The sequence below is a fragment of the Dendrobates tinctorius genome, unplaced genomic scaffold, assembly GCF_039654945.1.
Source record: "Dendrobates tinctorius isolate UK_male_01 unplaced genomic scaffold, ASM3965494v1 ptg000028l, whole genome shotgun sequence".
Taxonomy (NCBI): Eukaryota; Metazoa; Chordata; class Amphibia; order Anura; family Dendrobatidae; genus Dendrobates; species Dendrobates tinctorius.
This window is the reverse complement of record NW_027361696.1, coordinates 22803326-22947504: the sequence shown is the minus strand read 5'-3', so window position 1 is coordinate 22947504 and position 144179 is coordinate 22803326. Positions and strand designations below refer to the sequence as shown.

The window sequence follows — 144179 nt, the reverse complement described above, 5'->3', positions numbered from 1 at the left end:
TGCTTAACAGCTCGCCAGCCATTCTCACGCCCAGTATGGATTACATGTGATTGCACAAAGGTGAGAAAGGGTACCGTATCCCCGGATAACATGTATGGATAGCGTACACATTCAAAATATATGTCAATACATCAGGAGGCAGGCTCAGACGGTGTTAGGCCCAGTATGGCTTGCACGTGATTGCACAAAGGTGAGAAAGGGTACCGTATCCCCGGATAACATGTATGGATAGCGTACACATTCAAAATATATGTCTATACATCAGGAGGCAGGCTCAGACGGTGTTAGGCCCAGTATGGCTTGCACGTGATTGCACAAAGGTGAGAAAGGGTACCGTATCCCCGGATAACATGTATGGATAGCGTACACATTCAAAATATATGTCTATACATCAGGAGGCAGGCTCAGACGGTGTTAGGCCCAGTATGGCTTGCAAGTGATTGCACAAAGGTGAGAAAGGGTACCGTATCCCTGGATAACATTTATGGATAGCGTACACATTCAAAATATATGTCTATACATCAGGAGGCAGGCTCAGACGGTGTTAGGCCCAGTATGGATTGCACGTGATTGCACAAAGGTGAGAAAGGGTACCGTATCCCCGGATAACATGTATGGATAGCGTACACATTCAAAATATATGTCTATACATCAGGAGGCAGGCTCAGACGGTGTCAGGCACAGTATGGATTTGACGGCCCAGACTACACAGCGGAGGAGCAGGGAGAGGTAAAGATTGCAAATACTGGGGCCCTGCCCAAGCAAGGGGGGCCCACTCGTGGGCGTCGGTACTGGCACTGGGCCCCTCATAGTACGGCGGTGTGTCTGACGGCGGGTGCACACCACCACCGTCAGAGACACTTGATTGCACTATGAGGGACCCTGTGCCAGTGCCCGCGCCCAAGAGTCGGCCTACCCACCTGTCCAGGGCAACGGCACTCGCACGGTGTCTTGCGCTAGGTGGTGACCCCAGCCATGGGGGGGAGGCAGCACAGTTAGGGAGTTTTAGAAAGTGGCATATGTTGATGTTGGACATTCAGCTGATGCAAAAGGCGAAATAGGTCAAGTCCCAGGAAGAGGTGGACCAAAGCAAGCCATTTTTCTGTCACCCTATGTGTCATCAGGGGAAGGTGGGACAAAATCCTTGGAAACCCATGCATGGTTCATTTTAATGAAGGTTAGATCATCCATATTTTGGGTTGACAGACGGGTCCTTTTTTCTGTCAGGATTGATCCAGCTGCACTGAAGACTCTTTCCGGTAGCACACTTGCAGCTGGGCAAGCGAGCTCCTGTAAGGCATATTGTGCCAATTCAGGCCAGGTGTCCAGTTTAGCGGCCCAATAGTCAAAGGGGAATGACCTGTGTGGGAGAACATCGATATGGGAGGAAAAGTAGTTTGTAACCATAGTTGACAACTGCTGTCTCCTGTCACTTTCCATCGATGCAGTATTACCAGTTGTGTGAGCGGTACTTGAAAAATCAGTCCACAACATTGTCATGAAACCCCTGTCTCCAACGCCACTTCTGCTGTGTGCACCATGAACACCTCTGCCAAGCTGCCCCTGGCCCGTACGGCTCGTGTGAGAACCATCACCGCTGCTGTGTGCCGGGGATGCCTCAAGCAACCGATTTACCAGATTTGCTTGTTTATTAGCCAATATTAGGTCAAGGTTCTCCTGTGGCATGATGTTTTGTAAATTGCCTTTATAGCGTGGATCCAGGATGCTGGCCAACCAGTAGTCGTCATTGTTCATCATTTTGGCAATGCGGGGGTCCCTTTTTAGGATCTGCAAGGCATAATCAGACATGTGGGCCAATGTTCCCGGTGTCAATGATGCACTGCGAGTGCTGGTTGGAGGAGCACTTTCTGGCAAATACACATCCCTCCAGTCACGCACAAACCCTGTACCAGACCTTGCCACGCCAACATTTTCACTTGCCCCACGAGATGCATCCTCCTCCCCTAAGTAATCATCCCCATCATCATAATCCTCCTCCTCCTCTTCTTCCTCCACCTCGTCCAGGAGAGCTCCCTGAGCAGACAATGGCTGAATGTCATCAAGGATTCGCTCCTCCTCTTCCTCCTCATCAACATTGGCTGCAGACGCCTGCTCCTTAAGGTGCGTCAAAGTTTGCATGAGCAGACGCATAAGTGGGATGCTCATGCTTAGGATGGCGTCGTCTGCGCTTACCAGCCGTGTGCATTCCTCAAAACACTGAAGGACTTTACAGAGGTCTTTCAGCTTCGACCACTGCACACCTGTCAACTCCATGTCTGCTCTCAAAGTGCCTGGCCGTGTATCCTCCCACAAATGCATTATGGCCTGCCTCTGCTCGCACAGCCGCTCCACCATGTGCAGGGTGGAGTTCCACCTTGTTGCAATGTCGATAATGAGACGGTGGTTGGGAAGGTGGAGCAATCGCTGCAGCTGCTGCATACGAACGGAGTGTACAGGCGACCGGCGGATGTGCGCGCACAGTCTTCGCACCTTCTGGAGCAGGGCTGTTAACTCCGGATAACTTTTGAGGAAGCACTGCACCACCAGGTTCAAGGTGTGAGCCAAGCAAGGTATGTGGCTGAGTTTTGAAAGGGCTATGGCTGCCACAAAATTACGGCCGTTATCACTAACTACCTTGCCTGCCTCAAGATGTACACTGCCCAGCCATGACTCAGTTTGTCACTTCAAGTACTCGGCCAGCACCTCGGCGGTGTGTCTGCGCCCAAACACATCATCTGCAACACAGCCTGCTGACGCTTTCCACTAGCTGCTCGATAGGGGGACACATCGTGTGCAACAGTGGCAGCTGCAGATGGAGTGCTCGTACGACTGCGCTCTGTGGACGAGCTTTCGCTTCTGGAGGAGGAGGGTCGAACGCCTACAGCCAACTGTTTCCTATACCGTGGGCTAGGCAGCACTGTCCCATCACCGCCATCCCCTGTGGACCCTGCATCCACCACATTAACTCAGTGCGCAGTGATGGACACGTAACGGCCCTGGCCATGCCGACTGGACCATGCATCAGTTGTGAGGTGCACCTTTCCACTCACTGACTGCTTGAGTGCATGGACAATGCGGTCTTTTACATGATGGTGGAGGGCTGGGATGGCTTTGCGAGAGAAGAAGTGGCGACTGGGTAGGTCATAGCGTGGTACTGCATAGGCCATGAGTTCGCGGAAAGCTGGGCATCATCTCAAACGAGATTAGTTTGGCAATGTGGGCGTTCAAACCCAGTGTACGCGGATGAGAGACTGAGTACTTTCTTGACCTACTCATAGTGTCTGGGAGGGTGAGCTGGACTTGAGAGCTGCATATGGTGGAAGTAGCGGTGGACAGGGCGGACTGAGAGAGGGTCGATGATGGTGATGGAGTTGGTGTTCTTTCTGATGGCCTAGATTCAGTATTTCGTTGATATAACAGTGGGATTCCCTGACTGCTGCGGCCTTGCAACGACACCTCAACATTTGCTGCTGTGCTAACTGGTGGGCTTACAGTGGGGGAAACAATGTAGCATTGCTGACTACCTTCTTTGTGATCAGTTGCACATGTGCCACTTGAGGTTTGGTGTTGTGTCCACGCTTGCAAGTGCATGCTGGTTAAATGTCTAAGCATGCAACTGGTATTCAAATTTTTCAGATTTTTCCCTCGGCTAAAGGTCTTTGCGCACTTCTTACAGATAACCTTGGCCTGATCATGAGGATTTTGTTCAAAAAAGTGCCACACTGCACTCTTCCTACTTTGGCAGACATTTTGCGGCCTAGCACGCTGTGATCTTTTGACCCTCTGGACAAGCTGTCCAGCAACTCTTATGATTTTTGGAACCTGTCTTTGGAGTGCTCCGGGCCTGCCAGATAACAGCTGTTGCGATGTCGATGTCTGCTGTGGATGCTCCTCATCTGAGCTATTGGAAGCAGCACCCTCTTCCCCCAATGGATGCCAATCTGGGTCAACAACTGGGTCATCCATCACCTCCTCTTCAATGTCATGTGTACCTTCCTCTGTGTCACCGTGTATGGTGGTATAGTGTGCAGGAAGGGGCACCTGAGTCTCATCAGGGTCAGAATCTGGCTCTGTACACTGCGAGGACAATGTAGTGCTTTGAGTGAATGTACCAGCAGAATCATCTATCAGTGGCTGTGCATCAGTGCACTCCATGTCAGATTCATCTTGGCCTGGGTAATTCACCATTTGACTTGATAATCCAGGCATGGTATGTGAAAACAGCTCCATGGAGTAATCAGTAGTATGGCCTGCGTCATCCTTCAATCTTGGTTGGGGTGAAGGACACAAGGAAAGGTGTGGTTCATGAACATGAGCCTCCAATGACGACTCAGTGCTTTTACTTTTTACAACTTCAGAAGAGGAGGCGATAGAGCTGGAGGCTGAGTCAGCAATGTAAGACAAAACTTTTTCCTGATGCTCTGGCTTTAAAAGCGGTTTGCCAACTCCTAGAAAACTAAGCCTTCGAAGCCTTAAGGAGCCAGACGATGACGCAGGCTCAACACCTCCTGCATTCGGTCCTATTTTGCTCTTGCCACTACCATCAGATCCACCACCAACACCATCATTACCAGCTGCCAACCCCCGCCCAATTCCATGGCCTCTTCCACCAGCCTTCCTCATTTTTTGTAGAAATGTAGACAAAATCCAACAAACTATATAGTAATGTAAAACAAGGTACAAGGTGTCTATAGGACAGGGGAGATTTTGAATTTCTGCACACACTTGTGGACACTGGACACTTATGGATTGTGTGAGGCCCACTGAATATCACAGCGCTATGTCACAGGCTCGATAGCACAGGTGTGAAAAAAGTGACTACAGGATAAGGGAGATTTTGAATTTCTGCACACACTAGTGGACACTGGACACTTTTGGATTGTGTGAGGCCCACTGAATATCAGAGCGCTATGTCACAGGCTCGATGGCACAGGTGTGAAAAAAGTGACTACAGGATAAGGGAGATTTTGAATTTCTGCACACACTAGTGGACAGTGGACACTTTTGGATTGTGTGAGGCCCACTGAATATCACAGCGCTATGTCACAGGCTCGATGGCACAGGTGTGAAAAAAGTGACTACAGGATCACAGAGATTTTGAATTTCTGCACACACTAGTGGACACTGGACACTTTTGGATTGTGTGAGGCCCACTGAATATCACAGCGCTATGTCACAGGCTCGATGGCACAGGTGTGAAAAAAGTGACTACAGGATAAGGGAGATTTTGAATTTCTGCACACACTTGTGGACACTGGACACTTATGGATTGTGTGAGGCCCACTGAATATCACAGCGCTATGTCACAGGCTCGATGGCACAGGTGTGAAAAAAGTGACTACAGGATAAGGGAGATTTTGAATTTCTGCACACACTAGTGGACACTTTTGGATTGTGTGAGGCCCACTGAATATCAGAGCGCTATGTCACAGGCAGAAATTGGCTAGTGTATCACAAACTACAAGGTGTATGTAGAATTGGGCAGAATAGGAATCTCCTAGAGTGTAGGTCTGTAAGAACGGAACAAGTCCTCCACTTATCCTTCCACAGTGACACACAGATAGCTTCACTGTGGCCGTGATAACAGCCGTTACACGGTACTGAGAGGAGCGTGCACGTACATGGCTGTCCGGTGTATGTAAAATTGTCAAGCTCCGTGTTTTTTAAGTATACGGACTGACACACGCTGTCTCTCTATAGTTTTGAATGTGATCAAACAGCAAATATATTTAACTGTTTGAAAGCTAGACAAAACTAGTAGGTGCAGGTCTGTAAGAACAGAACATGTCCTCGACTTATTCTCACAGAGTGACACACAGCTCCACTGTGGCCGTGATAACAGCCGTTACACGGTACTGAGAGGAGCGTGCACGTACATGGCTGTCCGGTGTATGTAAAATTGTCAAGCTCCGTGTTTTTTAAGTATACGGACTGACACACGCTGTCTCTCTATAGTTTTGAATGTGATCAAACAGCAAATATATTTAACTGTTTGAAAGCTAGACAAAACTAGTAGGTGCAGGTCTGTAATAACGGAACATGTCCTCGACTTATTCTCACAGAGTGACACACAGATAGCTTCACTGTGGCTGTGATAACAGCCGTTACACGGTACTGTGTGAGGAGCATATACCGCTGTATGGTGTGAAAAAATGCACGCTCAGTACCTCAGCAGGACAAAAAAAAAAATTGGGATTGCTTTTAAAAAAGCAATTTGCAGAGCAGTGGGTAAACAGCAATGCAGCTGTCAGGAAGCCTTAGAAGGCAGCCTAACAACCAACACCGCTGATCCACCACAATATAGCCTCCCCTTGCACTGCACACACAGTGACTGGTGTGTTGTACAGGCAAAATCGCTAGCAGCAGAAGCAGTTTTTTTTTCTTCTTCCTTGCCTAACGCTCTCCCTACAGAATCAGCAGCAGCAACCTCTCCCTATGCTAAGATCGGCAGAAGTAAGATGGCGGTCGGTGTGCACGCCCTTTTATAACCCCTGTGACACCCACCAAAGCAAGCCAATCACTTGCATGCCCTTCTGAAAGATGGTGGTGACCCCTGCCTATGTCATCACGTTGCCCACAGTGTCCGTGGATCCTGATTGGCTGAAAAAGAGCACAAAACAAACTTTTGAAACGCGACTTTGGCGCGTAAGTCGCCGACCTCGTGGCCGACCTCATCCTAGGGTCGGGTTTCGTTTCATGAAACCCGACTTTGCCAAAAGTCGGCGACTTTTGAAATTTTTCGACCCGTTTCGCTCAACTCTAGTGGTGACGGATGGGACTTGCGTGAGCATCCAGATGTCACCGTTCTCCCACAGATCCGCAAGTCTGCATATTTTATCAGATGCACAAAAACACAACTTGTTGCAGTTTTGTGTCATCTGAAAAACACACAGGCACAGGGAGATGCACGGATCCACGGCTACATGTCTGGAATTAAAATGGAGCTCTATGGAGCACGGGTCCAGGACAACACGGATCCATGTGCTTCCATGTGCAGGGATCCGTTTTGTGGCACTGAGCAAGCTCGGAAGCGAGGGATGTGCTGCATGGGACCAGTATGCTGACATAATATAGACTATGTCTGCATGCTGCTCACTAATACAGTGATCTTTCCTGCCTCAATAGAAGGGCTTGTGCCCTGTGCTATGCTGTGGTAATGATAATAAAATGTATTGGGAGCATGTATGGGGGCTCCTGGTAAGGGGCTGCACGAGTGGGGCTGCGTTCACACTAGTGCAGGGGCGGACATAGACTGTAGTGGGCCCCTGTGCAAGAAATTTTTTGCCCCCCGCCTTCATAGGGCAACAAAGCTATTTGTTACTTGTTATCTAATATTGAGTCTATGCAGGGCTGGAAATAATATCTGTGTAGAATATAATGTAACCCCCCCATAGAATATAATGCAGACCCCCATATAGTATAATGCAGCCCTTCCATAGAATATATGACAACCCCCTCATAGGATATAACGCAGCCCCTTATATAGTATAATGTAGCCCCTCCATAGAATATAATGCAGCCCCCATAGAAAATAATAAATATAATACAGCCCCCCTATAAAATATAACGTAGGCCCAAATAGAATATAATACAGCCCACCTCCCCACAGAATATAATGTAGCCCCCCATATTATATAACACAGCATCCCCTTATAGAATATGATGTAAAATGTACCCCCATGGTACAAAACACAGCCGCATAGTGTATAGCCCAGCAACACATGGTATACAAGCCACCATGGTATATAGCCCAGCATGGTATAATACAGCCCAGCATGGTATATAGCCCCCCAGCATGGTATAATACAGCCCAGCATGGTATATAGCCCCCGAGCATGGTACCATACAGCCCAGCATGGTATATAGCCCACCAGCATGGTATAATACAGCGCAGCATGGTATATAGCCCCCCAGCATGGTATAATACAGCGCAGCATGGTATACAGCCCCCCCAGCATGGTATAATACACCCCAGCATGGTATCTAGCCCCCCAGCATGGTATAATACAGTCTAGCATGGTATATAGCCCCCCCAGCATGGTATAATACAGCCCAGCATGGTATATAGCCCTCCAGCAAGGTATAATACAGCCCAGCATGGTATATAGCCCTCCAGCATGGTATAATACAGCCCAGCATGGTATATAGCCCCCCAGAATGGTATAATACAGCCCAGCATGGTATATAGCCCCCCAGCATGGTATAATACAGCCCAGCATGGTACAATAGAGCCCAGCATGGTATATAGCCCACCAGCATGGTATAATACAGCACAGCATGGTATATAGCCCACCAGCATGGTATACTACAGCACAGCATGGTATATAGCCCCATCAGCATGGTATAATACACCCCAGCAAGGTATATAGCCCCCCAGCATGTTATAATACAGCCCAGCATGGTATATAGCCCCTCAGCATGGAATAATACAGCCCAGCATGGTATATAGCCCCCCAAGCATGGTATAATACAGCCCAGCATGGTATATAGCCCCCCCAGCATGGTATAATACAGTCCAGCATGGTATATAGCCCTCCAGCAAGGTAAAATACAGCCCAGCATGGTATATAGCACTCCAGCATGGTATAATACAGCCCAGCATGGCATATAGCCCCCCAGAATGGTATAATACAGCCCAGCATGGTATATAGCCCTCGCAGCATGGTATAATACAGGCCAGCATGGTATATAGCCCCTACAGCATGGTATAATACAGCCCAGCATGGTATATAGCCCCCCTCAGCATGGTATAACACAGCCCAGCAAGGTACATAGCCCCCCCAGCATGGCATGATACAGCCCAGCATGGTATATAGCCCCCCCAGCATGGTATAATACAGCCCAGCATGGTATATAGACCCCCCAGCATGGTATAATACTGCCCAGCATGGTATGATACAACCCAGCATGGCCTATAGCCCCCCAGCATGGTATAATACAGCCCAGCCTGGTATATAGCCCCTCCAGCATGGTATAATACAGCCCAGCATGGTATATAGCCCTCCAGCATGGTATAATACAGCCCAGCATGGTATAGAGCCCCCCCAGCATGGTATATAGCCCCCCCAGCATGGTGTATAGCCCCCCCAGCATGGTTTAATACAGCCCAGCATGGTATAATACAGTCCAGAATGGTACATAGCCCCTCAAGCATGGTATAATACAGCCCAGCATGGTATATAGCCCCCAAGCATGGTATAATACAGCCCAGCATGGTATATAGCCCCCCAGCAGGGTATAATACAGCCCAGCATGGTATATAGCCCCCCAGCATGGTATAATACAGCCCAGCATGGTATAGTACAGCCCAGCATAGTATATAGCCCTCCATCATGGTATAATACAGCCCAGCATGGTATATAGCCCCCCCAGCATGGTACAATACAGCCCAGCATGGTATATAGCCCCCCAGCATGGTATAATACAGTCAAGAATGCTATATAGCCCCCCAGCATGGTATAATACAGCCCAGCATGGTATATAGCCCCCAGCATGGTATAATACAGCCCAGCGTGGTATATAGCCCCCCAGCATGGTATAATACAGCCCAGCATGGTATATAGCCCCCCCAGCATGTTATAATACAGCCCAGCATGGTTTATAGCCCCTCCAGCATGGTATAATACAGCCCAGCATGGTATAGAGCCCCTCCAGCATGGTATAATACAGCCCAGCATGGTATAGAGCCCCCGCAGCATGGTATATATCCCCCCCAGCATGGTATATAGCCCCCCTGCATGGTATAATACAGCCCAGCATGGTATATAGCCCCCCCAGCATGGTATAATACAGCCCAGCATGGTATATAGCCCCCCCAGCATGGTATAATACAGCCCAGCACGGTATGTAGCCCCCCCCCAGCATGGTATGATAAAGCCCAGCATGGTATGATACAGCCCAGCATGGTATATAGTCCCCCCAGCCTGGTATAATACAGCCCAGCAAGGTATATAGCTCTTCCAGCATGGTATAATACAGCCCAGAATGGTATATAGCCCCCCAGCATGGTATAATACAGCCCAGCATGGTATATAGCCCCCCCAGCATGGTACAATACAGCCCAGCATGGTATATATCCCTCCAGCATGGTATAATACAGTCAAGAATGCTATATAGCCCCCCAGCATGGTATGATACAGCCCAGCATGGTATATAGCCCCCCAGCATGGTTTAATACAGCCCAGCATGGTATATAGCCCCCCTGCATGGTATAATACAGCCCAGCATGGTTTACAGCCCCCCAGCATGGTATAATACAGCCCAGCATGGTATATAGCCCTCCAGCATGGTATAATACAGTCCAGTATGGTATATAGCCCCCCTCAGCATGGTATAATACAGCCCAGCATGGTATATAGCCCCTCCAGCATGGTATAATACAGTCGAGCATGGTATATAATCCTCCAGCATGGTATAATACAGCCCAGCATGGTATATAGGCCCCCAGAATGGTATAATACAGCCCATCATGGTATATAGCCCCCCCAGCATGGTATAATACAGCCCAGCATGGTATATAGCCCCTCCAGCATGGTATAATACAGCCCAGCATGGTATAATACAGTCCAGAATGGTACATAGCCCCTCCAGCATGGTATAATACAGCCCAGCATGGTATATAGCCCCCAAGCATGGTATAATACAGCCCAGCATTGTATATAGCCCCCCAGCATGGTATAATACAGCCCAGCATGGTATATAGCCCCCCAGCATGGTATAATACAGCCCAGCATGGTATAATACAGCCCAGCATAGTATATAGCCCTCCATCATGGTATAATACAACCCAGCATGGTATATTGCCCCACCCAGCATGGTATAATACAGCCCAGCATGGTAAATAGCCCCCCAGCATGGTATAATACAGCCCAGCTTGGTATATATCCCCTCCAGCATGGTATAATACAGCCCAGCATGGTTTATAGCCCCCCCATCATTGTATATAGCCCCCCAGCATGGTATATAGCCCCCCCAGCATGGTATAATAAATCCCAGCATGGTATATAGCCCCCCAGCATGGTATAATACAGCCCAGCATGGTATATAGCCCCTCCAGCATGGTATAATGCAGCCCAGCATGGTATATAGCCCTCCAGCATGGTATAATACAGCCCAGCATGGTTTATAGCCCCCCCAGCATGGTATAATGCAGTCCAGCATTGTATATTGCCCCCCAGCATGGTATAATATAGCCCAGCATGGTATATAGCCCCTCCAGCATGGTATAATACAGCCCATCATGGTATATAGCACCCCCAGCATGGTATAATACAGCCCAACATGGTACATAGCCCCCCCAGCATGGTATGATACAGCCCAGCATGGTATATAGCCCCCCCAGCATGGTATAATACAGTCCATCATGGTATATAGCCCCCCCAGCATGGTATAATACAGCCCAGCATGGTATATAGCCCCCCAGCATGGTATAATACAGCCCAGCATGGTATATAGCCCCCCAGCATGGTATAATACAGCCCAGCATGGTATGATACAGCCCAGCATGGTATATAGCCCCCCAGCATGGTATAATACAGCCCAGCATGGTATATAGCCCCTCAGCATGGTATAAGACAGCCCAGCATGGTTTATAGCCCTCCCGCATGGTATAATACTGCCCAGCATTGTATATAGCCCCCCCAGCATGGTATATAGCCCTTCCAGCATGGTATAATACAGCCCAGCATGGTATATAGCCCCCCATCATTGTATATAGCCCCCCCAGCATGGTATATAGCCCCTCCAGCATGGTATAATACAGCCCAGCATGGTATATAGCCCTCCCGCATGGTATAATACAGCCCAGTATGGTATATAGCCCCCCAGGCATGGTATATAGCCCCCCAGCATTGTATAATACAGCCCAGCATGGTATATAGCCTCCCATCATTGTATATAGCCCCCCCAGCATGGTATATAGCCCCCCCAGCATGGTATATAGCCCCCCCAGCATGGTATGATACAGCCCTGTAAAATAATGCTTATCCTGTAAAATACTCAGGACTAGTTACCAGATAAAAATATAGTGGTTTATTTGGATTCTTCCATCAAAGAAAGGTTATTACAGAAAAACAGGTGAATAAAAATAAGTGAAAGAGAGATTGTCCATTGTTCATAGCAAAGCAACGTGTATTCTTCTTTCTCTCCGGGATCTCACATGGCAAATGGCGTCTGTCTCTCAGTTCGGCTTCTTCGTAGTAAAGTAACATACCAGCTGTTATGTCATGTCATGGCCCAGAACAGATGACATCTTCGTGTCTGTCTCTCATGATGGTGAGGGAAGAAGAGCGACCTCTACAGTTAGCCATGAATTATATACGTCTCCTAAAGCACGTGGTCTCTACATATATGGAGCTGTCTTTCTACCATGAGCCAAGCTTAAAAATAGCCTATGTCGTGTAAGCTAAAGCAATCTACAGAACTGGGTGTAATAAGAAATATTTATCGAATTATTAATATTTAACAATTCCCCTTTTGAGGGAGACAGACATTAATTGGAACCCTCAAATATAACAAGATCTTTTTCTTCTTTTCTTCTTCTTTGACAAAATAATTTAATATCAATAACAATAATAATATCAGATTACCGTTATAAGTACTCAATGACATAATTGATGTGAATTCATGTTATGGTAAGCCGTGAACAATATTCATATAAAATATGTATAATTATACTTCCCTAAGTCTAAATTGAAGCATCTCAGGTTCAGTCATCATCATCTGATGTCATCTGGTCTTCATTTTGATGTCTTCTGTCTTCTTCTTGGTTCTTTTAAAACCACAGTTTTTCTCTAGCATATAGATGTTGTAGAAATTGTGTTGTGTATCAAATCAAAGTTCATAAATTCAAATGTTGATAAGAAACAAAGTCTATAGATGAAATGCAGCTTTAATATCTGTGCAGTGTCACCTTTAAAAACCTGGGCTTATATTGGCTCGCCTTGGATATTCTGGAATCCTCCATCGGCACTGGTCTTTGAACAGGTGTGACGTCTTTGGTCAGCAAAGCAAGGGTTAAAATGACTCTTCCTTGCTAAACATAGCACCATAACCAGTCCTTGTCCTAATGCACAGGACATATGTCAGGGTTAATTACCTTCATTGTTCACCAGCTTTACATTGAAGCTTTACAGGTGATTGAAAACCTCTGGAACTTGATAAGAACGTGATAACACAGTTCACATCAGCATCATAGGATCATCGTCCTCTGGTTGTCAGGTTAGACACTTTAATCGTGACCGTCAGTGGTGGATACTGCACTTGTGACTGTCAGTGGTGGATACTGCACTTGTAATTTGACTCAGTCTATTACTCAGTAATCATAGCTTTATTACCTTCTGGGACTTCTGGATCGCGGCATTCTTCTTCTTGCAACTGATAAGAATCAATTTTAATATGAAAAGTCTTTATTAACGTAATTTCAGTATCTTGCTTGAAGTCTTCATTCCCTAGTCTATACCAAATCTGGTAATTTTCCTATCCTATAATATCACAGCGTACCATAGCAATCAGTAATATCCATATAATTATTAGAATTTGTACCATATATAGATTTCAATATTTGAAATAATAAACCAATAATAAGTGATAAATTATTATCCGTATTTTTCATGTGATAGAACATTTTTTATGTCATAGGTGTAATTACCGTTTTCAACCCATAGGTGTCACTGTGTTTTATGTAACCAGTGTTATCATCTTTATTAATAAGGAATATATTTATTATACTAATAATATGTAGGAATGTATAGCCATGAACCAAAATAAGAATATATGAGTGAGCGAATGAATGAATAAAAGAATTGTTGCATATAACTCAGAAGTGAAACATTTTCCTTAGTAATAGAACCATATAATTGCTATATTTAATGAAGCAATATTCTCAGTAGACATTACCCCACCAAATATTGGTGAAAGAATTAAAAATAATGAAAAATAAGAATAAAAATAAAAATAAGAATAAGGCCTTTATGTTGATGCAGAGTAGTTATGTTTTCAGTAACATATACCCTTAATATTTCCATGATCTGGATTATTTTATAATTGTCATAAACTTGTGTTACCAAAATATTCAAATTATGCAACTTTGCATGTAATTCCTCTTAGTGTAAAGAAATGACTCTTTATAATACTTGTTATTATACCCAATACTTATACCATTGTACCTTATTAATATTTTTTCCTATTAAAATGTGTGAAGAAGAGGGTATTAATCAAATGTGATGATGTAGTCAGGATCAAAAACATATTTTCCCCCTTAATACCAAAAAATATTGTTTCATGAAATAATTCATTTATCAAAACCAAAATTAAAAATAATTAATTTATAAATTGTGTAAATATTATACTTGCTTATACCATTATTTGTCTGAAGATGTGTAACCATTAAAATTAATTTGAATATCATAAAATTATCCTTTGGAAAAATTAATTTAAATGTAGTTTTAAGATTAACACACTTGGACAGAGAAGGAAGGTCCACTATTCCCAGATGCAGCTGGTGAATACCAGGCTCTGTGCTGGTGCCTGTTTAAAATAGCTAAAGCTGATAAGGAAAGAATAGATTTTCTTCATAAACTATTTTCTATTTTGTTGTGCGATTGCACTTATCCACAATTAACTAAATCAAGAAATAATTACTAAAGAACTATAGAAACATATGTTGTGTAGATAATATTTCATTATGTATCTTAATATTCTAATAATTTATCTGATCTGCATATTTCTCCTAAAGATAAAAGCTTTGGGGTTTTTTTTTTTTTTTTTTCTCTCATGCATTCAGGATCCTTAGGCCTCACAAACATATCACATTACTCGCTCAGCAGCTGCTCATACACTCAGTCACTGTCACTCAGACTGTGTCACATATTTAAGTTTAAACCAAATACCTCACATATGAAGGTGTGATGAATACACGTGTTTTAACCCAAATTATCCTAATCATCAATGCATTGTAAACTATTTCAATTTAGTCTCTTAATATTTCTTTGAATATTCCCCAAATACACATGACATAAATATATGTATAGCTATACTTGACATTTAGGCCTGGAAAAAAAATTCCATTGCTTTGCAAAAGCTAAGACCCCTTTAAAAATTCTTTCCCTAAGGAACAGGGACATAGTATACTGGTCTGGTATACTTATTATTAGAACAAGGTACAAATTCCACATGCTGTGGTAGTCATTCGAACCATGCAGTGAAGGCACACATACAGAACATATTTTAAAATGCAATTAGTTATTTCCTTTTAAGGGTTAGATATATGAAATCATGCAATTATTGCAACTTCCTGTGTAAATAAAGGCATAAATCCTTGTAAGAGAATTTTTCCCGCATTATGTCCTGCTTTGAAATGAAAATTCTAAGGAAACATAAAAAATAAGGTTAATATCATATTCATATTCTAAATATTATTACTGATGTAGATTTTAATTTTCATTAAAAAATACAGTTCTACTATTTCTACTTCTACAAACACTCTATATATACTGTATGAATATGTATATATCCACAAACCATAAAACTACAGGATTATACTCTATAAAATAATTACATATAACTCACTAATTGTATAACACTGTTACACAAAATATATATATATATAATTACTTTTCCTAGCCAATTCCTAAACCCATACTTATTTCTCTGCAAAAAATATCCTGAAAGGTTCTTGCCATTTTAAAGCTGATAGATTCTTGGAGCAGAGTATTCAGTTTACAGGCCATGATGTCACTCACCACCTGTTTCTGTCTGTCAAATTCGGCCATCTTGGTTACAGAAAGAAGATCAAAACTCATCATTTTTGTTAATTCAATTTGTGTCTTTTCGGTGTGCTTTTGCATCATTCCATATGGCTTATAACAAACATGTGATCTCCTTTGTTCTTCATAAATTTGATTTTGGGGAAAACTCATTTTAGAAGGCTTTGCTAATACAGGCTTCTGATAAGATTTTACTCTGCCTGTCTTTACAAAATTAGCACAATTTACTTTCCTCTCACGATTCTCATGTTTTCTGGCAAAATCAAGGGATTGCGCACATTCAAACAATGAATCTTTTTGTGACGCAATAACACGAGATGCAGGATTTAAAAAACAAAATTTGCTCACAAAACTCCTTATGAGGGACTGTGTTTTGACATTCTCACTCAGCATTCTATACAAACGTTCATATATGGACATGAACGTAAAAATACATTCCTTCCGACCAATCCTTAATTTTTGAAGAATATCAATATCTGGATGATTTTCATTTGATGTACAAAAAATGAGAATTTTTAATCTGTCTTTATCAGTTAAATTCTCATGTGTTTCACCAGATAACTTTAAAGATAACCTCCTGGAAAAGGTTACAGGGATCCACATTTTGAACAACTGATTCTTCTCCTCGTTAGATAAATCAAATTTATCAACACAACTTTCAAAAACCTCAGAGTTTCTACAAACATGCATTTTGTTGTCATATGCAGGTATTATTTCGCATATCGTTAGCAAAGTTTTTCTTACTGTCCTTCGGATTTGGGCCTGTGAGTCGTCTATTTTTAGTGGTACGTCTTTCCCTTGTACGTCCTCTACGTCAGTTCTGAAGTCTCCTCCTACTTCTCCATCTTGTTCCACGTCTGCAAGGTCACCTTCAATAGCTGCTGCTACTTGTAACTGTTTCTCCACATTACAGTGAATCTCGGGAATATCACTATCCTCTACACAATAATTTTTGGATTTCTCTGACACAGATCTATGAAATATATCTACCATCTGTAGAATATTTTTTAATCTCTCTCTTTCTCTATTGAAAAACTTAGAATCTAACCTCTGATTCTCGAGTTCACACTCGGCATATAAACTCAACCATAAAACTTCTGAATTAGAATTGTCTACAGACTTAAATTTCAATCTACTCTGCTTAGCATAAGAATTAATTACATCCATTTCTCTTACCTTGAAATTTCTCAGCTTTTTCCTTTGATGGACAATGCTGGGCTCTTGTCTTCACACGTCTTGGCTTCAGCACGTCTGGCACTTTGGCACTTGTAGTACTTCTCAATCTATCTGGCAATTCTTACTTCTAGGTTCTGTGTGATTCTTGTAAGTAGTGGAATTCCCGATAACTTGCACATATGATTTGACGTTAGCAAAGTCCAATCCCCTTTTGGGCAAGTGGAGGGAAATCCGCAAAAAAGTACAAAAATTCAGATCTGGCTGGCTCTCCAATGTAAAATAATGCTTATCCTGTAAAATGCTCAGGACTAGTTACCAGATAAAAATATAGTGGTTTATTTGGATTCTTCCATCAAAGAAAGGTTATTACAGAAAAACAGGTGAATAAAAATAAGTGAAAGAGAGATTGTCCATTGTTCATAGCAAAGCAACGTGTATTCTTCTTTCTCTCCGGGATCTCACATGGCAAATGGCGTCTGTCTCTCAGTTCGGCTTCTTCGTAGTAAAGTAACATACCAGCTGTTATGTCATGTCATGGCCCAGAACAGATGACATCTTCGTGTCTGTCTCTCATGATGGTGAGGGAAGAAGAGCGACCTCTACAGTTAGCCATGAATTATATACGTCTCCTAAAGCATGTGGTCTCTACATATATGGAGCTGTCTTTCTACCATGAGCCAAGCTTAAAAATAGCCTATGTCGTGTAAGCTAAAGCAATCTACAGAACTGGGTGTAATAAGAAATATTTAACGAATTATTAATATTTAACAAGCCCACTAGTGTTTTGGTACGGTGCGTTGTGATGTGTAGCAATCCTGATGCATCCTGATCCAGATTACATCCCTATACTTAACAGGGGCGCACGGACCTGTGTTTGCATCAGGATCAGGATGCATCAGGTGCACCAACACATATCACAGCACTTACTAATTCACAAAGGACATTAACAAAAAATGCCACAATACATGTTAAGACTACAAACGAGGAGGAGCCGGGGCCTGATCACAAGAGCTGACAATCTGAGGAAGCAGCAATGCTGAATAACAGTCTACACTGCGTGACACAGGTGGAGAATGAGGCCCTCACTTCACAGGCAAAGACATAGAAAGATAACTGTGGAAAACGGATTTCTATTTAAAAAAAAGAGCCGTTTAAAGAGCCGGCTCTATATGGTGAGCAGAACCGAATGAGCCAGATCACGAAAAAGAGCCGAACTTCCCATCACTACTAGGTGAGAGGCTCTGGACTGAGGTCTAAGGGGTAACGTTTCTCCTTGTGGAGAGTGACATGCCAGCTCTGGCTTATCAAGGTAAGGAGGCTTATTTGCCGTGCAATGCTCCTCTGGGAAAATAATATGCAAATTGCCTCTTCAGAAAGAAAGAGGACTTTTACTCTACAGCGCCACCTATTGGTAGTAGCGATCCTACAAGTCACAAGACACAATCAACACCGTGTCTGCAAATTGAGATTCTGATTTGGCTTTTATCCTAAGTCATATTAAAAGACTCGTTAAAGGGTTGATTGTGACTAGTAGGATAGCTACTACCAACAGGTGGCGCTGTAGAGTAAAAGTCCTCTTTGGAAGGTTCGTGTGGTGGAGGAAGAGCAAGGGTGCAGGTGGTGGAGCCTGGGCGGAGTCACAGCAGGGCCCCATAAAATTTGCCAGTATGGGGCCCCAAAATTCCTAGTGGCAGCCCTGGCTACGATCGCTCTGATTGGCTGTTAAAAGTAACAGACTCTATTGACCGATTTCCCTTTTTCAAAAATTACACTGCCACTGAAAGTGTGTCCTGCATGTGAAGACTTCCGGGGCATAGACCATGCTAAAAAATACTGGTGCATGCGCAGTACCGATTATATGCTTTGCCCACAGTTGGGCAAAGCATACTGCGCAAGCGCCGGAGGTCATTTCAATGCGCAAGCGTGGAAAACTACGGCATCTGTGATATTCACAGATGAAGATTACGTTCAGCAAGCCGAGGGAGGGGAGAAGATGACTAAGCCCCGCCCATCGGACCGGATTTCCATACATCTCCACCAAGATGAAAAAGGTATTTATGCATCAAAGGTGCGGGGTCGGGGGGAATCAAAAGTCCTAATAGAATCCTTATGGGACACACAATTGGGTGATATCTTTACATGATATCACTAAAAATGGGTGACAGATTCCCTTTAAGGAACTTATTTAGATGTGTGGTGAGCACTTTGAACCCCCAAGTGCTTGTCAGAAGTTAATAATGTAGAGCCATAAAAATAAAAAAATCTTATTTTTTTTCACAAAAATGATCTTTTCATCACCAATTTTTTATTTTCCCAAGTGTAACAGGAGAAATTGAACCCTAACAGTTGTGCAATTTGTCCCGAGTAGGCTGATACCCCATATGTGGGGGTAAACCACTGTTTGGGAGCATGGCAGAGCTCGTGCAAGGGGGTGGCATTGCTATGGACAGTAGAGATAAACTGCCTTTTTAAGAGACAGAACCCCCTTGGCTAGAGCAATGGGACATTCGGCTCTCCCTGAAATAAGACTGGTTTTGGTTTGCTCCTCCAGCTATCGAGAGGGGAGGGGATGTTTTTCCAGTGAGTGTTCTGAACTGGGAGTCTGCAGGAAGCTGGTGTGCTGTGAGCTGTGAGGAGAAAAAACGTGCAGCTTGTAACTGACTGAACTTGTGGGATTTTGTTCTGGGAATAACGAAGGTGTCTTTCCCGTGTTGCTGCGAGGAGCCTTGAAGATATACAAAGAAGAAATTCAGAGGAGACAATTCACTGTTTCCAGGAGCAGGCTTGGAATATTCACACAAGGACAAGACCACATTACACAGAGCTTCCAGAGAGGACATTGCATCATCTTGCAGATAACTGCAGGGGGCCCCCAGGAAGGAACTGAGACACCAACTTTACTGTGAGTGTTAACCCCGTGTGCACACATGTTCAGGGCTTAGGACAGGCTGCAATAGACAGAGCATGGTAGCCGTGCAGCTGGAGTAGCAGTGGCCAAATAAGCTAAAGTTAGAGTAGCAGCACACTGTACTTTATTGTATTGTTTTGCCTTCTGAAAAATACACTGATCTGTAATAGTTGGTGCTCCGTGCCATTTGTACGGCCCAGCTAGAGAATATCACTTTTGTAAATTGTTTTATGTCATTGAATACCCCTGTTTACACTTTTCCTAACACTGCATTCCTTGCCTGTAAATAAATTAATCCTTTGTTGTTTGCACCTCATCTTGTGTACCGTAGTCTCCCTGCCTTGTGGTGGTCCCCCGGCCATCGCTTCACTCGGAAGGGAGGGAGCACCGTTTGACTTTTTCAACGCAGAATTGACTGGAATTGAAATCAGACGCCATGTTGCATTTGAAGAGCCCCTGATGTGCCTAAACAGTGAAAACCACCAATTTTACCTCCAACCCTAACCCCATCACAGTCAGCAGCATGCTGGTACTGTGCAACACAGTCTGTGCTGACTACAAGTATAGGACAACGGCTGAGCTGCAGGTGGAGACAGTCAACATGCTGCTACTGGTCAGCACAGTTTGTGCTGACAAAAAGGATAAGACTATGGGCTGAGCTGCTGGTGGAGACAGTCAACATGCTGGTACTGGTCAGCACAGTCTGTACTGACTAAAGGGATAGGACTATGGGCTAAGCTGCAGGTGGAGACAGTCAACATGCTGGTACTAGTCAGCATAGTCAGTGTTGACTAAAAGGATAGGACTACGGGCTGAGCTGCAGGTGGAGACAGTCAACTTGCTGGTACCAGTCAGCACACTCTGTGCTGACTAAAAGAATATGACTATGGGCTGAGCTGCAGGTGGAGACAGTCAACATGCTGGTACTGGTCAGCACTGTCTGTGTTGACTAAAAGGATAGAACTTTGGCTGAGCTGCAGCTGGAGACTGTAGAGACAGTCAACAATGTGCCTACTAATCATGCACATTGGAGATTTGTCCAACTGGGCCGCCCTGGCTCACCCCATCATCAGGCGGGTCCCCCTGGCTCCCCCATCATCAGCCTCTGGCCCTGGCTCGCCCCATCATCAGCCCCTGGCACTGGCTCATCCCATCATCAGCACCTGGCCTTGGCTTACCCCATCATCAGCCCCTGGCCCTGGCTCACCCCATCATCAGCTGGGCTCCCTGGATCCCCCATCATCAGCCCCCCTGGCTCACCCCATCATAAGCTGGGCCCCCTGGCTCCCTCATCATCAGTCCTCTGGCTCTCCCCATCAGCAGCTCCCTGACTCACCCCATCAGAAGCCCCCTGGCTCACCCCATCATCAGCCCCTGGCCCTGACTCACCCCATCATCAGCCCCTGGCCCTGGCTCACCCCATCATCAACCCCTGGCCCTGGCTTGCCCCATCATCAGCCCCTGGCCCTGGCTCACCCCATCATCAGCCCCTGGCCCTGACTCACCCCAACATCAGCCCCTGGCCCTGGCTCACCCCAACATCAGCCCCTGGCCCTGGCTCACCCCATCATCAGCCCCTGGCCCTGACTCACCCCAACATCAGCCCCTGGCCCTGGCTCACACCATCATCATCCCCCCTGGCTCACCCCATCATAAGCTGGGCCCCCCTGGCTCCCGCATCATCAGTCCTCTGGCTCACCCCATCATCAGCCCCCTGGCTCACCCCATCAACAGCTCCCTGGCTCACCCAATCAGCAGCCCCCTGGCTTCCCCATCATCAGCCCCCTGGCTCACCCCATCATCAACCAGGCCCCCTGGCTCTCCCCATCAGCAGCCCCCTGGCTCCCCCATCATCAGCCCCTGGCCCTGGTTCATGCTTATCCCATCATCAGCCAACAGCCGGGCCCCCCTGGCTCCCCCATCATCAGCGCAACCGCCACGGATAGAGAGCGAGAGACAGACAGACAAGACAAAGACAGACTACTTACCTTACCCTGCTCGCTCGCCGCCACCTCCTCGTGACTCTACCTGCCGTCTGTGTCCCGCCGCCACCCATCATCTTCTGCCACCGGCCCACCGCTCCCAGTGCCACGTGGCGCGCGCACACCAATCTGCTACAGAATGAGGAAGTGGAGCAGAGCAGTGTGTGACATCACGCGAGGGGGCGGCGCAGGCGCTTTCTATGGTGCACCAGGGGGGCCCGCAGGTGCTGGAAGAGTAGAAGCCTGAGTCTGAACAAAATGTAGGGGGGCCCCCTAATCCCCGAGCCCCATACACTTGTAAGGGCTGTAGTTATGAATGGGTCACCGAGGAGGAAAGCGCAAAAGGCTATGCCACCAGAACACCAGAGAGGTTGGCCACTCCGCAGATTGCAGACCCCTGATCTTAGCAACACAACTAGCAGTAGCTGTGGAGCGTTCCTATGATGCCCTAGATACTTCGTCACAGCTGGAGGACTAACTAAGCCTAAATACAAAAAGGTGAAATCTAAACTACCCCTGAGCAGATCCACAAAGGAATAGACAGCCCCCAAACATATATTGTCGGTGAGACAAAATGAAGCACAAACACAGACTGAAAATAGACTGAGCAAATGATGGGGCCACACTGACTAGATAGGACAGGACAGAAAAGGCACTGTCTGCAATCACGCAAAAAACCTAAAAATTCCAACACGACTGATGCACAAAAATACTGAGGTTTGCACAACCTCACCCCACTGAATCAGCACTCAGGTGTGAACTGGCGGCTAGCAACAGGCTAATACAGCAGGGGACTGAGCAAGCAAACACAAGATGCAAAATACAGGGCAGGAGCCAGGAGCCCCAGGGAGAGCAAGCTGAAACCTGACAGCAAGGCAAAATCAAATGCAAAGGATTTAGCAAATTTCACTTAGCTGAAAAAATGCAGGATCAGGCAGGAGACAGATAACCTCAAAAAAGCAGAGAAAGGAGTATCACCGGCAGCCACTGAGAGAAGTTTGCTCGTTTATGTACTCCCAGTCATTACCCCCACTCCTCCAATCATCCTCTGCAGCTGTTGGATTAACATCATGTTGACCAGCTCCACTACCTGCAGTAGTGCATCCACCAGAGGGAGCCCTGCCTCAAAAGGCGGATTAAGAAAGTTCACAACAGTACCCCCCCTTGAGGAGGGGTCACCGAACCCTCATCCACACCACTAGGCCGATCAGGATGGGCCCGGTGAAAATCCCGAATCAATCTCTCGGCATGAATATTGGAAGCAGAGACCCAAGTGTCATGGTTTGGACAGTGTTCTTGCCCTGCACTCACAGGGTTAAGCGTACGTGGCCTCTTTTTGGATCTGGGAGGGGTATTTATACTCTCTCTTTACCAGGGTTCTCTGTCAGCTATATTGTTGTTCTGATTGTGTGTCTGACCCCCCTGGTGTGCATGTGCACTGCATTGCTTGTTTGCTTCCCGTGTATGACCCGGTCTGTCCCCTCACTCTGTACTCCGTCTCTCATTTTGGTATTATTGTCTTTTCCGGTTCTGACCTCCTGGCTTGGCTATCGTTACTCCATTACCATTTGTCCCTATTGTACCGTCTATTGCCCGTTCTGGTTTTCTGATCTATTGCAACGTCCTGACTATCCATTCTGCCTAACCCTGTGGTACTGTCGTGCTATCTTGTGCTTTGACCCTGGCTTGATCTGGTTTCTGTCTCTGTCTGTGCCCCTTGGTAACATTGTCCTGTAGTTACCTTTTGTCAGAGACACCGCACTGCACTTGCTCATAGAGCCAGTGCGCATGTCCTGAGTACAGAAGCAGTGCTAAGAGTTACCTGTGGAGCGGGCAGCAGAGGTGACCATGCGTGCTTCAGGCTAATAGTGTCAGGGTCCAGTCAGCGCTGGAAGGTAAAGAAGCATAGGACCTGCGGACACTGAAACTGAATAATGTGCACGGGACCTATGGTCATGTGACTGCAAGGGGGCGGGGCTTAGCATCCTGTATTCAGATAGGACAGGACACCATACAACAACTCAGAGTCAGGCAAAACAGTGGTCACAGCAGTACGGGCAAATGAGGTACAGAGGGACAAACAGACGGGTAGTCAGACAGAGCCAAAGGTCATACACAAGAGGGCGACGTGGTACCAAGGGGACGAGCAGAGAGGAGTCGGGTCACAAGCCGAGAGTCATACACGAGAGGTTGCGCAGTACAAGAGGGTCAGGCAGAACTCGTAACAGGGACAGAACCAGATCACAACCGAACAAGCAAGCAAGATATCAGGCACAAGGCACACGTATACAAGAGGTCACTTAACTCAGCCGAGGGCAGGAGTATAACTGACACCGGACCCAGGTCCAGTGAGCACTAAATAGCCTCCTGCTGCCAGAGAGAGGCAGCACAATTAACCCATAGTCTAACCAGGACGGGTCAAAGCGAAATCCCATCCTGGATCATGACACCTTTCTAGGAGTTTTCCTCAGCTCCTAGCTCTCTGGAGTTTAGACCACGCCCTCAGCAGTCACCTGCTTCAGGTCCTGTGAGCCCAGAGCATGCATTGTCACCACTAGTGTTGAGCAATGGCATAAAGTGAGCAATGGCATAAAGCAATGGCATAAAGTGAGACTAGGGACTTTTTTTTTTTTTAAGTGGCGGAGGAATACAGTGCGGAAGGATACCTACCTTCCGTCATTGGATTCCTGCAGCCCGTAGAGAACGGCAGCAACAGCTGATGCTGCAGTTCTCTACCCAAGATCATCGTGGGACACACTCGTGGACTGCTTCGGATCGTGGGTGAGTATTTTTGTGGTTTGTTATGTTAATATTTATTCCGTAAAAGACAATGGCTTCGGGGAACAATGTGACAAGTATTGGTAAGTATGTTACTCTATGTTATATGTACTGTATGTCTATGTATGTATTGTATGAATGTATTGTATGTAGTATGTATGTAGTATATATGTGGTATGTATGTAGCATGTAGTATGTATGTAGTATGTATGTAGCATGCATGTAGCATGCAGTATGTATGTAGAATGCATGTAGTATATATGTAGTATGTATGTAGCATGTAGTATGTATGTAGTATGTATGTGGTATGTATGTAGCATGTAGTATGTATGTAGCATGTATGTAGTATGTATGTAGTATGTATGTAGTATATATGTAGTATGTATGTAGCATGTAGTATGTATGTAGTATGTATGTAGCATATATGTAGTATGTATGTAGCATGTAGTATATATGTAGTATATATGTAGCATGTAGTATGTATGTAGTATGTATGTGGTATGTATGTAGCATGTAGTATGTATGTAGTATGTATGTAGCATGCATGTAGCATGCAGTATGTATGTAGCATGCATGTAGTATATATGTAGTATGTATGTAGCATGTAGTATGTATGTAGTATGTATGTGGTATGTATGTAGCATGTAGTATATATGTAGTATGCATGTTGCATGCATGTAGTATATATGTAGTATGCATGTTGCATGCATGTAGTATATATGTAGTATGTATGTTGCATGTAGTATATATGTAGTATGCATGTTGCATGCATGTAGTATATATGTAGTATGTATGTTGCATGTAGTATATATGTAGTATGAATGTAGCATGTATGTAGTATGTAGTATGAATGTAGCATGTATGTAGTATGCTTGTTGTATGTATGTAGCATGTAAATTTTTTTTTTTTTTTTTTTTACATTCAACACATTAGCCGGATGATGGGACTACTACTGTCCCATCATTGGCTAATGTGTCAATCACTGTCATGGTAGCAGGCATCGCCCGATGGGACTTGTAGTCCCATCGGACGATGCCTGCACAGACCCCCGAAGCCTGCACAGCCCCCCGGCAGGCCGGCACAGCCCCCCGGCAGGCCGGCACAGCCCCCCGGAGCCTGCACAGCCCCCGGCAGGCCGGCACAGCCCCCCGGCAGGCCGGCACAGCCCCCCGGCAGGCCGGCACAGCCCACCGGAGCCTGCACAGCCCCCCGGCAGGCCGGCACAGACCACCGGAGCCTGCACAGACCCCCTGGCAGGCCGGCACAGCCCCCCGAAAGGCCCGTACAGACCCCAGAGAGGCTGTACAAGGGAAAAACAGGATTTTTCTTATTCCGATACCGGAAGTCCCATAGACTTGAATGGGACTTCCGGTATCGGAATCGGCGATACCGATACTTTTTTTTAAGATCGGCCGATCCATTCCGATCCGATTCTTTGAAGTATCGGACGGTATCGCTCAACTCTAGTCACCACTGCTGCCCCATTCCACAGGTATCTTTGTGCACAGTTTTGTACTCAGGACACGTGTACTGGCTCAGTGAGCAGGTGCAGTGCAGTGTTCCTGACATTATAGCTGACCTAAACATTTAAACGAGGTTTGCACTTTTTTTTCTTGAATCATGGATCCGCTGCATGCTCTCTCTGAGCAAGTTAATAGCCTCACTCAAATGATGCAAAACCTATCTGTGGAGCAGCGACAGGTTCAGAGAGAGGTTGCTGATGCCATGCAGGGTTCTTTTCCTTCTGGGGCCCAGGGTGAGGGTACCACAGATGTTTCCTTAACTTCCCCTGAATCACCTGTTAAATTGCCTGATTTTTTCTCTGGGATAAAAAAAAATTTAAGGTTTTTAAGGAGGGGTGCAATTTCTTCTCGCTAAGGCCACGCTCCTCTGGGGATGAGAGTCAGAGGGTTGGGGTCATTATGTCTTTGTTAAGAGGTTCCCCTCAGGCTTGGGCTTTTTCCCTTCCCCCTACCTCCCCTGAGAGAATGTCAGTGAATGCATTCTTCGAGGCACTCGGGCACATCTACGATGATCCCGATCGTGTGAGGCTAGCCAAGGATATGGTGATGAGTGTGTGCCAGGGGAAACACTCGGCCGAGTGGTTCTGCTCTGAGTTCAGATGTTGGGCAGCGTAGATCTCCTGGGATGATGCTGCCCTCCGGAGTTTGTTCTGTAGAGGCCTGTCCAAACGTTTGAAAGATGCCCTGGCCCTTCATCCTCCACCGTATTCTTTGGAGGACGCTATAATCCAGGCTGTCCGCATGGACCATAGGCTGCGGGCGAGAGGGGTCATGCTGCAGGAGACCCCTTTATTCTCCAACATGAAAGACTCTGCATCTAGTCCCGAGCCCATGGAGGTTGGTGCCACGTCCTTGAAGGAAAAAGAGAGGAGACGCCGTAGAAACAACCAACTGTGCTTTTACTGTGGATCCTCTGGACATAGGAGAAGGAACTGTCCTTCTTGCCCTTCTTCAGTGAAGCCGTCAGGAAAATGACTGAGTCTGGGTAACAAAAAAAGTGAGACTGAGGCGCTACCACCACATAGACCCTTTGATTGTGCCATTAATCTAGTCCCTGGAGCCAAGTTACCCAAGGCTCGCCTGTTCAATCTGTCCAGGGCCGAACATCTAGCCATGAAGCAGTACATTACCGAGAGTCTCCGCAAAGGGCATATTAGGCCTTCTGTTTCACCTGTGGCGGCGGGCTTCTTTTTTGTTAAGAAAAAAGATGGTGGTTTGTGGCCGTGCCTCGACTTTCGGGAATTATACAAAATTACTGTGAAAAATACATACCCTCTCCCCCTAATTCCTGATCTATGTAACCAACTCACCGAGGCCAAGTGGTTCTCTAAACTGGATTTACGTGGGGCATATAACCTTATAAGAGTCCGGGAAGGGGCCGAATGGAAAACAGCACTCCTGATGACTGAAGGGCTGTTCGAAAACTTGGTTATGCCCTTTGGTCTTACCAATGCTCCTGCTGTTTTTCAGAATTTTATTAATGTAATTTTCTCTCATTTGATTGGTCATTTTGTGGTTATCTATTTGGATGACATTCTGGTGTACTCGGTGAACAGTCAATCTCACTTGCACCATTTGCGGATGGTTCTCATGAAACTGAGGGAGAATCATTTGTATGCCAAGTTGGAAAAATGTTCATTTTTCATGCAAGAATTATCCTTTCTGGGTTTGGTTGTGTCAGGGGAGGGGTTCCGCATGGATCCTAAGAAGGTCCAGGCTGTGACGGATTGGGTGCAGCCTCATGACTTGAAAGGGTTGCAGCGATTTTTTGGCTTTGCCAACTTCTATAGGAAATTTATTAAGGGCTTCTCGCAGGGAGTAAAGCCTCTAACAGACCTCACTCCCAAGGGAGCTGATGTAAAAAATTGGTCTGTAGCTGCAAAAAATTATTTCATGACATTAAATAAATGCTTTTCTTCAGCCCCTGTATTGGTACAACCCGACCCGTCAAGACCTTTTGTCGTGGAGGTTGATGCCTCGGAAGTAGGGGTGGGGGTAGTATTGTCTCAGGGCCCTCCTACCCTTACTAATCTGAAACCTTGCGCCTTCTCTAAAAAATTTTCCTCTGCCGAGAGAAATTACAATGTCGGCAATAGAGAGTTATTGGCGGTAAAGTTGGCTTTTGAAGAATGTAGGCATTTCCTTGAGGGGGCCATTCATCCCATTACAGTCATCACTAGTGTTGAGCATTCAGAGACTGCAATATTGGGTATCGGCCGATATTCGTTGTATCGGAGTTCCGATACTGAGTTCCGATACTTTTAGAATATCGAATACCGGAATCGGAAGTTCCCATAATGCAATGAGCCAGTTTGATTTTATTCAGCCAATGAGGAATCCTAAGAAGTGTGGGTACATCCTGTTATGCATGTTAGGCATGTTAACTAATGGCATGGCTATGATTGGCTGCTGAAATGATGTCAGGATGCACTATAAAAGCCGCCGCCACCATTTTGGGTTCACTCTGCTGTGAATTTACTTAGGGACAGGACGCTGCTGTTCTGACTCTGAGGGACAGTTTGAGCTAGCAATTTGCTTTATTGTGCTTTACCCAGGCTACTTTAGCAACTGCTGTGTGAGAAGCTTTCTTTTGCCTTGCAGCGCTGTTCACGGCTGTCTGCGACGTCTCTGTGTGCGAGTGCAGCTCACACTGTAGTGTGTTCTGCAGCCACCTCCGGTTGTAGTCCGCTCAGCGTGCGTCACTGCCTCATACATTGACCTTTTTTGCATTAGTGCTGCTCATTTTTCCAGATTTCTCCTATTAGTGTGGTTCCATCCGTATCCAGCTAGAATATTTGCAAACACTATATAGGAGTAGATAGAGGAGCCTTTCTGCTGGCTTGTGCCCTACAGCCCCAGCCAGATAAGTATTACCCTATTTTTTGGAGCCTCATCTATTGCATTGTAGGTTACCTTCCTGCATTGTAATAGCTACAAAAAGTTTGTGATACTATCGGTTTTCCATCTTTGGGCACATCCAGTGTCTTTTTGTGAGAAAAAAAGTTAATAAAGTTCACCAAACACTCCACTTTACAGTTATGTAGGCCACATTAGCTCATATTAAAGTCTAGTCCATACTTTATAAAATTAGTGTTTCTTATACCTGTTAGCAGCTGTTCAGGAATAAGCACACTAAGCCCTTAGTACTTTTCTGCCTATCTTTATCAGCCTACCAAGATGAAGAAGGCAAGGAGCAAGGCACGTGGTCGTGGACGTGGAGTTTCTGCAGGGAGAGGACGTAGGGATTCTGTGCCTGCTGTGGGCACCAGTGACTCAGCATTCCCCAGTTTTACCAGGGAACAGTCCTTTATGCGCAGCTTTGTAGGAGCTCACCGTACCCCACTGCTGCGGGACAAACAAATTGAAGCTGTTGTCGGATGGATGGCAGCTAACGCATCGACTTCAATTAGTTCCAGATCCTCTCAGGTCCAGAGCACTGAGAGAAACCCATCTGTCTCTTCACCACCTGCCAAATTGCCCAGGCAGTCAGAGAGCTCTGCACAGGAGCCATCTCTACTTGTGTGCTCTGAATCTGTTGGCTTGGAAAGAGGGGGCCAGCCAAGCAGCATTCGAGAATTTGAAGAAGAGGTAGTATGCAGTGATGCGCAACAGCTTTGTCTCTCTGAATCTGAAGAGGCGGGTGGGCCAGTGCCTATGGTCAGCACACCTCAGTACGCATCTGATGATGAGACTCAGGTGCCACATTCTGGTGCGTACTGTGCTGTCGAGACAACCCAGGAGAAGCAGTCATTTGAAGAGGGTAGTGTAGATGATGAGGTCCTTGACCCATCATGGCGTGAGGTACAGGAAGGTGGTGGGAGCAGCTCTGAGGAAGAGATTCCCAAAATGGCCAAAAAAGGAGGGAGAGGGAGGGGGCAGACTCGGTTGCCTGTAGTCTTCACTTCGGCACCCATTAGGAGCATGCCTCTTCCAAAACCCAAAACGGCACTCCCAAGACTTGCAGTGCCTGGTCCTTTTTTGACACAGTTGCAGATGACATTTGCTTTGTCAAATGCAAGCTGTGTAATTAGAAAGTGAAAAGAGGGAAAAGTGTCAGCAACCTCAATACCACAAATATGTGGAAACATGTGCGGACCAAGCACATGGTAGAGTTACAAAGACACACTGAAGACCTAGGCCAACCTACAGTGCCACCTACCACCTCTTCAGCTCGTGTTGTAGCCTCTTCCTCCAGCTCACACACAGCTGGTTCGGCTTCCTCACAGGATCGCCATGGAAGAACCTCTGGCACTGTTGTCCAGAGACACAGTGTCATTCCACCAACAGCACCACGTTCCCTGTCATCCTCACACTCCCAGGCCAGTCTACAGCCATCGGGAGCACAGGCATGGGAGAAAAGGCACCCATACTTGGCAAACCACCCCCGGGCACAGGCTCTGAATGCTGGCATTGCAAAAATACTGTCCCTTGAAATGCTCTCATTCAGGCTGGTGGAGACTGACACCTTCCGTAACTTCATGGCATTGGCAGTCCCACAATACAACGTGCCCAGCCGCTTTTATTTCAGCAGGCAAGCCGTCCCTGCCCTGCAAAAGCATGTGGAGGGAAAAATTAAACATGCGCTACTAAACGCCGTCAGTAGCAAGGTCCAGCTGACCACCAATGCGTGGACCAGTAACCATGGACAGGAATGATATCTTTCCCTCACTGCCCATTGGATAAATGTTGTGGAGGCAGGTACAGATCTTGAGAGTGGTGCTGTACGTGTTCTGCCAACTCCAAGGATTGCAGGAATCAAGTCTGTACACATTGACTCCTCCTCATACTCCAGTTCCTCTGAATCAGCGCTGCAGGAGCCGTCACAGTCTACATCCACATGGACCTGTGAACTACCTGTTATGACCGATATGAGCACAGCCGTGGCCAAACATCAACAGGCCGTATTGAAATTAATTTATTTGGGGAATCAAAGCCACACAGCGCAGGAGCTCTGGAATGCCATCAAGCAGGAGAGCGACTTGTGGTTTGTGCCAGCGAATCTCCAGCCTGGCATGGGAGTGTGTGACAATGGCCGAAATCTGGTGGCAGCTCTGGGCCTAGGCAGCCTCACTCACATCCCATGTCTGGCACCTGTGCTCAACTTGGTCGCGCAGAGTTTTTTGAGGGACTATCCAGATCTTGATGCACTGCTGCACAAGGTCCGCATAGAGTGCGCTCACTTGCGGCGTTCCATCATGGCAAGATCGCGCATTGCAGCTCTACAGTGCCGATTCCGCCTTCCAGAACATCGCATCATATGTGACCTACCCACCAGGTGGAATTCAATGTTACATATGTTGGAGCGATTGTGTGAGCAGCAGGCAGCAGTCATGGAGTACCAACTGCATCAGGCGCAAACAAGTCGCACTGCGCGCCGGTCACACTTCACCACCACTGAGTGGGCCTCTATGAAGGACATCTGCCACTATCCCTCTTATCTGCCTGCTTGAAAAAACACTGCAAGCACTAAGGAAGGAGGTTATGGAAGAGGTGGAGGATGAGGAGTCACAAATGCCATCTGCTTCTGGACAGTCTGCGCAACGTGGTTCCTCACAAAGGCCTAGGCAGGGGACACTTTGTGAGGAGGATGAGGAGGAGTCAATGGAGGAGGAAGACATCTCTCCAGAGGAGGGAGGTACACAATGCTCTAGTAGTCAGTATGTAGAGCGAGGGTGGGGTGATGCAGAAAAGGCAGAGGTGACGCCTCAAGCAGGGGACAGCGTTTCTTGGCCAGTTGGCAGTCTGCAGCACATGGTTGATTTCATGCTGCAGTGCCTGAGAAACGACCACCGCATCGCCCACATTCTCAACACGGCTGATTATTGGGTGTACACCCTCCTAGATCCTCGCTACCGGGACAACTTACAAAGCCTCATAACACCGTTGAACAGGGAGCGTAAAATGCAGGAGTACTAAGACACACTGTTGCATTCCATCATGTTCTCCATTCCACCCGAGAGCAGTGCTGCTAGTGCTTTACAAAGCAGCTCTGGGCGTCGAGGCAGTGGAGGAAGCTCTGCACAAAGAGGGAGCAGAAGCAGCGCCTCAGCACAAGGCAAGACCAGTAAGGCCCAAATGTGGCAAAGTTTTGTGTGCCCGCCACAAATGTCTACACCATCACAGACGGCTCCAGTCAGCAGGAGGCAATGTTTCCGTCAGATGGTGACAGACTACATGTCTTGCCCTCTCAGTGTTCACCCACACAGCTCTTCCCCCTTCAAATTTTGGGTCTCTAAGCTGGATACATGGCTTAGCCAGTATGCATTGGAGGTGCTGGCTTGCCCTGCTGCTAGTGTATTATCGGAACGCGTCTTTAGTGCCGCAGGTGGTGTACTAACAGACCGTCGCATGCGACTATCCTCCGATAACATTGACTGGCTTACTTTTCTGAAAATGAACAAGGCCTGGATCTCGCAGGAATTTGCCAGTCCTCTTCCAGATTAAATATTTGGTTGGCAACAGTATTCAGGTCTCCTGTTGTGTTCATGTTTCTACCACCTGTACTGTAATCCCTGGGCTCCAACACCGCCAGTTGCTGCTTAGAAGTGTCGTCTGCACAGTCAACACTTGCTCCTGTGTTATTGGTGTTCATTAACGTCAGCTGATCCCCTGCTGTGTGTCCGTCATTTTCGCCTGCTCTGTCCACATTCACACTACTACAGATATTAACCCTGCTGTTATGTTCGGTCAAAAATGACCGTTGTTGAACTTTGATATTTTTAAAAAATTCATTATGCGGTTCTGAAACTTGTGGTTACTTCTATTTTCCTAATTTAAGGGGTTCTTTCTAAGGGTACTTTTTGTTTTTTGTTTAGTTTTTGCACCACATTGTTTTTTACACTTGTACTGTTCCGGTCAAAAATGACCGAATAGCATTTTATGCTAATTTCAGCCATTTTTTGAGTAAAACAAATAAGTTATAATTTCTTTTGAGACTACTTATTGCATCTACTATTGTTTATGAAGTAAACAGTTGCTTAGGTGAAGATTTACACATGCTTTCAGTACAGTTCTGTGCAATTTTTTTCTCTGTATGTTATTTACCCTGCTTTTCCTCTAAAAAGAAACATATTTTTTTTTTTTAATTATTTTTACTATTTCTTTCAAAATGTTTGCACGCATTTTATACTATAGTTAATTTTAGTTATAGTTATAGTTGCTATAGTAGTAGTAGTTGTTTTAGTTAGTTAGTTAAGCTCAAATTTGTAATTTCTGTGCAGAATTCAATAAGCCCTTGTAACCTTTATAAACACAAAATAAATAAAAAAAAATTGAGTTTTTTACGTATTTTTTTTTATAATGACCAACCATGTTCACATACAGTATAATAATGCAACAGGTATTCAAAAAAAAATTTTTAAGTAGCTAAAACAGCATTTTAATAGGTCCGGTCAAAAATGACCGGAGGAGTGCAAGTATATAGTGGAAACGAACAGAACAGTAGGGTTAAACATGCTCTGTTTCTACTGTAATCCCTGGGCTCCAACACCGCCAGTTGCTGCTCAGAAGTGTCTTTGGCACATTTACTCCCTCCTGCCCAGCCTGGTTCCAGCACGCCAGCTGTTTCCGGGTAGTGTCAATGTCACTTTGCCTCCAAAAAGTTGTCCTGTCGTGTTGCGGTCAGGTTAGCCGACTCTATGGTGCCTGCAGTTTATGTGCTTCCTATGTGGGCTGCGGGATCTGGCAATGAAGGCTGGTTCCATAGTGCCAATAGGACAAGCTCCCCCTGTAGGACTGTGGGTTTCGGTAACTCCGGCCGGCTCGCGGCCTTGCAAATTTTTTTTTCATGTGTACCTTCTGCTGCCTATCTGAGTTCCAGTACCATTAGCTGATTCTTTGGAAGTCAATCTTGAATATGTCCCCCTGGGTTCCAGTAACGTCAGCTGGTTCCAGGCAGAGCCTTTGGCTTAGGTGCCTCCTTCTCGGTATCCGAGCTCCACCAACGTCTTCTGGTCCTTGGTAGTGCTTTGTAGCACAGGTACCTCCTGCTTAGTAACTGGGTTCCAGTACCATCAGTTGGTCCTTGGTAGTTCCATTGGCTCTTGTACCTTCGGCTACCCATCCAGGTTCCAGTACCGTCAGCTGGTTCTCAGCAGTTCCTCAGCCTTCTTGTACCTTCTGCTACATTTCCAAGTTCAAGATTTTTGAAAAGGTTTTTGGTAATCACTCTGGATCTCCCTGACAACGACCCTAAAGACGACGACCCTGAAGACCACCCCGAAGAAGACGACGACCCCGAAAATGATGACCCTGGAGACAACGACCCTGATGACCACCCCGAAGAATTAAAAAAATTAAAAAAAAATAAATAATAATCCCAGCTATTCCATTTGATTGGGCTAAACCTCTATGCCTTTAATGTCTCCTCCACCTCCCCCAATACATTCTACATTATTCTTAGTTGTTTTCCTTCATGTAGAATTAACCTACAAGGAAAGTAAGGTTTTTTTTTTTCATTTTTCATATTTGTGTCCCATTGACTTGCATTGGTTTCCGGTATCGGAATCGACGATATCCGATATTTTTGGGGTATCGGTCCTATCCAATCCGATCCGATATTTCCCGATATCGGAAGGTATCGCTCAACACTAGTCATCACTAGTGTTGAGCATTCCGATCCTGCAAATATCGGGTATCGGCCGATATTCGCTGTATCGGAATTCCGATACCGAGTACCGATATTTTTTCAATATTGGATACCGGAATCGGAAGTTCCCATAATGCAATGAGCCACTGTTGTGGCTGTGATTGGCTGCTGAAATGATGTCATCATGATGCGCGGTCTGTGTGGGCCTGCCGGGGGTCTGTGCGGGCCTGCCGGGAGTCTGTGCGGGCTGCCGGGGGGTCTGTGCCAGCTGCCGGCGGTCTGTACGGGCCTGCCGGGGATCTGTGCCGGCTGCCGGGGGTCTGTGCTGGCTGCCGGGGGTCTGTATGGGCCTGCTGGGGGTCTGTGCCGGCTGCCGAGGGGGTCTGTGCCGGCTGTCTGTACGGGCCTGCCGGGGGTCTGTGTGTGTGTGCAGGCATCGTCCGATGGGACTACAAGTCCCATCGGGCGATGCCTGCTACAATGACAGTGATTGACACCTTAGCCAATGATGGGATAGTAGTAGTCGCATCATCCGGCTAATGTGCTGAATGTAAAAAAAAAACAAAAAAACATTAATATTATTAATATTACCAGGTGGTATACCAGGTATACCAATATTATTAAACAACATGTATGTCAATACCTGGATAAGAATGAAGTGATTAAACAGAGTCAGCATGGTTTTGTAACTAATAAGTCATGTCAGACTAACTTAATTTCCTTCTATGACGGTATCACTGATTGGGTGGATCAAGGAAATGCTGTAGATATAGTATATCTTGACTTCAGCAAAGCATTTGACAAAGTCTCTCATACAATCCTTATTGAAAAAATGACTAAGTATGGAATGGACAAGGCAACTGTTAGGTGGATTCATAACTGGCTTAGTGATCGGACCCAAAGAGTGGTCGTAAATGGCTGCACATCCAGTTGGAAGAATGTCTCAAGTGGGGTACCACAGGGCTCTGTCCTGGGCCCTGTATTGTTCAACATCTTTATCAACGATTTAGATGAAGGAATTGAGGGTAAACTGATTAAATTTGCTGATGACACAAAGCTAGGAGGGATAGCTAATACTAGAGAAGAGAGAGAGAGGATTCAAAAAGATTTAAATAAACTGGAGCAGTGGGCAGCAACTAACAGAATGTTTTTTAACAGGGAGAAATGCAAAGTACTACATCTGGGCAATAAAAATGAAAAAAGCATATACAGAATGGGAGGAATAGGGCTAAGTGACAGCACATGTGAAAAAGACTTGGGTATACTAATAGATCACAGACTGAATATGAGTCAACAGTGTGATGCAGCAGCAAAAAAGGCAAATGCAATTCTAGGATGTATTAACAGAAGCATACAGTCTAGATCACGTGAAGTCATTATTTCCCTCTACTCCTCTTTGGTCAGACCTCATCTGGAATATTGTGTCCAGTTTTGGGCACCACATTTTAAAAAAGACATCAACAAACTGGAGCAAGTTCAGAAAAGAGCGACCAGAATGGTAACCGGTCTGTAAACCCTGTCTTATGAGGAAAGGTTGCAGGATTTGGGAATGTTTAGTTTGCAAAAGAGAAGACTGAGAGGAGACTTAATAGCTGTCTACAAATATCTAAAGGGCTGTCACATTGTAGAAGGATCAACTTTATTCTCATTTGCACAAGGAAAGACTAGAAGCAATGGGATGAAACTGAATGGGAGGAGACACAGATTAGATATTAGAAAAACCTTTTTGACAGTTAGAGTGATCAATGAGTGGAACAGGCTGCCACGAGAAGTGGTGAGTTCTCCTTCAATGGAAGTCTTCAAACAGAGGCTGGACAGACATCTGACTGGGATGATTTAGCGAATCCTGCTTTGAGAAGGGGGTTGGACCAGATGGCCCAGGAGGTCCCTTCCAACTCTACGATTCTATGATTCTATGATTCTACTCGGTGTACTCGGCGAGCACCGAGCATTTCTGGGATTACTCGGCGGGAACTCAATTCTCCATCCAGCATTTTTGGCGGACTTTAGAGACCCAATCACACTGCAGGGATTGTCTGCCAGTCTATGAAATGCCACAGCCATCTTTGTTGTGGTCGTGCAGTGATTGGCTGGCCGCACAGCATCATCAGGGATATAAGAGATCGGATGACGCCCTGCTCGGCGCATTCAGCACCGGATTGATTGAGTGTAGGGAGAGCGGCTGCCTTGATAGGGTCAGAATTGGGGATTTATTAGTCATTCTAAGGACTAATTCCGGGTATATAGATTCCAGTGTTTGGCAGGCAGGGTAGTGTACATCACTGTATACACATCAGTGCAAGGCCTGCAGGCACTGTTTGTGTATATATAGAGCATTGCATACGTCAAGAGGGTCCATTCCCTTCCTGTGTTCTGGTGCTGCTGCTGCTACAGTACCTGTGGGATATATTAGCCATATATAGCTAGCCCCAGGTGTATTTGGAATACAGGCCACACATTTTTTGGTGTGATATCTCCGTGCAGCTCATAACTCTGCGTGCTCAAAGTTTGACCAGTTTCTTTTTTCTCTTTTTGGCCTGGCTCTCAGTTTTGGTTAAATACAGCAGTATTTAGGCAAAAAAAATACAGGCCATACATTTGTTGTAGTGGTTTCTCCGTGGTTGCTCATATCTGTGTGTACTCAAAGTTTTGCCAGTTTACGGCGGTTTTCTTTTTTTGGCCTGGCTGTCACTGTTGTTATATCCAGCAGTCTTTTGTATCCAAAAAATATAAAAAAATGTTATCTCAGGCTGAGGTCTGGTTTTTCTGTGGTGTAAAAATCCTTGGGTCACAGGCATACGTTGCATAGTTCTGTCTGCTAGCCTTATTCTACTCATTATTCTGGGTTTTCAAAAAATAACACAAACCCCCCCAAAAAAATTAATACAGTCTGTTATCTCAGGCTGAGGCCTGGTATACTTGTGGTGGAAAAATCTTCGCTTTGCAGGCATACTTCTCACATCTAATTTTTCTCCAAATAAATCCATTTGTATTCAGCTTTTCAAATATTTCAGTAGTCCATTTAGAATGGGCAAGGCAAGGGGCAAGGGACAGGGAAGTGGACGTGATGCTGATGGGGCATGCAGAGGACAAGGCCGTGGCCAAGCTGAAAGCGGGCCCTTTAAGCAGATTAATGCTGATGCCACTGTAAAAATAGGCTTTGTGACTTTAAGGCTAAGTGCACATGTAGCAGAAATTTTCTGCTGGAAAACAGGACTCCCTTCCCAGAAACCGCACGTTTTTTTCTGCGCGTTTTTACCACGAATTTTGCGCGTTTTTTTCGTGCGGTTTCTAGACACATGGAAAAAGCCAGAAACGTGGAAAAAAACGCAAAATTAATGAGCATCCTGCATTTTTTACCGCGTTTTTTTCTGCGCGTTTTTACCACGATTTTTGTGCGTTTTTTTCGTGCGGTTTCTAGACACATGGAAAAAGCCAGAAACGTGGAAAAAAACGCAAAATTAATGAGCATCCTGCATTTTTTACCGCAATGCGTTTTTTTCGTGATAAAAAACGCATCAATGTGCACAAAAAGTGCAAAATGCATAGAAATGAATGGGAAGCTTCTTTTTCGCATTTTTCCCGCTGATTTTTTGGCAAATCCATGGGAAAAACCACGAAAAAAACGCTGTGTGTGAACACAGCCTAAGAGTCCCTCCTTCATAAATGAATCAAGATATGTCTGTTTATGTGTCACACACCACATGGCCAGCTAGGGTTGGTAAATATTACAATAGCATTTCCCAGTGAATGCATTTGTTTTGGTTGAAAGCAATGTTAAAGTTGGAAAACGCTTCAAAAATGTGGCATCTGAACATAGCCCAAGTGGGGGAGGAACATTTTGGTCTGGGGTTATTTATTGTGCCTTATATACAAGTCAGTAACCTGGAAAGGATGTACCTTAATAACTTATTTCCCAGCAAAATCCATTTTGGTTTCATTTTGGTATGTTTTTTGGTGCACCGGTAAAAATGGCATGAAACTCTGAAAACATTGTTTAAAGCTGTGAACTAGGGGTCAGGAAGGCTTCCATGGGCAATCCCCATAATGTCCCTGTGTCATTTCAGCAGTGTTTCTATAATTTTCAGACATTTTTAGAAGAACCCCCGAAGGATTGCGGTAAAAATGCTCATTTCTCCCATAGACTTACATTGGGCTTGTTGTTCTGTCCGAGTACCTGAGTATTCCAATTTGCTCGACCCGAGCAACGAGCACCCGAGCATTTTAGTGCTCGCTCATCACTACTCATGATATATATATAAGAGGCTATGTGGGGCACATATTGTATATAAGAGGCTATATGGGGCACATGCTGTATATAAGAGGCTGTATGGGGCTCATACTGTATATAAGAAGCTATGTGGAGCACATGCTGTATATAAGAGGCTGTGTGGAGCACATGCTGTATATAAGAGGCTATGTGGAGCATATGCTGTATATAAGAGGCTATTTGGACTTCATACTGTATATAAGAGGCTATGTGGAGCACATGCTGTATATAAGAGGCTATGTGGAGCTCATACTGTATATAAGAGGCTATGTGGGGCTCATACTGTATATAAGGCTATGTGGAGCACATGCTGTATATAAGAGGCTATGTGGAGCATATGCTGTATATAAGAGGCTATTTGGACTTCATACTGTATATAAGAGGCTATGTGGAGCACATGCTGTATATAAGAGGCTATGTGGAGCTCATGCTGTATATAAGAGGCTATGTGGAGCTCATGCTGTATATAAGAGGCTATGTGGATCTCATGCTGTATATGAGAGGCTATGTGGAGCTCATGCTGTATATAAGAGGCTATGTGGAGCATATGCTGTATATAAGAGGCTATTTGGACTTCATACTGTATATAAGAGGCTATGTGGAGCACATGCTGTATATAAGAGGCTATGTGGAGCTCATGCTGTATATAAGAGGCTATGTGGAGCTCATGCTGTATATAAGAGGCTATGTGGATCTCATGCTGTATATAAGAGGCTATGTGGAGCTCATGCTGTATATAAGAGGCTATGTGGAGCATATGCTGTATATAAGAGGCTATGTGGAGCTCATGCTGTAAGTAGTGGGCTGCGTGGTGCACATATTATGTATAGGGGACTACATGGGGAACATGCTGTATTTCAGAGGTTACATAGGGCTCATACTGTACATCAGAGCCAACCTGGGACACATCCTGTATATAAGAGTAAATGTGGGGCTCATACTGTAAATATGATTTTATGTTTTTTATTTTTAGATTCCTTCTCTCACAGGTGTAGTGTTCCTTGTGATAAAAATTACAGACCTCTCCATTCTTTGTAGGTGGGAAAACTGACAAAATTGGCAGTTTATCAAATAATTACTTTCCCACTGTAGGAGCCTATGTGGGGGCTCTTACAGAATAATGGGGGGCTGTGTGCGGGCTCATATGGTATATAGGGGGCTGTGTGGGGGATCATGCGGTACATAGTGGGATGTCAGCATGCTTAATTCTGTAAATATTAAACAGTATAATTAATATTAATATAAAATACTTATAATTAATATTCTAATAATAATATTGGTTCCTCTAGAAAATTCATTACCCTCTTCTGGCCAAAGAGGTTCCCAAATGGTAAGCAGCCCATACCCATGTTACTCTAATCCACCCCTGAACCCATGTTATTTCATGTTTAGATCCTTGTACTACATGTATAGCGCAGTCCATAACTGCATCGCCTCCTAGTGGTGGAAGTAATTGCTGCACACAACACAGCTGAGCTGGATGATTTATTATTGTATAAGCAGATTATAATATTTACTGCATCAGTCACCGTACATTATAATAATTCATTACTGTTATTATTATCCTGGAAATGATAATCTCACTTCCAGGTCTAATCAGATAGGTTGTATTAATCAATTTCACCTAAATAGTCATTATTGCAGATTTATAAAGAAAGAAAAGATGATTTATTATAAGATTTTTTTTTTAAAGTAAATTTCTGTAAGTGAAAATAGAAGATCCTCGAATTTCTGTGCGCGCTGTATATTTCAGGTGACAACTTTCCTCCAATATCTTGGTCTCTTCCAGGAATTACAATAGCTCAGAATATTAGATGTAATTTATCGGCACAGAACCTGCGGGACAGAGAAGGGGATCAATGGTACAAAACATCTCTACAAAGGTCAGAAAGAAATGAGATAGATAGATGGATAATAGATAACAGATAGATAATATATAGATATATAATAGACAGATACAGTGGGTGTGGAAAGTATTTTTCACTCTTTGTTTCATTGCAGCCATTTAGTAAATTCTAAAAAGTTCATTCTTTTCTCATTAATCTACACTCTGCACCCCATCTTGACTGAAAAAAAAAAACAGAAATGTAGAAATTTTTGCAAATTTATTAAAAAATAAAAACTGAAATGTCACATGGTCGTAAGTATTCAGACCCTTTGCTCAGACACTCATATTTAAGTCACATGCTCTCCATTTCCTTGTGATCCTCCTTGAGATGGTTTGACTCCTTCATTGGAGTCCAGCTGTGTTTAATTAAACTGATAGGTCTTGATTTGTAAAGGCACCACACACCTGTCGACATAGGACCTCACAGCTCACAATGCATGTCAGACCAAATGAGAATCATGAGGTCAAAGGAACTGGCCAAGGAGCTCAGAGACAGAATTGTGGCAAGGCACAGATCTGCCCAAGGTTACAAAAGAACTTTTGCAGTACTAAAGGTTCGTAAGAGCATAGTGACCTCCATAATCCTTAAATGGAAGAAGTTTGGGACCACCAGAAGTCTTCCTAGACCTGGCCGTCCAGCCAATCTGAGCAATCATGGGAGAAGTGTCTGTAACATCCGTCTGCAAGTCTGGGCAGCGAAAAGACAGCACCCCGAGTAACCCCGATACCCTTTACCCCTATACAGGGATCTGGATTTACAGCAGAGCCCAGGAGGCGCTGTCGGAATAGGAGCAGTGCGCCAGAGCAGGACGGTTGCCAATAAAAAAGCGGGAAGGGAGCCAAAAACGTAGTCAGAAACCAGGCGAGCGGTAGAGGTGCAAAAACGGCAGGCGGCAGCAGATTCGAATATCCAGGAGGCTGTGTGGAGCACATGCTGTATATAAGAGGCTATGTGGAGCATATGCTGTATATAAGAGGCTATTTGGACTTCATACTGTATATAAGAGGCTATGTGGAGCACATGCTGTATATAAGAGGCTATGTGGAGCTCATACTGTATATAAGAGGCTATGTGGGGCTCATACTGTATATAAGGCTATGTGGAGCACATGCTGTATATAAGAGGCTATGTGGAGCATATGCTGTATATAAGAGGCGAGTAAGGCAAAGGTACGAAAACGGCAGGCAATAGAATAGTCAGAATCCAGGCTGAGGTCAGAGTTAATTATAGAATCACAAAGTAGCACGCAGGGGAACCAAGAATATATCCGGCGGCTTGCAAGCCCAGTCCCAAAGTATTTGAGGGATCAGGTCATCTCTCACAGGCTCCCGGCCTGCTGATGTCATCAGGACCACCCCCAGCACCAGACCCGATGATGATGCACCAACCCCTTCGTGACTGACACTGGAGCGGAGTCTGCGTCCACTAGACGTCTGCGCAGAAGCCCTTTCACTGTTGCCACCATCACGCGGGCGTGAACCACGGCGCCTCCCAGTGACTGAGGCAGGAACAGCAGGCCCCAAGTTTGATGGTGATGTGTCAGTCCTTCGCCTCCTGGTGGCCGAGGCCTGGACAGCATGCCCCGAGCCCGAGGGCGGCGTGACAGTGCGTTGCCTCCTAGTGGCTGAAGGCGGAACAATAGGCCTCGCGTCTGACGGTGACGTGACAGTACCCCCCTCTCCAGGAGGGGCCTCCGGACCCTCAAAACCCGGTTTGTCAGGGTGAAGGATATGAAATCTCCTAATTAATGCCTTGGCATGGATGTTCCCTGCAGGGACCCAGGACCTTTCCTCCGGTCCGTAGCCCTTCCAGTGTACAAGATACTGTACTGAGCCCCTGACAAGGCGGGAGTCAAGGATACCCTGGACTTCATACTCCAAGGTACCCCCGACCAAAGCAGGAGGAGGAGGGGACTGGACAGGGTGAACTGGGGAGCGATATAGCTTTAGGAGAGACTTGTGGAACACGTTAGGCAATTTGAATGACTGCGGAAGTTTTAAACGGAAGGCTACTAGATTAACCACCTCTCTGATTTCGTATGGGCCGATAAACCTGGGACCCAGTTTGGCAGACGGTACCTTAAGCTTGATGTTTTTAGTAGAGAGCCAAACCTTGTCTCCAACTCCCAGGTGCGGCCCCTTAGATCGTCGTCTGTTTGCAGCCGAAGCCTGTTTAACCTGAGCTCCTTTCAAATTCAAATTTACCTCAGACCAAATTGTTTTCAGGCGATGTATATTTTTCTCTACCCCAGGGAGCTCCGACATCCTGGCGGAGAATGACCCAAAGTGCGGATGCAGTCCATGGTTACAGAAAAAGGGGGTAGTCTTAATGGAGTCCTGGTATTGATTATTTAGCGCAAACTCAGCTAATGGCAGATGTTCCACCCAATCGGACTGATGTCCTGACACATAACAGTGGAGGTATTGCTCCAGAGCCTGGTTAGTACGTTGGGTTTGACCATTGGTTTCGGGGTGGTAGGCCGAGGAGAAGGACAACTCAACACCAATGCGTTTACAGAACGCCCTCCAGAATTTTGAGATGAACTGGGTACCCCTGTTGGACACAATATTTGCTGGAACACCGTGAAGACGTACAATATGCACAACGAACAATTTACTCAAAGTTTCGGAGTTAGGTAACCCAGACAGGGGAATAAAATGACACTGTTTGCTGAACCTGTCTACTACCACCCAGATACACGTTTTTCCATCTGAGGGCGGCAGGTCTGTAATGAAGTCCATGGAGGTGTAGGTCCATGGAGTCTCAGGGGTGGACAAGGACTGAAACCAGCCAGCAGGGCGATTATGGGGGGACTTGGCACGGGCACAGACCTCACACGCTGAAACATAGTCCTTACAGTCCTTGACCACCATCGGCCACCAAAACTTCCTAGTTACCAGCCTGGTGGTATTATTGAGACCAGGATGGCCTGCCAGAACAGAGTCATGTGATTCTTTAGGAACTTGTAGACAAAAGGTAGCTGGAACGAACAATTTTTTGGGGGGTGTAGTGTCAGGTGCTTGTTCTGGAGACCTACGGATCTCCTCCAGAAGGTTCAAGGACACTGCCGACACGACGATCCCATTGGCTAATATCGGGACTGGTTCACAGTCCTCGGTTTGTGTGGGACAAAAACTGCGAGAGAGGGCGTTGGCCCTCACATTTTTAGTACCAGGGCGAAAGGTGATTAAAAAAAATCAAACCTAGAGAAGAACAAAGCCCACCTGGCCTGCCTGGAATTTAGTCTTTTCGCTGACTCCAGGTAGGTCAGGTTCTTGTGGTCTGTAATGACAGTGACCTTGTGTTTGGCGCCTTCGAGGAAATGGCGCCATTCCTCGAAGGCTCATTTAATTGCCAATAATTCCCGATTGCCGATATCATAGTTTTTCTCCGTGGCAGAGAATTTGCGGGAAAAAAAAGCACACGGGCGAAGCTGAGTGAGGGATGCAGTGCCTGGCTCCCACTCCGACTTCGGAGGCATCCACTTCTACAATAAATGGGCGGTTTAAGTCAGGTTGAACCAAAACCGGGTTGGCCACAAAGCACTCCTTTAGTGTAGAAAATGCCTGAATTGCCTCAGGATTCCAATTGGCCATGTCCGCCCCTTTCCGGGTCAGATCCGTGAGTGGCTTGGCAATCTCTGAGAAACCCCTGATAAACTTGCGGTTATAATTAGCAAACCCCAAAAATCGTTGCAGCGCTTTCAGCGATTTGGGTTGCACCCAAGCCTTAATAGGTTGGATCTTGGCAGGATCCATGCGGAACCCTCTGCCTGAGACCATGTACCCTAAAAACTGTACCTCCTCAGCAAAAAAAACACATTTCTCCAGTTTAGCAAACAAAGAGTTTTCTCGCAGTCTCTGCAGTACCGAACGGACGTGTCGAGCGTGTGTCACAGGGTCAGCAGAGCAAATCAAAATGTCATCCAAATACACGACGACATACACCCCACAAATGTCTCTGAAAATGTCATTGACAAAGTGTTGAAACACTGCAGGTGCGTTACTGAGTCCGAACGGCATTACAAGGTACTCAAAATGGCCAAGAGGTGTATTAAAGGCTGTTTTCCACTCATCCCCATCTCTTATGGAGACTAGATTGTATGCCCCCCGGAGGTAAAGTTTCGAAAACCAACGGGCTCCCGTTAGCTGATTAAAAAGATCAGGGATGAGTGGAAGCGGATACTGGTTCTTTATAGTTATTGCATTTAATTCCCGGTAGTCAATGCAGGGTCTGAGACCACCATCTTTCTTCTCTACAAAGAAGAACCCAGCCCCGACTGGTGAAATATATGGCCTAATAAACCCTTTTTGTAGGCTGTCTGGTATATAGTCATTCATGGCCTGACGCTCTGGACCAGAGAGATTAAATATTCTCCCTTTTGGAAGACGGGCATCCGGAATCAGATCTATAAGGCAATCATACTCTCTGTGGGGGGGTAACTTCACAGACTCTATAACAGAAAAGACATCTTCATAGCCCCTGAGAGCAAATGGTATGAAGGGGGTTTTAAGCTTAACTTGATTTACTGCTACTGATATGCAATTATCCTGACATTGCGAACTCCAGTGCACCACATCTGCCAGGTGCCAGTCAATGACAGGATTGTGCTGGCATAACCAAGGCATTCCCAAAACCACTGCAGAAGATAAATTATCCATCACAAAAAAAGACATAAGCTCGATATGTAATGCTCCTACGGACATTGCAATCTTGGTAGTAACAAATTTAACCCCCTCCTGAATAATGGACATGCCATTAATAGCCGTGGTTTTAATTGGGATATTAAGTTTTAGTAATGGAACACCAAGATTTTTAGCAGTCAGAGTCCATAAAATTCCGTTCAGACCCACTATCCACATAGGCTATTAAACATAGAGATTTCTGACCAAAATACAGAGAAATAGGTAATAAAACTTTAGCCAAATCTGTGGGCAGTACCTGAGCCTCTGGGCAACCATAGCAGGAGCTGCCCAGAGGCCGATGTTCCCGGGGCATGGATCTCTGACGTTCAGCTTTGTGCTTGGAGTCTCCTGACTGCAGCATGCTTGAGCAGGAAGGTGAGAATGATCTTCCAGGCTGTGCACTGAAGCTAGTAACAGGTGTTTTAGGCCAGTAATCAGCTCAGGCAGGAGAATTGGAAAAAAAAAAAGTTCAAGGAAACTGCTTTTATATATGTTGGGTATATATACATGAAGCAGTTTTATTTGAGCCGGATATAATGTAACGTCCATCTGCAAGTCTGGGCAGCGAAAAGACAGCGCCCCGAGTAACCCCGATACCCTTTACCCCTATACAGGGATCTGGATTTACAGCAGAGCCCAGGAGGCGCTGTCGGAATAGGAGCAGTGCGCCAGAGTAGGACAGTTGCCAATAGAAAAGCAGGAAGGGAGCCAAAAACGTAGTCAGAAACCAGGCGAGCGGTAGAGGTGCAAAAACGGCAGGCGGTAGCAGAGTCGAATATCCAGGCCAAGGTCACAAGCCGGGAGAATAGCAGAGGTACAGAATCAGCAGGCAGAAGAGAGGTCAGAGAATCCAAGCCAAGGTCAGCGTCAGTAGTCGGGAGTAAGGCAAAGGTACGAAAACGGCAGGCAATAGAATAGTCAGAATCCAGGCTGAGGTCAGAGTTAATTATAGAATCACAAAGTAGCACGCAGGGGAACCAAGAATATATTCGGCGGCTTGCAAGCCCAGTCCCAAAGTATTTGAGGGATCAGGTCATCTCTCACAGGCTCCCGGCCTGCTGATGTCATCAGGACCGCCTCCAGGACCAGACCCGATGATGATGCACCAACCCCTTCATGACTGACATTGGAGCGGAGTCTGCGTCCACTAGACGTCTGCGCAGAAGCCCTTTCACTGTTGCCGCCGTCACTCGGGCGTGAACCACGGCGCCTCCCAGTGACCGAGACAGGAACAGCAGGCCCCGAGTTCGACGGCGATGTGTCAGTCCGGCGCCTCCTGGTGGCCGAGGCCTGTACAGCAGGCCTCGCGTCTGACGGTGACATGACAGAGTCTTGGTGAGAGAGCTAAAGAAGAACCCCAAGATCACTGTGGCTGAGTTCCACAGATGCAGTAGGGAGATGGAAGAAAGTTCCAAAAAGTCAACTATCACTGCAGCCCTCCACCAGTAAGGCCTTTATGGCAGAGTGGCCCGATGGAAGCCTCTCCTCAGTGCAAGACATATGAAAGCCCGCATAGAGTTTGATAAAAAACACATGAAATACTCCCAGACTATGAGAAATATGATTCTCTGGTCTGATTAAATGAAGATAGAACGTTTTGGTGATAATTCTACGTGGTATGTGTGGAGAAAACCAGTCTCTGCTCATCACCTGCTCATTACAATCCCAACAGTGAAACATGGTGGTGGCAGAATTGTAAGGGGAAGGAACTAACTAGGCATGTCTACTCCGTGAAGTGTCCGGAACCATCGGGGATGTCACCTATATTGCGGGGTAGAAAGCTTGAGACTCCAGACCGTACTCTGTGTTTGAGAAAAGGGGCATGGCTAAGCGGACAGAGCTGCAGTGCGGGAGTGACCAGACAGTTTGGGCAGGAACTTTGGGCGCACGGGACGCCTGTGAGGTAAAATCAGCTGAGAGACGTCTGGGCAGAGCAGAGCCTGGGATGGCAGAGCACTTTAACAGGAGACTGTCAACTGAGTACCGCTCAGACACCGCTGTCCCAGCTGGCATCACTGCCCTTGCTGAAACCGCTGCCACAGCTGACAACGCTGACACAGCCACCCCCGCTGACAGTACTGACCATGAGAGACAAGGTCTGTGAACTGGACTTAGGTGTGTGTCGATTCGGCACAGCGAACCGGGCTGCCCCTTGTAAACTGTGTTTGGGCAGTGCTGCAAATCTCTGTAGTGTTGGGACACTCACCGCTGAGGATAAGGACTCATCCCTCTTCATCACCTCATCTGCTGGACCCAAGACCCTAAATAACAACAACAACCTCAAGACAAAGTGCACATATGAAATATGTGGTATAAAATCACAGTCTATAAAAGAATAGTAACACGACCATATGTACACACATGGATAATATAGAGGACAAATCAGGAATAAATGAAATCCACAGAAGAAAAAAACGAAATATGTCTAATAGTACAATATTATATCCTTTATTTGACAATACAAAAAAATGTATAAAAGAAGGGGGTGGGAAAACAATAGGACACAACACAGGAGACACCAATAATATCAAATTATTACAGCCCAGCAGAGAAAAATATTATCAATGTATCATAAATAAGCTTATAAACCCCATAGAGATGCCGCCGCAATGGGTAAATAAAGTGCAATAAGGAAACGTGCAGGGTAAGGTGCTAAATTGTAGCCACAGTGCAAATTGCAAAGATGATCCAAGAGGGGCCCAGAAGATAAATGTCTAAATAAAAAGAGGAAGTAATGCAGACCACAATATTAATAAAATTATATGAGTATAGCTAAAATTGATGCCTCTGGATGGAGTACCTTAATGTGCACACACAGAAGGTGTCCCCTGGGGCTTGGCGCATTACTTCCTCTTTTTATTTGGACATTTATTTTCTGGGCCCCTCTTGGATCATCTTTGCAATTTACACTTTTATCAAATAAAGGATATAATATTGTACTATTGGACATCTCTTGTTTTTTTCTTCTGTGTATTTGGACCCAAGACCCGCATCAGGATCCCGAGGATTCGCCACCATCGTCAGGACCACAGGAGGACACCACCAACGTCAAAAGATACTACATCATTTACCTCAGGATTGTGACAGACCCCCACTGCAACGCAATCTAGGCACCACCAGTCACAGACAGAAGTTCAACCGTGACTGGCGCCTGAGTGATAAGTTATACTTTATTGTATTGTCGGCTTTACTTGTCCCTGTTCCTTAAGTTATCCCTATTAGCCATTTGCTGTATTAGGGAATATTATCCCTCCGTTTTCTCCCTGCGTGGAGCTTCTACTGTATAATAAACCCCTTTCACCCTTGGTCTCTGTACAGTCCGTTACTGCATCCTACGTGCCTGCAGTCTCCTCACAGCATCATGCTATGGGGGGGCTCATGGCTGTACTAGCTCAAAAGGGTGCTTCTACTCATCACTGAGCAAAGGGTCTGATTACTTATGACCATGTGATATTTCAGTTTTTCTTTTTTAACCCCTTAACGACCAAGCCATTTTGTAGGTTATTGACCAGGCCTTAATTTTGAAATCAGACCACTGTCACTTTATGTGCTTATAACTCTGGAACGCTTCAATGGATCCCACTGGTTCTGACACTGTTTTTTCATGACATATTGTACTTCATGTTAGTAGTAAAAGTTTCTTCGACATCACTTGCTCTTATTTATGAAAAAAATGGAAATATGGTGAAAGTTTTTAAAATTTTGCAATCTTCAAACTTTTAATTTTTATGCCCTTAGATCAGACAGATATGTCACAAAAAATAGTTAATAAATAACATTTCCCACATGTCTACTTTGCATCAGCACAATTTTGGAATCAAAATTTTTGTTGTTAGGAAGTTATAAGGGTTAAAAGTTGACCAGCGATTTCTCATTTTTACAACAAAATTTACAAAACCATTTTTTTTAGGGACCACCTCATATTTGAAGTCACTTTGAGGGGTCAATATGACAGAAAATACCCCAAAGTGACACCATTCTAAAAACTGCACCCCTTTAGGGTGTTCAAAACCACATTCAAGAAGTTTATTAACCCTTTAGGTACTTCACAAGAATTGAAGCAATGTGGAAGGAAAAAAATAACATTTAACTTTTTTTCCCCAAATTTTTCTTTGGACACAATTTTTTTTTATTTTGTCCATGGTTTCAGGAGAAAATGAATCACAATATTTGTTGTGCAATTTCTCCTGAATACACCGATACCCCATATGTGGAGGACGACCAATCTTTAGGCTCATGGCAGTGGTCAGAAAGGAAGGAGCATCATTTGAGATTTTGAATGTCAAATTGACTGGAATCGAGAGCGGACGCCATGTCACGTTTGGAGAGGCCCTGATGTACCTCAACAGTGGAAACCCCCCATAACTGACCCTATTTTGGAAACTAGACCCCCCAAAGAACTTATCTAAATGTGTCGTGAGCACTTTGATCCCCCAAGGGCTTCACAGAAGGTTATAACGTAGAGCCGTAAAATTAAAAAATCATATTTTTTCCACAAAAATGATCTTTTCAACCCAATTTTTATATTCCCAAGGGTAAAAGGACCCCAAAACTTGTTGTGCAATTTGTCCTGAGTATGCAGATACCCCATATGTGGGAGTAAACCACTGTGTGGGTGCATGGCAGAGCTCAGAAGGAATGGAGCTCCGTTTGACTTTTTCAGTGAAAAATTGGCTGGAAATTAGATCGGTCACATTCGGAGAGACCCTGATGTGCCTAAACTGTGGAAACCCCCCACAAGTAACACCATTTTGGAAACTAGACTCCCAATGAGCTTATCTAGATGTGTGGTGAGAACTTTGAACCCCAACTGCTTCACAGAAGTTTATAACATAGAGCCGTGAAAATAAAATCATATTTTTTTCCACAAAAATGATCTGCCCACAAATTTTTATTTCACAAGGGTAACAGAGGAAATGGGACCCCAAAAGTTGTTGAGCAATTTGTCCTGATTATACTGATACCCCATATGTGGTGTGGAACCACTGTTTGGGGCGCATGGCAGAGCTCAGAAGGGAAGGAGCGCCATTTTGGAATGCAGACTTTGATGGAATGATCTGCGGGCGACATGATGCATTTGCAAAGCCCCTGATGTACCTAAACAGTGGAAACCCCACACAAGTTACCCCCCAAGGAGCTAATCTAGATGTGTGGTGAGCACTTTGAAACCCCAAGTGCTTCACAGAAGTTTATAACGTAGAGCCATGAAAATAAAAAAAATCATATTTTTTCCACAAAAGTTAACTTTTTGCCCCAAAATTTTTATTTTCACAAGGGTAGCAGGTGAAATAGGACCCCAAAAGTTGTTGTGCAATTTGTCCTTAGTTCGCTGATACCCCATATGTGGGGGTAAACCACTGTGATCCCTTACTGCGATCCTTAGGAGGCAGAATGCACAAATCCACAAAAGGTGAAGAATTGGTTTTATTTTTTATGCCGTTTCTCGTGCCGTATTAGTGATATGGCGACTTTATTCCTCGGGTCGGTACGATTACAGTGATACCAGATTTATATCCGTTTTTCGTGATTAGCTTCTGTCACACACTAAAAGACGCTTTTTTTTGGAAGAATTTTTTGTAAGAAATTTTTGCATTGCCGTATTTTGAGAGCTATAATTTTTCCGTATTCTGGCCGACAGTGTCATCTGTGGGCTTGTTTTTTGCGGGACGAGCTGACGTTTTTATAGGTAACATTTTCGGGCACATAATGTTTTTTGATTGCTTCCTATGCCGATTTTTGTGGAGGCAGAATGAACAAAAACTAAAAAATTCAGGAATTGTTTTTTTTTACTCCGTTACCCGTGTCGTAAAATTAGTATGGCAGCTTTATTCTTCGTGTCACTAAGATTACAGCAATACCTCATTTATATCTTTTATTATGTTTTGGCATTTTTTACACAATAAAAACTTTTATAGAAAAATTATTTTTGCATCACTTTATTCTGCGAGTTATAACTTTTTTATTTTTCCGCTGATGGAGCTGTATCGCAGCTAATTTTTTGGCGGGACAAGATGACGTTTTTAGCGGTACCATGTTTATCTATAACCATCGCGTGTTATTGCACTTTTTCCAAGCGATGTGATGATACCGCTCGCAAAAAGTATAATGTGCTTTTTGTGGTTTTTTTATGGCGTTCAGTGAAGGGGTTAACTAGGGTGATGCTTTTATTGATGGGATTTTTAAGGACACGGCAATAGCAAACATGTGAATTTTTTTATTTTATTTTATTTTTTTTACATAAAAATGTGTATTTTGGGTGAAATTTTTAGGGGATTTTTTAAAATTATTTTTTATTATTTTTTAATTGTTTTTACATAATTTTTTAAAAATTGATTTTTTTTTTTAACCTTCTCCCTTCATGGGACTTTCACTTTCACTTTAGGTATAATCCATTACAATGCTCCATCATTGTAATGCATTATACCTATGCTGAAAGCTGCTGACACCATGCTGTGAGCTTTCCATAGCTGGATGACCCGGAGGTTGTCATTACACCTCCGGGTCATCATGGGCACAGGTCAGGCCCCAAGATTACATCGCGGGGACGCCGACCTGAGGTAGAGGGAGCCCCCTACCCTCTGCCTCCCCCCTGAATGCTGCGATCGCAGCAGTGAGGTGGTTAACAGTCAGGGGCAGCAGGGATGCCGCTCCTAGCTGTCAGTACAGAAGCTCAGCCACTGCGGCGCTGCGCTCCTGCACTCAGATCGGGAGATGCTGCAAGGGTCCCTGCCCCTGACTGCAAGGGTCCCTGCCCCCGTGCCCCCCCTGCCTCTGACTGCAAGGGTCCCTGACCCCCTTGCTGTGCCTGTCAGCTGTCATAGACAGCTGTCAGCACTGAACTGTCACTGCGTGTTTACACGCAGTGACAGTTCAAAACCAGGACGTGCACAGTCCGTCCTGGTGCGGGAAGTTACATCCTGCCATGACGGACTCTGCACGTCCATAGACATTAAGGGGTTAATAAAGTTGAAAACATTTCTATATTTCTGTTTTTTCAATCAAGATGGGTGCAGAGTGTACATTAATGAGAAAAAAAATGAAGTTTTTTGAATTTACCAAATGGCTGCAATAAAACAGAGTCAAAAATTTAAAGGGGTCTGAATACTTTCCATACCCACTGTAGATAATAGATAGATGGATAGATAGATCTGACAGTGGTCAGATTTCAAAATTAAGGCCTAGTCATTAACCTACAAAGTGGCTTGGTCCTTAAGGGGTTAATTACACAGTTGACTGATAATTAACTGAGGAGGCTGTGGCAGTTTCCACTATGAAACACACATTGAGGGTATTGTATGCATAAAATCGATTCCAATCCATGGAATATATATATATATATATATATATATATATATATATAAATTTTGTCTAGTGCAATTTGTTCTGTCTCTGACATTGAATTTATAATCTCTGATTATTTGCTTGTTAATATCTGCTGTAATTTACATAGACTGTATTTGTTTGTAGTTTTTTGGCTCCCTCTAGTGACCACTGTCATATTCGCAGCCTTCTGATTTTTTACTTTCACTTTGATACCTGGATCTTTCCCTCCTTTTGCAGTGCATTATGGTAGCTTTGCAGTGCATTATGGTAGCCTTTGCAAAGCATTGTGGTAGTTTCCCTCCAGTTCGCCCATTTTCCTTCAGCCTGCATTCAGGAAGCATCTTTCCTCTCCCCTTGTAATTGCATTGCAGGTATGTACTCATGCTCTCTGTAGCTAATTCCTGCCTTATTTAGCCTAGTTTAATCAGTCCTGCACCCTGGTCAGCTATTAATGTGCAATGTTCATTCACAGTGTAGTATGTATGTTATGTATAATGTATTTCTACTATGCCCCTGTACTGATTGTATGTATATATATACACAGTTGTGGCCAAAAGTATTGACACCCCTGCAATTTTGTCAGATAATACTCAGTTTCTTCCTGAAAATGATTGCAATCACAAATTCTTTGGTATTATTATCTTCATTTAATTTGTCTTAAATGAAAAAACACAAAAGAGAATGAAGCAAAAAGCAAAACATTGATCATTTTACACAAAACTCCAAAAATGGGCCAGACAAAAGTATTGGCACCCTCAGCCTAATACTTGGTTGCACAACCTTTAGCCAAAATAACTGCGACCAACCGCTTCCGGTAACCATCAATGAGTTTCTTACAATGCTCTGCTGGAATTTTAGACCATTCTTCTTTTGCAAACTGCTCCAGGTCCCTGATATTAGAAGGGTGCCTTCTGCAAACTGCCATTTTTAGATCTCTCCACAGGTGTTCTATGGGATTCAGGTCTGGACTCATTGCTGGCCACCTTAGAAGTCTCCAGTGCTTTCCCTAAAACCATTTTCTAGTGCTTTTTGAAGTGTGTTTTGGGTCATTGTCCTGCTGGAAGACCCATGACCTCTGAGGGAGACCCAGCTTTCTCACACTGGGCCCTACATTATGCTGCAAAATTTGTTGGTAGTCTTCAGACTTCATAATGCCATGCACACGGTCAAGCAGTCCAGTGCAAGAGGAAGCAAATCAACCACAAAACATCAGGGAATCTCCGCCATGTTTGACTGTAGGGACCGTGTTTTTTTCTTTGAATGCCTCTTTTTTCTCCTGTAAACTCTATGTTGATGCCTTTGCCCCAAAAGCTCTACTTTTGTCTCATCTGACCAGAGAACATTCTTCCAAAACATTTCAGGCTTTTTCAGGTATGTTTTGGCAAACTCCAGCCTGGCTTTTTTATGTCTCGGGTTAAGAAGTGGGGTCTTCCTGGGTCTCCTACCATACAGTCCCTTTTCATTCAGATGCCGACAGATAGTACGGGTTGACACTGTTGTACCCTTGGACTGCAGGGCAGCTTGAACTTGTTTGGATGTTAGTCGAGGTTCTTTATCCAACATCCGCACAATCTTGCGTTGAAATCTCTTGTCAATTTTTCTTTTCCGTCCACATCTAGGGAGGTTAGCCACAGTGCCATGGGCTTTAAACTTCTTGATGACACTGCGCACGGTAGACTCAGGAACATTCAGGTCTTCGGAGATGGACTTGTAGCCTTGAGATTGCTCATGCTTCCTCACCATTTGGTTTCTAAAGTCCTCAGACAGTTCTTTGGTCTTCTTTCTTTTCTCCATGCTCAATGTGGTACACACAAGGACACAGGACAGAGGTTGAGTCAACTTTAATCCATGTCAACTGGCTGCAAGTGTGATTTAATTATTGCCAACACCTGTTAGGTGCCACAGGTAAGTAACAGGTGCTGTTAATTACACAAATTAGAGAAGCATCATATGATTTTTCGAACAGTGCCAATACTTTTGTCCACCCTCTTTTTTATGTTTGGTGTGGAATTATATCCAATTTGGCTTTAGGACAATTCTTTTTGTGTTTTTTCATTTAAGACAAATTAAATGAAGATAATAATAACAAAGAATTTGTGTTTGCAATAATTTTCAGGAATAAACTGAGTATTATCTGACAAAATTGCAGGGGTGTCAATACTTTTGGCCACAACTATATATATATATATATATATATATGAACAACGACAAAGCAAAGTCCAGCAATAACGTGAGCAATCCAGGATGCTGTTAAAAATTTTTTTCTTTTTATTCATAAATCCATTAAAATGCAATGTTCCAAGCAGTTCAAAACAGCAATAACGCAGGAAAGTCGTGCAGATAGGACTACGCGTTTCAGCGGTAGAACCCGCCTTCTTTGGACCGTGAAGAAGGCGGGTTCTACCGCTGAAACGCATAGTCCTATCTGCACGACTTTCCTGCGTTATTGCTGTTTTGAACTGCTTGGAACATTGCATTTTAATAGATTTATGAATAAAAAGAAAATTTTTTTTAACAGCATCCTGGATTGCTCACGTTATTGCTGGACTTTGCTTTGTCGTTGCTCACATTTGTATGGATGGAATCCTACATCCAGATCCGGGCACAACGGAGTTAACCAGGTCAGCTGAGGTTCCAGGTGGTTCACAGGAGTGAGCTGGTCTACATTGTTGGGGAGATATATATATATATATATATATATATATATATATAATGTTTGTATTATAGTTTCACCACTCTAATATATCATCACGTTCAATAAAAGCACAGACTCAACCTACAGTCTCCTTATTGGACCCCGATATAGCGGTTTAGCTCACTGTATAAGCTGCAATGACGTCTGTCTCATTCAGTGAGGACAGAGCACAATTATTAAAGGAAACATGCCACCAGGAATAATGCTGTTAACCTGCAGATATGCGGTTAATCTGCAGGTTAACAGTGCTATGATGCAGTCCTGTGCTTGCACGCAGCCGAATGGAGTGGGGAGAAAACGATTCGGTATTCAGTCATAGGGGTGGCGCCGGTTCAGTCACCGCTTTGAGTATAAAGATGGGCCGCTGTGACCGCCCCCCTGCCATGACTGACACTGGCTCTACATTGAGTTCAGCTGTCAGTCAGGGTGAAGGTTAACCTGCAGATTAACCGCATATCTACAGGTTAATAGTGTTATTTCTGTTGACAGGTTCCCTTTAAGGACATGTATCCAAAAAGCGTCTGCCAAACTTTTTAGCCTTTCAAGAGGTGGTGGGTGAAGATTGTTTGTGGATTTCAATGATTACCTAAATAGATTTTTGGAATTTTTTCACCGAATTTGCTGGTGGAATTCCTCTAGTCTCATACATACACGGTACCTTGGTACGGTTACTGCCAACTCCACAATACCCCAAGAAAGACTACAATCTGCCACCACCAATCATTTTACAGGCAAATTGGACACCCATTACTGATAAAGTATGGCTACAGGGGTGCGCTTTACAGAAAAAAGGGAACAGAGCTAATAAATTTTATATTTAATCCACAAAGATAGGCAAACCTCACTTAATAATGTCTATAAAGTACACAAAGAGATTTTAATTTTCTCTTTAGCTCTTATCTACCGGTTATAAATCTACCCTTCTCCGCATACTTGTGCATTGATATGACTAACATCTGTTGGCTATTAGGATTTTCCTTAATTACCTGTTTCCAAAAGAAGGAGATCAGCTACATAGAGGAAGTTATGTGAAGGTGACAACTTAGAGTGTAAGCTTTTTTCTCCCTTCTGTGGAGATGTCTAAGGATTTTAATTATTTCTTTATGACAAAGTTGAAAAACCTTAAATGTGAAATAATGAAGAATATGACATACACACCTTTTCTACCCCAGTACTTCTGACCCATAAACCACATACATTGAGTACTCAAAAGGCAAGAGGCCAAAAGGTCTTCTATAAAGATGATTCAATGAATTTCAGTTGGATTAAATTCTACTTAAATGTTACAAAAACCCACATTTGCCAAAACGAGGATTTTTTGTAATTTGTTTTCGTGCAGCTTCAAATAGATGGCATCCGCTTGCCTACATGTTTCAAAGCCTTAAAAAGCTACCAAAACTTTACCACTCCCCTCTCTGCTCTAACCCCTCCACTCTTAACTATCATCCACTATGTTCTTGTCGCATATTCCTATCGCCACCTCTTGCATTAAAGAAACTGAGCCTCCCACACTGGGCTGGGACTTCTGGGCTTGAGTGGGACAAGGAGATTTATGGACATGTGCGTGCAAGGTTGTGGCACACGCCTTGACATTTTGGCGATGTGATCTTTCACATGCTTGTGCAAAACCCTGGCCTAGTGTAAAGGGACTGGGGATTTCAGTTCAAGTAGTGGCAACCTGAAGATGAAGCAAGGACTGGAAGGATGACAGTGAGGAGCGGAGCAGTGAATGGTGAGGTGAGAGTAAGGATTTTCTTGATTTTTTACATATTACATTTACTATGCTCTCGGATATGCAGAAAGAGACCTCAGAACATAACAATGGACATTAAATTTGAACTTCCCGGAATATCTGAGCAAACAGGAGGATTCAAATTTTGCCTGATCCGCTCATCTCCAATGTTGTGGGATGATGCATAGTGTTGGAGCTGAAGCACTCACCATAACTATATTTTAAATAGACATATTCATATTCCATTTTATGACTAAATTCTGACACCATAGACGTCACTAATCCAAATCGGCCATAACTTAGAGGGATTGTCCACTCTGAACACGATTTTGTCTTCAGAGCCCTTTTGTGATCAGTGGGAGAGAATGGAAGCGGCTCAAAGCCCAGTCCGCTAGATACAGCAGTAGCTGGCTGCGTTATACAGCTAACACATGCCCGCAAACAACGAGATAGCAGAAAACTATCAAAGCAATTTAACTCCTTACGTGCCACAATTTGAAGAATCTAAAAAGGGAAAAGAGGAGTGATCTGTTTACATTTAAAAACTATACAAATTTTGTACAGAAAGATATTATGCTAACGTTGCAATATTATGCTTTTGTAGACTTACTCGTTTACACCTCTCCTGCATTTCTTTACCCGACCACCTGTAGATCAATTCCTAAAAAAAAAAAAAAAATGTTCAATTCCTGTTATAAATGAATATTATTACTTTCTTTACAAACTTTCTGCAAAAATAATTTCATTATCTTAGTACAATCAATATTACAAGTGGTTTCGATATTTCGATTTTTCTGTTTCCTGCATTTATGGTAGGTTAAGTTAATTTAATATTTTAATAGATTGGACTTTATGAACGTTTAAATACTAGTAATTAGAGTTGAGCGAAACGGGTCGAACAATTTCAAAAGTCGCCGACTTTTAGCAAAGTCGGGTTTCATGAAACGAAACCCGACCCTAGGATGAGGTCGGCCACGAGGTCGGCGACTTACGCGCCAAAGTCGCGTTTCAAAAGTTTGTTTAGCGCTCTTTTTCAGCCAATCAGGATCCACGGACACTGTTGGCAACGTGATGACATAGGCAGGGGTCACCACCATCTTTCAGAAGGGCATGCAAGTGATTGGCTTGCTTTGGTGGGCGTCACAGGGGTTATAAAAGGGAGTGCACGCCGACCGCCATCTTACTTCTGCCGATCTTAGCATAGGGAGAGGTTGCTGATTCTGTAGGGAGAGCGTTAGGCAGGGAAGAAGACAAGACAACTGCTTCTGCTGCTAGCGATTTTGCCTGTACAACACACCAGTAACTGTGTGTGCAGTGCAAGGGGAGGCTATATTGTGGTGGATCAGCGGTGTTGGTTGTTAGGCTGCCTTCTAAGGCTTCCTGACAGCTGCATTGCTGTTTCCCCACTGCTCTGCAAACTGCTTTTTTAAAAGCAATCCCATTTTTTTTTTTTTTTTTGTCCTGCTAAGGTACTGAGCGTGCATTTATTCACACCATACAGCGGTGTACGCTCCTCACACAGTACTGTGTAACGGCTGTTATCACAGCCACAGTGAAGCTATCTGTATGTCACTGTGGAAGGATAAGTGGAGGACTTGTTCCGTTCTTACAGACCTACACTCTAGGGAGATTCCTATTCTGCCCAATTCTACAATTCACTTTTTTCACACCTGTGCCATCGAGCCTGTGAAATAGCGCTCTGATATTCAGTGGGCCTCACACAATCCAAAAGTGTCCAGTGTCCACAAGTGTCTGCAGAAATTCAAAATCTCCCTTATCCTGTAGTCACTTTTTTCACACCTGTGCCATCGAGCCTGTGACATAGCGCTGTGATATTCAGTGGGCCTCACACAATCCAAGTGTCCAGTGTCCACAAGTGTCTGCAGAAATTCAAAATCTCCCTTATCCTGTAGTCACTTTTTTCACACCTGTGCCATCGAGCCTGTGACATAGCGCTGTGATATTCAGTGGGCCTCACACAATCCAAAAGTGTCCAGTGTCCACAAGTGTCTGCAGAAATTCAAAATCTCCCTTATCCTGTAGTCACTTTTTTCACACCTGTGCCATCGAGCCTGTGACATAGCGCTGTGATATTCAGTGGGCCTCACACAATCCAAGTGTCCAGTGTCCACAAGTGTCTGCAGAAAATCTGAATCTCCCCTGTCCTATGGACACCTTGTACCTTGTTTTACATTACTATATAGTTTGTTGGATTTTGTCTACATTTCTACCAAAAATGAGGAAGGCTGGTGGAAGAGGCCGTGGAATTGGGCGGGGGTTGGCAGCTGGTAATGATGGTGTTGGTGGTGGATCTGATGGTAGTGGCAAAAGCAAAATAGGACCGAATGCAGGAGGTGTTGAGCCTGCGTCATCGTCTGGCTCCATAAGGCTTCGAAGGCTTAGTTTTCTAGGAGTTGGCAAACCGCTTTTAACGCCAGAGCATCAGGAAAATGTTTTGTCTTACATTACTGACTCAGCCTCCAGCTCTATCGCCTCCTCTTCTGAAGTTGTAAAAAGTAAAAGCACTGAGTCGTCATTGGAGGCTCATGTTCATGAACCACACCTTTCCTTGTGTCCTTCACCCCAACCAAGATTGAAGGATGATGCAGGCCATACTACTGATTACTCCATGGAGCTGTTTTCACATACCATGCCTGGATTATCAAGTGAAATGGTGAATTACCCAGGCCAAAATGAATCTGACATGGAGTGCACTGATGCACAGCCGCTGATAGATGATTCTGCTGGTACATTCACTCAGAGCACTACATTGTCCTCGCAGTGTACAGAGCCAGATTCTGACCCTGATGAGACTCAGGTGCCCCTTCCCGCACACTATACCACCATACACGGTGACACAGAGGAAGGTGCACATGACATTGAAGAGGAGGTGATGGATGACCCAGTTGTTGACCCAGATTGGCATCCATTGGGGGAAGAGGGTGCTGCTTCCAATAGCTCAGATGAGGAGCATCCACAGCAGACATCGACATTGCAACAGCTGTTATCTGGCAGGCCCGGAGCACTCCAAAGACAGGTTCCAAAAATCAAGAGTTGCTGGACAGCTTGTCCAGAGGGTCAAAACATCACAGCGTGCTAGGCCGCAAAATGTCTGCCAAAGTAGGAAGAGTGCAGTGTGGCACTTTTTTGAACAAAATCCTCATGATCAGGCCAAGGTTATCTGTAAGAAGTGCGCAAAGACCTTTAGCCGAGGGAAAAATCTGAAAAATTTGAATACCAGCATGCACTTGCAAGCGTGGACACAACACCAAACCTCAAGTGCCACATGTGCAACTGATCACAAAGAAGGTAGTCAGCAACGCTACATTGTTTCCCTGACTGTAAGCCCACCGGTTAGCACAGCAGCAAATGTTGAGGTGTCGTTGCAAGGCCACAGCAGTCAGGGAATCCCACTGTTATATCAACGAAATACTGAATCTAGGCCATCAGAAAGAACACCAACTCCATCACTATCATCAACCCTCTCTCAGTCCGCCCTGTCCACCGCTACTTCCACCATATGCAGCTCTCAAGTCCAGCTCACCCTCCCAGACACTATGAGTAGGTCAAGAAAGTACTCAGTCTCTCATCCGCGTACACTGGGTTTGAACGCCCACATTGCCAAACTAATCTCGTTTGAGATGATGCCCTTTCGGTTGGTGGAAAGCGCAGCTTTCCGCGAGCTCATGGCCTATGCAGTACCACGCTATGACCTACCCAGTCGCCACTTCTTCTCTCGCAAAGCCATCCCAGCCCTCCACCATCATGTGAAAGACCGCATTGTCCATGCACTCAAGCAGTCAGTGAGTGGAAAGGTGCACCTCACAACTGATGCATGGTCCAGTCGGCATGGCCAGGGCCGTTACGTGTCCATTACTGCGCACTGGGTTAATGTGGTGGATGCAGGGTCCACAGGGGACAGCGGTGGTGGGACAGTGCTGCCTACCCACGGTATAGGAAACAGTTGGCTGTAGGCGTTCCACCCTCCTCCTCCTCCTCCTCCTCCTCCAGAAGCGAAAGCTCGTCCACAGAGCGCAGTCGTACGAGCACTCCATCTGCAGCTGCCACTGTTGCACACGAGGTGTCCCCCTATCGAGCAGCTAGTGGAAAGCGTCAGCAGGCTGTGTTGCAGATAATGTGTTTGGGCGACAGACACACCGCCGAGGTGCTGGCCGAGTATTTGAAGCGACAAACTGAGTCATGGCTGGGCAGTGTACATCTTGAGGCAGGCAAGGTAGTTAGTGATAACGGCCGTAATTTTGTGGCGGCCATAGCCCTTTCAAAACTCAGCCACATACCTTGCTTGGCTCACACCTTGAACCTGGTGGTGCAGTGCTTCCTCAAAAATTATCCGGAGTTAACAGCCCTGCTCCATAAGGTGCGAAGACTGTGCGCGCACATCCGCCGATCGCCTGTACCCTCCGTTCGTATGCAGAAGCTGCAGCGATTGCTCCACCTTCCCAACCACCGCCTCATTATCGACATTGCAACAAGGTGGAACTCCACCCTGCACATGGTGGTGCGGCTGTGCAAGCAGAGGCAGGCCATAATGCATTTGTGGGAGGATACATGGCCAGGCACTTTGAGAGCAGACATGGAGTTGACAGGTGTGCAGTGGTCGAAGCTGAAAGACCTCTGTAAAGTCTTTCAGTGTTTTGAGGAATGCACACGGCTGGTAAGCGCAGACGACGCCATCCTAAGCATGAGCATCCCACTTATGCGTCTGCTCATGCAAACTTTGACGCACCTTAAGGAGCAGGCTTCTGCAGCCAATGTTGACGAGGAGGAAGAGGTGGAGGGAATCCTTGATGACATTCAGCCATTGTCTGCTCAGGGACCTCTCCTGGACGAGTTGGAGGAAGAAGAGGAGGAGGAGGATGATGATGGGGATGATTACTTAGGGGAGGAGGATGCATCTCGTCGGGCAAGTGAAAATGTTGCGTGGCAAGGTCTGGTACAGGGTTTGTGCGTGACTGGAGGGATGTGGATTTGCCAGAAAGTGCTCCTCCACCCAGCACTCGCAGTGCATCATTGACACCGGGAACATTGGCCCACATGTCAGATTATGCCTTGCGGATCCTAAAAAGGGACCCCCGCATTGCCAAAATGATGAACGATGACGACTACTGGTTGGCCAGCATCCTGGATCCACGCTATAAAGGCAAATTACAAAACATCATGCCACAGGAGCACCTTGACCTAATATTGGCTAATAAACAAGCAACTCTGGTAAATCGGTTGCTTGAGGCATTCCCAGCACACAGCAGCGGTGATGGTTCTCACACGAGCCGTACGGGCCGGGGGCAGCTTGGCAGAGGTGTTCATGGTGCACTCAGCAGAAGTGGCGTTGGAGACAGGGGTTTCATGACAATGTTGTGGACTGATTTTCCAAGTACCGCTCACACAGCTGGTAATACAGCATCGATGGAAAGTGACAGGAGACAGCAGTTGTCAACTATGGTTACAAACTACTTTTCCTCCCATATCGATGTTCTCCCACACAGGTCATTCCCCTCTTACTATTGGGCCGCTAAACTGGACACCTGGCCTGAATTGGCACAATATGCCTTACAGGAGCTCGCTTGCCCAGCTGCAAGTGTGCTTTCGGAAAGAGTCTTCAGTGCAGCTGGATCAATCCTGACAGAAAAAAGGACCCGTCTGTCAACCCAAAATGTGGATGATCTAACCTTCATTAAAATGAACCATGCATGGGTTTCCAAGGATTTTGTCCCACCTTCCCCTGATGACACATAGGGTGACAGAAAAATGGCTTGCTTTGGTCCACCTCTTCCTGGGACTTGACCTATTTTGCCTTTTGCATCAGCTGAATGTCCAACATCAACATATGCCACTTTCTAAAACTCCCTAACGGTGCAGCCTCCCCCCCCATGGCCGGCGTCACCACCTAGCGCATGACACCGTGCGAGTGCCGTTGCCCTGGACAGGTGGGTAGGCCGACTCTTGGGCACGGGCACTGGGACAGGGTCCCTCATAGTGCAATCAAGTGTCTCTGACGGTGGTGGTGCACACGCGCCGTCAGACACACCGCCGTACTATGAGGGGCCCAGTGCCAGTACCGACGCCCATGAGTGGGCCCCCCTTGCTTGGGCAGGGCCCCAGCATTTGCAATCTTTACCTCTCCCTGCTCCTCCGCTGTGTAGTATGGGCCGTCAAATCCATACTGTGCCTGACACCATCTGAGCCTGCCTCCTGATGTCCTGATGTCTAGACATATCTTTTGAATGTGTACGCTATCCATACATGTTATCCGGGGATACGGTACCCTTTCTCACCTTTGTCCAATCACTTGCAAGCCATACTGGGCCTAACACCGTCTGAGCCTGCCTCCTGATGTATAGACATATCTTTTGAATGTGTACGCTATCCATACATGTTATCCGGGGATACGGTACCCTTTCTCACCTTTGTGCAAGCCATACTGGGCCTAACACCGTTTGAGCCTGCCTCCTGATGTATAGACATATCTTTTGAATGTGTACGCTATCCATACATGTTATCCGGGGATACGCTACCCTTTCTCACCTTTGTGCAATCACGTGTAATCCATACTGGGCCTGAGAACGGCTGGCAAGCTGTTAAGCAAGCTACAGCACCTGTGGTTTGCACACGTAAGTTTTTCATTTTTTCAGGAATGTCGGTTAGGCCTAATTCCGGAACTGCGGTTGACCTGCACTTACTTGGAAATCATCGCTCGCGAGTAATATTTGTAATCAGTGATCCCCATCACTAACGTTGTTCAGCGGGTTATCTGCACCTGTAAGCGACAAACGCTGGCCTTTTCAGTGTAGCGCACATGCAGCCACGGACATGTAAGGGCATGACACACCAGTTATTGGCCAATCTCATGTGCCAGAGCCTCACGTGTCCCTCTAGTAAGCCGGAATCGGACCGCGGGGCATGACGGAGTCTCGTTCGTTAACGGAATTAAGCTTGCAATGTGTGCATCTGTTCTGTAGCTGGCATGGTTGAGGTTGCCTGTGTTGAGTCAAATTACGCTGTAGGCTCCACTCCTGGTGGTGCCCTTCTGGACATTCCTTTAAGGTTCAGCTTTGCAACCATACTGCCCACGTAAAACAAACACTTTGCCTTCATGAACGCTGTTTGGAGGGTCATGACTTGTGGGAATAACGCCGCCCAATCAGTTAACCTGCTAGAGAGATCCTTCGTTGCTCCCAAGCATGACATCACACTCCCTAGGAGGAAGGTAATGCCACTGTGGCGACCGTACTCCTGGGGGCGACACAAGTGCACTGATGCCCAGCCACTGCTCGATGAATCTGCTGGTACATTGACCCAGACCACTACATTCCCCTCGCACGCTACACGGCCTGAATCTGACCCTGATGAAACTCAGGTTACCCTTCCCATATACAGTTCCATCTTACACGGTGACAAAGAGGAAGCTGCAGATGAAAGTGCAGGTTCGGCCCACCCGCCATCAGACACACCACCGTACTATCATGGGCCCTGTGCCAGTGCCGTCGCCAACAAGTGGGCCCCCCCTGCTTGCTCAGGATCACAGCACTTGCAAGGTTGAAATACTGTGCAGTGAGATGGAAGATGGGGACGACGAGGAGTCCAGACAAGTACAGGGATTCCCTAGCGAGGAGACTTATTTGATTGTTTTCAATGTTGGGACAGCAATTTTTGGGGAGCACTATACTCTGGAGAATGATAGATGGGGCCCACCATACACTGGAACATTCCAAAGGTGGACATCAGACACTGGAGCAGCATTTACAGGGCCCATTATACACTAGAGCATTAGAAATGGGGCCCATTATGTTTGGAGCATTATTTGGGCCCATAAGACAGTGGAGCTTCATCCATGGGGACCAACATATACTGTAGCATTATGTGGAGCGCATCATATACTGTTTCAAACATTATATGGGACCAATGATTCTGTATGGAGAAATAGATGGGCCTCGTCATGAGATGTAAAAAGTGTAGTATTTTTCATTGTACTATACCGCTATTTCTCTGCCGTATCGGAGCATGATGAGTTGTGGTATGTGTTAAAGGGGTGCTCTTTCGCCCAGGGCACATGAAAACCTGGAGCCAGCCCTACCCCCCCCCCACAACTTTAGCCAAATAACCCCCATTTTTCAGTGCGTAACTTGTATTATGAAGTTAATTAAGGTTGACCAGCTTAAGTAAGAAGAATTGATGCTTTTGGCATTCAAATGAGCACTGTAGGTGTGTTTCCTGTCCTCCTCTCACTGCCGACTTTTATTCCCCATTGACTTACATTGGGTTTCGTGTTTCGGGACGACCCTGACTTTTCCCTATAATCGGCCGATCTTGCTCGACCCGACTTTTGGAAAAGTCGGGTTTCACGAAACGAAACTCGACCATAAAAAAACAAAAGTCGCTCAACTCTACTAGTAATGTTTTTTTTATTTTGTTTATTTATTTTGAAAGCAGGAAACATGGGGTGATTCACACTTTTATATTTCTAAAACTTTTTTATAACTTCTTTATATATATTTTTAGTTCTGTAAAAGAACATAATCTGATATTTTCATCGATTTTTCTGTATACTGACATGAACTTTGATAAAGATTGCCACAGATCGAAACGCGTTGCTCTTTTCCCTGTGTTAACATTTCCAGAGGAGCATCTTACCACATGTATCGTTTTTATATGGATTAATAAAGACTAAGGCTATTTTGATATTTTTTCAGGAGCTGGAACATGACCCCCTTTTTCCTGTATACGGATATACCATGGTATTGCTGTATAAGGTTCAAATGAAGGGCTTCAAAGGAGTAGCATGATGGCAGAGAAGAAAACTGTCAACATGTCATCAGCTACCATGACAGTTCACGTGAAATTTTTGGCCTCACAGCTCCAAAATGAGACATCCCTGGTATAGATGAGCAAATATATTAGAGTGGAATTGAATTGCAAAATAACTGCATTTGTCAAAATGTGAATTTTTTATAATTTGCTTCTGCACGGATTTACCCAAGCGGCAGTCAGTTGGCCATTATTTCGCTGAACTGTAGAGAGCCATCAAAAGGTTAAGCATTAATGCTTAGGGTCCCATCACACACAGCGATCTCGCTAGCGAGATCGCTGATTTTGTGACACATCAGCGATCTCTCCAGCAAGATCGCTGTGTATGACGGGGATCAGCGACCGGCCCCCCTGCCGGGTAGCTCTTATCGTGCTCGAGCGGCCTGGGCCGTTCTTTGATCGCTGGTCTCCCGCTGCCCAGCGCAAATCGCTGCGTGTGGCAGCGAGAGACCAGCGATCAGTGATGGCAGGGGGGCCAGTCGCTGAAAAGTGTCGCTGGTAAGATCGCTGTTGCATCACAAAACTTGTGACTCAGCAGCGATCTCGCTAGCAAGATCGCTGTGTGTGACGGGGGCTTTAGGGTAAGGAAGGGGCGAGCTGCCGACAACAGAGTAAGATGTGAGGGGGAGGGGGAACAAAGAGGCAGACAATTGTTACATGATAGAAACCAGAGACAATCAACTTGCTGTATCGGAGCTCCTTATGGACCATTGAGTTGGTGCTAATTTAAAGTATTTTTCTTTCACTTGTTACAAATATTTGTCATTGTGTAGATGTGAATTACCAATTGATTTGAGTAGTGGACACTCAGGAGCTAGAAAGAAAAAGTCAAAAATAGTCAAAACATGTCCAAAAGCCAAACACATTAGATGTGATATACTGAAGAGTATGACATACACACCTTGAATTCCTGCGGCCACTGTCCCATACGCTATGTTCTCTGAGTACCCAAAAGTTACGAGACCGAAAGGTGCTATATGGTTTTGCATTGTGTTGGAACTGAAGCCTGCACCATAACCATATTCTGACCAGACGTAATCAGAGTTAGGGATTGCATTCCATTTTGCATTTTGTAGAGATTTCCCATTAAATAAGAATCCAGGAACACTCAAGGCCTTCGCTGTAATAATGGCCAAATTATTGTCAAATCCCTTCTGTCCAATGAGGCTGTAATTATTGAAGAACCATTTAGTATCTTGGATTTTGGTCAGGAAAGATCCGAAGGGTTTGCCTTCAAAATTTCCACTAAAGCCGTAAAGAAAAACCTGAATATCCTCTGTACTGTTGATGAATAAGGGTTTGGACGCAGAAACCTTAAACTTCATCGGTTTTCCTGCTTCTAGGTTGATCTTCAGCTTTTCTTCACCTGACTGGTACTCCAGATAAGTGGATTTAGATGCCAAGACAGAAACATGGCTGTCACTAGATAAGAAGAATGGGACTAAGACAATGTAGTGTGTTCCCCAATTTTCTTCTGGCAGGAGCTGCTCATAAACAATGCTGCAACCTCCAACACCTGGAACACATGAATGGCCAGATAGGATGGCCACAGGATGTTGAGAGTTCACCATGGTTCCGGAGAGGTCATCTTTACTCTGCAACTGCTGAAACTCGAATGGCTCCAGATTCAAGGTGATGGTGTCACCCTTATCATAATTCTTCCCATTGTAATATACAGTTCCGCTGAGGTTTATGGTAACTGTAGTTGAAATTTCATCAGCAACAACATTAAACTGTGCATAGTGTTTTGAAGGTCCATCAGTCGGGGTGATTATGTTGTATTTAGTTCCCCACTGGTCAACTGGGTAATGCAAAGCAACGTCTCCACTGTTTCCTCCAAAGATACGGGACATCACGGTGATGTCAGCATTGGCTTTAATGACTTTGCTATCGGAAGATGTCCCTGATCCTATAATCTGCTGGGGATTTGGATACTCGAATGTTGCTGGTTCTCCTTTCTTTAGTATGGCCTCCTTCTTGTTATCAGAATTATTTATAGACGTAGACACCAAGGTGGAAAGTGAAGAAGGCCTAGGAATTATGATTATCGATAAGTTGATTGGTGGGCCTAATGAGTCCTGCGAAAACACCAAAACAAATCTTCCTCCTTGGTTGCCCCTGCCTATAAATAAAAATTGTAGTTAGATATTCGGTGTCATTTATCACAGTGTAATATTACTTTGTATCTGAATTGGTCGATGAAGCACAGAAATTCTGACACCATAGACTTCATTAATCCAAAGTGCACAGTGACGGGTGGGTGCAGACAAAATAGGGCCCCTGTCAAGAGCAGCAAATGGGCCCCTATGGATCTGTGACAGTTGCTGCTTTGGTGATGGAAGTAGCACTTCACCTCTTGAACACCTGTGCAGATGCCAAGGATGCACCAATAGATTGTCTGCCCCTTAAAATGCCACACCTTAGAGTGAATGTCCGTCTTTGATTTCTCAAGTTCCCCCAACATGTTTCATATAGCCAACATCTGACTGCAAGTGCCTGATTGGGACTTATTGATCAGCCAATTTTATAAAAATTATTTTTATTTGCCTTTTCTTTCTTCAGTAGGCAAATTATTTCAATTTTTTTCATTAACGTAACTTTTATATAACAAAAGTAAACTTTTGTAGTCTTACATTGCTGCTGTCCTGCTGTTCCTTTGAATCCCACCAGTAGTCCAGTTCCTGAAAGAGAACAAATTACTTCATCTTTCTCAAAGTCTTACGTTTTACTGAGAAATAAAAAATAGACAAATTTTACACAATTATAGAATAAAATACTTATTTTAAGTAGGATTAATGTCTTGGTCTCCGAAACAGATACAGTGCCTTGAAATATTCATACCCTGTAAACTTTTGCACATTTTTTCACATTGCACCCACAAATGTAAATTGATTTTATTGGGATTTTATGTGATACAACACAAGCTAGCAAATATTTGTGACACGTGAAGGAAATGATGCAGGGTGTACTAATTATTGTAAAATATAAATCTGAACATTGTGAGGTGCATTCAGTCCTCCCGAGTCAATATTTGTAGGACCATCATTCTTTGCAGTTACTGCTGCTGAAGTCTTTGGGGGGGTCTGTTTCTCCTACCTTTCACTGCAGTCTTTTGGAGTCTGTCTCTCCCACCTTTCTCTGCAGTCTCTTGGAGTCTGTCTCTCCCAGCTTTGCTCACCTAGAGTTGACATATTGCCCTTTCTTGTTTGCACACTTGCTCTCGTTCAGTGAGATTGGATGGAGACATCTGTGATCAATAATTTTCGAGTCTTGTCACAGATTCTCTGGGATTTGAGTCTGAAGGAGACTGCCGTTCACACACAGGAATATGCTCTGATCTAAACCCTCCGTTGAAGCTCTGGCAGGATACTTATGGTCTTATCCTGCTGGAAAGTGAACCTATCCCCCAGTCTCTAGTTTTTTGCAGTCTTTACCCAGGTTGCCCTGTATTTAGCTCCATCCATCCTCCTATTACATCTGACCAGCTTTCCTGCCCCTGCTGAAGAAAAGCCTCCTCACAGCTGGATGTGGCCACCACAATGCTTGACTCGGGATGGTGTTTTCAGGGGGATGTGCAGTGTTAGTTTTCCATCACACATAGCAGTTTGCATTTAGCACAAAAAGTTTTCATTTGGCCTGATCTGAGCAGAGCCCCTTCTTCCACATTCTTGCTGTGTCTCCTAAATAGCTTTTTGAAAACTGCAAACAGGATTACTTATCTCTTGCTTTTAAAAATGGCTTTATTATTATCACTGTTCCATAAAGGCTAGATTTGTGGAGTATATGACTAAGGCCGGTGTCACACTTGCGAGAAACTCAGACGAGTCTCACACATCAATACCCAGCACTGCCAGAGCGTTCAGCTGCATATATTTATATGCAGCTAAACGCTCGGATCCGAGTGCCGGCGGCAGTGCCGGGTATTGACGTGCAAGACTCGTCCAAGTTTCTCGCAAGTCTTCCTGTGGACAAATTCTACCCCCTGAGCTGTGAGCTTCCACTAATCATGGGCCTCTCGACTGCTTCTCTGATTAGTGCTCTACTTGCTAGGGATGTCAGTTTCGGTGGACGGCCATGTCTTGGTAGGTTTGCAGTTGTGTCATACTCATGTCACGTAATTGCAAGCGACAAAGGGCAACTGCTCTGTCCCTTGAGCTAGGGGAACCCTAGGCTATCACTGTCCCTCGGGTTACCCCGGATGGTGTAGATGCATGGGTCTTGTATAGAGTTGAGCGAAACTGGTCGGTCATATTCAAAAGTCGCCGACTTTTGCTGAAGTCGGGTTTCATGAAACGAAACCCGACCATAGCGTGAGGTCGGCCACGAGGTCGGCGACCAGAGCGCCAAAGTCGCGTTTCAAAAGATGCTTCCAGCGCCCATTTTGAGCCAATAATGGAGGACGCACACAGTGGGCAACGCGATGACATAGGCATCGGTCACCACCATCTTTGAGAAGGGCATGCAAGTGATTGGCTGGCTTTGTGTGGCGTCACAGGGGCTATAAAAGGGCGTGAACACCGACTGCCATCTTACTTATGCCGATCTTAGCATAGGGAGAGTTGCTGCTGATTCTGTAGGGAGAGCGCTAGGCTACTTTCACACTTGCGTTTTTTTGCTGCACATTTTTTGCGCACACAAACGCATGAAAAAACGCATCATGCATTTGTGTGCATTTTTTGCGGGTTTTGGTGCATTTTTTAAAAAAACGCATGCTTTTTTTGTGCATACGTGCGCATTACAATGCGCACTCATAGACTTTAATGGGTGTTTTGCTGTAAAAAAAACGCATTGCATGCGCATGCGTTTTTTGGGGCAAGTCGGACACACAAAAAATGCAACAGGATGCATTTTGTGCGCCCGAGCGCACACTGCAAAAAAGCGCATGCGCATACAAATGCGTACGTGCGCATATGTATGCGCATCCATATTAAAGTATAGGGGGAAAAACGCATGCTTTTTTTGCTCTAAAAAGCAGCGCAAAAAAACGCAAGTGTGAAACCAGCTGGCTGGTTTCACACTTGCGTTTTTTTTCGCGGTATTTTAGCGCTAAATAGCGCATGCGTTTTTTTTTCCCTATACTTTGCATGGGATGCGCTTATGTGCGCATACACATGCGTTTGTACGCGTTTTTCCGCGCATGCGTTTTTTTGCGGTATGCGCTCGGGCGCACAAAATGCATCCTGTTGCATTTTTTGGGCGTCCGACTTGCCTCAAAAAAACGCATGCGCGCGCAATGCGTTTTTTTTACAGCAAGACACCCATTATAAGTCTATGGGTGCGCATATGTGCGCATTGGCATGCTTATGTATGCGTTTTTTTGCACATGCGTTTTTTTTTGTTTAACCATGGAATTTAGGGGTTTGGGTTAGAGTTAGGGTTAGTTAAGGGGGTTTAGGGTTAGGGTTAGGGTCAGGGTCAGGGTTAGTTAGGGTTTAGGGTTTGGGTTAGGGTTAAGTATGGTTTGGTTAAGGGTTAGGGTCAGGGTTAGGGTTAGGGTTAGGGTTAGGGTCAGGGTTAGGGTTAGGGTTAGGGTTAGGGTTAGTTAGGGTTTAGGGTTTGGGTTAGGGTTAAGTATGGTTTGGTTAAGGGTTAGGGTTAGGGTCAGGGTTAGGGTCAGGGTTAGGGTTAAGGTTAGGGTTAGGGTTAGGGTTAGGGTCAGGGTTAGGGTTAGTAAAGTCATGGTTTGGGTTAGTGTGAGGGGCCACCTAATGTTTGGAAAAAACGCAAACGCGGTAAAAAACGCACTAAAAACGCATAAAAACGCTGCGTTTTTTTCATGCATGCTCATAAAAATGCTTGAAAAAAACGCAGCAGTTGTATGCGTTTTTTCAATGCATTTTTTGCGGGAAAAACGCGCTGCAAAAAAAAGCAAGTGTGAAATTAGCCTTCCTCTTTTCTGCACAGTTAGCAAGGGTTCATTTTTCCACCCTTTTGTGTGCACTGTGCAACAGTCCTTCTTATTAGGCTGCCTGCGTCCATACTTGGACTGAGAGCATCATTGTCAGCGTCCTAAAATCTCTAGTGAGATCCAAATTCTCACAAATCCTATAGACACCCTCCACCTTGTCATACACCATCCAATTTCAGCCTGTTACATTGAGGTGTAATCTCTCCTGGGCCAGAGACAATAGTTCAGCCTCCTCAAATCTATAGTGAGATTCAAATTCTCACCAATACTACATACACCCTCCACCTTGTCATACACCATCCAATTTCAGCCTGTTACATTGAGGTGTAATCTCTCCTGGGCCAGAGACAATAGTTCAGCCTCCTCAAATCTATAGTGAGATTCAAATTCTCACCAATACTACATACACCCTCCACCTTGTCATACACCATCCAATTTCAGCCTGTTACATTGAGGTGTAATCTCTCCTGGGCCAGAGACAATAGTTTTGCATCCTCAAATCTATAGTGAGATTTAATGGGTGTTTTGCTGTAAAAAAAGCATTGCGTGCGCATGCATTTTTGGGGGCAAGTCAGACACACAAAAAATGCAACAGGATGCATTTTGTGCGCCCGAGCGCACACTGCAAAAAAAAGCATGCGCATACAAACGTGTACGTGCGCATATGTATGCGCATCCATGTTAAAGTATAGGGGGAAAAACGCATGTGTTTTTTTGCGCTAAAAAGCAGCGCAAAAAAAACGCAAGTGTGAAACCAGCCTTAGGCAGGGAAGAACCAAAAAACTGCTTCTGCTGTTAGCAATTTCCACTTACAACACAACACTTTGTGTGCAGTGACAGGGGAGGCTCTATTTTTGTGCATCAGCTCTGTTGGTTATTAGGCTGCCTTATAAGGCTCCCTGATAGCTGCATTGCTGTTTGTACACTGCTGTGAAAACAGCTTTTTTAAAAGCAAAATACTTTTCTTCCTCTTTTCTGCACAGTTAGCAAGGGTTCATTTTTCCACCCTTTTGTGTGTGCACTGTGCAGCAGTCCTGCTTATTAGGCTGCCTGCGTCCATACTTGGACTGAGAGCATCATTGTCAGCGTCCTCAAATCTCTAGTGAGATCCAAATTCTCACCAATCCTATAGACACCCTCCACCTTGTCATACACCATCCAATTTCAGCCTGTTACATTGAGGTGTAATCTCTCCTGGGCCATAGACAATAGTTTTGCATCCTCAAATCTATAGTGAGATTCAAATTTTCACCAATCCTATAGACACCCTACACCTTGTCATACACCATCCAATTTCAGTCTGTTACATTGAGGTGTAATCTCTCCTGGGCCAGAGACAATAGTTTTGCGTCCTCAAATCTATAGTGAGATTCAAAATCTCACCAATCCTATAGACACCCTCCACCTTGTTATTCACCATCCAATTTCAGCCTGTTACATTGAGGTGTAATCTCTACTGGGCCTGAGACAATAGTTCAGCATCCTCAAATCTATAGTGAGATTCAAATTCTCACCAATAGAGTTGAGCAAAACGGGTTGGTCAATTTCAAAAGTCGCCGACTTTCGCAAAAGTCGGGTTTCATGAAACGAAACCCGACCATAGCGTGAGGTCTACTACGAGGTCGGTGACCAGAACGCCAAAGTCACATTTCAAAAGATGCTTCCAGTGCCCTTTTTCAGCCAATGATGGAGGATGCACACTGTGGGCAACGCGATGACATAAGCAGCGGTCCCCACCATCTTTGAGAAGGGCATGCAAGTGATTGGCTTGCTTTGTGTGGCGTCACAGGGGCTATAAAAGGGCATGCACGCTGACCTCCATCTTACTTCTGCTGATCTCAGAATAGGGAGAGCTGCTGCTGATTCTGTAGGAAGAGCGTTAAGCAGGGAAGAAGATACAAAAAACTGCTTCTGCTGCTAGTGTGGCGCCCCTGAGGCTCAGTCGCAACAGAGGTACTGCACCTTCTCCTAAGGTGTAGTGCCCCACCACCTAGGTAAGTTGGGAACTCCTTTCCACACTCCAACACCTGCACCCACACACAGGATAGTTCAGCAATGGACCAGATTGCGGCTTCATGCTTAGAGGTTAGCAGAGCACCTTTCGTGGGTCCTTGCTTCGTAACACGAGATGTGCTGGGAGGTGGGTGGAGTTAGATATAAAAGAGTGGGAAAGTTTAGAATTACAGTCAGTCGAGATCAGATCAGTCTGACAGAGGGTCAGAGAGGAAGGAAGTCACTCAGATAGGAGTGAGGATCCCTGGAAGAGGGATGGAGGAAGGAGTGCTGCAGCTGCCTCAGTGACCTGAGCCAGCTGGCACTGGGAAAGGAACAGAAGGAGAGAGACGTAGAACTGCAACCTAAGCTTCCATAAGAGAGAGAAGGAACAGCGCGGAACGAAGGAGTAGGAGAACAGAGAGGAGTTGTGGGTTGGAAGATGAACCCTGCCTATAGGTTCTCAGCGCAAGGCCGGGGCCCGGTCCCCGAGGTTGTATGGACACTTATGGTTCTGCAGCAGACACCGGTGGAGTAGTTGGCTGTAAATGCACTACTCCCATCTAAGACCTGGGACACAACAGCAACATGGATAGAGAGCCGGGATCCAGGAGGTCCCCGATCAGACTACAGCTGTCTGTCATACAAGTAGAGTTGTTAGGAACATCTGACAGTAGGAACTTCAGAGTAACCACGGTACTGGAGCTCTTCACACTAAAAGGCGCGATAGAGGAGTCGTTCAGGAAAGGTACATGTTGGCGGAGTGTTGGAGAGGAGAAGCCTAACTTGCCCGGGAGGTTGATTGAGTCTCTGCCCCGGAGGACACGACACGGAGGCAGGCACCAGTGTGTACCACGAACTGTGAGTAAAGCTTTGGAACCACAAGCCCTGGTGTCTTCCAGTCATTGTGCGCCAGCACTGTCAGCACCGCTACATCTGGGTATCATCCTTTACACTACCTACACCTACACACTGCCCTAGGGTTACAGCTTCACCTGTGGGGAGCTACACTATCTATGCTGCAACACACCATGAGCCCCAGAGGATCTTCATGCAGTGTTGGCATAACATCTTGCTTGCCAAACACCACAGGTGGTGTCACAAACTATTCAATCCCATTAACTACACACCACCATTGACATTGGGCACCCAGGGCCACAGACCGGGTCACTGCTGCTGTGACACTTCCCCCTGCCACCGGCCCGCTACCGAGTACCCCACAGCCCTGGGACGGGGGCGACCCACTAGGGATTTTGCCGGTACAGCAGACCAGTTAGTGTGCAGTGCAAGGGGAGGCTGTTATGAGCTCATTTTCTCGTTCACCTTTGATGTCCGATGAACTCCCTCTGCTGGTGAAAGGAGGTAGTGAAACTGATTTGGATGGGAGAAACCTGTCATCTGAACAGGTGGATTGTGATTGGACATCCAGAATCTCTGAGTGGATATAAGGCCGCCGACGCCCTGTAGGGTTGCTGGTGATTTATCTGCTCTGAGCTCTGGCCTCCAGTTTAGTTCCTGTCTACTAAAGCTAAGTTTTTGCTCTGCTATTGTTCCATGAGATTTTGTCTGGTTTACTTAGTGTTTGTGTTCAGCTAGCCCTGGCTGGGACTGGCTGAATTCCATTTTTGTCTCTGATCAGTTGATCTCTTTGCTCTGTTTTCAGAATATACCTGAGTGCTGATATAGTGATTTTGACGTCTAGTGACTTCAGGGCCTTTTCTATCAGACGTGTTGGACATTATTTTTGGCAGGGTTTTTGCGTGATTGCAGACAGTTGCTTTTCTTTCCTGTCCTATCTAGTTAGTGAGGGCCCCATCGTTTGCTCAGCCTGTCTTTCTGTCTGTGTTTGTGTTTTCATCTGTTTTCACCATCAATACATGTTGGGGGCTGTCTATTGCTTTGGGGTCTGCTCTGGGGCAGTTTAGATTTCCCCTTTCTTTCTTTAGGCTTATTTAGTTCTCCGGCTGTGACGAGGTGTCTAGGACCACCGTAGGAACACTTCACGGCTACTGTTAGTTGTTGTGAATAGGATCAGGGGTCTGCAATCTGCTAGCTACCAACCTCTCTGGTTTTCTGGACTTAGCTTGTATTTTTGTTTTTTCCTCCTCCAGTGACTCATTCATAACAGAATCACCAGCCATACCGCAGATTCTAGGGTACTCAATAGCAGGAGAGAATTGTAAAAAAAAAAAAAAAAAAAAAGGTGTCAGAATTTTTTTTTTGTGTATATTTTCTCCTCTTTTTCTCTTGGCCCGTAGAAGGAACTTTTTTTTCTTAATGGAGATTAAGCAATTGTCTGTTCGTGTGGAGCAGCTTGCTGCTGAAGTGCGGGGAATTTCCACCTCTCTTGCTCATTCACATGCTGCTGAACCAAAGATTCCTACTCCTGATGTGTTTTTTGTGGTTCGGTCTCAATTTTTGAATTTTAAGAATAATTCTAAATTATTTCTTGACTTGAAGCCCAACTCATCGGGGAGCTCTGCGCAGCAGGTTAAAATTGTCATCTCTTTGCTGCGCAGCGATCCCCAGGATTGGGCATTTTCTTTGACACTTGATGATCCTATTCTAACTAATGTGGACGCATTTTTTCAAGCCTTGGGGTTGTTGTATGATGAACCTAAAGCTATTGATCAAGCTGAGAAAGCCCTGTTGGCATTGAGCCAGGGTCAGGATTCTGCAGTCATACTGTAAAAAATTCCGAAAGTGGGCGGTCCTTACTACCTGGAATGATGGTGCCTTGGCTGCTCTCTTTCGGAAGGGTTTGTCAGAAACCATAAAAGATACTATGGTGGGATTTCCTGTTCCTTCTGGTCTTGACGATTCTATGTCATTAGCCATTCAAGTTGATCGGCGTTTACGTGAACGTAAAATTACACGAGAAATGTTGCCACCTGTTGAACAAATGTCTGAACCTATGCAATGTGACAGATAGAGTTGAGCGAAACGGGTCGAAAAATTTCAAAAGTCGCCGACTTTTGGCAAAGTTGGGTTTCATGAAACGAAACCCGACCCTAGGATGAGGTCGGCCACGAGGTCGGCGACTTACGCGCCAAATTCGCGTTTCAAAAGTTTGTTTTGCGCTCTTTTTCAGCCAATCAGGATCCATGGACACTGTGGGCAATATGATGACATAGGCAGGGGTCACCACCATCTTTCAGAAGGGCATGCAATTGATTGGCTTGCTTTGGTGGGCGTCACAGGGGTTATAAAAGGGCGTGCACGCCGACCGCAATCTTACTTCTGCCGATCTTAGCATAGGGAGAGGTTGCTGCTGCTGATTCTGTAGGGAGAGCGTTAGGCAGGAAAGAAGAAAAAAAAAACTGCTTCTGCTGCTAGCGATTTTGCCTGTACAACACACCAGTCACTGTGTGTGCAGTGCAAGGGGAGGCTATATTGTGGTGGATCAGCGGTGTTGGTTGTTAGGCTGCCTTCTAAGGCTTCCTGACAGCTGCATTGCTGTTTACCCACTGCTCTGCAAACTGCTTTTTTAAAAGCAATCCCAATTTTTTTTTTTGTCCTGAGGTACTGAGCGTGCATTTTTTCACACCATACAGCGGTGTACGCTCCTCACACAGTACCGTGTAACGGCTGTTATCACAGCCACAGTGAAGCTATCTGTGTGTCACTCTGTGAGAATAAGTCGAGGACATGTTCTGTTCTTACAGACCTGCACCTACTAGTTTTGTCTAGCTTTCAAACAGTTAAATATATTTGCTGTTTGATCACATTCAAAACTATAGAGAGAAAGCGTGTCAGTCCGTATACTTAAAAAACACGGAGCTTGACAATTTTACGTACACCGGACAGCCGTGTACGTGCACGCTCCTCTCAGTACCGTGTAACGGCTGTTATCACGGCCACAGTGAAGCTATCTGTGTGTCACTGTGGAAGGATAAGTGGATGACTTGTTCCGTTCTTACAGACCTACACTCTAGGGAGATTCCTATTCTGCCCAATTCTACATACACCTTGTAGTTTGTGATACACTAGCCAATTTCTGCCTGTGACATAGCGCTCTGATATTCAGTGGGCCTCACACAATCCAAAAGTGTCCAGTGTCCACTAGTGTGTGCAGAAATTCAAAATCTCCCTTATCCTGTAGTCACTTTTTTCACACCTGTGCCATCGAGCCTGTGACATAGCGCTGTGATATTCTGTGGGCCTCACACAATCCATAAGTGTCCAGTGTCCACAAGTGTGTGCAGAAATTCAAAATCTCTGTGATCCTGTAGTCACTTTTTTCACACCTGTGCCATCGAGCCTGTGACATAGCGCTGTGATATTCAGTGGGCCTCACACAATCCAAAAGTGTCCAGTGTCCACTAGTGTGTGCAGAAATTCAAAATCTCCCTTATCCTGTAGTCACTTTTTTCACACCTGTGCCATCGAGCCTGTGACATAGCGCTCTGATATTCAGTACGCCTCACACAATCCATAAGTGTCCAGTGTCCACAAGTGTGTGCAGAAATTCAAAATCTCCCCTGTCCTATAGACACCTTGTACCTTGTTTTACATTATTATATAGTTTGTTGGATTTTGTCTACATTTCTACAAAAAATGAGGAAGGCTGGTGGAAGAGGCCGTGGAATTGGGTGGGGGTTGGCAGCTGGTAATGATGGTGTTGGTGGTGGATCTGATGGTAGTGGCAAGAGCAAAATAGGACCGAATGCAGGAGGTGTTGAGCCTGCGTCATCGTCTGGCTCCATAAGGCTTCGAAGGCTTAGTTTTCTAGGAGTTGGCAAACCGCTTTTAAAGCCAGAGCATCAGGAAAAAGTTTTGTCTTACATTGCTGACTCAGCCTCCAGCTCTATCGCCTCGTCTTCTGAAGTTGTAAAAAGTAAAAGCACTGAGTCGTTATTGGAGGCTCATGTTCATGAACCACACCTTTCCTTGTGTCCTTCACCCCAACCAAGATTGAAGGATGACGCAGGCCATACTACTGATTACTCCATGGAGCTGTTTGCACATACCATGCCTGGATTATCAAGTGAAATGGTGTATTACCCAGGCCAAGGTGAATCTGACATGGAGTGCACTGATGCACAGCCGCTGAAAGATGATTCTTCTGGTACATTCACTCAGAGGACTACATTGTCCTCGCAGTGTACAGAGCCAGATTCTGACCCTGATGAGACTCAGGTGCCCCTTCCCGCACACTATACCACCATACACGGTGACACAGAGGAAGGTGCACATGACATTGAAGAGGAGGTGATGGATGACCCAGTTGTTGACCCAGATTGGCATCCATTGGGGGAAGAGGGTGCTGCCTCCAATAGCTCAGATGAGGAGCATCCACAGCAGACATCGACATCGCAACAGCTGTTATCTGGCAGGCCCGGAGCACTCCAAAGACAGGTTCCAAAAATCAAAAGAGTTGCTGGACAGCTTGTCCAGAGGGTCAAAAGGTCACAGCGTGCTAGGCCGCAAAATGTCTGCCAAAGTAGGAAGAGTGCAGTGTGGCACTTTTTTGAACAAAATCCTCATGATCAGGCCAAGGTTATCGGTAAGACCTTTAGCCGAGGGAAAAATCTGAAAAATTTGAATACCAGTTGCATGCTTAGACATTTAACCAGCATGCACTTGCAAGCGTGGACACAACACCAAACCTCAAGTGCCACATGTGCAACTGATCACAAAGAAGGTAGTCAGCAATGCTACATTGTTTCCCCCACTGTAAGCCCACCAGTTAGCACAGCAGCAAATGTTGAGGTGTCGTTGCAAGGCCACAGCAGTCAGGGAATCCCACTGGTATATCAACGAAATACTGAATCTAGGCCATCAGAAAGAACACCAACTCCATCACCATCAACCCTCTCTCAGTCTGCCCTGTCCACCGCTACTTCCACCATATGCAGCTCTCAAGTCCAGCTCACCCTCCCAGACACTATGAGTAGGTCAAGAAAGTACTCAGTCTCTCATCCGCGTACACTGGGTTTGAACGCCCACATTGCCAAACGAATCTCGTTTGAGATGATGCCCTATCGGTTGGTGGAAAGCGCAGCTTTCCGCGAACTCATGGCCTATGCAGTACCACGCTATGACCTACCCAGTCGCCACTTCTTCTCTCGCAAAGCCATCCCAGCCCTCCACCATCATGTAAAAGACCGCATTGTCCATGCACTTAAGCAGTCAGTGAGTGGAAAGGTGCACCTCACAACTGATGCATGGTCCAGTCGGCATGGCCAGGGCCGTTACGTGTCCATCACTGCGCACTGGGTTAATGTGGTGGATGCAGGGTCCACAGGGGACAGCGGTGGTGGGACAGTGCTGCCTAGCCCACGGTATAGGAAACAGTTGGCTGTAGGCGTTCGACCCTCCTCCTCCTCCTCCTCCAGAAGCGAAAGCTCGTCCACAGAGCGCAGTCATACGAGCACTCCATCTGCAGCTGCCACTGTTGCACACGAGGTGTCCCCCTATCGAGCAGCTAGTGGAAAGCGTCAGCAGGCTGTGTTGCAGATGATGTGTTTGGGCGACAGACACACCGCCGAGATGCTGGCCGAGTACTTGAAGCGACAAACTGAGTCATGGCTGGGCAGTGTACATCTTGAGGCAGGCAAGGTAGTTAGTGATAACGGCTGTAATTTTGTGGCAGCCATAGCCCTTTCAAAACTCAGCCACATACCTTGCTTGGCTCACACCTTGAACCTGGTGGTGCAGTGCTTCCTCAAAAATTATCCGGAGTTAACAGCCCTGCTCCAGAAGGTGCGAAGACTGTACGCTCACATCCGTCGGTCGCCTGTACACTCCGTTCGTATGCAGAAGCTGCAGCGATTGCTCCACCTTCCCAACCACCGCCTCATTATCGACATTGCAACAAGGTGGAACTCCACCCTGCACATGGTGGAGTGGCTGTGCGAGCAGAGGCAGGCCATAATGCAGTTGTGGGAGGATACACGGCCAGGCACTTTGAGAGCAGACATGGAGTTGACAGGTGTGCAGTGGTCGAAGCTGAAAGACCTCTGTAAAGTCCTTCAGTGTTTTGAGGAATGCACACAGCTGGTAAGCGCAGACGACGCCATCCTAAGCATGAGCATTCCACTTATGCGTCTTCTCATGCAAACTTTGACGCACCTTAAGGAGCAGGCGTCTGCAGCCAATGTTGACGAGGAGGGAATCCTTGATGACATTCAGCCATTGTCTGCTCAGGGACCTCTCCTGGACGAGGTGGAGGAAGAAGAGGAGGAGGAGGATGATGATGGGGATGATTACTTAGGGGAGGAGGATGCATCTCGTGGGGCAAGTGAAAATGTTGGCGTGGCAAGGTCTGGTACAGGGTTTGTGCGTGACTGGAGGGATGTGGATTTGCCAGAAAGTGCTCCTCCAACCAGCACTCGCAGTGCATCATTGACACCGGGAACATTGGCCCACATGTCAGATTATGCCTTGCAGATCCTAAAAAGGGACCCCCGCATTGCCAAAATGATGAACGATGACGACTACTGGTTGGCCAGCATCCTGGATCCACGCTATAAAGGCAAATTACAAAACATCATGCCACAGGAGAACCTTGACCTAATATTGGCTAATAAACAAGCAACTCTGGTAAATCGGTTGCTTGAGGCATTCCCAGCACACAGCAGCGGTAATGGTTCTCACACGAGCCGTACGGGCCGGGGGCAGCTTGGCAGAGGTGTTCATGGTGCACACAGCAGAAGTGGCATTGGAGACAGGGGTTTCATGACAATGTTGTGGACTGATTTTTCCAGTACCGCTCACACAACTGGTAATACTGCATCGATGGAAAGTGACAGGAGACAGCAGTTGTCAACTATGGTTACAAACTACTTTTCCTCCCATATCGATGTTCTCCCACACAGGTCATTCCCCTTTGACTATTGGGCCGCTAAACTGGACACCTGGCCTGAATTGGCCCAATATGCCTTACAGGAGCTCGCTTGCCCAGCTGCAAGTTTGCTATCGGAAAGAGTCTTCAGTGCAGCTGGATCAATACTGACAGAAAAAAGGACCCGTCTGTCAACCCAAAATGTGGATGATCTAACCTTCATTAAAATGAACCATGCATGGGTTTCCAAGGATTTTGTCCCACCTTCCCCTGATGACACATAGGGTGACAGAAAAATGGCTTGCTTTGGTCCACCTGTTCCTGGGACTTGACCTATTTCGCCTTTTGCATCAGCTGAATGTCCAACATCAACATATGCCACTTTCTAAAACTCCCTAACTGTGCAGCCCCCCCCCATGGCCGGGGTCACCACCTAGCGCACGACACCGTGCGAGTGCCGTTGCCCTGGACAAGTGGGTAGGCCGACTCTTGGGCGCGGGCACTGGCACAGGGTCCCTCATAGTGCAATCAAGTGTCTCTGATGGTGGTGGTGCACACCCGCCGTCGGACACACCGCCGTACTATGAGGGGCCCAGTGCCAGTACCGACGCCCACGAGTGGGCCCCCCTTGCTTGGGCAGGGCCCCAGCATTTGCAATCTTTACCTCTCCCTGCTCCTCCGCTGTGTAGTCTGGGCCGTCAAATCCATACTGTGCCTGACACCGTCTGAGCCTGCCTCCTGATGTATAGACATATATTTTGAATGTGTACGCTATCCATACATGTTATCTGGGGATACGGTACCCTTTCTCACCTTTGTGCAATCACGTGCAATCCATACTGGGCCTAACACCGTCTGAGCCTGCCTCCTGATGTATAGACATATATTTTGAATGTGTACGCTATCCATACATGTTATCCGGGGATACGGTACCCTTTCTCACCTTTGTGCAATCACGTGCAATCCATACTGGGCCTAACACCATCTGAGCCTGCCTCCTGATGTATAGACATATATTTTGAATGTGTACGCTATCCATACATGTTATCCGGGGATACGGTACCCTTTCTCACCTTTGTGCAATCACGTGCAATCCATACTGGGCCTAACACCGTCTGAGCCTGCCTCCTGATGTATAGACATATATTTTGAATGTGTACACTATGCTATCCATACATGTTATCTGGGGATACGGTACCCTTTCTCACCTTTGTGCAATCACGTGTAATCCATACTGGGCGTGAGAACAGCTGGCGAGCTGTTAAGCAAACTACAGCACCTGTGGTTTGCACACGTAAGTTTTTCATTTTTTCAGGAATGACGGTTAGGCCTAATTCCGTAACTGCGGTTGACCTGCACTTACTGGGAAATCATCGTTCGCGAGTAATAATTGTAATCAGTGATCCCCATCACTAGCGTTGTTCAGCGGGTTATCTGCACCTGTAAGCGACAAACGCTGGCCTTTTCAGTGTAGCGCACATGCAGCCACGGACATGTAAGGGCATGACACACCAGTTATTGGCCAATCTCATGTGCCAGAGCCTCACGTGTCCCTCTAGTAAGCCGGACTCGGACCGCGGGGCATGACGGAGTCTCGTTCGTTAACGGAATTAAGCTTGCAATGTGTGCATCTTTTCTGTAGCTGGCATGGTTGAGGTTTCCCAGGTGGAGTCGAATTTAACTGTAGGCTCCACTCCTGGTGGTGCCCTTCTGGACATTCCATTAAGGTTCAGCTTTGCAACCATACTGCCCACGTAAAACAAACACTTTGCCTTCATGAACGCTGTTTGGAGGGTCATGACTCGTGGGAATAACGCCGCCCAATCAGTTAACCTGCTAGAGAGATCCTTCGTTTCTCCCAAGCATGACATCACACTCCCTAGGAGGAAGGTAATGCCACTGTGGCGACCGTACTCCTGGGGGCGACACAAGTGCACTGATGCCCAGCCACTGCTCGATGAATCTGCTGGTACATTGACCCAGACCACTACATTCCTCTCGCACGCTACACGGCCTGAATCTGACCCTGATGAAACTCAGGTTACCCTTCCTATATACAGTTCCATCTTACACGGTGACAAAGAGGAAGCTGCAGATGAAAGTGCAGGTTCGGCCCACCCGCCATCAGACACACCACCGTACTATCAGGGGCCCTGTGCCAGTGCCGTCGCCAACGAGTGGGCCCCCCCTGCTTGCTCAGGATCACAGCACTTGCAAGGTTGAAATACTGTGCAGTGAGATGGAAGATGGGGACGATGAGGAGTCCAGACTAGTACAGGGATTCCCTAGCGAGGAGACTTATTTGATTGTTTTCAATGTTGGGACAGCAATTTTTGGGGAGCACTATACTCTGGAGAATGATAGATAGGGCCCACCATACACTGGAACATTCCAAAGGTGGACATCAGACACTGGAGCAGCATTTACAGGGCCCATTATACACTAGAGCATTAGAAATGGGGCCCATTATGTTTGGAGCATTATTTGGGCCCATAAGACAGTGGAGCTTCATCCATGGGGACCAACATATACTGTAGCATTATGTGGAGCTCATCATATACTGTTTCAAACATTATATGGGACCAATGATTCTGTATGGAGAAATAGATGGGCCTCGTCATGAGATGTAAAAAGTGAAGTATTTTTCATTGTACTATACTGCGATTTCTCTGCCGTATCGGAGCATGATGAGTTGTGGTATGTGTTAAAGGGGCGCTCTTTCGCCCAGGGCACATGAAAACCTGGAGCCAGCCCTACCCCCCCACAACTTTAGCCAAATAACCCCCATTTTTCAGTGCGTAACTTGTATTATGAAGTTAATTAAGGTTGACAAGCTTAAGTAAGAAGAATTGATGCTTTTGGCATTCAAATGGGCACTGTAGGTGTGTTTCCTGTCCTCCTCTCACTGCCAACTTTTATTCCCCATTGACTTACATTGGGTTTCATGTTTCGGGACGACCCTGACTTTTCCCTATAATCGGCCGATCTTGCTCGACCCGACTTTTGGAAAAGTCGGGTTTCACGAAACGAAACTCGACCCTAAAAAAACAAAAGTCGCTCAACTCTAGTGATAGAGTTTTGTCTAGGGCTCAACATCAGGAGTTCAGAAGGCGTAATAAGCTGTGTTTTTTTTCCTGTGGAGATGCCTCTCATATTATTTATGTCTGCCCTAAATGAGAGAAACGTTTTGCACACACATTTACTGTGGGTGGTGTTCAACCTAATTTTCTTCTGGCAATTACTCTGTTCTGCTCCCTGTCCACATTTTCCGCTAAGGCTTTTGTGGATTTAGGAGCGGCTCTGAACCTGATGGACTTGGATTTTGCTAAACGTTGTGGGTTTCCTATGACACCTCTGCGGACGCCTATCCCTTTGAGGGGTATTGATGCTACTCCTTTGGCGAAGAATAAACCTCAGTTTTGGACCCAGGTGGTAATGCGGGTCGCCCCAGACCATCAAGAAAATTGTAGATTTTCGGTGTTGCATAATTTGCATGACACCATTGTTCTGGGATTTCCCTGGTTGCAAATCCATAATCCAGTTTTGGATTGGAAATCTGTGTCTGTGGTGAGTTGGGGTTGTCGGTGTGCTCTTGGTGATGCTCCTGTTTTCTCCACCTCTCCCGTCGCATGATGTTCCTGATTATTTGGCTGATTTTTATGATGTATTTAGTGAGAATAAGTCTGCGTCTTTGCCTCCTCATAGGAGTTATGACTGTGCAATTGAGTTGAGCCCGGGGTGTAAATTTCCCAAGGGTCGACTTTTCAATGTATCTGTACCCGAGCATGAGGCTATGTGATCTTATATTAAGGAGTCATTTGAGAAGGGTCATATTAGACCATCCTCTTCACCCTTGAGTGCTGGTTTTTTTTCTCGTGGCCAAGAAAGATGGTTCATTTAGGCCTTGAATTGACTATCGTTCCCTCAACAAAATTACTGTTAAATATCAGTATCCGTTACCCCTGATTTCTGATCTATTCTCCAGAGTTAAAGGTGCTTGCTGGTTTACCAAGCTTGACCTCAGGGGGCGTATAATCTTATTCGCATTAAGCATGGGGATGAATGGAAGACGGCGTTTAATACTCCGGAGGGACATTTTGAGTACCTGGTGAAGCCTTTTGGGCTCACTAATGCCCCTTCTGTGTTCCAGTGTTTCATGAATGATATTTTCCGGGACTTTGTGGATAAATTTTTGATCATCTATCTGGATGATATTTTGATCTTTTCCAGGGATTGGGACTCTCATGTGGAACATGTTCGGACTGTGTTCCAGATTTTGAGGGAGAATTCCCTGTATGTTAAGGGATCGAAATGCCTTTTTGGTGTACAGAGGATTTCATTTTTGGGATTTATTTTGTCTCCGTCAACTATTGAAATGGACCCGGCCAAGGTACAGGCCATTTATCATTGGGTTCAGCCCACTTCTTTGAAGGCCCTCCAGAAGTTTTTTGGTTTTTGCTAATTTTTATCGTAAATTTATAGCTAATTTTTCTGGTATTGCCAAACCATTGACTGATTTGACTAAGAAGGGTGCTGATGTGCTGAATTGGTCTCCAGAGGCTGTTTCTTCCTTTCAGGAGCTGAAGCGGAGGTTCACTTCTGCTCCGGTTTTGTGGCAACCTGATGTCTCACTCCCGTTTCAGGTAGAGGTGGACGCTTCTGAGATTGGTGCAGGAGCTGTTTTGTCCCAAAAAGATCCGGTAACATCTAAAATGAATCCCTATGCTTTCTTTTCCCGAAAGTTCTCCCCATCCGAACACAACTATAATGTGGGGAATCGGGAACTGTTGGGTTGGCCATGAAATGGGCATTTGAGGAGTGGAGACATTGGTTGGAGGGAGCTAAACATCGAGTCGTGGTCCTTACTGACCACAAGAATTTGATTTACCTGGAGTCGGCCAAACGCTTGAATCCTAGACAGGCTAGGTGGGCCTTGTTTTTCACACGTTTTGATTTTGTGGTCTCTTTTCTTCCGGGCACCAAGAATGTCAAGGCAGACGCCCTCTCTAGGAGTTCCTTTGCTGATTCTCCTATTGTGACCAAGCCTGCTACCATCTTAGGTGAGGGGGTAGTTCTTTCTGCCATCTTGCCCGATTTGAGACGTCCTCTGGAAGAGTTTCAGGAGGACAAACCTGAGCGTTGTTCCATTGGAAAATTGTATGCTCCTGACCAGTGGAGGAAGAGAGTAATGTCTGAAGTTCATTGCTCCACATTGGCTGGTCATCCAGGTATTTTTGGTACTAGAGATTTGGTGAGTCGGTCTTTTTGGTGGCCCACCTTGCCTCGTGATGACAGGAATTTTGTGCAGTCCTGTGGGACTTGTTCCCGGTCTAAACCTTGTTCTCGCTCTAGTGGGTTGTTGATGCCTTTGCCGGTGCCCAGGAGGCCAGGGACCCATATTTCAATGGATTTTATTTCTGATATGCCTGTCTCTCAGAGAATGACTGTTATATGGGTGATTTGTGATAGATTCTCTAAGATGGTCCATCTTGTACCACTCCCTAAGTTGCCATCTTCCTCAGAGTTGGTGCCCTTGTTTTTGCAACAGGTGGTTCGCTTGCATGGGATTCCTGAGAACATTGTATCTGACAGAGGAGTTCAGTTTGTTTCTAGATTTTGGAGGACTTTTTGTTCCAAGCTGGGAATTCAGTTGTCCTTCTTCTCTGCGTTTCACCCTCAGACCAATGGGCAGACGGAGAGAACAAACCAGACTTTGGAGTCTTAATTGAGATGTTTTATTTCTGTTGATCAGGATGATTGGGTCTCATTTTTGCCCTTGGATGAATTTGCTTTAAATGATAGAGCTAGTTCTGCCACTTTGATGTCACCTTTCTTTTGTAACTTTGGGTTTCATCCTCGATTCTCTTCAGGGCAGGTGGAGTCTTCTGCCTGCCCAGGTATTGACACTGTGGTGGAGAGAATGCACCAGATCTGGGACCAAGTGGTGGATAAGTTGTCTCTCTCCCAGGAAAAGGCCCAGCGGTTTTCCAACCGGCATAGGACCATTGGTCCCCGGTTTAAGGTGGGTGATGTGGTTTGGTTGTCATCAAAGAATATCTCTATGAAGGTGGCTTCTCCAAAGTTTAAACCTAGATTTATTGGACCTTACAAGATTTTGGAGATTCTTAATGCGGTCTCTTTTCGATTGACTTCCTGTTACATTCAAGATCCATAACGTGTTTCATAAGTCTCTGTTAAAGAGGTTTGTTGAGCCAGTAGTTCCTGTGGTGGCACCTCCTGACCCTGTATTGGTTGAAGGTAATGTGGAATATGAGGTTGAGAAAATACTGGATTCTCGTCTGGCTAGATGGAGACTCCAGTATTTGGTTAAGTGGAAGGCTTATGGCCAGGAGGATAATTCTTGGGTCTCTGCATCCGATATTCATGCCGAAAGATTGGTTCGTGCTTTTCATCGGGCCCATCGTGATCGCCCTGGTGGCGTAGATGACGGTTCGGTGACCCCTCCTGAAGGGGGAGGTACTATTATGAGCTCATTTTCTCGTTCACCTTTGATGTCCGATGAACTCCCTCTGCTGGTGAAAGGAGGTAGTGAAACTGATTTGGATGGGAGAAACCTGTCATCTGAACAGGTGGATTGTGATTGGACATCCGGAATCTCTGAGTGGATATAAGGCCGCCGACGCCCTGTAGGGTTGCTGGTGATTTATCTGCTCTGAGCTCTGGCCTCCAGTTTAGTTCCTGTCTACTAAAGCTAAGTTTTTGCTCTGCTATTGTTCCATGAGATTTTGTCTGGTTTACTTAGTGTTTGTGTTCAGCCAGCCCTGGCTTGGACTGGCTGAATTCCATTTTTGTCTCTGATCAGTTGATCTCTTTGTTCTCTTTTCAGAATATACCTGAGTGCTGATATAGTGATTTTGACGTCTAGTGACTTCAGGGCCTTTTCTATCAGACGTGTTGGACATTATTTTTGGCAGGGTTTTTGCGTGATTGAGACAGTTGCTTTTCTTTCCTGTCCTATCTAGTTAGTGAGGGCCCCATCGTTTGCTCAGCCTGTCTTTCTGTCTGTGTTTGTGTTTTCATCTGTTTTCACCGTCAATACATGTTGGGGGCTGTCTATTGCTTTGGGGTCTGCTCTGGGGCAGTTTAGATTTCCCCTTTCTTTCTTTAGGCTTATTTAGTTCTCCGGCTGTGACGAGGTGTCTAGGACCACCGTAGGAACACTCCATGGCTACTGTTAGTTGTGGTGAATAGGATCAGGGGTCTGCAATCCGCTAGCTACCAACCTCTCTGGTTTTCTGGACTTAGCTTGTATTTTTGTTTTTTCCTCCTCCGGTGACTCATTCATAGCAGGAGGCTATATTTTGGTGCATCAGCTCTGTTGGTTATTAGGCTGCCTTATAAGGCTCCCTGATAGCTGCTTTGCTGCTTTTTTTGCCCAGTTACCAAGCGTTCATTTTTCCACACTTTTGTGTGCAGCAGTCCTGCTTATTAGGCTGCCTGCTGCCATACTTGGGACTGAGAGCATCATTGTCAGCTTGATAAAATCTCTAGGGAGAGTCAAATTCTCCCCAGTCCTATATAGACATTTTATACACCATCCAATTTCAGCCTGTTATATTGAGGTGTAATCTAAACTGGGCCTGAGATAATAGTTCAGTGTCCTCAAGTCTGTAGGGAGATTCAAATTCTCCCCAGTCCTATATAGACATTTTATACACCATCCAATTTCAGCCTGTTATATTGAGGCGTAATCTCTACACTGGGCCTGAGATAATAGTTCAGTGTCCTCAAGTCTGTAGGGAGATTCAAATTCTTTCCAGTCCTATATAGACATTTTATATACCATCCAAGTTCAGCCTGTTATATTGATGTGTAATCTACACTGGGCCTGAGCTAATAGTTCAGTGTCCTCAAGTCTGTAGGGAGATTCAAATTCTCCCCAGTCCTATATAGACATTTTATACACCATCCAATTTCAGCCTGTTATATTGAGGTGTAATCTACAATGAGTCTGAGATAATAGTTCAGTGTCCTCAAGTCTGTAGGGAGATTCAAATTCTCCCCAGTCTTTTTTGCCCAGTTACCAATCTTTCATTTTTCCACACTTTTGTGTGCAGCAGTCCTGCTTATTAGGCTGCCTGCTGCCATACTTGGGACTGAAAGCATAATTGTCAGCTTGCTAAAATCTCTAGGGAGATCTCTAGACATTTTATACACCATCCAAGTTCAGCCTGTTATATTGAGGTGTAATCTACACTGGGCCTGAGATAATAGTTCAGTGTCCTCAAGTCTGTAGGGAGATTCAAATTCTCCCCAGTCCTATATAGACATTTTTTACACCATCCAATTTCAGGCTGTTATATTGAGATGTAATTTACACTGGGCCTGAGATAATAGTTCAGTGTCCTCAAGTCTGTAGGGAGATTCAAATTCTGCCCAGTCCTATATAGACATTTTAAACACCATCCAATTTCAGCCTGTTATATTGAGGTGTAATCTACACTGGGCCTGAAATAATAGTTCAGTATCCTCAAGTCTGTAGGGAAATTCAAATTCTCCCCAGTCCTATATAGACATTTTATACACCATCCAATTTCAGCCTGTTGTATTGAGGTGTAATCTACACTGGGCCTGAGATAATAGTTCAATGTCCTCAAGTCTGTAGGGAGATTCAAATTCTCCCCAGTCGAATCTAAACATTTTTTACACCATCCAATTTCAGCCTGTTATATTGAGGTGTAATGTACACTGAGCCTGAGATATTAGTTCAGTGTCCTCAAGTCTGTAGGGAGATTCAAATTCTCCCCAGTCCTATATAGACATTTTATACACCATCCAATTTCAGCCTGTTATATTGAGGTGTAATCTAAACTGGGCCTGAGATAATAGTTCAGTGTCCTCAAGTCTGTAGAGAGATTCAAATTCTCCCCAGGCCTATATAGACATTTTATACACGATCCAATTTCAGCCTGTTGTATTGAGGTGTAATCTACACTGGGCCTGAGATAATAGTTCAGTGTCCTCAAGTCTGTAGGTGTCCGGATCCTGTCAGCGCCGGCATGCAGACTCCACTGAGCAGGGACTCACCCGCACTGTAGGGGGGCCCGGGGTCAAGTACAGCTGGAAAGTACAGATACACAGGACCTGTGGACGCTGAAGTTTAGCAAGCAGTCACAGGACCTACGGTCTTGTGACTGCAAGGGGGCGGGGCTTAGCGTCCTGCTTTCAGAGATGGCAGGAAACTATACAGAAATACTCAGAGTCAGGCAAAACGGGGGTCATACACAGAGATATCAGTAAAGTACCAGGGATGAGACAGAACGAATAGTCAGGGCCAAGCAAAAGTCAAAACCAAACAGACATAGAAGGTACCAAGCAGAATCCAAAGCAATATCCAGAGAACATACCGAGTCGTACACAGAGTATCAAGCAACCAGAACACAGCACAAACACACTCAGGAGTCACCACACAATGCCAAGGGCGAAAGTATAGCTGATGGGGGATGGGAGCTTCCTGAGGCTATAAGAAGCTTTCCCAGAACCAATGAGAGGCCACCATAACAGGTCCCAGGTGTGCAGGTAAGAGTCTGCACTGAGATCAAAACATTAACCCCAGCCGGTCACCCAGCACTGGTATCATGACAGTACCCCCCTCTCAACGGGGGGCCTCTGGACCCCCAGGCTTGCCCGGGTACCTAGCATGGAAAGCCCGAACCAGGCGATCCGCATGCATCAACCAGGCCGGCACTCATGACCTGTCCTCCGGCCCTTACCCCTTCCAATGAACTAGGTACTGTACTGACCGCCGTACCAACCTAGAATCTACGATGTGACCAATCTCATATTCCACATGTCCTTCAACCGAAACCGGAGGAGCAGCGGACTCAGATTCTCCCCGGACTGCTTCAAAAGGCTTCAGTAGAGATCTATGGAAGACGTTAGGGATCTTGACAGAGGGTGGAAGGCACAGCCTGTATGCTACTGGGTTGATTTTTTCCACAATCTTGTACGGGCCAATGAATTTGGGGCCCAACTTGGCTGACAGAATCTTTAACTTAATGTTTCGCGTGGAGATCCAAACTTTCTCTCCAACCTGAAACATGGGACCAGGTGTTCGCTTCCTGTCTGCGAAAACTTATACCTGCCTTGAGACCTAGATATACGCCTCTGGACTTCTGCCCATGTATCTTTTAACCGCTGAACAGAGTCCTCAGCCCCGGGACACCCCGAATCCAGATGAGAAAACTCACCAAAATGAGGATTGAACCCATAGTTGATCAAGAAAGGGGACATACCAGTGGATTGACTCACCCGACTATTGAAGGCAAATTCAGCCAACGGCAGTTTATCACACCAGTCATTCTGTCTAGCAGAAGTCAGACATCTGAGGATCTGTTCCAGAGACTGATTAGTGCGTTCCGTCTGACCATTACTCTCAGGATGGTATGCTGACGAAAAGGACAGAGATATCCCTAATTTTTTGCAGAAAGCACGCCAAAACTTAGCCACAAACTGCACACCACGATCAGACACCACATTCTGGGGTACCCCACGCAAGCGGACCACATGCTGCACAAACAATCTGGATAAGGTCTCAGCTGAAGGTAATGCGGACAGGGGAACAAAATGAGCCTGCTTTGAAAATCTGTCCACCACTACCCATACCACCGTATTACCCCTGGAAGAGGGAAGATTGGTAATAAAATCCATGGACAGGTGGGTCCATGGTCTTTCGGGAACTTCCAAGGGCATCATCTCCCCCGCCGGCCGGCTATGGGAGCTTTTAGAACGAGCGCAGACCCCACAACCAGAAATTGATTTCTTTATATCAGAACCAAGGGTAGGCCACCAGAAGATCCTAGTCACCGCCAGTCGCGTGGCTGATATACCAGGGTGAGCACACAACTTGGATTCGTGGAACTCTTGCAAGAGTTTAAGGCGAAGTTGCTCTGGGACAAATAACTTGCCCCCTTGCTTGGCCGCAGCAGCCAGCGACTGGGCCCCCCTCAATTTCCCGTTCCAATTCAGACGAGATCCCTGCTAACACCACCCCAGGGTGCAGAATGGAGGACGGTGGCTCAGGGTCAGACACAGGGTGAAAACTACGAGATAAGGCATCAGCCTTGACATTCTTTGACCCTGGACGGAATGTAATAGTAAACTGGAAACGAGAAAAAAAAAGTGACCAACGGGCCTGTCTGGGCGTTAATCTTTTAGCAGACTCAATGTATGACAAATTTTTGAGATCAGTGATCGCAGTAACTGGGTTACTGGCCCCCTCCAAAAAGTGCCTCTACTCCTCAAACGCCAACTTGACCGCAAGAAGCTCTCTATTGCCTACATCATAATTTCTTTCAGCAGCAGAGAACTTCCTGGAAAAGAAAGCACATGGCCTGAGGTTGGTTAGAGTGGCAGGCCCTTGGGACAACACTGCCCCCACCCCCACCTCAGAGGCATCCACCTCCACCACAAATGGTTTGGACGGATCTGGCTGTACCAACACAGGAGCAGACATAAAACATTTTTTCAGCATCGCAAAGGCCTCTTTTGTGAGCGAGGATCAATTTCTCACATCCGCACCTTTGCATGTTAGATCCGTGAGAGGTTTGACCACCTGCGAAAACCCCCGGATAAATTTGGGGTAATAATTGGCGAACCCCAAGAAGCGCTGAAGGCCCTTAAGATCTCGGGGTTTCACCCAATCCGCAATGGCCTGCACCTTCTTGGGGTCCATGCGAAAACCCTCACAGGATATAATTAATCCCAAAAAAGACAATTCTTGCACACAAAATACACATTTCTCTAATTTGGCATACAGATGATTTTCTCTCAGTCTTTGGAGAACAGTTCGTACATGTACCAGATGAGAATGCTTGTCGGAGGAGTATATCAAAATATCATCTAAGTAGATAACGACAAAACAACCAATGAGATCTGAGAATACCACGTTGACGAAACTCTGAAATATGGCGGGGGCATTTGTAAGACCAAACGGCATGAAAAAATTTTCAAACAGTCCCTCAGACGTGAGGAACACAGTTTTCCATTCATCCCCCTCTCAGACCCTTATCAAATTATATGCCCCCCGAAGATTCAGTTTAGAAAACCACTTTGCCCCTGATAGTTGGTTACACAAGTCGGGAATCAACGGAAGGGGGTACGTATTCCATACAGTAATCTGATTAAGCTCACGAAAATCGAGACAGGGACGTAACCTGCCATCTTTTTTCTTTACAAAAAAGAAACCTGCCGCCACAGGTGAGACTGAAGGATGTATGTGTCCATTGCGCAGACTTTCAGCAATGTACTCCTTCATAGCCAAGCACAGATGGGCTTTAGGTAATTTAGCCCCGGGACCAGCTCGATAGCGCAGTCAAAGGGTCTATGTGGCAGTAACGTCTCGGCCTCGCTTTCAGAGAATACATCTTCGAAGTCCTTCAGGCATTCCGGAATACCTTCCAGCTTGACAGATGATACAGACACAGATTTAACAGGTTCAACCAGCAGTGCGGATTTATCACATAACTTAAAATCATTAAACCCCCATTGAACAATCTCCCCCGTTTTCCAGTTAATAACTGGGTTATGGCGTTGTAACCAGGGCATGCCCAACACCAACCCTGCAGGTAGATTGTCCAGAACAAAACAACTAAGGTTTTCCACATGAGTAGTGCCCACTCTGAGCGAAAACAAATCAGACATAAAGAGAATTCCCTCCTTACTGAGGGGAGAGGAGTCAATGACCACCACCTTGATCGGAACCTTGAGCCTAACTGTCCCTATCTTGCAGTGTGTGACCAATTGGGAGTCAATGAGATTAATCGATGATTCGCAGTCCACGAATGCTGTAGAGGGAAAAGAACTACCATCCACAAACAGTTCCACATGAAGTAACACTTTCGAAAACGCGGAAAAGGGTACCTGAGTGTCTGACTAGTCTCCCCGTTGACTACCCAGACCTAGTCGTTTCCCGCCGACCGGGTCGAAGATGGGCAATCAGGACACTCCCTTTTTCAATGTCCCCTTTTACCGCAGTAAAAGCATAACTGCTTGTCCTTCCGGCGTTTCCTCTCCGTATCCTTCAGGGAGCGGGCGCCTACATCCGTGAGCTCAGGGGAATTCTCTTTCCCACTGGGGAACAATGGAGTCTCCTCCTGCATCAGCCCTCTGGCCCACAGTCTGCGGTCCATCCGGACGGACTGGGTCATGGCGTCCTCGAGAGAGTTAGGTGGGAGATGTAACGCCAAGGCATCCTGCAGCCGCTCGGACAAGTCTCTGCGAAAGAGTCCTCGGAGTGCGGCGTCGCCCCAAGAGACCTCTGTGGCCCAGCGGTGGAATTCAGTACAAAACCACTCAGTCGAGTGTTTCCCCTGACAGACGCTCATCACCATGTCCTCTGCCAATCGCACTCGGTCAGTGTCATCATAAATGTGCACAAGGGCCTCAAAGAATGCATTCACAGACAGTCTCTCAGGGGCAGTGGGAGGAAGGGAGAAAGCCCAAGTTTGTGGGGACCCTCTTAATAATGACATAATGACTAGTGTTGAGCATTCCGATACTGCAAATATCGGGTATTGGCCGATATTCGCTGTATCGGAATTCCGATACCGAGTACCGATATTTTTTCAATATCGGATATCGGAATCGGAAGTTCCTATAATACAAAGAGCCACTGCTGTGGCTCTGATTGGCTGCCGAAATGACGTCATCATGATGCGCGGTCTGTGCGCATCATGATGCGCTGTCAGTTCGGGCCTTCCGGGGGGTCTGTGCCGGCCTGCCCGGGTGTCTGTGCCGGCCTGCCCGGGGGTCTGTACCGGCCTGCCCGGGGGTCTGTACCGGCCTGCCGGCGGTCTGTGCCGACTGCCCGGGGGTCTGTGCCGACTGCCGGGGGTCTGTACCGGCCTGCCCGGGGGTCTGTACCGGCCTGCCCGGGGGTCTGTACCGGCCTGCCGGCGGTCTGTGCCGACTGCCCGGGGGTCTGTGCCGACTGCCGGGGGTCTGTACCGGCCTGCCGGGTGGCTGTGCTGGCCTGCCGGTGATCTGTGCCGACTGTCCGGGGCTCCGTGCAGGCTGCGGGGGTCTGTACAGGCATCGTCCGATGGGACTACAAGTCCCATCGGGCGATGCCTGCTACCATGACGGTGATTGACACATTAGCCAATGATGGGACAGTAGTAGTCCCATCATCCGGCCTATGTGTTGAATGTAAAAAAAAAAAAATACATACTACATACATACTACATATATGCTACATACATACTACATGCATGCAACATACACACATACTACATATATACCACATGCATGCAACACGCATACTACATATATACTACATGCATGCAACATACATACATACTACATATATACCACATGCATGCAACATGCATACTACATATATACCACATATATACTACATGCATGCAACATACATACAACATATATACTACATGCATGCAACATGCATACTACATATATACTACATGCATGCAACATACATATATAGTACATGCAACATGCATACTACATATATACTACATGCATGCAACATACTACATATACACCACATGCATGCAACATGCATACTACATATATACCACATATATACTACATGCATGCAACATACATACAACATATATACTACATGCATGCAACATGCATACTACATATATACTACATGCATGCAACATACATATACAGTCATATGTAAAAGTTTGGGCACCCCTATTAATGTTAACCTTTTTTCTTTATAACAATTTTGTTTTTTGCAACAGCTATTTCACTTTCATATATCTAATAACTGATGTTATTTCCCACGCAGCTTTTGCCATAAAATGAGACTAGGGACTTTTTTTTTACAGTGGCGGAGGAATACAGTGCGGAAGGATACCTACCTCCAGACACTGGATTCCTGGAGCCCGTAGAGAACGGTAGCATCAGCTGATGCTGCTGTTCTCCACGCAAGATCGTCGTGGGACACTCGTGGACTTCTGCGGATCAGGGAGTATATGGCTTGTTTGTTATTTTAATATTTATTCCAAAGATGACAATGGCTTTGAGGATCAAAGAGACAAGTGATGGTGAGTATGTACTCTATGTTATATGTACTGTATGTCTATATGTATGTATTGTATGAAGTATTGTATGTAGTATATATGTATGTTGCATGCATGTAGTATATATGTAGTATGCATGTTGCATGCATGTGGTATATATGTAGTATGTATGTATGTTGCATGCATGTAGTATATATGTAGTATGCATGTAGTATATATGTAGTATGTATGTTGCATGCATGTAGTATATATGTAGTATGCATGTTGCATGTAGTATATATGTAGTATATATATATGTATGTTGCATGCATGTGATATATATGTAGTATGTATGTTGCATGCATGTAGTATATATGTAGTATGTATGTTGCATGTAGTATATATATGTTGTATATATGCATGTTGCATGCATGTAGTATATATGTTGTATGTTGCATGCATGTAGTATATATGTAGTATGCATGTTGCATGTAGTATATATGTAGTATGCATGTTGCATGCATGTGGTATATATGTAGTATGTATGTATGTTGCATGCATGTGGTATATATGTAGTATGCATGTAGTATATATGTAGTATGTATGTTGCATGCATGTAGTATATATGTAGTATGCATGTTGCATGTAGTATATATGTAGTATATATATGTATGTTGCATGCATGTGATATATATGTAGTATGTATGTAGTATGTATGTTGCATGTAGTATATATATGTTGTATATATGCATGTTGCATGCAAGTAGTATATATGTTGTATGTTGCATGCATGTAGTATATATGTAGTATGCATGTTGCATGTAGTATATATGTAGTATGCATGTGGTATATATGTAGTATGTATGTATGTTGCATGCATGTGGTATATATGTAGTATGCATGTAGTATATATGTAGTATGTATGTAGTATGTATGTATGTTGCATGCATGTAGTATATATGTTGCATGTAGTATATATGTAGTATATATGTATGTTGCATGCATGTAGTATATATGTAGTATGTATGTTGCATGTAGTATATATGTTGTATATATGTATGTTGCATGCATGTAGTATATATGTAGTATATATGTAGTATGCATGTTGCATGCATGTAGTATACAGTATATGTTGTATGTATGTATGTTGCATGCATGTAGTATACACTGTGTTCCAAATTATTAAGCAAATGATATTTTTCTCTGATTTTCCTAAATAGTCAGTGCAAATGACAGTCAGTCTAATAAAAGTCATCACCTGTTAGAGTATACATCAAATTTTATTGAAGAAACCTCCCAATAATAACAGTATAATATCCAAAATGAATAAAAACTCAAATTGCACTGTTCCAAATTATTAGGCACAGTAGAATTTCTAAACATTTGATATGTTTTAAAGAACTGAAAATGTTCATTTGTGGAATTTGCAGCATTAGGAGGTCACATTCACTGAACAAAAAAGCTATTTAACACCAAAACATCCTAACAGGCCAAGTTATATGTTAACATAGGAACCCTTCTTTGATATCACCTTCATAATTCTTGCATCCATTGAACTTGTGAGTTTTTTGGAGAGTTTCTGCTTGTATTTCTTTGCATGAAGTCAGAATAGCCTCCCAGAGCTGCTGTTTTGATGTGAGCTGCCTCCCACCCTCATAGATCTTTTGCTTGATGATACTCCAAAGGTTCTCTATAGGGTTGAGGTCAGGGGAAGATGGTGGCCACACCATGAGTTTATCTCCTTTTATGCCCATAGCAGTCAATGACTCAGAGGGATTCTTTGCAGCATGAGATGGTGCATTGTCATGCATGAAAATGATTTTGCTCCTGAAGGCACATTTCTGCTTTTAACACCATGGAAGACAGCTGTCAGTCAGAAACTCGATATACTTTGCAGAGGTCATTTTCACACCTTCAGGAACCTTAAAGAGGTTCCTCCAGCTGTTTCCCCATGATTCCGGCCCAAAACATGACTCCTCCACCTCCTTGCTGATGTCGCAGCCTTGATGGGACATAGTGGCCATCCACCAACCATCCACTACTCCATCCATCTGGACCATCCAGGGTTGCTCAACACTCATCAGTAAACAAGACAGTTTGAAAATTAGTCTTCATGTATGTCTGGGCCCACTGCTACCATTTCTGCTTGTGAACACTGTTTAGGGGTGGCCGAATAGTAGGTTTATGCACCATAGCAAGCCTTTGAAGGATCCTACACCTTGAGGTTTGAGGGACTCCAGAGGCACCAGCCCCGGACAGTCGGCACAGATCACCGGCAGGCCAGCACAGCCCCCCGGCAGGCCGGTACAGACCCCCGGCAGTCCGCACAGACCCCCGGGCAGTCGGCACAGACCCCCAGGCAGTCGGCACAGACCGCCGGCAGGCCAGTACAGACCCCCGGGCAGGCCGGTACAGACCACCGGCAGGCCGGCACAGCCCCCCCGCAGGCCGATACAGACCCCCGGCAGTCCGCATAGACCCCCGGGCAGTCGGCACAGACCCCCGGAAGGTCCGTACACCCCCCGAGAGGCTGTACAAGGACAGAAAAGGGTTTTTCTTATTCCGATACCGGAAGTCCCATAGACTTGAATGGGACTTCCGGTATCGGAATCGGAGATACCCGATACTTTTTTTGTATCGGGCCGATACCATCCGATCTGATATTTTAGGGTATCGGATGGTATCGCTCAACACTAGTAATGACCCCTACCCTCTGGTTTTCGTCCCCAGAGGAATGTGGTCTCAAACTAAAAAAAAGTTTGCACCCCTCCATGAAGACCCTGAACTCCTTTTTGTTCCCAGAAAAAAAATCAGGCAGTTTAACAGGTGGTTCCGGGGACACCAGAACAACATCCCTCGCCCCAGCCCCCGGAGACCCAGCAGATAAAGCTCCTCGCACCGTCTCAGAAACCTGCTGCTGAGAACGAGCCAGAGCTTGCTGCTCCAGAGATAAACCCTGAAACATCTGAGTCAGACTTTTCATCTGGTCAGTCAGAGACTGTATGGGATCCATAACTCTGCACAAAAAAACCCCAAAAACTTAATGGTCAGTTATAATGTCAGGATCCTGTCAGCGCCGGCGTGCAGCCTCCGCTGAGCAGGGACTCACCCGCACTGTAGGGGGGCCAGGGGTCAGGTACATCCGGAAAGTACAGATACAAAGGACCTGTGGACGCTGAAGTTTAGCAAGCAGTCACAGGACCTACGGTCATGTGACTGCAAGGGGGTGGGGCTTAGCGTCCTGCTTTCAGCGATGGCAGGACACTATGCAGAAATACTCAGAGTCAGGCAAAACGGAGGTCATATACAGAGATATCAGTAAAGTACCAGGGATGAGACAGAATGGATAGTCAGGGCCAAGCAAAAGTCAAAACCAAACAGACATAGAAGGTACCAAGCAGAATCCAAAGCAATATCCAGAGAACAGATCGAGTCATACACAGAGAATCAAGCAACCAGAACACAGCACAAACACACTCAGGGGTCACCACACAATGCCAAGGGCGAAAGTATAACTGACGGGGATGGGAGCTTCCTGAGGCTATTAGAAGCTTTCCCAGAACCAATGAGAGGCCACCATAATAGGTCCCAGGTGTGCAGGTAAGAGTCTGCACTGAGATCAAAACATTAACCTCAGAATTACCAGTCACTCAGCACTGGTATCATGACAGTAGGGAGATTCAAATTTTCCCCAGTCCTATATATATATTTAATACACCATCCAATTTCAGCCTGTTATATTGAGGTGTAATCTACACTGGGCCTGAGATAATAGTTCAGTGACCTCAAGTCTGTAGGGAGATTCAAATTCTCCACAGTCCTATATAGACATTTTTTACACCATCCAATTTCAGCCTGTTATATTGAGGTGTAATCTACACTGGGCCTGAGATAATAGTTCAGTGTCCTCAAGTCTGTAGGGAGATTCAAATTCTCCCCAGTCCTATATAGACATTTTATACACCATCCAATTTCAGCCTGTTATATTGAGGTATTGAGGTGTAATCTACACTGGGCCTCAGATAATAGTTCAGTGTCCTCAAGTCTGTAGAGAGATTCAAATTCTCCCCAATACTATATACACCTTGTACCTTGCTTTACAGTACCATATTGCTGGTTGTATTTTGGGTACATTTTCCCAAAAATAACGAAGTGTGTTGGAAGAGGCTGTGGAAGTGGGCGGGGGTTGCCAGCTGGTAATGATGGTGTTGGTGGTGGTGGTGGATCTGCTGGTAGTGGCAAAAGCACAATAGCACCTAATGCAGGAGGTGTTGAGCCTGCGTCATCGTCTGGCTCCACAAGGCCTTGAAGGCTCCCTTTTCTGGGAGTAGGTAAACCGCTTTTAAAGCCGGAGCTTCAGGAACAAGTTTTGGCTTACATTGCTAACACAGCCTCCAGCTCTATCGCCTCCTCTTCTGAACTTTCAAAAATAAAAGCACTGAGTCGTCATTGGAGGCTCATGGTCAGGAACCGCACCTTTCCTTGTTTCCTTCACCCCTACTAAAAGTAAAGGATGCGGCAGGCCACACTACAGATTACTCCATGGAGCTCTTTTCACATACCATGCCTGGGTTATCAAGTCAAATCGTGAATTACCCAGTCCAAGAAGAATCTGACATGGAGTGCACTGATGCACAGCCACTGCTAGATTTATCTGCTGTACATTCACTCAGAGCACTACATTGTCCTCGCAGTGTACTTAGCCAGAATCTGACCCTGATGAAACTCAGGTGCCCCTTCCCGCATACTATACCACCTTACATGGTGACACAGAGGAAGGTGCACATGACATTGAAGAGGAGGTGATGGATGACTCAGTTGTTGACCCAGATTGGCATCCATTGGGGGAAGAGGGTGCTGCTGCCAATAGCTCAGAAGAGGAGGAGGAGCATCCGCAGCAGGCAACGACATCGCAACAGCTGTTATCTGGCAGGCCCGGAGCAGTCCAAAAACGGGTTACAAAAACCAAAAGAGTTGCAGGACAGCTAGGCCAGATGGTCAAAATAGCACAGCATGCAAGGCCTCAAAATGTCTTCCATAGTAGGAAGAGTGTAGTGTGGCACTTTTTGAACAAAATCCTAATGATCAGGCAAAGGTTATCTGTAAGAAGTGCACAAAGACCTTTAGCCGAGGGAAAAGTCTGAGAAATTTGAATACCAGTTGCCTGCTTAGACATTTAACCACCATGCATTTGCAAGCATGGACGGACTACCAAACCTCACGTACCATATGTGCATCTGCTCCCAATGAAGGTAGTCAGCAACGCTACATCGTTTCCCCCTCTGTAAGCCCACCGGTTAGCACACCACCAGCAGCAAATGTTGAGGTGTCGTCGCAAGGCCAAAGCAGTCAGGGAATCACAATGTTATTGCGGCGCCCCTGAGGCTCAGTCGCCACAGAGGTACTGCACCTCCTCCTGAGGTGTGGTATCCCACCATCCAGGTAAGGTGGAGACTTCTGACCACACTCCAACACCTGCACCCCACACCACAAAGTAGTGTAGCAAAGCACCTTCGGCAGCTCCCTGCTTGGAGTATAGCAAAGCACCCATTGGTGGCTCCCTGCTTGGAACACGAAATGTGCTGGGAGGTGGGTGGAGTTAGTTTACATAACAAGGAGGATTAGAGGTCAGTCGGTTAGAGAGCTGGAGAGAAGATCCCCAGAGAGAGGGATAAATGGATGGAAGTGCTGCAGCAGATCCCAGTGACCTGGGTCTGCTGGCACGGGAAAGGAAAAGAGAGAGCAACGTAGCCTGAAAGCCTGATTCTCCATAGAAGGAAAGATTAGTAAGGAACGTGAGGAGTAAAAGGGAACAGAGGACGTGGGTTAGAACAGGACCCTTCCTAGAAGTTCTAAGCGCAAGGCCGGGGCCCGGTCCCAGAGGTTGTATGGATACTAATGGTCATGCAGCAGACACAGGAGGAATAGAAGTAGTGACCACTTTATTCCCACACAAGACTTGGGGGCACAACAGCAACTGGATAGTGAGCCGGGACTTAGTACAAAGGAGTCCCCGAAACAACAGGCTACAGCTGTCTGCCGTACAAGTAGAGTTCATAAGAACATCGGACAGGAGGAACTCCTGTGTAACTCAGTACTAGGAGAACTTAAGGCGCTATAAGAGGAGACATTCAGAAAGACACATGTTGGCGGAGTGTTGGAAAGGAGTATTCCTTCTGGCCTGAAGGTTGACTGAGTCCTTGACCCGGAGGACACGGCACGGAGGCAGGCACCTGTTTGTACAACAGACTGAGTAAAGCTTTGGAACTACATGCCCTGGTGTCCTAAACTCATTCCTGCGAGAACCTGCCCAGCACTGCCACATCCCTTGCACCAGACACTACACCATCTACGTGTCACTTTACTTACTCTGCCCTGGGACTACAGCCCTGCCTGTGGAGGGCTATAACATCATTGCTGCACCACACCATCTGTCCCAGAGGATCTGTCTGCAGCGTCGGCTTACATCCACATTGCCGAACACCAGAGGTGACGTCACGAATCACTTATAAACTTTCACTACCACAAGCACACTGAAACAACCCCCTTTTATAATGGGCGCCCAGGGCCACGGGCCGGGTCACCGCTGCCGTGACATCTCCCATTGAAGCTTATCGGGCCCGGTACTGAGTACCCCACAGCCCTGGGTGTGAGGGCGGCCCATTATTGCTACGAAAGACTGAATCTAGTCCATCAGAAAGAACACCAACTCCATGACCATCATCAACCCTCTCTCAGTCCGCCATGTCCACCGCTATTTCCACCATATGCAGCTCTCAAGTCCAGCTCACCCTACCAGAGACTATGAGTAGAACAAGAAAGTACTCATCTTCTCATCCGCGTACACTGGGTTTGAACGCCCACATTGCCAAACTAATCTCGTTAGAGATGATGCCCTACCGGTTGGTTGAAAGCGAAGCTTTCCGTGAACTCATGGCCTACGCAGTACCATGCTATGACCTACCCAGTTGGCACGTCTTTTCTCGCCAAGCCATCCCAGCACTCCACCTTCATGTGAAAGACCGCATTGTCCATGCACTCAAGCAATCAGTGAGTGGAAAGGTGCACCTCACAACAGATGCATGGTCCAGTAGGCATGGCCAGGGCCATTATGTGTCAATCACTGCGCACTGGGTTAATGTGGTGGATGCAGGGTCCACAGGGGACAGCGGCAGTGGGACAGTGCTGCCTAGCCCACGGTATAGGAAACAGTTGAGTGTAGGCGTTCGAGCCTCCTCCTCCTCCTCCAGAAGCGAAAGCTCGTCCATAGAGAGCAGTCGCACAAGCACTTCATTCCCAGCTGCCAGTGTTGCACACGAGGTGTCCCACTATCGAACAGCTAGTGGAAAGCGTCAGCAGTCTGTGTTGAAGATGATGTGTTTGGGCGACAGACACACCGCATAGGTACTGGCCGACTACTTGCAGAGACAAACTGAGTCATGGATGGGCAGTTTACATCTTGAGGCAGGCAAGGTAGTTAGTGATAACGGCTGGAATTTTGTGGCAGCCATAGCCCTTTCAAAACTACGACACATACCTTGCCTCGCTCACACCTTGATTCTGGTGGTGCAGTGCTTCCTCAATAATTATCTGGAGTTAACAGGCCTGCTCCAGAAGGTCCGAAGACTGTGCTTGCACATCCGCCGGTCGCCCGTACACTCCAGTCGTATGCAGAAGCTGCTGCGATTGCTCCAACTTCCCAAGCACCGCCTAATTATCGACGTTGCAACAAGGTGGAACTCCATCCTGCAGGCTCTAATGCATTTGTGGGAGGATACATGGCTAGGCACTTTGAGGGCAGACATGGAGTTGTCGGGTGTGCAGTGGTAGAAGCTGAAAGACCACTGTGAAGTCCTTCAGTGTTTTGATGAATGCACACGACTTGTAAGCGCAGACGACGCCATCATAAGCATGAGCATCCCACTTATACGTCTGCTCATGCAAACTTTGACACACATTAAGGTGCAGGCGTCTGCAGCCAAGGAGGATGAGGAAGAGGAGGAGGGAAGCCTTGATGAAAGTCAGCCATTGTCTGCTCTGGGACCTCTCCTGGACAAGGTGGAGGAAGAAGGGGAAGAGGAGGAGGAGGATGGGGATGATTATTTAGGGGAGGAGGATGCTTCTCGAGGGGCAAGAGAAAATGTTGGCGTGACAAGGTCTGGTACAGGGTTTGTGCGTGACTGGAGGGATGTGGATTTGCCAGAAAGTGCTCCTCCACCCAGCACTCTCAGTGCATCATTGACACCTGGAACATTGGTCCACATGTCAGATTATGCCTTGCAGATCCTAAAAAGGGACCCCCGCATTGCCAAAATGATGAATGATGACGACTACTGGTTGGCCAGCATCCTGGATCCACGCTATAAAGGCAAATTCCAAAACATCATGCCACAGGAGAACCTTGACCTAATATTGGCTAACAAACAAGCAACTCTGGTAAACCGTTTGTTTGAGGCATTCCCAGTACACAGCAGCGGTGATGGTTCTCCAACGAGCCGTAGGGGGCAACATGGAAGAGGTGTTCGTGGTGCACACATCAGAAGTGGCATTGGTGACAGGGGTTTCATGACCATGTTGTGGACTGATTTTTCAAGTCCCGCTTACACGACTGGTGCATCGATTGAAAGTGACAGGAGACAGCAGTTGTCAACTATGGTTACAAACTACTTCTCGTCCCATATTGATGTTCTCCCTCACAAGTCATTCCCCTTTGACTATTGGGCCTCTAAACTGGACGCCTGGCCAGAATTGGCACAATATGCCTTACAGGAGCTCGCTTACCCTGCTGCTAGTGTGCTCTCGGAAAGAGTCTTCAGTGCTGTTGGCTCAATCCTGACAGAAAAAAGGACCCGCCTGTCGACCCAAAATGTTGATGATCTAACCTTCATTAAAATGAACCATGCATGGGTTTCAAAAGATTTTGTCCCACCTTCCCCTGATTACACCTAGGTTGCCAGAAAAATGGCTCGCTTTTGTCCTCCTCTTCCTCAGACTTCTCCAATTCCTCCATTTGCAGCTGCTGAATGTCCAACATCAACATATGCCATTTTTTAAACCTCCCTAACTGGGCTGCCTCCCCCCCCATGGCTGAGGTCACCACCTAGTGCACGCAACCGTGCGAGTGCCATTGCCCTGGACAGGTGGGTGGGCTGACTCTTGGGCGCCGGCACAGGGTCCCTCATAGTGCAATCAAGTGTCTCTGACGGTGAGGTGCACACCCGCCGTCAGACACACCGGCGTACTATGAGGGGCCCAGTGCCAGTACTGACGCCCACGAGTGGGCCCCCCTTGCTTGGGCAGGGCCCCAGCATTTGCAATATTTACCTCTCCCTGCTCCTCTGCTGTGTAGTCTGGGCTGTCAAATCCTTCCCTGGGACTGCCACTACAAATCTGATTAACTGATAGATGATGGTTAAGACGTAGCTATGCCCTGTCCTGCTGACCGGGCTCTAGCTTCAGATGATCAATGGCTTCCATTTCTTATGGACGTTGACTCACAATGAGATGCAGTGGTGGTTAATCATCAGCTTTCACAGTTTTCCTACTCACAGACGTGTGACATTCCTGCCCACATTTTTAAATGTGCCCTCTCATGCCAATCCAATGGAATCGCCTACAGCCTGTGGCTTCTGTCTTTTGCACTCCAAAGTTACCTGACAAATCATGATAGGCAGTGAGGACCATGTCTACATCTCTCCCTGTGATCAAAATTTGATGGAGATGAGTAACGGTGATGGGATCAACGGTACTGCGATACAGCAACCCTTTCTTCACAAAGAACTGTTTTCGCTGTCTCCACACACAAAGTAATTGAGGGTCAGCATCGCCTCTGAGAATTCTCCCAGGAGTTTTTCCCCTGATTAGTAATTCCTAAATTTCTGCAATCACTCGTGTAACGGGGTCTATCAATCTGGGGTACCTCTTTCGATACCACCCCGTGTTTTCGGAGGTCCGCTCTGCGTTGGCTGGAGTCTGAATGAATGACGCTGGCTGGAATTCCTTGGTTACATGGGCGCATATAAAAGATCACTGCTTCTCCACGTATTTCCAGTCTGACAACCCTTTACTCACAGGACACAGAATATATCACACAGATACAGAGGGCAGGCCAATAGAAAAGCGGCAGGCCAGACATACATTACAAAAGCCGCAGGTGGCCGGAGCCTGCCGGTGTTTACTGTGGGAATTACAAAGGTGGGGGGAGGGTGGACAAAAGGAGAATATCGTGTCCCCTCTGCCCAGGGGCAGAGCCTGTGGGCTAATGCATTAGGAACATGCATCTCACATGCACGTGGAACCTATTATACATACATATAACTGCAGAACATATTCTGGGTGCTGAGTGGTTCTGTAACAAGTAACACTGCTCCCCTTTTCAGCGACGCGATCGGCACACACAGTCTGATCCTCGACGGATCGGTTTGGGGATGACCGAAGTTTATGGGGTTGGTACAAGTTCCGTTTGTTGACTTAGTCCATTGGCGTTACCGTTTTGTTTGTCGGGTCTGTGGTGGATGGTGAGGTCCAGAGGTTGTAGGGCTAAACTCCACCGCAGCAATCTGGCGTTGTCTCCGGAGACCCGATTAAGCCAGACTAGGGGATTATGGTCCGTTAGGAGGGAAAACTGTCGTCCATACAAATATGGTTGCAACTTCTTGAGTGCCCATACTACCGCGAGGCACTTCTTCTCGATGGCCGCATAGCTTACTTCACGGGGCAGTAGTTTCCGACTCAGGTAAGCTACCGGGTGTTCTTGGCCATCCGGCCCGACTTGGCTCAGTACTGCCCCCAATCCAAACATAGAAGCATCTGTGTGAACAAGGAAACGTTTAGTTGGATCGGGTGCGGCCAATACAGGGGTTTTGGTGAGGGCGGCATTTAGTTGGCGGAATGCTTCCTCACACTCTGAGGTCCAGGTTACCTGGCGGGGTTGGTTCTTACTGGTCAAATCAGTGAGGGGCTTGGCTACGCTGCTGTAATTGGGAACGAATTTCCTGTAATACCCTGCTGTCCCTAGAAACGCCATGACCTGGGTTTTAGTGCGTGGGATGGGCCATTTGGCTATGGCCTCAATCTTGGCTGGTTCTGGTCGCTGTTTCCCACTTCCCACCCAATGCCCTAAATACTGAACCTCTGCTTTGCCCACGTGACACTTGTTTGGGTTCAGGGTGATTCCGGCCTGGTGGATCCTGTTCAATACTGTCTCTAGGTAATTTAGATGCTCTTCCCATGTCACACTGTAGATGGTGATGTCATCCAGGTAGGCACAAGCATAGACCTGGAGACCATCCAGAAGCCGGTCAGCCAGCCTTTGGAAGGTCGCCGGGGCATTCTTCATCCCGAATGGCATAATCGAAACTGGAATAAGCTGAACGGGGTCACAAATGCCGACTTGGGAATAGCGTCAGGACTAAGGGGAATCTGCCAGTAGCCTTTGCATAGATCGATGGTGGTCAAATACTTTGCCCCCGCCAGCCGGTCTAACAACTCATCCACAAGCGGCATGGGGTATGCATCCGTCACTGTTTTCTCATTGAGCTTACGATAGTCTACACAAAACCGTGTAGTCCCATCCTTCTTGGGCACTAACACTACGGGGGATGCCCAGGGACTATCTGACTCTTGTCGCATCCCCTCTCGTACAGACTCAGGGACGCGGAAGGGGTTTTGTCGCAGGGGGGGTCTGATCCTGGGTCTCAACCTTGTGTTGTTCCAGGCAGTCTCTTTGAAAACATCCTCTGTCGGTGCCTCAACAACGCCTCAGCCTGCTGTCTCTCCCGGGGGCCTAGGTCTTCACCCAAATGTACTGGTCCCATGTTTTAGACTGAGTCCTTTCCCCTAAGACATCCAGCAAGGGAAGTCCAGCTAAATCCTCTGCTTCAGGTGCACAGATGGCCACTACCTCCTCAGGGTGCTCCCCGTAGGGCTTCAGCACATTCACGTGGAACATGCGGATAACCCTGGGGTCGTTACAGTCAGCGACATTATAGGTTGTGTCGGCTATTTTCCCCACTACCTGGTAGGGCCCCTGCCATGCAGCTTGAAACTTATTCTGCTTAGTGAGCTCTAACACCAGGACCTTCTGTCCTATTTCCAAAGTGCGCTTTCTGGCCCTCCGATCGTACCATACGCGCTGGCGCCGCTGGGTCGCCTGCATGTTCTCACGTACAACCTGGGTCAGCTCCTGTAGGCGGTCCTGGAATTCCAGCACATAGGGCACAATAGGTATCCCTTCTATGGTTCCCTCCCCTTCCCAGTGTTCCAGCACTAAGTCTAGGGGTCCCCTTACCCATCTCCCGTATACCAGCTCGAACGGGGAGAACCCGGTGGATTCTTGGGGCACCTCCCGATAAACAAACAGGAGCTGTGGCAAGAATTTCTCTAAGTCCCTGTAGGTCCTGGTAAAAGTCCCAATGAGCTGTTTTAATGTTACGTTAAAGTGTTCACACAACCCATTGGTTTGCGGGTGGTACGGGCGCTTCTAATGGACTGGTCACCTCTGCTGTAAACTGGGTACCCTGGTCCGAGATAATCTCCCAGGGAAATCCAACCCGTGAGAAAACCTGGAGCAGGGCAGCCGCCACCGTCTCTGCCAGTATGTTAGGTAACGCAACCGCTTCTGGATACAGTGTGGCATAATCTACTACTGTCAATATATACCTTTTCCCGGACGGACTGGGTTTGGCTAACGGCCCTATCAGATCGACCGCTACTCGGCTAAATGGTTCCTCCTCAATGGGGAGGGGGCGTAATTTGGCCTTGCATCGATCCCCCCTCTTTCCAATGTGCTGGCAACTGTCACAGGTCTGGCAGTACTGACGAACATCATAGGTTACCCCCGGCCAAAAGAAGTTTTGTGTCAGACGATGCCTGGTGCGACTGACTCCGAAGTGCCCGGCCAAGGGGATATCATGAGAGATTCGCAGTAACTCCTGCCTATACTTCTTGGGAACTACCAGCTGTTGTTTTATAGTGGGGCTCATCCCTGTGTGGTGCTGCTCTGTGATCCGGTAGAGGAGGCCCTGCTTCCATACAAACTGTTCCCCTTCCAGTACTCCTCTCCCCTCCTGTGCCTTCCAACGATATCCCTCTAATTAAGGATCCTCAAGTCACTCCCTCTTAAATTCATCTGGGGTGGCCCAAGAAATGTGTCTGGCTATGGGAATATGTGTAGGGCTGGAAGGTCTTACCTGGGCCTCCTCTGAGTGTGATTCCGCCTCCGCAGCTGGAGCTTGTCTCCGGGTGGTCACAGGATATGTCTCAGCCAGAGGGGCCACCGAGAATGCAGACAACATGGGCCCCAAGTCATTTCCCAGCAAGACGTCTGCAGGCAAATCCTCCATCAAGCCGACCTCAACAAGGCCATCGCCGACTCCACAGTTCAGGTGAATCCTGGCAGTGGGCAGTCGATGTATAGCTCCCCCTGCTACACGGACTGCCACTGTCCGGTCTGTCTTCTCTTGGTCCCGGACGAGATGAGGCTTCACAAGGGTCAAAGTTGCCCCGGAATCTCTTAGTCCCTGCATACGTTTCCCATTAACCCACACGACCTGTCGATGCTGCTGTCGATTATCTGCCCGGGCTGCCTGCACGGTGTCTACTTCATGCAGCACTTCCTCCATCTCTTCCACCCCTTGGTTAGTCGTAGCCCCCAATGCCAGGTCAGCTTCGCCTTCGTAGCAGTGTACAGCAGCCCGGCTAAAGGTAGCTGTTCCCGCCTTTGACCACTGGGCATGCTGAGTCCGGTTGGGACATTGCCTTTGCAGGTGGCCCAGCTGACGACAGGTGTGGCATTGCGCCCCAGGGGGACTGTGGTAGGCCGGGTTTCTAGCTGGTCCCCCTACAATCTTCGGTGGTTTGGGGCCCTCCAGGTCCATGGGCGGGCCCCTAGTGACCACCTTTGATCCGGACAACTGCGGCCTCCTGGCATCATGATGTTCATCGGCCAGACGAGCGGCTTCCTCAAGAGTCGTTGGCCGCCTGTCCCGAAGCCATTCCTGTGTCTCGGGGTTTAGTCCATTAAAGAATCGTTCTAACAAGAAGATCTGGAGGACGTCCTCCTTAGTGGTTGCTTGGCTCCTTTGTACCCACTGTAGCAGTGACCGCCGTAATTTACAGGCCCATTCAGCATGGGTATCGGTTACGTGTTTTATAAGTCCGCGGAACTTTTGGCGGTATACCTCTGGTGTCAGCGCATACCGGGCCAAGATCACTTCTTTGATCCGCTCATAGTCCATACAGTCCTCATCAGGTACCGTGCGATAGGCGTCCGCTGCCTGGCCTGTCAGCTTGCTGGCCAGAATCTGAACCCGTTCCTCCGGCTTCACTTGATGAAGGGAACACTGCCGCTCAAAGTCCTGCAGAAAGCCATCAATGTCTTCCTCTGCCTCCCCCAACTGTCGGAAGGCATTATACTGGATCTTTTTGTGGCTTACTGTTGAAGGTACCTGGTCGAAGGCCAGAGCTCCCCCTGCTCGCTGACTCTCCTCTCTCCGCTCTGCCATCTCCATCTTGGCTAGCTCTATCCTGGTCCGCTCGGCCATCTTTTCCTTCAGATCAGTACGCACATCAGCCATCACCTCTCGTATGATCTCTGCTGCAGGGTTTGGGCCATAGAACACCAGTCTGTTCTTTACCTCCCTCTGGAATTCGGTCTCCTCCACATTCTCATTGGGGGGCGCTGTACTGTCGTGTTTCATGATGGCTGCTATCAAATCCGCTTTTGTTTTGTTGCTGGCGATTAACCCTCGAGCCTCCACCAGGTCTTTTAATGTAGTCCTCTTTAACTTCTGGTAGTTGTTTTCCATTCATTCCTTTCCTCCTGTAGAAGGGGTATCATATCCTGCTGTCTGCCACCAGTGTAACGGCGTCTACCAAGCTGGGGTACCACTTTCAGTACCACCCCGTGTTTTCAGAGGTCCGCTCAGCATTGGCTGGAGTCTGAATGAATGACGCTGGCTGGAATTCCTTGGTTACATGGGCGCATATAAAAGATCACTGCTTCTCCACGTATTTCCAGTCTGACAACCCTTTACTCACAGGACACAGAATATATCACACAGATACAGAGGGCAGGCCAATAGAAAAGCGGCAGGCCAGACATACATTACAAAAGCCGCAGGTGGCCGGAGCCTGCTGGTGTTTACTGTTGGAATTACAAAGGTGGGGGGAAGGCGGACAAAAGGAGAATATCTTGTCCCCTCTGCCCAGGGGTGCAGCCTGTGGGCTAATGCATTAGGGACATGCATTCTCACATGGAACCTATTATACATACATATAACTGCACAACATATTCTGGGTGCTGAGTGGTTCTGTAACACGTAACAACTCGACTTTATGTCTGTACTTTTATCCATCTTGTTTCCTCTTGCGGAGAGTCTGGACTGTCTTACTAAGACAGAAATATATATGAAGATTTAAAAATACCCCAACAGTGTATACTGGTGTACGCTTCAAAAACATTTCCATTTTTCTACTTTTTAGATGGTTGTCTAATCCATACTGAGGCTGTGAGTGTCTTTGTCGGACTCCGGAAATAAACCCAGAGATTTTAAATGTTTAAACTATGATATATATACCTGTTATCCGGTGATACTGTACCCTTTCTCAACTTTCTGCAATCTTGTCGAATCCATACTGTGCCTGAGACCGTCTGAGTCTGCCTCCTGATTACAGATGAGTGGTGTTTGAGTGGAACTGTTGGCCAAGTTCAAATTCTAGCTATTTTGGGCGGTGTTAGATCCGTTCGTCGAACTACAACACTTTGATTAAAATTCGGCTGTTCGAGTTTCCGTTCGAGAATGTTTCGTTAAACAAAAGCGTATCTTTTTTTTCACATTAATAATGGTTTTCAATGATAATAGACAGTTTTAGGGCATAGTAGCGGTGTCTGGTAGCCAGCGGTGTAGTACACCTGTGAAGGAGCTACACCGTGTGTGTTTCTAATAATTTTTTACCGCATATTGCCCTGAAAATCCTTTTGGGCCTAGTAACTGTGTCTGCTACTCAGAAGAGGAGCCCACCCATGAACAGAGCTATGCCGCCTGTTTATGAAAGAACCAGTTTTTGACTGCATTTACACCACTTAATACTTTGGGCCTAGTAACAGTGTATGCTACTCAGCAGAGTTGGCCACCCGTGAACCAAGCTATGCCGCCTGTTTATGTAAGAACTGTGTGCTACTCAGCAGAGGAGCCCAGCTGTTAAGCAAACTACAGCACCTGTGGTTTGGACACTTAATTTTTTCACATTCTTTCTGGAATGCCGTTTAGGTCTAATTCCGGAATTACGGTTGACCAGCACTTACTGGGAAATGCTTGTTCGCGGGGAAGAATTGTAATCCCAGATCCCCATCACTAACGGGATTCAGCGTGTTATCTGCACCTGTAAGCAATACACGCTGGTCCTTTCATTGTAGCACGCGTGCAGCCCCGGACAAGTAAGGGCATGACAGACCTGTTATTGGCCGATCTCGCGTGCCAGAGCCTCGCGTGTCCCTCTAGTAAGCTGGACGTGGACCGCGGGGGCATGCCTGAGTCTCGTTCGTTAACGGAGTTAAGCTTGCAATCTGTGCAGCTTTTTTGTGGATGGCATGGTTGAGGTTGCCCGTATTGAGTCCAATTAAGCTGCAGGCTCCACTCCTGGTGGAGCCCTTCTGGACATTCCTTTAAGATTCAGCTTTGCAACCATACTGCCCCCAGAAACCAAACACTTTTCCTGACAGTGACATTCTGGTCAAAGAGCGCGATGACATCACGTCTGTACTCCCTCTGCCTAAACAGTCCAAGTGCAGAGAGATGGAAGATAGGGACGATGAGGAGTCCAGAGTACAGGGATTCCCTAGAGAGGAGACTTATTTAATTGTTTTAAAGGTTGGGAGCAATTTTTGGGGAGCACGATACTCTGTAGAATGATATCTGGGGTCCACCATACACTGGAGCATTCCAAAGGTGGACATCAGTCACTGAAGCAGCATTCACAGGACCCATTATACACTGGAGCATTAGAAATGGGGCCCATTATATATGGAGCATTATTTGGGCCCATAAAACACTGGAGCTTCATCCATGGTGAACAACATATACTGTAGCATTATGTAGAGCTCATCATATACTGTATCGAACATTATATGAGACCAAGGATTCTGTATGGAGAAATATATGGGCCTCATTACTCTGTATGGCGCACTATGCAGTGGCCATAATACTGTATGGAGGAATATACTGTCTGTTTTTGGAGCTATTGGAGAATTTAAAATGGATATCAGTCATGTGATGTAAGAATTGAAGTATTTTTCATTGTACTGTAGTGCTATTTCTCTGCCGTATCAAAGGATCATGAATTGTGTCATGTGTTAAAGGAGCCCAGTGACACTCTTTGGCCCTGGGCCCACAAAAATCTGGAGCCAGCACTACCCCCCCAACTTTAGCCAAATAACCCCCAGTTTTCAATGCCTAACTATTATTATAAAGTAAATTAAGGTTGACAAGCATAAGGAATAAGAATTGATGTTTTTGGCATTAAAATGGGCACTCTAGGTGTGTTTCCTGTCCTCCACTCACTGCCGACTTTTCTTCCCCATTGACTTACATTGGGTCTCGTGTTTCAGTCGGCCTTCGACTTTTCACGATAATCGGCCGATTTCGTTCGACCCGACTTTTGCGAAAGTCGGGTTTCGTGAAACCCGACTCGACCCGAAAAAAAGCAAAGTCGCTCATCTCTACTCACCAATCCTATAGACACCTTGTCATACACCATCCAATTTCAGTCTGTTACATTGAGGTGTAATCTCTACTGGGCCAGAGACAATAGTTCTGCGTCCTCAAATCTATAGTGAGATTCATATTCTCACCAATCCTATAGACACCCTACACCTTGTCATACACTGTCATGTCTGTTTTGTCTCAAGAACTCCTGGAGCGATGTGCATGCGCATATCTTGTCTGCTATCCTGCTTGTTCCCTAGAGCAGTGTGCACACTCACCTCATGTTTGCTGAGCTGCAAGATGCCTGCGTTTCTGTTTTGCCTTCTGTGATCTTCTCGTCATGTCTGAAACCTTGATCATGTGATGTTTCCTAGGATCCTGCACTGTCTGGTTCTGCAATCATCTCGTCATGTCTGAAACTCTGATCATGTGACCTTTCCTAGGATCCTGCACTGTCTGGTTCTGCAATCATCTCGTCATGTCTGAAACCTTGATCATGTGATGTTTCCTAAGATCCTGCACTGTCTGGTTCTGCAATCATCTCGTCATGTCTGAAACTCTGATCATGTGTCCTTCCTAGGATCCTCCCCTGGTCCTGACCCGGAAGAGGAGGTGCTGTGCCCTATATCAGACCACCCTTTCCTTTGCTCAGGACCTGAGTATTGTGTGGTGTCCCTGCATGGCTGCTTGGTCTGTGGGGCGCTCCCTCTATTCTGTGCCCTTGTACTCTGCTCTGTAGTGTGTCTCTGCACACGCTCCGTGCTCGTACTCCGTCTCTTGTCTCGTGCCTTGTCTAGTGTTTGTCCTTCGTGCCATGTTTTGTCCTTGTCCTGCTTGGACTTGTAGTCCTTCTGTTATTCTCTGCCTTGTTTCGTACCTTGCCTTGCTCTGCCTGGTGTTCCTCCCTATGGTCTCAGTCTTTGCTTGCTCTGCCTCGCTCTCTCCTATGGTGCTCTGTAGTGCTCCCTGGCACACGCACCATTCCTCCACTCTTTCCTTATGTGCTCTCTTGCACGTTTCTAGGCTAGTCCCAAGGCTCTCCCTTGGCCCGGCTCTGGGCTTCGGCCTACGCTCCGCTGCTAGCTCTGTTCTTGCTCTGACCTGATTCCGTGTTTCTGCCTATGCTTCCGTCCCTGGTTCCGTACACTGCCTAAGCTCTGTCTTGTTTCTCATCTTGTCTTCCCTTGCTCTGTTTTCTTCATGTGCCCTTTGCATGCGCCTGGCCTTCCTAGCCTCCTGTTTGTGCCTCAGCCGTGCCCGCCCTAGCCGTGCCCGTCTGCTTGTGCCTCAGCCGTGCTCGTCGGTCTGTGACAGCTGTGTCTCCTGCCATGCCTCAGCCGGGTTCGCTGGAGTCTTGCCCGTCTGTCAGTGCCGCAGCCCGATCAGCTAGCCAGTGCCTTCTGTGCTCCCTTGCCCTTCACGCTGTTTCCGCACTGTGCTCTGCGTGCTCTCTAAAGCACGCGCAGGCCCTCGCCTTCCCATGGCATACCTCCCCGTGCTTCTGTAAAAGTACGCGCAGGCTTTGCCATGTCCCCTGTCGTGCCCTCTTGCACGCACAGGCCCTAACCCTGTCCTGGAACCCTGACCCTGACGTGCCTCTCTGCACGCGCAGGACTCTGCATCGCCTGACCCTGGCGTGCCCCTTTGCACGCGCAGGACTCTGTCTAGTATCTTGTGCCTTGGCGTGTCTCTACACACGCACTCTGTCTTACCTTGTGCTTTGGCGTGTCTCCAAGCACGCACCCTGCCTTGAACCCTGGCGTGACTCCAAGCACGCACCCTGCCTTGAACCCTTGCATGCCCCTTGGCATGCGCAGGCCTCCGTCCTGGGAACCTGATCCTGGCGTGTCTCCAAGCACGCACCCTGCCTTGAACCCTGGCGTGGCTCCAAGCACGCACCCTGCCTTGAACCTTGGCTGCCCTGCCGGATTCCCGAAACCTGCCGACCGTTGCCAGAGGTCCGGAACCAGATGACTGCGGCTTGATGTCTGGAGCTGATGTCCGCAGCCTGATGCCTGGACCCTGTCGGTCGTTGCCAGTAGTCCGGAGTCCGATGCCATTGCCCCCCGTCTTGGATTCTGGCGTGTCCTAGCATGCATCTCTTCTAGGAACTCTTGTGTGATCCCTATCACGTATCCTGTCCTGGACCCTGGTATGTTTTCGTGCACGTGTTATGCCTGGAATATTTGGTGTGCCCTTGCACGCATCCTGCCGTGTTTCACTGTTTGTACCCTGCACCTGATTCCCTGTTATGCCTCACACCTGAATAAAGTGTGAATCCACGTTTGAGGAAGAAACTGTGTGACTTCGCTTTATGTTTGTTATCCTGACCGTCCTGTTGTCAGACACTCAATAGTGTCTCCTTGAGCCGGCCGTCTGGTCCAGCTGCCATGGTGGCTCACCCCCTTGGTCTTGCCCCTGACACTCCCTGTACAGGGGGTGGGTTCTCACTAGGCCAGCTTGCCCTAGGTGGGTGGGTGCCACGGCCCAGATGGTCCACTCTAAAAAGGAATGGGCTCAGCAGAAGCTGAGTCCGTCACATACACCATCCAATTTCAGCCAGTTACATTGAGGTGTAATCTCTCCTGGGCCAGAGACAATAGTTTTGCGTCCTCAAATCTCTAGTGAGATTCAAATTCTCACCAATAGTAGATACACCTTCTACCTTCTTTTACAGTACCATATAGCTGGTGGTATTTTGGGTACATTTTCACAAAAATGAGCAAGTATGGTGGAAGACGCCATGGAAGTGGGCGGGGGTTGCCAGCTGGTCCTGATGGTGGTGGTGTTGCATCTGTTGGTAGTGGCAAAAGCACAATATCACCTAAGGCAGGAGGTGTTGAGCCTGCGTCATCGTCTGGCTCCACAAGGTCTCGAAGGCTCTCTTTTCTGGGAGTAGGTAAACCACTTTTAAAGCCGGAGCTTCAGGAACAAGTTTTGGCTTACATTGCTGACACAGCCTCCAGCTCTCTCGCCTCCTCTTCTGAAGTTTCAAAAAATAAAAGCACTGAGTCGTCATTGGAGGCTCCTGGTCAGGAACAGCACCTTTCCTTGTGTCATTCACCCCTACCAAAAGTGAAGGATGTGGCAGGCCACACTACCGATTACTCCATGGAGCTCTTTCACATACTATGCCTGGGTTAGCAAGTCAAATCGTGAATTCCCTAGTCCAAGATGAATCTGACATGGAGTGCACTGATGCACAGCCACTGCTAGATTTTTCTGCTGGTACATTCACTCAGAGCTAGAGTTAGGTTGAACACCACCCACAGTAAATGTGTGTGCAAAACGTTTCTCTCATTTAGGGCAGACATAAATATTATGAGAGGCATCTCCACAGAAAAAACACAGCTTATTACGCCTTCTGAACTCCTGATGTTGAGCCCTAGACAAAACTCTATCACTAGAGTTGAGCGACTTTTGGTTTTTTAGGGTCGCGTTTCGTTTCGTGAAACCCGACTTTTCCAAAAGTCGGGTCGAGCAAGATCGTCCGATTATAGGGAATAGTCGGGGTCGTCCCGAAACACGAAACCCAATGTAAGTCAATGGGGAATAAAAGTCGGCAGTGAGAGGAGGACAGGAAACACACCTACAGTGCCCATTTGAATGCCAAAAGCATCAATTCTTCTTACTTAAGCTTGTCAACCTTAATTAACTTCATAATACAAGTTACGCACTGAAAAATGGGGGTTATTTGGCTACAGTTGTGGGGGGGGAGGGCTGACTCCAGGTTTTCATGTGCCCTGGGCGAAAGAGCACCCCTTTAACACATACCACAACTCATCATGCTCCGATACGGCAGAGAAATAGCGGTATAGTACAATGAAAAATACTTCACTTTTTACATCTCATGACGAGGTCCATCTATTTCTCCATACAGAATCATTGGTCCCATATAATGTTTGAAACAGTATATGATGAGCTCCACATAATGCTACAGTATATGTTGGTCCCCATGGATGAAGCTCCACTGTCTTATGGGCCCAAATAATGCTCCAAACATAATGGGCCCCATTTCTAATGCTCTAGTGTATAATGGGCCCTGTAAATGCTGCTCCAGTGTCTGATGTCCACCTTTGGAATGTTCCAGTGTATGGTGGGCCCCATCTATCATTCTCCAGAGTAACGTGCTCCCCAAAAATTGCTGTCCCAACATTGAAAACAATCAAATAAGTCTCCTCGCTAGGGAATCCCTGTACTTGTCTGGACTCCTCGTCGTCCCCATCTTCCATCTCACTGCACAGTATTTCAACTTTGCAAGTGCTGTGATCCTGAGCAAGCAGGGGGGGGCCCACTCGTTGGCGACGGCACTGGCACAGGGCCCCTGATAGTATGGTGGTGTGTCTGATGGCGGGTGGGCCGAACCTGCACTTTCATCTGCAGCTTCCTCTTTGTCACCGTGTAAGATGGAACTGTATATGGGAAGGGTAACCTGAGTTTCATCAGGGTCAGATTCAGGCCGTGTAGCGTGCGAGGGGAATGTAGTGGTCTGGGTCAATGTACCAGCAGATTCATCGAGCAGTGGCTGGGCATCAGTGCACTTGTGTCGCCCCAAGGAGTACGGTCGCCACAGTGGCATTACCTTCCTCCTAGGGAGTGTGATGTCATGCTTGGGAGCAACGAACGATCCCTCTAGCAGGTTAACTGATTGGGCGGCGTTATTCCCACGAGTCATGACCCTCCAAACAGCGTTCATGAAGGCAAAGTGTTTGTTTTACGTGGGCAGTATGGTTGCAAAGCTGAACCTTAAAGGAATGTCCAGAAGGGCACCACCAGGAGTGGAGCCTATGGTTAAATTCGACTCCACCTTTGAAACCTCAAACATGCCAGCTACAGAACAGATGCACACATTGCAAGCTTAATTCCGTTAACGAACGAGACTCCGTCATGCCCCGCGGTCCGAGTCCGGCTTACTAGAGGGACACGTGAGGCTCTGGCACATGAGATTGGCCAATAACTGGTGTGTCATGCCCTTACATGTCCGTGGCTGCATGTGCGCTACACTGAAAAGGCCAGCGTTTGTCGCTTACAGGTGCAGATAACCCGCTGAACAACGTAAGTGATGGGGATCACTGATTACAATTATTACCCGCGAACAATGATTTCCCAGTAAGTGCAGGTCAACCGCAGTTCCGGAATTAGGCCTAACCGTCATTCCTGAAAAAATGAAAAACTTACGTGTGCAAACCACAGGTGCTGTAGCTTGCTTAACAGCTCGCCAGCCGTTCTCACGCCCAGTATGGATTACACGTGATTGCACAAAGGTGAGAAAGGGTACCGTATCCCCAGATAACATGTATGGATAGCGTACACATTCAAAATATATGTCTATACATCAGGAGGCAGGCTCAGACGGTGTTAGGCCCAGTATGGATTGCACGTGATTGCACAAAGGTTAGAAAGGGTACCGTATCCCCGGATAACATGTATGGATAGCATAGTGTACACATTCAAAATATATGTCTATACATCAGGAGGCAGGCTCAGACGGTGTTAGGCCCAGTATGGATTGCACGTGATTGCACAAAGGTTAGAAAGGGTACCGTATCCCCGGATAACATGTATGGATAGCGTACACATTCAAAATATATGTCTATACATCAGGAGGCAGGCTCAGACGGTGTTGGGCCCAGTATGGATTGCACGTGATTGCACAAAGGTTAGAAAGGGTACCGTATCCCCAGATAACATGTATGGATAGCGTACACATTCAAAATATATGTCTATACATCAGGAGGCAGGCTCAGACGGTGTCAGGCACAGTATGGATTTAACGGCCCAGACTACACAGCGGAGGAGCAGGGAGAGGTAAAGATTGCAAATGCTGGGGCCCTGCCCAAGCAAGGGGGGCCCACTCGTGGGCGTCGGTACTGGCACTGGGCCCCTCATAGTACGGCGGTGTGTCTGACGGCGGGTGTGCACCACCACCGTCAGAGACACTTGATTGCACTATGAGGGACCCTGTGCCAGTGCCCGCGCCCAAGAGTCGGCCTACCCACCTGTCCAGGGCAACGGCACTCACACGGTGTCGTGCGCTAGGTGGTGACCCCGGCCATGGTGGGGGAGGCAGCACAGTTAGGGAGTTTTAGAAAGTGGCATATGTTGATGTTGGACATTCAGCTGATGCAAAAGGTGAAATAGGTCAAGTCCCAGGAAGAGGTGGACCAAAGCAAGCCATTTTTCTGTCACCCTATGTGTCATCAGGGGAAGGTGGGACAAAATCCTTGGAAACCCATGCGTGGTTCATTTTAATGAAGGTTAGATCATCCACATTTTGGGTTGACAGACGGGTCCTTTTTTCTGTCAGGATTGATCCAGCTGCACTGAAGACTCTTTCCGATAGCACACTTGCAGCTGGGCAAGCGAGCTCCTGTAAGGCATATTGTGCCAATTCAGGCCAGGTGTCCAGTTTAGCGGCCCAATAGTCAAAGGGGAATGACCTGTGTGGGAGAACATCGATATGGGAGGAAAAGTAGTTTGTAACCATAGTTGACAACTGCTGTCTCCTGTCACTTTCCATCGATGCAGTATTACCATTTGTGTGAGCGGTACTTGAAAAATCAGTCCACAACATTGTCATGAAACCCCTGTCTCCAACGCCACTTCTGCTGTGTGCACCACGAACAACTCTGGCAAGCTGCCCCCGGCCGGTACGGCTCGTGTGAGAACCATCACCGCTGCTGTGTGCTGGGAATGCCTCAAGCAACCGATTTACCAGAGTTGCTTGTTTATTAGCCAATATTAGGTCAAGGTTCTCCTGTGGCATGATGTTTTGTAATTTGCCTTTATAGCGTGGATCCAGGATGCTGGCCAACCAGTAGTCGTCATCGTTCATCATTTTGGCAATGCGGGGGTCCCTTTTTAGGATCAGCAAGGCATAATCTGACATGTGGGCGAATGTTCCCGGTGTCAATGATGCACTGCGAGTGCTGGTTGGAGGAGCACTTTCTGGCAAATCCACATCCCTCCAGTCACGCACAAACCCTGTACCAGACCTTGCCACGCCAACATTTTCACTTGCCCCACGAGATGCATCCTCCTCCCCTAAGTAATCATCCCCATCATCCTCCTCCTCCTCCTCCTCCTCTTCTTCCTCCACCTCGTCCAGGAGAGGTCCCTGAGAAGACAATGGCTGAATGTCATCAAGGATTCCCTCCTTCTCTTCCTCCTCATCAACATTGGCTGCAGACGCCTGCTCCTTAAGGTGCGTCAAAGTTTGCAGGAGCAGACGCATAAGTGGGATGCTCATGCTTAGGATGGAGTCGTCTGCGCTTACCAGCCGTGTGCATTCCTCAAAACACTGAAGGACTTTACAGAGGTCTTTCAGCTTCGACCACTGCACACCTGTCAACTCCATGTCTGCTCTCAAAGTGCCTGGCCGTGTATCCTCCCACAAATGCATTATGGCCTGCCTCTGCTCGCACAGCCGTTCCACCATGTGCAGGGTGGAGTTCCACCTTGTTGCAATGTCGATAATGAGGCGGTGGTTGGGAAGGTGGAGCAATCGCTGCAGCTTCTGCATACGAACGGAGTGTACAGGCGACCGGTGGATGTGCGCGCATAGTCTTCGCACCTTCTGGAGCAGGGCTGTTAACTCCGGATAATTTTTGAGGAAGCACTGCACCACCAGGTTCAAGGTGTGAGCCAAGCAAGGTATGTGGCTGAGTTTTGAAAGGGCTATGGCTGCCACAAAATTACGGCCGTTATCACTAACTACCTTGCCTGCCTCAAGATGTACACTGCCCAGCCATGACTCAGTTTGTCGCTTCAAGTACTCGGCCAGCACCTCGGCGGTGTGTCTGTCGCCCAAACACATCATCTGCAACACAGCCTGCTGACGTTTTCCACTAGCTGCTCGATAGGGGGACACCTCGTGTGCAACAGTGGCAGCTGCAGATGGAGTGCTCGTACGACTGCGCTCTGTGGACGAGCTTTCGCTTCTGCAGGAGGAGGAGGAGGGTCGAACGCCTACAGCCAACTGTTTCCTATACCGTGGGCTAGGCAGCACTGTCCCACCACCGCTGTCCCCTGTGGACCCTGCATCCACCACATTAACCCAGTGCGCAGTGATGGACACGTAACGGCCCTGGCCATGCCGACTGGACCATGCATCAGTTGTGAGGTGCACCTTTCCGCTCACTGACTGCTTGAGTGCATGGACAATGCGGTCTTTCACATGATGGTGGAGGGCTGGGATGGCTTTGCGAGAGAAGAAGTGGCGACTGGGTAGGTCAAAGCGTGGTACTGCATAGGCCATGAGTTCGTGGAAAGCTGCGCTTTCCACCAACCGAATGGGCTTCATCTCAAACGAGATTAGTTTGGCAATGTGGGCGTTCAAACCCAGTGTACGCGGATGAGAGACTGAGTACTTTCTTGACCTACTCATAGTGTCTGGGAGAGTGAGCTGGACTTGAGAGCTGCATATGGTGGAAGTAGAGGGGGAGAAGCCAGCGCTGCTTGTGGTCAGAACGTAATACATAAAGTGTGAAAACACACATTGGTTTCTATCTGCATTCAAAAATGAGACATTTAGCAAAAAATTGATCAATTGTGTGAGCTACCCCGCCACGTCAAGGCAGTCTCGTATGGGGAGTCCTACTCTACGTTTTTTATGTTCGCTGTGCCATTACGGCCTCCTAAATGTATAAAAGCAAGACCTCATTACATGCACACTGTACCTCAAGCATTTCAGAATCGCTCCTATGGCACCAGAGAGGACAAGCGCAGGTTAAGGTTAGCCAGGTCCATGCAGACATTTCAGGTCCAACCTCCACACTGCCTGACCAGCACCACAGATAAAGGACGATCCAGGCCCAGATACAGGTGCGTAATCAAATAAAGCCTAGGGCAGGGCAGGGCTGCCGTTAATGTGAACAGCAGCCTAGATCAATCACTAAGAAAACAGAAAGAATGGCGTACATGACCCAGCGCGCACGGCTACAGTGGTGGTCAGCCACAAAACCAATATCAAGATAAAAGAGGGGGAGAAGCCAGCGCTGCTTGTGGTCAGAACGTAATACATAAAGTGTGAAAACACACATTGGTTTCTATCTGCATTCAAAAATGAGACATTTAGCAAAAAATTGATCAATTGTTTGAGCTACCCCGCCACGTCAAGGCAGTCTCGTATGGGGAGTCCTACTCTACGTTTTTTATGTTCGCTGTGCCATTACGGCCTCCTAAATGTATAAAAGCAAGACCTCATTACATGCACACTGTACCTCAAGCATTTCAGAATCGCTCCTATGGCACCAGAGAGGACAAGCGCAGGTTAAGGTTAGCCAGGTCCATGCAGACATTTCAGGTCCAACCTCCACACTGCCTGACCAGCACCTTTTATACATTTAGGAGGCCGCAATGGCACAGCGAACATAAAAAACATAGAGTAGGACTCCCCATACGAGACTGCCTTGACATGGCGGGGTAGCTCAAACAATTGATCAATTTTTTGCTAAATGTCTCATTTTTTAATACAGATAGAAACCTATGTGTGTTTTCACACTTCATGTATTACGTTCTGACCACAAGCAGCGCTGGCTTCTCCCCCTCTTTTATCTTGATATTGGTTTTGTGGCTGACCACCACTGTAGCCGTGCGCGCTGGGTCATGTACGCTATTCTTTCTGTTTTCTTAGTGATTGATCTAGGCTGCTGTTCACATTAAACGGCAGCCCTGCCCTGCCCTAGGCTTTATTTGATTACGCACCTGTATCTGGGCCTGGATCGTCCTTTATCTGTGGTGCTGGTCAGGCAGTGTGGAGGTTGGACCTGAAATGTCTGCATGGACCTGGCTAATCTTTACCTGCGCTTGTCCTCTCTGGTGCCATAGGAGCGATTCTGAAATGCTTGAGGTACAGTGTGCATGTAATGAGGTCTTGCTTTTATACATTTAGGAGGCCGCAATGGCACAGCGAACATAAAAAACGTAGAGTAGGACTCCCCATACGAGACTGCCTTGACGTGGCGGGGTAGCTCAAACAATTGATACATTTTTTGCTAAATGTCTCATTTTTTAATACAGATAGAAACCTATGTGTGTTTTCACACTTCATGTATTACGTTCTGACCACAAGCAGCGCTGGCTTCTCCCCCTCTTTTATCTTGATATTGGTTTTGTGGCTGACCACCACTGTAGCCGTGCGCGCTGGGTCATGTACGCTATTCTTTCTGTTTTCTTAGTGATTGATCTAGGCTGCTGTTCACATTAAACGGCAGCCCTGCCCTGCCCTAGGCTTTATTTGATTACGCACCTGTATCTGGGCCTGGATCGTCCTTTATCTGTGGTGCTGGTCAGGCAGTGTGGAGGTTGGACCTGAAATGTCTGCATGGACCTGGCTAATCTTTACCTGCGCTTGTCCTCTCTGGTGCCATAGGAGCGATTCTGAAATGCTTGAGGTACAGTGTGCATGTAATGAGGTCTTGCTTTTATACATTTAGGAGGCCGCAATGGCACAGCGAACATAAAAAACGTAGAGTAGGACTCCCCATACGAGACTGCCTTGACGTGGCGGGGTAGCTCAAACAATTGATCAATTTTTTGCTAAATGTCTCATTTTTTAATACAGATAGAAACCTATGTGTGTTTTCACACTTCATGTATTACGTTCTGACCACAAGCAGCGCTGGCTTCTCCCCCTCTTTTATATGGTGGAAGTAGCGGTGGACAGGGCGGACTGAGAGAGGGTTGATGATGGTGATGGAGTTGGTGTTCTTTCTGATGGCCTAGAATCAGTCTTTCGTTGATATAACGGTGGGATTCCCTGACTGCTGTGGCCTTGCAACGACACCTCAACATTTGCTGCTGTGCTAACCGGTGGGCTTACAGTGGGGGAAACAATGTAGCGTTGCTGACTACCTTCGTTGTGATCAGTTGCACATGTGGCACTTGAGGTTTGGTGTTGTGTCCACGCTTGCAAGTGCATGGTGTTTAAATGTCTAAGCATGCAACTGGTATTCAAATTTTTCAGATTTTTCCCTCAGCTAAAGGTCTTTGCGCACTTCTTACAGATAACCTTGGCCTGATCATGAGGATTTTGTTCAAAAAACTGCCACACTGCACTCTTCCTACTTTGGCAGACATTTTGCGGCCTAGCACGCTGTGATCTTTTGACCCTCTGGACAAGCTGTCCAGCAACTCTTTTGATTTTTGGAACCTGTCTTTGGAATGCTCCGGGCCTGCCAGATAACAGCTGTTGCGATGTCGATGTCTGCTGTGGATGCTCCTCATCTGAGCTATTGGAAGCAGCACCCTCTTCCCCCAATGGATGCCAATCTGGGTCAACAACTGGGTCATCCATCACCTCCTCTTCAATGTCATGTGCACCTTCCTCTGTGTCACCGTGTATGGTGGTATAGTGTGCGGGAAGGGGCACCTGAGTCTCATCAGGGTCAGAATCTGGCTCTGTACACTGCGAGGACAATGTAGTGCTCTGAGTGAATGTACCAGCAGAATCATCCATCAGCGGCTGTGCATCAGTGCACTCCATGTCAGATTCATCTTGGCCTGGGTAATTCACCATTTGACTTGATAATCCAGGCATGGTATGTGAAAACAGCTCCATGGAGTAATCAGTAGTATGGCCTGCGTCATCCTTCAATCTTGGTTGGGGTGAAGGACACAAGGAAAGGTGTGGTTCATGAACATGAGCCTCCAATGACGACTCAGTGCTTTTACTTTTTACAACTGAAGAAGAGGAGGCGATAGAGCTGGAGGCTGAGTCAGCAATGTAAGACAAAACTTTTTCCTGATGCTCTGGCTTTAAAAGCGGTTTGCCAACTCCTAGAAAACTAAGCCTTCGAAGCCTTATGGAGCCAGACGATGACGCAGGCTCAACACCTCCTGCATTCGGTCCTATTTTGCTCTTGCCACTACCATCAGATCCACCACCAACACTATCATTACCAGCTGCCAACCCCCGCCCAATTCCACGGCCTCTTCCACCAGCCTTCCTCATTTTTGGTAGAAATGTAGACAAAATCCAACAAACTATATAGTAATGTAAAACAAGGTACAAGGTGTCTATAGGACAGGGGAGATTTTGAATTTCTGCTCACACTAGTGAACACTGGACACTTTTGGATTGTGTGAGGCCCACTGAATATCTGAGCGCTATGTCACAGGCTCGATGGCACAGCTGTGACCAAAGTGACTAGAGGATAAGTGAGATTTTGAATTTCTGCAGACACTTGTGGACACTGGACACTTTTGGATTGTGTGAGGCCCACTGAATATCTGAGCGCTATGTCACAGGCTCGATGGCACAGCTGTGACCAAAGTGACTAGAGGATAAGTGAGATTTTGAATTTCTGCAGACACTGGACACTTTTGGATTGTGTGAGGCCCACTGAATATCTGAGCGCTATGTCACAGGCTCGATGGCACAGCTGTGACCAAAGTGACTAGAGGATAAGGGAGATTTTGAATTTCTGAAGACACTTGTGGACACTGGACACTTTTGGATTGTGTGAGGCCCACTGAATATCTGAGCACTATGTCACAGGCTCGATGGCACAGCTGTGACCAAAGTGACTAGAAGATAAGTGAGATTTTGAATTTCTGCAGACACTGGACACTTTTGGATTGTGTGAGGCCCACTGAATATCTGAGCGCTATGTCACAGGCTCGATGGCACAGCTGTGACCAAAGTGACTAGAGGATAAGTGAGATTTTGAATTTCTGCAGACACTGGACACTTTTGGATTGTGTGAGGCCCACTGAATATCTGAGTGCTATGTCACAGGCTCGATGGCACAGCTGTGACCAAAGTGACTAGAGGATAAGGGAGATTTTGAATTTCTGCAGACACTTGTGGACACTGGACACTTTTGGATTGTGTGAGGCCCACTGAATATCTGAGCGCTATGTCACAGGCTCGATGGCACAGCTGTGACCAAAGTGACTAGAGGATAAGGGAGATTTTGAATTTCTGCAGACACTTGTGGACACTGGACACTTTTGGATTGTGTGAGGCCCACTGAATATCACAGCGCTATGTCACAGGCAGAAATTGGCTAGTGTATCACAAACTACAAGGTGTATGTAGAATTGGGCAGAGTAGGAATCTCCCTAGAGTGCAGGTATGTAAGAACGGAACATGTCCTCGACTTATTCTCACAGAGTGACACAGATAGCTTCACTGTGGCTGTGATAACAGCCATTACACGGTACTGTGTGAGGAGCGTACACCGCTGTATGGTGTGAAAAAATGCACGCTCAGTACCTCAGCAGGACAAAAAAAAAAATTGGGATTGCTTTTAAAAAAGCAGTTTGCAGAGCAGTGGGTAAACAGCAATGCATCTGTCAGGAAGCCGTAGAAGGCAGCCCAACAACCAACACCACTGATACACCACAATATACCCTCCCCTTGCACTGCACACACAGTGACTGGTGTGTTGTACAGGCACAATCGCTAGCAGCAGAAGCAGTTTTTTTTTCTTCTTCCCTGCCTAACGCTCTCCCTACAGAATCAGCAGCAACCTCTCCCTATGCTAAGATCGGCAGAAGAAAGATGGCGGTCGGCGTGCACGCCCTTTTATACCCCCTGTGACGCCCACCAAAGCAAGCCAATCACTTGCATGCCCTTCTGAAAGATGGTGGTGACCCGTGCCTATGTCATCACGTTGCCCACAGTGTCAGTGGATCCTGATTGGCTGAAAAAGAGCGCAAAACAAACTTTTGAAACGCGACTTTGGCGCGTAAGTCGCCGACCTCGTGGCCGACCTCATCCTAGGGTCGGGTTTCGTTTCATGAAACCCGACTTTGCCAAAAGTCGGCGACTTTTGAAATTTTTCGACCCGTTTCGCTCAACTCTACTCAGAGCACTACATTGTCCTCGCAGTGTGCTGAGGCAGAACCAGGCCTTGATGAAACTCAGGTGCCCCTTCTCGCATACTATACCACCTTACACGGTGACACAGAGGAAGGTGCACATGAAATTGAAGAGGAGGTGATGGATGACCCAGTTGTTGACCCAGATTGGCATCCATTGATGGAAGAGGGTGCCGCTGCCAAAAGCTCAGAAGAGGATGAGGAGGATCCGCAGCAGGCAACGACATTGCAACAGCTGTTTTCTGGCAGGACCGTAGCAGTCCAAAAACGTGTTCCAAAAACCAAAGGGTTGCAGGACAGCTTGGCCAGACAGTCAAATTAGCACAGCATGCAAGGTCTCAAAATGTCTTCCATAGTAGGAAGAGTGCAGTGTGGCAGTTTTTTTAACAAAATCCTAACGATCAGGCAAAAGTTATCTGTAAGAAGTGCGCAAAGACCTTTAGCCGAGGGAAAAATCTGAGAAATTTGAATACCAGTTACATGCTTAGACATTTAACTACCATACACTTGCAAGCGTGTACGGACTACCAAACCTCACGTACAACATGTGCACCTGCTCTGAATGAAGGTAGTCAACAATGCTACATCGCTTCCCCCACTGTAAGCCCACCGGTTAGCACACCACCAGCAGCAAATGTCGAGGTGTCGTCGCAAGGGCAAAGCAGTCATGGAATCACAATGTTATTGCTATGAAAGACTTAATCTAGGCCATCAGCAACACCACCAACACCATCACCAACCCTCTCTCAGTCCGCCATGTCCACCGCTAGTTCCACCATATGCAGCTCTCAAGTCCAGCTCACCCTACCAGAGACTCTGAGTAAGACAAGAAAGTAAGTAAACCAAGGACCCTTCCAACAACTTCTAGATACAGATATGCATAAAAACAACCTTTAATGAAGCCTAAATAGTAGACAAAACAACCACATAAACAACAAGCAACCTTGTCACCTATAACACCCTACTATGGGTACTGATATGAAAGCTGCCTAACAGAGGTTGGAACCCTAAACACAATTGAGATTGGCGCCCCCGTTCCACGATGGCTGAACCCTAAAACTCCTAAATAGCCCTGAATATGTGCCACATTTGGTCAACCAATTATTCAGAAAAGGAGTATATAGGGGTTGCCAGATAGGAAGCTCAATAGGCAACAAAGAGAAAAAGTGCAAAAATAGTGCAAAAAAGACAAGACATAAAGTGACAAGTGCATTAGAGTATCTCACTATCTGTCCCCTATAACTGTATGCCTTCCTGTCAGTGGAGGTTGGCACCCTACTGGTCAGCGGAATGGTGCCCTCGCTCCACGACGGCTCACCCTGGGAATACCCTGATATGGCTATACATTCACCACTGGGTGGCACAAATAAGCATATGGAAGGAAAAAAATAGTCAAATGATCCATTAATATCAATATAACCAACATTATTGATAACAAATAGAGGGATACTCAGATTTTTTGATGCAAGATAGGCAAAAACCTCAACGCGTTTCTCCCAACAGGATCATCAGGAGGTGGATAGATAGATATTATTGCTACAAAAGACTGAATCTAGGCCATCAGAAAGAACACCAGCTCCATCACCATCATCAACCCTCTCTCAGTCCGCCATGTCCACCGCTAGTTCCACCATATGCAGCTCTCAAGTCCAGCTCACCCTACCAGAGACTGAGTAGGACAAGAAAGTACTCATCCTCTCGTCCGTGTACACTGGCTTTGAGCGCCCACATTGCTAAACTAATCTCGTTAGAGATGATGCCCTACCGGTTGGTTAAAAGTAAAGCTTTCCATGAGCTTATGGCCTACGCAGTACCATGCTATGACCTACCCAGTCGGCACTTCTTTTTGCGAAAAGCCATCCCAGCCCTCCACGTGCATGTGAAAGACCGCATTGTCCATGCACTCAAGCAATCAGTGAGTGGAAAGGTGCACCTCACAACAGATGCATGGTCCAGTAGGCATGGCTAGGGCCGTTACGTGTCCATCACTGCGCACAAGGTTAATGTGGTGGATGCAGGGTCCACAGGGGACAGAGGCAGTGGGACAGTGCTGCCTAGCCCATGGTATAGGAAACAGTTGGCTGTAGGCGTTCAACCCTCCTCCTCCTCCTCTAGAAGCGAAAGCTCGTCCACAGAGCGCAGTCACACGAGCACTTCATTCCCAGCTGCCAGTGTTGCACACGAGGTGTCCCACTATCGAACAGCTAGTGGTAAGCGTCAGCAGGCTGAGTTGAAGATGATGTGTTTGGGCGACAACAGACACACCGCGGAGGTACTGGCCGACTACTTGCAGCGACAAACTGAGTCATGGCTGGGCAGTCTACATCTTGAGGCAGGCAAGGTAGTTAGTGATAACGGCCGGAATTTTGTGGCAGCCATAGCCCTTTCAAAACTCAGACACATACCTTGCCTGGCTCACACCTTGAATCTGGTGGTGCAGTGCTTCCTCAATAATTATCCGGAGTTAACACCCCTGCTCCATAATGTGCGAAGACTGTGCTCGAACATCCGCCGGTCGCCCATACACTCCAGTCGTATGCAGAAGCTGCAGCGGTTGCTCCACCTTCCCAAGCACCTCCTAATTATCGACGTTGCAACAAGGTGGAACTCCACCCTGCACATGGTTCAGAGGCTGTGCGAACAGAGGCAGGCTGTAATTCATTTTTGGGAGGATACACGGTCAGGCAGTTTGCAGGCAGACATGGAGTTGTCTGGTGTGAAGTGGTCGAAGCCGAAAGACCTCTGTAAGGTCCTTCAGTGTTTTGAGGAGTGCACACGGCTGGTAAGCGCAAACGACGCCATCATAAGCATGAGCATATCACTTATGCGTCTGCCCATGCAAACTTTGACACACATTAAGGAGCAGGCGTCTGCAGCCGAGGAGGAAGAAGAGGAGGGAAGCCTTAATGACAGTCAGCCATTTTCTGGTCAGGGAAGTCTCGTGGAGGAGGAGGAGGAAGAAGAGGAAGAGGACAAAGAGGAGGATGATGGGGATGATTAATTTGGAGAGGAGGATGCTTCTCAGGGGGCAAGAAAAAATGTTGGCATGGCAAGGTCAGGTACAGGGTTTGTGCGTGACTGGAGGGATGTGGAATTGCCAGAAAGTGCTCCTCCACCCAGCACTCGCAGTGCATCATTGACACCTGGAACATTGGCCCACATGTCTGATTATGCCTTGCAGATCCTAAAAAGGGACCCCCGCATTGCCAAAATGATGAACGATGATGACTACTGGTTGGCCAGCATCTTGGATCCATGCTATAAAGGCAAATTCCAAAACATCATGCCACAGGAGAACCTAGAGCTAATATTGGCTAACAAACAAGCAACTCTGGTAAACCGTTTGTTTGAGGCATTCCCAGCACACAGCGGCAGTGATGTTTTTCCAACAAGCCATAGGTGGCAACATGAAAGAGGTGTTCGTGGTGCACACAGCCGAAGTGGCGTTGGACACAGGGGTTTCATGACCATGTTGTAGACTGATTTTTCAAGTACCGCTCACACGACTGGTAATACTGCATCGATCGAAAGTGACAGGAGACAGCAGTTGTCAACTATGGTAACAAACTACTTCTCCTCCCATATCGATGTTCTCCCTCAATGGTCATTCCCCTTTGACTATTGGGCCAGTAAACTTGACACCTGGCCTGAATTGGCACAATATGCCTTACAGGAGCTCGCTTGCCCTGCTGCTAGTGTGTTATCTGAACGAGTCTTCAGTGCTGCTGGTTCAATCCTGACAGAAAAAAGGACCCGTCTGTCGACCCAAAATGTTGATCCTCTAACCTTCATTAAAATGAACCATGCATGGGTTTCAAAGGATTTTGTCCCACCCTCCCCTGCTGACACTTAGGTTGCCAGAAAAATGGCTTGCTTTTGTCCTCCTCTTCCGCGGACTTCTCGAATTCTTCCGTTTGCAACTGCTGAATGTCCAACATCAACATATGCCAATTTTTCCACCTCCCTAATTGGGCTGCCTCCCCCCACAGGGCCAGGGTCACCACCTGGCGCACGCCTGGACAGGTGGGTGGGCACACTGTTTGGCAATGGCACTGGCACAAGGTCCCTCATAGTAGAATCAAGTGTCTCTGATGGTGGGGGTGCACACCCGCCATCAGACACACCGGCGTACTATGAGGGGCCCTGTGCCAGTGCCATCGCCAATGAGTGGGCCCCCCTGCTTGCTCAGGATCACAGCACTTGCAAAGTTGAAATACTTACCTCTCCCTGCTCCACCGCCATGACATCTTCCGCGTTTCCTGACAGTGACATTCTGGTCAGAGAGTGCGATGACATCACGTCTGTACGCCCTCTGCCTAAACAGTCCAAGTGCAGTGAGATGGAAGATGGGGACGATGAGGAGTCCAGACTAGTACAGTGATTCCCTAGCGAGGAGACTTATTTAATTGTTTTCAATGTTGGGACAGCTATTTTTGGGGAGCACTGTTCTCTGGAGAATGATATTTGAGGCCCACCATACACTGGAGCATTCCAAAGGTAGATATCAGACACTGGAGCAGCATTTACAGGGCCCATTATGCACTGGAGCATTAGAAATAGGGACCATTATATAAGGAGCATTATTTGGGCCCATAACACAGTGGAGCTTCATCCATGGGGACCAACATATACTGTTTCAAATATTATATGGGACCAATGATTCTGTATGGAGAAATATATGGCCTCATTACTCTGTGTAGCGCACTACGCGGTGGCCATAATACTGTATGGAGTAATATACTGTCCATTTTTGGAGCTATTGGAGAATTTAAAATGGATATCAGTCATGAGATGTAAGAAGTGAAGTATTTTTCATTGTACTATACCGCAATTTCTCTGCCGTATCAGAGGATCATGAATTGTGGCATGTGTTAAAGGAGCCCATTGACACTCTTTGGCCCTGGGCCCACTAAAATCTGGAGCCAGCCCTACCCCCCTACAACTTTAGCCAAATAACCCGTAGTTTTCAATGCCTAACTATTATTATAAAGTAAATTAAGTGTCATGATCCCAGTGCAGGTTTTGACCTGCACGTCAGGGGTTAATGTCTTGAGATAAGTGCAGGCTTTGACCTGCACACCTGGGGTTAATTATTGTGGCCCCTCTTTGGTTCAGGCAGAGCTTTTTATTGCCCTGAGATACTCCAATCCCTGTCAGATATACTTTCACCCTTGGCATTGTGTAGTGACCCCTGAGTGTGTTTGTGCTGTGTTCTGGTTGCTTGATTCTCTGTGTATGACTCGGTCTGTTCTCTGGATATTACCTTGAATCTGCTAAGAGACTTACTCCTAGACAAGCCCGTTGGTCACTTTTTTTTTCACGCTTTCAATTTTCAATTACTTTTCGACCAGGGTCCAAATATGTTAAAGCGGATGCCCTGTCCAGAAGTTTTGACCCGGTGTCTCCCCCCCGAGCCGCCGTCCTCCATTCTTCCCCCAGGGGTGGTAGTGGTGGGGGTCTCATCAGAGTTGCAACAAGAAATTTTGAGGGCTCAGTTCCTAGCTCCGATGACCAGGCCAGGGGATAAATTGTTTGTTCCGGATTTATTGTGGCCTAGACTTCTGCAGTAGTTTCATGAGTCTAGGCTGAATGCTCATCCCAGTATCATGGCCACTAGAGAGGCAGTAGCCAGGATTTTTTTGTGGCCTTCACTGGGGTCCGATGTCAAGAAATTCATTGCTGCTTGTGGAGTTTGTGCTCATTCCAAAAGCTCGCATCACCGGCCGGCTGGGGAACTCATACCTTACCGGTTCCTGATAGGCCATGGACTCATCTCTCCATGGATTTTATTACCGGTCTTCCACCTTCCAGGGGCAATACCGTGATCTGGGTGGTGGTGGATAGGTTTTCAAAGCAGGCCCATTTCATTCCCTTGGCAGCACTACCCTCAGCAGAAACATTTTCAAGGTTGTCCGTGCAGCATGGGGTACCCCTTAATGTGGTGTCTGACAGAGGTGTGCAGTTTGTGGCCAAATTTTGGAGGGCATTCTGTATGAAATTGGGCATCTCACACTCCGTCTCGTCGGCATATCACCCGGAGAGTAATGGTCAGACGGAACGCACCAATCAATCCCTGGAACAAATTCTCAGGTGTCTGACCTCCACCAGACAGGAGGATTGGTGTGATACGTTACCGTTGGCGGAATTCGCTTTTAACAACAGGGTGAGTCAGTCCACCAACATGTCCCCATTCCTAATCAATTATGGGTTTAATCCTCATTTTGGGGAGTTTTCACGGGTGGATTCCGGTTGTCCAGGGGCAGAGGGGTCCGTCCAGCGGTTAAAAAACCTTTGGGCTGAAGTCCAGCGTAATATCGATCGGGCCCAGGGGAGGTACAAATATTTTGCTGACAAAAAGAGGGCCCCGGGACACATGTTTCAGGTGGGGGAGAAGGTTTCGCTTTCCACAAGTAACATCAAATTGAAGGTACCGTCAGCTAAATTGGGACCAAAGTTCATTGGTCCGTACGAGATTGTGGAGATAGTCAACCCGGTGGCATATAGGTTGCGTCTCCCCGCCTCCTTAAAAATATCCAATGTGTTCCATAAATCTCTGTTGAAACCCGTGGGGTCTGTCAAGGAGGACTCCAAGTCTGTTGTTCCTCCAGTGTTGGTGTAGGAGTATGAGGTTGGACATATTGTGGACTCTCGGCGGGTGCGACGCTCTTTGCAGTACCTGGTCCACTGGAAGAGATATGGACCGGAGGATAGCTCATGGGTCCCTGCTCACTCTGTACATGCAGATCGCCTGGTTCGGGCTTTCCATGCCAAGTACCCGGGGAAGCCTGGGGGTCCAGAGACCCCCCGTTGAGAGGGGGGTAATGTCATGATCCCAGTGCAGGTTTTGACATGCACGTCAGGGGTTAATGTCTTGAGATCAGTGCAGGCTTTGACCTGCACACCTGGGGTTAATTATTGTGGCCTCTCTTTGGTTCAGGCAGAGATTTTTACTGCCCTGAGATACTCCAATCCCTGTCAGTTATACTTTCGCCCTTGGCATTGTGTGGTGACCCCTGAGTGTGTTTGTGCTGTGTTCTGGTTGCTTGATTCTCTGTGTACGACTCAATCTGTTCTCTGGATATTGCTTTGGATTCTGCTTGGTACCTTCTATGTCTGTTTGGTTTTGACTTCTGCTTGGCCCTAACTATCCGTTCTGTCTCATCCCTGGTACTTTACTGATATCTCTGTGTATGACCTCCGTTTTGCCTGACTCTGAGTATTTCTGTATAGTGTCCTGCTATCTCTGAAAGCAGGATGCTAAGCCCCACCCCCTTGCAGTCACATGACCGTAGGTCCTGTGACTGCTTGCTAAAATTCAGGTCCTGTGTATCTGTACTTTCCGGCTGTACCTGACCCCGGGCCCCCCTCCAGTACGGGTGAGTCCCTGCTCAGCGGAGGCTGCATGCCGGCGCTGACAGGATCCTGACATTAAGGTTGACAAGCTTAAGTAGCAAGAATTGATGCTTTTGGCATTAAAATGGGCACTGTAGGTGTGTTTCCTGTCCTCCACTCACTGCCGACTTTTCTTCCCCATTGACTTGCATTGGGTCTTGTGTTTCAGTCGGCCTTCGACTTTTCACGATAATCGGCTGATTTCGTTCGACCCGACTTTTGAGAAAGTCGGGTTTCATGAAACCCGACTCAACCCAAAAAAAGGCAAAGTCGCTCATCTCTAGTCTTGTACTTTGCTATGCTCTTACATGTAAGGTTTCCAGACGTTCCATGGAGCCTGTTTTACCCTTGTCCAAGATGGAGTCTGGTACTTCGCCCTGTCCTTGAATTTCCTGTCTGTCCTGCTATTTAAGTCCGGGTTGGGAGATCCTCCTTGCCTGAATATTTTGTTTGCTGTTTGCTTCTGAAATTCGTCCTAGCTTGCTTCTGGATTTCCTGCTGCTGCTCATTTACTCGGTGCTGTGACTCATCCCTCCCAGCTGCCTTTAAACCTCTGAGCTGCTTCCTGATCCTGGCGGTGGTTACTTTCCGTCCAAACTTCTGAGGAGGCGAGCTATACATTTCTGGTTCTACTGTGGTCTGTAAGAGTTTCTGACTTTATTACTATCTGAGTGTTACTTTTTGGACTGTGCTTATTGCAGGCTTCGGTGCTGGACATGAGAGGGAATTCTCAGCCAAAAAAGAAGTACACTAAAAACCTTCTCCTTGCTGACACCACCTGCATATTTCTGGACTGCCATGAAAGGTGTCAGCTCCACTGTCTACATATTTCTGGACTAACATGTATAAGTGCCGGTCACACTCTGCTTCACATAACTGCTGGACTTGCTTATATTAGCGGTCATGCACTGTTATCATTATGGCTGGACATTACCGTTTCATGCAGTGCACTTTGCTGTAATTGCAGGATTGTCTCTGTTAGTTTATGTTATATTTGTTGCTTATTAAATACAGTTTATTTGCCTCAACTTTGGTCTCAAATTCGTTTTATCCCACGCAATCAAATTCCATAGTACCTTCACAATTATTACACTATATAAACTCATCTATGTTTCCTCCCCCACCATGGGAGGTATGGGACAGAAATGTATAGGACAACACAAACTAGACAGACAGGGATAAAACACAACTCCACTCATACAACTACAGTCAAAAAACAACCGAGTGGGAACCAGGGGAGGAATAGGAGGGACGAACCAAATGGGTTGAGGATGGGGAGATAAATATATAAACCAAGTAAAAGCAGAAATCTGATGAAAAACACTCCAACCGCCTACTGCAAACACTACTTCTCCTTCAACTCCAAACCAGGTAGTGGTAAACTATCACTTCCAGCTCCTAAGTGCAAATGGTGAGCATATACAGAGGGGGAAAAAGTATTTAGTCAGCTACCAATTCTGCAAGTTCTCTCACTTAAAAAGATGAGAGAAGTTGAGTGGCCTAACCAGTCTCCAGATCTCAACCCCATAGAAACCCTTTGGAGGGATTTGAAAGTCCATGTTGCCCAGAGACAGGCCCAAAACATCACTGCTCTAGATGAGATCTGCATCGAGGAATAGGCCAGTGTGTGCCAACCTTGTGAAGACTTACAGAAAACGTTTGACCTCTGTCATTGCCAACAGAGGATGTATAACAAAATATTGAGATGAACTTTTGTTAATAACCAAATACTTATTTTCCACCATAATTTGCAAAATAAATCTTGCCAAATCAGACAAGGTGATTTTCTGGATTTGTTTTCTCATTTTGACTCTCATAGTTGTGGTCTGCCTATGATGTCAATTATAGGCCTCTCTCATCATTTTAAGTGGGAGAACTTGCACAATTGGTGGCTGCCTAAATACTTTTTTCCCCATTGTACACCAGAGGGGAGTGACCAACAGAGCACAGCTGAGACAATGTGGATGAAGAGTCACAGGAGATAAACAGAACTGATTAACACTTACAATTTCAGAGCTAGGAAAACCTGCACTGCTAATAGGAAGGTGAAGCAGATGTTATAAGTGCTGGGGTTCATGTAAAAAGACACAGCGATGTTCTGGCTCATCTCTGTCATGGTATCCCCGTGTTATCTCCTGTTTTTCGATGATGAATTGAACAGTACACCATGAGATGCTCAGAGCTTGGGCTGTTTTTAATAACCTATCTCTGCTTTACTCTTCATCACAACTTTATCCCTGACCTGAATAGTGGACTCCTTCTTTTTCGGAATTTTCTTTTATTTCTAATGTTCTCAAACAAACCTCCTCAGAACAGCTGAGAATAAAGTGAACTCAATTTACTAATTATGTAACCTATGGAGGCAATTGGTTCCTTGGGATTTTATTTAGGGGCGTCAAAGTGTAAGGGAGGGACAGGACTGTAGTTGTGACCTGAATTACTGTAACATCAATGTCCAGTCCTTCCCCTACAGAAAACTGTATTCTTCTCCTTGGCATACCTGCATCTCCACATCCAGACTCCCCTAAGCACTTTCCAGGCGATGACGGTCCCTCCTTCAGTAGACCCTCAGTAACGGAGACACAGTCCAGGTTAACTTGAACACTCTTTTTGCTTAATACTTCACACGGTACATCCACAGTAGACACATCATGATATTCACTTGGTTCCTTATCTTTCCCTGCTTTGTTGTCACTTCTGTGCAGTACACACCTGGACCAGGTCGTCCTAGACTACTCCCCAATTCCTTCCTGTCCTGACCTCGCCATGATGACAATTCCTTCTGCCTATTTCACCCCAGACTCGAAATCATCAGCCACCAGGTTTGGTTGCCTCTGGTAAAGCATCTGGCCCATCTGTACCGATCTCATCAGAGCTCCAACTTTCTTCATTTGTTCAGTCTGACTCCTGCTCTAAAGCATCTGCCCAGGCGATAAGTTGCCACATCTTCCTTTCCTGCACGTGCCCACTGCTATAACACACAGTGGCCGTTGGTAACGTGGGCTACAGCACTTCAATGTTACGTGGCTGCCGAGCTGTCCAGGCCTATAGCCCATGTGGACCCTTGGGCATCCTGGCCCCATCTGATCTAACTTCCTAGCAACTTCTCTCTTACTACCCAGAAGCCCCACCTACAATTAACCCTCTATGAACATCCTATCAACTATACCTATAAGGCCCACTAGTATGCCCCTATCTAGTGGCCCACAGCAGAACTACACTTACCCTTATCTATAGGAACTATATACTAAAGTGCCCTCCTATAATATCCCCAAAAAGATGCACTGACTTACCCTAAACTATACATGATCGTCAATATACATCACTTTACATTATACACAGTATAACATTAAGAAACTCAGTCTCCAAAGCATGTTAACACATATATAATTGTAGCAGTACCAAAAAGATGGGCGGTAATACATGTTTCCATGTAGCAGTACCGCAAGCATGCATCATAGACATTATCAATATCAGCAATATGTAAACATTAACAGATCAAATACAAATAGAGAAAAGGAAGCAAGGAGGTAATTCTATCTCACCACCTTAGGCTGGTTTCACATTAGCGTTTTTGTGCGCAGCGCATCGTGCGCATCCGTGCGCATGCATCATACGTACCTATGTTTAACATGATGTACCCATGGTCTTGCGTTTGCATGCGTTCGTCTGCATTTTCTTGCGCATGCGTTTTACGAGTAAACATGTGTAGACACTGGTTTAACACCTAGAGAACGAATGCGCATAAAAAACGCAAACGCATGCAAAAATGCATGATGCGTTTTTGCATGCGTTTCTACTTGCGCACGATGCGCTGCGCACAAAGACGCAAATGTGAAACTAGCCTTACAAAACTACAGGGGGATAAGTACTAAGTACTAATGCACATCACAATGTTCAGATTTATATTTTCAAAATAATTAAAAAACTATGTAGAATTTTCTTTTCACTTCACAAATACTTGCTACTTTGTGTTGGTATCATATAATATCAACCGAAAATGATTTTAAGTTTGTGGGTGTAACATGAGAAAATGTGAAAAAGTTCATGGGATATGAATACTTTTTCAAGGCACTTCAGATGGATAGATGCATGGATAATAGATATACATGAAAAATATATGTACTAAATAAATAAAAAGATAATTGAAATATTAATGCAATCCTCTTTTCTCTATAATTCTGAGGCATGATACAATACATTAAATGATAGTTATCTGTATTTAAGGTCGTCCCATCATTAATCCCTAGCTGGGATGGTCAATTTTAATGTTTGTGATTTTGATTTTTCCTCTCGTAACTTTCTGTTTTACAGTTGACATAGCAATGTTTTTGTGAGAAGGACGGCAAATGCTTCTTAATTTTTATTTTTTGCATCTGCTGTAGACCTACATTTAAGTTCCCATGCTGAATATTTGATGCGTTTTTATGCTGCATATTTTCATGTGCAAAATATGTAAAGTGTATGAGTTTTCTGTAAATCTCATGCTGCCTCTGCTTTTTTTTCATGCTGTGTAGACTGACCTGTTGTGCTTGGTAAATAAAACTTTTATTTGCATTTATTCCTTATAGACTTGAATGAGATGCAAAAAATTCACAGATAGAAAACACATCTATACTATCTATGTAGGTATGGCTGGATCATAGCTATTATTAGGAAAGGAAGAGCACCATAATCATGACTAGACGTGGAAGGAAGATGACTATAGATGGATGATTACTTTATAAATGTCTGCATGGTTGCAATTCATATAGCTTGATCTTAGCTATCAACATGGATGGATTGTAGGTATTGACATGACTGGATGATGGCTATAGACATGAGTGCAGGATAACATTAACATCGTAGAATGAGGTGTTGGATTTGATGGATCTGTGTTCTTACATAGTAGAATTGTACAAGTTTCCAAATAGTGTCTTGCAATACCCCTCCACACCATATGGTGTGCTGTTTATCAGAATATGACCATGATCAGTACAGTGTACAGATCAGTGATGCAGATGAATAATAATTCTCTAACACACCGTCTAGTGGTAGAAACAATCATTACATGAAATTATAAAATACATTTTGTTCATAGAAATTATCATCTATAATATCCTGAATAACTAGAGAGATCATGACTGATATAAAGCACAGGTAACCTTTTTTTTTCCTAAGCTGTGCTTAAGGTTAGTTTTTGCCCCCCGGTGGTCATTAGGATTATTGTACTGTGTGTCGTTTGTTCTAAGTTTCCCCTCGGTGTTGGTGAGCGTCATTGCACTCTAGTTTCTTTTGTTTAGTGCACATGATTATAATGCAGGTGTGATTGCTGGCTCTGCTATAAAAGAGTCACAGGTGTTGCAATCAGTGTTGGTGATAGTGTTCATTTCAACCATCCCTGGTGGAGGAAGGATCTAGAGAGAGGTCCTGGCAGCACTGTCTTAGCCCTGGTGTGAAAGGAGCCATAGGGGATTTCCTTAGCTCTGACAGAGCTTGGTGGCAGCGATTCAGGAGGCGAGCTGCATGCTGGTGGTGGACTCTGTTGCCAGGAGCAAGTGCAACAGAGTAAAGCTAAGTTGTGTTTCCCTGTTTCTGTTTTCCTTAGTGTGTATTAGTACAGCAGTGGGGCCAGTGCCTGCGCCACCCAGCTCCCTAGCAAGGGATAGGTGTAGGGTGTGCTAGGGCGACAGGTTCGTGATCGGCGCCCGGTCCGGAACCGGCATAGGGAACGTTAGGAGCGTTAGGGACACTGACTCAGGGGAGTGCAGGAGGTCTCCACGTCCCCTTTCCCTATCGCGGGGCCCACCATTGTAACTGTTTCCTTACCCCTTGACTTGTTGTTTTAGTTACCGGCCTGCGAGCCGTGTCACACAGGACAGTATCACGTGCCGCGTCCTGTTGTTTTAGTTACCAGCCCACGAGCTGTGTCACAAAGGACGGGTCCACATGACAATGCTATGCAGTATCTACTACACCCATAGTACCTGACCGGAGCTGCAAGCAAGTGCCGTCTGCGTCTCCGGTGGTCCCCACCTCCTGCGTCTCTATGTATCCGAGACACCAAGTCACAATCACGTGACTCGGCTTCATCAGTCACATGACGCCGATGCCGGTGACTTCCGGGTCTTTCTGTATGCGTCTATCCTCCTTTGGTCTCCTTTTATCGGTGTCCCTGTTCTCTCCTTCTTAAACCTCAGGTTCACTATGGATGACATCCCTTGATGAAGGATACATTTCTTAAATGTGTGTTGGGGTGTGCACCGCACTAGAACCATGAACCACTCAGGTAATTTATCCAGCCTCTTGCACATTCTCATCCTTTGTCTCATAGGAACTGCATTCCAATAGGTTTTCACCTACTTAATAATAATAATAATAATCTTTATTTATATAGCGCCAACATATTCCGCAGCGCTTTACAGTTTAACAGTTTCAAAACACAAGTCATAAGTAACAACGCTAACAATACAATAATTAAAGCAAAATAAGACGAAATAAGACGACCCTGCTCGTGAGTGCGTACAATCTACAATGAGGTGAGGGAGATACAGAGTACAGGTGTGTATTTACAATTGTATATTTACAATGAAGGTCCAGCCATCTTGCAGGAGTGAAGGATGGATGGAGATAGTGAATGGGCTACGCACGCACACTTACACAGAGAATGACTTTGATTAGTGAATGTGATAGGCCGCTCTGAACAGGTGTGTTTTGAGGGAGCGCCTAAAACTATGCAAATTGTGGATAGTCCTGATTTCTTGGGGTAGAGCATTCCAGAGGATAGGAGCAGCACGGGAGAAGTCTTGGAGTCGGGAGTGGGAGGTACGGATTAGTGCAGAGGTTAGTCGAAAGTCGTTTGCAGAGCGCAGCGATCGGCTAGGCCGATAGACAGAAATGTGAGAAGAGATGTAAGGGGGTGCCGCACTGTGGAGAGCTTTGTGGGTGAGAACAAGTACTTTGAATTGGATCCTATAATGAATGGGCAGCCAATGTAAGGACTGGCGAAGAGCGGACGCATCCGAGTACCGATTACCCAGATGGACGATCCTGGCTGCTGCATTGAGTATGGACTGGAGAGGGGATAGTCGAGTGACGGGGAGGCCAATTAATAGAGCGTTGCAGTAATCCAGGCGAGAGTGGATCAATGCAACAGTGAGGGTTTTTGTTGTTTCCATAGTGAGAAAAGGGCGGATTCTAGAGATGTTCTTTAGGTGTAAGCGGCAAGAGCGGGCAAGTGATTGTATATGGGATGTAAAGGAGAGATTGGTGTCAAACATAACACCCAGACAGCGCACCTGCTGCCGGGGTGTTATTGTGGTACCACCCACGGAGAAGGAAATGTCAGATTTAGGGAGGTTAGTAGACGGCAGGAGCAGAAGAAGTTCAGTTTTGGAGAGGTTGAGTTTCAGATAGAGAGCGGACATGATATTGGAGACTGCGGACAGACAGTCACTGGCGTTCTGTAGTACAGCGGGGGTAAGGTCGGGGGAAGACGTGTATAGTTGTGTGTCATCAGCATAAAGATGGTACTGAAAGCCAAATCTGCTGATGGTCTGTCCAATTGGGGCCGTGTAGAGAGAGAAAAGAAGGGGGCCAAGGACTGAGCCCTGAGGTACCCCGACAGCAAGAGGAAGAGGAGATGACGTGGAGCCAGAGAACAAAACACTGAAGGAGCGGTCAGAGAGATAGGAAGAGAACCAGGAGAGTGCAGTGTCCTTAATGCCTAGTGACTGGAGCCTAGAGAGTAGGAGATGGTGGTCAACAGTATCGAAAGCTGCAGATAGGTCAAGAAGAATGAGCAGAGAGTGGTCACCGTTACGTTTTGCTGTCAGAAGGTCATTGGTCACTTTGATGAGTGCAGTTTCAGTCGAATGTAGGGGGCGGAAGCCGGACTGTGAAGGGTCTAGAAGGGAGTGAATGGAGAGGTAACGGGTAAGGCGGGAGTAAACTAGGCGTTCCAAAAGTTTAGAGATGAAGGGGAGATTGGAGACTGGTCTGTAGTTGTTTGTGCAGGATGGGTCGAGAGCAGGTTTCTTTAGTAGTGGAGTAACGATGGCGTGTTTGAAGGAGCATGGGAAAATGCCCGAGGAGAGGGAGAGATTAAAGATTGTAGTTAGGTGGGTTGTGACGACTGGAGAGAGGGACTGGAGGAGATGTGAGGGAATGGGGTCGGTAGTGCCTGTAGTCGGACGAGAAGAAGAGAGGAGTCTGGAGACTTCTTCTTCTGTTATGGGATCAAATGTGGAGAGTGAGCCAGGGGAGATGTAGGAAGGGATGGGAGTCACAGCACTTGGTGGTTGGGAGCAGATTTCTTGACGGATATTATCTATTTTTTCTGTAAAGTGGGAGGCCAGGTCATCAGCACAAATGTCTGTGATAGGGGCTTGTGCTTTTGGCCTGAGGAGGGAGTGAAAAGTGTCAAAAAGTTTCTTGGGGTTGTTGGCTAGTGAGGAGAT

At 46.5% G+C, this 144179-nt stretch overlaps 1 protein-coding gene across 2 annotated transcripts; it reads right to left on the bottom strand.

Annotated features, from left to right (window-relative positions):
- Positions 1-40483: 40483 nt before the first annotated feature.
- LOC141084869 (IgGFc-binding protein-like) lies at positions 40484-123813 on the bottom strand. 2 transcript variants are annotated; one of them, XM_073569829.1, is made up of 5 exons: positions 123201-123813; positions 68769-68816; positions 67037-68257; positions 57923-57973; positions 40484-40824 (listed from the first exon to the last, which is right to left on the bottom strand). In XM_073569829.1, exons 3-4 carry the CDS (start codon positions 67986-67988, stop codon positions 57948-57950), a joined length of 978 nt encoding a protein of 325 aa, XP_073425930.1. In that variant the 5' UTR covers positions 67989-68257; positions 68769-68816; positions 123201-123813; the 3' UTR covers positions 40484-40824; positions 57923-57947. The 2 variants fall into 2 exon arrangements, with proteins under 2 accessions (XP_073425930.1, XP_073425931.1); XM_073569830.1 differs by lacking the exon at positions 123201-123813 and adding an exon at positions 69232-69338.
- Positions 123814-144179: the final 20366 nt, after the last annotated feature.

What these genes read in the sequence shown, in the direction of transcription:
- LOC141084869 (XM_073569829.1), bottom strand. Translation starts at nt 67,988, where the DNA reads ATGTCCCGTATCTTTGGAGGAAACAGTGGAGACGTTGCTTTGCATTAC. An exon ending in AGTGGCCGCAGGAATTCAAG is followed by an intron (nt 57,974 to 67,036) that starts GTGTGTATGTCA and finishes TTTTTTTTTTAG; the next exon opens with GAATTGATCTACAGGTGGTC.